The sequence below is a fragment of the Cynocephalus volans genome, chromosome 3, assembly GCF_027409185.1.
Source record: "Cynocephalus volans isolate mCynVol1 chromosome 3, mCynVol1.pri, whole genome shotgun sequence".
NCBI lineage: Eukaryota > Metazoa > Chordata > Mammalia > Dermoptera > Cynocephalidae > Cynocephalus > Cynocephalus volans.
This window is the reverse complement of record NC_084462.1, coordinates 11,262,534-11,406,712: the sequence shown is the minus strand read 5'-3', so window position 1 is coordinate 11,406,712 and position 144,179 is coordinate 11,262,534. Positions and strand designations below refer to the sequence as shown.

The 144,179-nt window shown below is 39.8% G+C and overlaps 2 protein-coding genes and 2 pseudogenes across 3 annotated transcripts; 1 reads left to right on the top strand and 3 right to left on the bottom strand.

The window, feature by feature from the left end:
• Nucleotides 1-6,501: 6,501 nt before the first annotated feature.
• Nucleotides 6,502-19,034, bottom strand: LOC134371788 (zinc finger protein 470-like). The gene is given in 7 exon segments (XM_063088614.1): nucleotides 6,502-8,548; nucleotides 10,368-10,463; nucleotides 10,630-10,756; nucleotides 16,477-16,568; nucleotides 17,579-17,711; nucleotides 18,447-18,510; nucleotides 18,989-19,034. Coding segments are annotated over 4 exon segments (2,241 nt in total). The 5' UTR covers nucleotides 16,537-16,568; nucleotides 17,579-17,711; nucleotides 18,447-18,510; nucleotides 18,989-19,034; the 3' UTR covers nucleotides 6,502-6,590.
• Nucleotides 19,035-31,584: 12,550 nt separating this feature from the next.
• Nucleotides 31,585-109,405, bottom strand: LOC134371787 (zinc finger protein 471-like). Of its 2 annotated transcripts, XM_063088611.1 has the most exons (6): nucleotides 109,118-109,171; nucleotides 106,739-106,830; nucleotides 97,715-97,841; nucleotides 96,104-96,199; nucleotides 91,360-92,980; nucleotides 31,585-32,932 (listed from the first exon to the last, which is right to left on the bottom strand). In XM_063088611.1, exons 2-6 carry the CDS (start codon nucleotides 106,769-106,771, stop codon nucleotides 31,585-31,587), a joined length of 3,225 nt encoding a protein of 1,074 aa, XP_062944681.1. In that variant the 5' UTR covers nucleotides 106,772-106,830; nucleotides 109,118-109,171. The 2 variants fall into 2 exon arrangements, with proteins under 2 accessions (XP_062944681.1, XP_062944683.1); XM_063088613.1 differs by lacking the exons at nucleotides 31,585-32,932; nucleotides 109,118-109,171 and adding an exon at nucleotides 109,369-109,405 and having other exon boundaries at nucleotides 90,786-92,980.
• LOC134371667 (large ribosomal subunit protein uL6-like) lies at nucleotides 98,910-102,907 on the bottom strand (annotated as a pseudogene).
• Nucleotides 108,794-114,530, top strand: LOC134372415 (putative protein FAM10A4; annotated as a pseudogene).
• Nucleotides 114,531-144,179: the final 29,649 nt, after the last annotated feature.

Here is a 144,179-nt window from a genome sequence, read left to right as displayed (position 1 = left end):
TTTAACCCATGAAAAAATGATCTAAAGAACTAGACCTTCCCTGATGTGTTAGCGTTGCTTGTAAGTCATAGTATCCACAGTTATTGGAGCCAATATTATCAGCAGAAGAAAAGGGTTCACACAACATCTTTCTGGGGACTACTCTTTTTGTCCCTTGTCTATGGCTGCTAATTCACTTTTTAAACTTCTAGATCTTTGAATTTTAGATATTAAAATAAACATGCCTTCCTGGAATAAATCTCACTGCTAATGGTGTATAAACACTTTTATGTGTTGTTGGACTTGGTTTGCTAATATTTTGTTGAGAATTTTTTGGTCTATAGTCACAAGATATACTGGTTTGAAGGTTTCTTGTGATGTCTGGCTGGTTTTGTCATCAGGGTGATATGTAGTCTTATGTCCAGTCTTCCTAGGGTTGACCTCCTTTGCTATAAAATACATCTGCTCTATCTTTCCAAGGAATCCAGGATGCCAACTCTCCTGATTTCCACTTCATATCAGCATAATGCCACTAATGTAGTAGTCTGGTGTAACATCCTACAGAGCAATTAGGTCTCGGTGCATTAGACTGGGGCGCGGGTCCTGAAAGGTGATTTATTACCAAGACAGAGCAGGATCTGGGGCAGGGAAAAGCAAAGTGCTTCTGGCATCTCGTGTATTAGAACTGAGAAAAATACATTTGCCACATCAAAAGTTGCATGCCAAGAATCCATACTGAATTCTTTAATAAGGAAGCCAGGTGGGTTAGAGTCAAACTGGATTAATCCCTTATTTAATTTCAAATCATTTACCCATATTCTGCAAAATCCAGGGGAAATAATCAGAGGATGATTCTCACTGGATTAGAACCCACTCATCACTCAGGTCCTATACATTTCCTCTTGGATACAGCAATGATATTCTGGGTCCCCAAGAATTGATGTAAAGTGTATTTATCTATAGAATTATAATCATCCTACAGTATAACAATCATTCAATAAATATTGCTAAATGAATAAAGGTTAACTAGCAGCACGTATACAGTAGACTTCAAATCAGTTGGTATTTCCCTTTATTTAGTAGAGTTACCTGTCCACAGATTCTTTGGGGATAGCCAGGAAAAATGTGCACAGTATGCCCCTGTCATGTTATATTCTCAAGGGAAACCAGTGGCCCATCATGCAAAAGTCTCAGGTCTGGCAATTAAGTTGAGAGTGTGTTACTCCATAATAGTGTTTCTCAATTTTGTTTTCATTACTCATACCCCAAAAAGAACCCAAAGAGAAAAATTAAATTTAAGTTTTATTTAAATTTAAGTTTAGTTAAAGTTCTCCCTAATAGCAGAAGTTAAATAATAAGGATTAAGGTTTCATCAGATAGGGTTATGCTTTGGAGGGCTATAAACCATTGTGATTTGTAAGGTATTTTTTTAAATTTATTTTTTTACTTCAAGAGTCAATCTTCACCCCTTGGGAGTGATATTATCCCTGTTGAGAATACAAGATCTATAATATGGTGACTTGATTGAAGTCTCCATTGGCCAGAAATCAAATCTTAGAAGTTATATGAATCAAGCAAGATCCTAGGTAGGCTGCTGGGTGAGTTCACACCTGACATTCCACGATGACTAAATTAGGCACAGGAAGTCATCTCGGCAGTCCAGACCAATCTGAGCTCTGATGCCTATTATGACCACTTCTACTTTGTCCTTGGTGATATAACTGCTGCCACTTGGGTTCAGCTAGTTTGGGTTCCACCATTCCCCTTTCAATTACAGTCTTTCAATCAGAGATGATACTTCAATTACAGTCTTTTGAGAGCATTCCCCACCTACCAGAGAGCCAGTATAATGGTTTTTTAAACTATGAGAGAAACGGGGAAGGATGAATGGACTCTGGACTTCTGCCAGGAGACCTAGTGTTGCAACACAAGAACCAATACAGCATTTCTCTTTTGAAGTCTTTGAACAACATATTCTACATTATTGGGGCCTTATAATGCAACTTATTATAGGCCAACATTTGGTACATCGGTTAGTTCAGCAAATTTTTAGAACCATGGCAGGCTACTCAAACCACTTTGCCAATATATTCAGCCTCCTCAAATTTCACTTCCGCAAATGTTCCAGATTTTAGTTAATAATCTAACTCCTATAAATTCTTCCAACATATAGTTATGCTTTGCCCTATTTTGATTTTGCATTTAGTTTTTTTGGTCATGTTAAATTCAGTCTGTTGTTTAGCACAAACAGCAATGGAGTGGCAGTATAAAATGAACTGTTAGCTTTCTTTACAGGGAAGGTATATGAATCTGAAGAAACGAATGTTAATGGGTGGTGTATCACAAGGACTTGCAAGTTTAGGATGTTCCAACCCTTTGGATCCTCTCAGATATCACCTTTCCAATAGTTAGAACCACATTTTTTCCTATCCAATCTCCTGGTACACATGAAGTATGACCATATACCCCACTCTGCCAAGGACAGTCCCTGAATACCTGTTGTCAAGAGCCTTGTGCAGTTAGGTACTACCCCTTTCATTCTCAAAAATGTCCCAGTTTGGACAATAAATTATATGGTAACTGTACTAGTCAGTTTGGGCTGCACTAATGAGATACCACAGACTAGGTAGCTTTAACAATGGAAATTTATTTTCTCACAGTTCTAGAAAGTAGGAGTCAAAGATCAAGGTGCTAGCAGGATTGGTTCCTGGTGAGGCCTCTCTTTCTGGCTTGCAGATGGCAGCCTTCTCATTGTGTCCTCACATGGCCTTTCCTCTGTACACATGTGGAGGGAGACAGAGCTCTGGTGTCTCTTCCTCTTATAAGGACAATAGTCTTATTAGATCAGGGCCCTGCCCTTTTGACTTCATTTAACCTTAATTGCCTCCTTAAAGGCCCAATATCCACACACAGTCACTTTGGGGTTTAGGGCTTCAACATATGAATTTTGGGAGAACACAATTCAGTCCTCAACAGTCACTCTAAAATAAAGTATGGAATTTAACTAGCATCCCACTTTAGCAATGCATAAAAGTAGTCTCTGAATTCGGTTTTGAGCAATCTTAACCCTATGACTTCAAGCAATATAAGACATCTTTCAGTGATATACAAAATTGCTTAATTGAATTGACTTGTTTGTGTGTGTGCTTTAAGGCTAGAAGTTCAAGAGCTGAGCTTTAAATTATCCAAAGCTGTTAGTTACCAGCATCATATTACACCCTTTGGACCTTCTTCCTCTTTAAATTGCCTTTATCCAGGACCCTAGACCTCAATTCATCCCAGGTGATTACAACTAATTCAATTGGGTATTTGCCTACAGGGCACCATGAGTTGTTACTTCCCTAGGCTACAAAATAAACAAGTTACTTGCCCCATATAACCCCAAAACCGAACCCAATACCTCAGATTTTCCGAAGATTCTACTGCCTATTACCTAATCTTCATACTAAACTCTACAGTGGTTAAGTTTTTCTCATTGCAAGCAACTGATCAATAGAAGCCAAAAATGAAGGATAACAGGCAGTTTGAGGAATTATATTCTGAGAAAGCACAAAAACCAGGATGGCTCCAAAGATCACAACCACAAGAACACTTGCATCATCTGTTAAGGAGCTGCCACTGGATGACACAGATCCAACTGCCTTTCAAACTCCAGAGATAATCTGATTGGCCAGGTCCATCAGAACCACATGATAGGGTGTGGCCAGTTACTCAAAAAAGAGGATGAGATAGTAAAGATTAAAAAAGGAGGCAAAACTGGGCAGAGAAAAACAGATGCCTACTATAATATATATTTTAATTTTCATTTTTGATATTACAGTTATGAGTTTACACTACAACACAGGTCTGCAGTTTCTTTTCACTTAGTATAACACAGCTGTCTTTCTATGGCTATATACATATTTATATTTATTTTTTCAATTGCTGCATAAATTCTATTAAATGAATACATAATTTATTCATTACACTAATTGATGGGCACTTAGGCTGTTTTTAATACTTTATTAAAAAAATTTTTCTTTTTGCCATTATATATTTACCTACGTTTGTACACTTTGGTTTCAAATAGTATATACATACAGCAATATATCAAACAATGCAACTGTCTTGTTTCCTACACATTCACTAATACTAGATATTATCACTCTTCTACAATTTAAAATCAATCTTTTGGGGAAAAGTATATGGTCACTTTAATCTGCATTTCCTTGATTACTAGCGATATTGGGTAACTTTCATTAACTGCTTTTATTTCATCTTCTGTGAACTGGCCATTAGCTTTGTCCAGTTTTCTCTGAATTGTAGATGTTACTATTTCTGACTTATAGCAGTACTTGAATGTCAGAGATTATGATCCTTTGCTATATTTGTTGCAAACGTTTTCTTTCAGTTTCCCATTTGTCTATTGACTATGATGTTTCCCACCACATACATTTTATATAGCCTATTATCAATTCCTGTGTTATACGTAATGCCTAAGGCCTGTCTTAAACCAAGGTATTGACATATAGACATATTATTCTGTTTTTCCTGTACTTTAATATTTTACCTTTAGATCTTTAATATTATAAGCCTTCAGTAGCGTGCAAGTTTCAGCTCTATGTTTTTCCAGTGACTAAGTATCCCAATGCCATTTGATCAATCCATCTTTTCCCTACTGCAACAAAAAATCCTTTTCATATATAAGGGGAGACTAAAAGTCCATATGCTCTGGATAAGACTGCCCATCCCCTAGCCTCTATGATTCAATCAGCAGAACTGAAGAGGGAGCCCAAAAGCTCCATTTTCTAGCAGTTATGTGCTCTGGATAAGAGCTCCCCTGACATGGCCCTCTACACTGCCATAGGAAGCCATCAAGATAGAATCCAAGAGCTCTGGGTGCCCCAATAAAAGTACCGCTCCAGGGGTGAGGGTAACTACTAAAGAACATGAGATTTCTTTTTAGGGTAATTAAAATGTTCTAAAATTGACTGTGGTGATGGTTGCACAACTCTGTGAATATACTGAAAGCCTGAATCATACCCTTTAAGTGGAACTTTGGGGCTCCCTCCTCACTTCTGCTGATGAAGGCACAGAGGCTAGGGGATAGATGGTCTTTTCCAGAATTGTATGATATGAGTTATATCTCAATTAAGCTATTACCAAAAAAGTACCCTTCCACCAACCTCTAAAATCACTATTTTTAAGAGTGAACCAAACTCTCATGATCCTTGTTAAACCCTCAATTTGCTCTTCAACACTCAAAACATCATAAATATCTGCCTTGAGACTACTGTGACAATTCTCATTATGCTCTGTGTCCGACAGGTACCTCCAGTTCTTCCCTCATCCTTTGCCTCTAATCCCCTCTGGGGATCATAAGGTAGCGCCACCTTACTATATTCATTTCTCTTTATGGTACATATCATATACTTATCACATCCAAGTAGTACATATTTAAGTTTTACTTTTTCTTCTCCCACTAGATCTATGAGGCAAAAATTTTTGTCCATTTTGTATACTGCTGAATTCTCAGCAACTAAAACAGGATCTGGCATATTAGTAAATGCTCAGATAATATTAATTAAATTAGTACTACATTCCCAATGTAAACTACATGCCTTGCTATAACCAGGAATTCTGACCATAAATGGTCAGAATCAGCTTGTCAACCTAAAAGTATATTGGGGTTTTTATAAGAAGATCAATAAACCACACATTTAACTTATGGAGAAATATCTTTACCAGACTGAGTCTTTTTATACAGAGAAATGTCTAGCCTTCCTTTAATATTTTAAAATTAAGTTTTAACATCTACATTTATAAGCTAATTGCAGTTAATGTTTTTCTGTTTTGGTATGTCTTATTAATCTCATGGAATAAGATGGGAAGTTTTATTGCATTTTTTTAAAAAGCTGTAGAATAATTTATAATACAACAGAAATTGTCTGTGTTGCTTTTTCAAAGGTCAATGTGTTGAACTACACTTTTCAGTTTATTTCATGTCTATTAATTTTTCTAGCTTATTAGTTAATTTTAATACTACCCCCTGGCTAGTCCTACATTCTGCCAAATGTTTTTGTTCTAATTTGTTTATTTTAAGTGTCAGGTGAGTTGAGAGTTCCTCATCAGTAATGCTGCATGTCCTTATACAGAAGGAGTAGTAAGCCACCATGTTACCTTGTGCATCATAAATCTTTCCATTCTGAGTGTGCATCTTGCCTACCCACTGGGAAAGTGAAGAGTCTTCTGTCTGTGGTAAAGTCTGTAGATTTCTTAGTCTTGACCTACTGGTTCATTTTACTTGTAGCTGAATGAGACTGTTCATGAAAACCTTTACCTTAATGACTAGCATTTATTTAGCACTAAGTATATGCCAAATTGTGTATTTTACCCTTGAAATGATTTATCTATTTTTCAATGCAAGTGTTTTAAATGGAAAAGTAACAAGATATATATTTTTATTTTTAAAAGATTATGCTGACTAAAGTGTTAAAATGCTCTTGAAAGGAGCAAGAAGCACAATAGGTACACTACTGCAGAAATCCAAATGAGATGGTTGCATCTCGGACTATGATGACAGGATATGGACTAGGAAAAAGTGGATGAATTCTACATTCAGAAGATTCAATCTACAGGATTTGGTGATATGGAAGTAAGGAGGAGGGAATAATTGAGAATGACTCTCCAGTATGAATTCACTGATGATGAGCAAGATGCACACTTTGCCTGAAGGCTTTTCCACAGTCTTTACATTCATAGGGACTTTCTCCAGTATGAATTCTCTTATGTAGTGTAAGATGGGCAATCTGGCTGAAGGCTTTGCTACATTCCTTACACTCATAAGGTTTCTCTCCTGTATGAACTCTCTGATGTAGAGTAAGGGATTTACGATGGCTAAAGGCTTTCCCACAAACATTACATTCATAAGGTTTCTCACCAGTATGACATCTTTGATGACAAATAAGGGATACCCTCTGCATGAACACCTTCCCACATTCAAGACATTCATAAGGCCTTTTGCCAGTGTGGAGTCTCTGATGTTGAACAAGGTAGGAGCCACCACTAAAGGCTTTCCCACACTCGGTACATTCATAAGGTTTCTCACCAGTATGAACTCTCTGGTGTTGCACAAGGTGTGCAATCTGACCAAAAGCCTTATCACATTCTTTACATTCATAAGGTTTCTCTCCAGTGTGCATTTTCTGATGCTGCACAAGATGTGCATTTTGGCTGAAGGTTTTGCTGCACTCCTTGCATTCATAAGGTTTCTCTCCAGTATGAATTCTCTGATGCTGTGCAAGGTGTGCATTTTGGCTGAAGGTTTTGCTGCACTCCTTGCATTCATAAGGTTTCTCTCCAGTATGAATTCTCTGATGATGAGCGAGGTGTGAGCTCTGTCGAAAAGCTTTCCCACACTCCTTACATGCATAGGGTTTCTCTCCAGTATGAACTCTTTGATGCAGAGTAAGTGAGCCACGATGGCTAAAGGCTTTCTCACAGATATTACATTCATAAGGTTTCTCTCCTGTGTGAATTCTCTGATGTACTGTTAGGGATGAGCCATGTCTAAAAGCCTTCCCACACATGTTACATTTGTAAGGTCTCTCTCCAGTATGAATTCTCTTATGCTGAATAAGTCCTACGTGATCAGTGAAAGCTTTCCCACAATCAATACAATCAAAAGGTTTCTCACCAGTATGGTAATATCGCCGATGACGTATGAGAGAAGCATTCTGCCTGAAAGCTTTCCCACAGTCAATACATTCATAGGGCCTTTTACCAGTGTGAATCCTTCGATGATGAGCTAGGGATGAACAAACACTAAAAGCCTTACTGCATTCAGTACATTCATAAGGTTTCTCTCCAGTATGAACCCTCTGATGTTGAGCAAGGTGTGCAAGCTGGCTGAAGGCTTTATTACACTGCTTACATTGATAAGGTTTTTCTCCAGTATGAACTCTCTGATGTTGAATAAGATGAGCATTCTGACTGAAGGCTTTCCCACATTCAGTACATTCAAAGGGTTTTTCACCTGTGTGTATTCTCTGATGTTGAGCAAGATGGGCACTCTGGCTAAAGGCCTTCCCACATTCAATACATTCATAGGGTTTCTCTCCGGTATGAATTCTTTGATGAAGAGTAAGGGTTGAGATTTTGCTGAACATTTTCTCACAGTCATTACATTTTAAAAGTTTCTTTTCTTCATAGACTTGCTTGTGTTTTTTAATAACTGAATGTGTTTGTAAACTTTCTGTATCTGTATCAAAATTATATATTCTCTTTTCAATGGGAAAAACCTGTTTTATATAAGATAATGTATTCAGTGGGAAAACTATCCCACATTTGTTAGAGTGGTCTCTTTTCTCAATAAGGGTATCTATATGAGTGATTGTGTCTTGCCTAAAATTTGTCTTCTGCCTTACCAGCTCCCTCTCAAACAGGCCTTCACATTTCCAGTTTTCCTCTAATGTGGAACATTCAAGGTCACAGCTTGTAAGTCTTTCCATTATTATTGCCTGGGATAATTTTTCTTCATAAACACCCTGGTTTGGAGATAATTCCTTGGTCACCCACATATACTCCAAGTCTGAAAGATATTAAGAAAGCAAATGTCTCCTTTATTAAATGCTAGAAGAACAGAAACTTCCAAAATGAAACCACGTGCATGAAATAATTATTGAAGTCCACAAAAGGTACATGTTTTTCACAGATTAGGTGATGCAACCATCCTTGCATTCCTGGAATAAACCTTCATTGGCCATGATATTATTTTAATATGATATTTTATTTAAGACTTTGCACCAATAGTCATAATTGAGATGTCTTAATTTCCTTTTTCTTTTTGCTATTTTGGTAGATACTAGTATCAAATGTTATTCTGTCATTGTAAACAAGTTTTTTTTAAGCTCTCCTTCTCATTCTCTATCTAGGAATATTTTAAACAATGTTGGTGATATTTTCCCTTAAAGGTTTTATAGAGTTGATTTATGAAACTATTTGGTTTTGTGGATTTGCGGGAGGCAGTTCATAGACAACTTTCTATATTTTTCAACAGTAACTGGTCTGTTTAAGTTTCTGCTGTCAGTTACAGTAATTTACATTTTTATATTCTCCTAGAGTATCATCCATTTCATACAGGGTTTCAAATTATTTAGAGAGAGTTGAGAGAAATAGATTCAAACCATTCTTCTAGGTTCTTACCCACCTGTGGTTACTTATCATTATCTCTTTTTTATGTTTTCTCTCATTTGCCCATAGTCTATATATTTTATTGGTTTTCTAACAAAAGCACATATTTATCTTCATTAGATTTGTTTTCTAATTCATTTATTCTTACATTTATCTCTAGAAGTATAATCACCATATATAATTTATTTTGGTTTTCCTTAGATTCATTTTATTCTTTTTCTCATATCTTGAATTGGGTGCTTATTTAATTATTTCTTATTTGTTAACGTACATAGGGCCGCAAGTGACCTACCAACAATCCTCTTCTTGAAACTATGAGAACTGAAAGCAGAAAATGGCCACACACAGGCCATGGAGTAAACTGTGACCACCTCGCTTGAGGCTTATTTTCTTGCAATATATATCCATAGTCGCATCTAGCTTTCTAAACTGGAAAAATACCTCTGAAGCAAGGTGAGGAACTAAGAAAAAATTTTTTTTGATGAAAATAAACTGGGCAAAAAAATCGCAGTGAGTACAATATAGGTAGGAAAATGATGGACAAATAGGAAGGAGGTAATATTCATGAGCTAATTTCTTCATTTTTCATATGGGTATCAAAAGACAATTTTATAAATTTCAAGATGATGAATTTTAAAGTACAGATTTTAAAATATATAAAGACATGAAGTTTAGTTCCACAATTTATAGAACTAAAAACCTTTCTCATTAAAGGGGTGAGGTGGGATGGCATAAAGGGGAAATAAAGAAAAAACAGACATAATAAACAACAAAGCAAGAATAAATAACAAAAGAAACACCAAAGAGAAAAATAATAACAGGTAGAGGGAAGAACATAGCTATCATGCATTTTAACACAATAAACTCGCCCTTTTAAAGAAAGGAAAATATTTAAATCATTTTTAAAAACTAAACACATTTGATTAAAGAATTCAAAAATGTTCAAAGTCTGGGATGATCATAACAATATGGTACTTGAGTAGAACTAGGTAAACATCAGTGGAACAAGAGTTCAGAAACAGACCTTGCTACATACAGGAAATCAGTAAAGTTAAAGGTGGTATGTCATTCCAGTGGAAAAGAGAAGGAACATTCATAAACTGGTGTTAGAACAAGTTTTAATTCAGAAGGAAGTTTGAGAGATGTTTTCCAACAAATATCAGAGAGAAGAAATATCTTGAGAATAGTTTCTTCATCTCTAGTTATCCTGCACTCACCTGGGCACAGGCCTCTTGTCATCTTTCCTTTCATCACCCAGGGCTCTTTCTCTTCCTCCAATAAGGAGATCACATCTGGTTTAGAAATGCAAAGACCTGCATTTATAAGAAAAGATAGAAAAATTGGCCATGCCATAGGTATTCAAGAGCTATAACTCAGTCCAAATGGTCTTGAAAGAAGAGAGACATTGTAAGAAAATGTTGATAAAGACACAAAAGACTACTGAGTCATGGGGAGGGAGAAGGAAGAAGATACTCTTACCCACTGAAACAAGGTTTCTGTAGTTCTCCAACATCACCTTCCTGTACAAACTCCTTTGAGCACAATTCAGCCATTCCCACTCATCTTGGGAAAAGTCTATGGCAACATCTGTGAATGTAACTGAACCCTAAAATGGCAAAAAATAATCTTGCTCAATCAGTTTTCATGCCCCTATGTGGCTCTAGGGTAAAGGGTTATTGCTGTTTTTACTTTGAGATACAAACTTTGTGCATAAGTAATTGCACTGAGAGTCTAAACGTTCCAGGTCAGGTAGTAACCGGACAACATTTCTGCCTAGCAATACTATACATATTGGGGAAAAGATTAAATGAGAGATACTCTCTGCTCTTTGAATATTTACAATTCCATGGTAGTGAGAATACATTCTCACATTAAAAAATGTTGACTACATTCAAACCAGGATATAATCAAGTGCTAAATTATATTATTTACATTAGGAGATGGATTGCTTCTCTACATGTCGAAATTAAAGAGCTCTGGGACTGTGAGGGAAAGTTTCAAGGAAGGATGCTGACCTGACGAACATGATTTCAGTCCTCACAATATGTTCTAAGAAATCTTGAGATGTTAAAAGTTGCCTAAAAAATGAAAGAAAGAAAAAAAAAAAGAACACCTAGCAATATTCTTTTCTTTTGAGATAAAAATATATTTGTATTATGACAGAAGAACACATTTGAAAAGTTGTTTTTTGATAATCTCCTGAGAAGTGTCAAGACAGATCATGTGATGTGATTATTGCATGATCTGTATTTCCTAACCAACCAGCAAGTGATGACAACCATCCACTCCACAATTGCTGGTGGGTTTTCAATTTATTTTGTGATTTCACTTATATCAACATTAAGAGTTTTCAATAAATACCTGTTGTAAATAAAACCAAAACAAAGGTCACATTACTCTAAGGCATTCAGACTCTGGTACTAACCAGGTGGGTGATCTTGGCCAAGTTACCTAACTCCCCTGTGCCTCAGTTTTCCGATCTGAAAATGGGAATAATTTTAATACCTCATAGTAGCACTGTGAGAATTAAATGAAGAAAAAGACATAAAGTGCCTGGCACTAGGTAATTACTCAATAATTGTTACCTATAATAATGATGAAGAAGGAGATAAGGGAAACAAGGGAGAGAAGAGGCCAGCCGAAATGAACGGATGAAACATTTGGTTTAATACTACAATAAAAGTTCTTATATTTTATTTTATCTAATTGCAGTACAGATGGTCTCTGACTTACAATTGTTTTACTTAGGATATTTCAACTTTACGATGGGTTTACTGGGACGTAAGGACTCCATCATAAGTCAAGAAACATCTGGAGGTAAGGATGGTTTGACTAGATGATTTTTCAACTTTACAATGGGTTTACCAGGGTATTTATTAAATATTTTTGACTTACAATGAGTTTACCGGGATGTAACCCCACTGTAAGTCAAGAAGCATGTGGACTTCACAATGGTTTGACTGACAACTTTTGAACTTAACAACGTTTATCAGAACATCATTGTAAGTTGAGGAGCATCTGTCTACCACAGTAGTTAAGACATGGCTCGGAATCCCCCACCTGTGTTCCAATACTGTTCTGTTCAGTAAGTCTAAGCTATTAGTTTTGTTTTCGACCATTGAAAATATTTTAAAGAACTCGAAGGAACAGTCTATTGTATTTACATACAATATTTACCATTTCTGTTGAACTTCCTTCATTCCGGATGTTCCAAGTTCCCTTATGGTATAACTGCTATCTGAAGAACTTCCTTTAGCAATTCTTTTAGAATTCTGGCAATAAGTTCCCTTAGTTTTCCTTAGTATGAAAAACTTTATCTTCACTCCTGAAGGCTATTTTCATTGGTCATGAATTATAGGTTGACAGTTCTTTTCTTTAAGCACTTGTAAAAATGTGTTATACCTCCTCTGGCTCCTGTGGTTTCTGATAAGAAATCTGATCATTGAAATCAATGTTGTCCTATATGTTACACATCATTTTTCTCTGGCTGCTTTTATAAATTTTTTTCTTTTTCTTTAGTTTTCAGCAGTTTGATTATGAAGTTTCCAGACAGGGATTTATTTGAGTTTATCATGTTGGGGTTTGCTTGAGCTTCATGGATCTACAGGTTTATACATTTCACTAAAGCTGAGAAATTTTCAGCCATTGTTTCTTCAAATTTTTTTTTACACTCTACTTTCTCTCTCCTTTTGCAACTCCAATGATTAAAATGTCAGCCATTTTTGTACTATCCCACAAGGCCTAGAGGCTCTGTTTAACAATTTTTTTGTCGTTCATATTAATTTCTACTTATCTTCAAGTTCACTAACTTGTTCCTCTATCATCTCCATTCTCCCATTAAGCCCATCTAGTGAGTTTATTGTGGTTATATTTTTCACATCTTGTTTATATTTTCTATTTCTTTGCTAAGAATTTCTGTCTCTCCTTTTGTTTCAAGAGTGTTTTATCTTACTTGTTGGAGCATTTTATAATAGCTGCTTTAAAATGTTTATCAGATAATTCCAATATTTGTGTAATAATGACGTTAGTATCTGTTGTCTTTTCCCCTGTGAACTGAGATTTTCTTGGTTTTTTGTAAGATGAGTAATTTTAGATTGTATTATGGACATTTTGAATATTATGTTATGAGACTCTGTCTCTCAGTTAAATCCTATAGAGAATGCAGTTATTTTGTTTTGGCTGCAAGTTCCAACCAGCCTTCTGTGGGTTGTTTCAACATCAGTTCCATTTTCAAAGCCTTTGCAGTGATATTTATCTCTGTCCTGCTTGTGCAGCACCCAACAGCCAACCTGAAACCTGAACAGTGGTCTATCCCTCAGGTCACTTCTCAAAGACTATGGTATGCTCTTTAGGGTTAGACAGATGCATGAGCAGCTCGGAGTAAGAGTTCATAACAATTTTACGTGGTTGATTTACAAAGCCTTTCCTTTTCTGTGATCTCTCCAGTACTTTCCATTTCCCTGGATCTCCCTTCTTCCAACCTCTGGCCAGATAACTGGGGCTTATTTATTCCAGTCCACTGTACATTTCCCATGACTTTATCCACCCCTTGGGCCAAGCAGAGAGAGGACAGAAACAGAAAAGAAGCAATAAGAGTTTACTCCACCCTCTTGAGAACATAGCTTCTCTGATCAGAGAATAAATTTCTCCTCCCTTAGACTGTTAGACCCCAGTAGAACCCTACTGCCATTGCTGTGGCATGAGAAAACAGAAAAATTTTTAAAAGAAGAATATCCCCTCTTCTCCTCTGAGCATTAGGAGACTCCTTTCTTACCCCTTGAGCCAGAACTAGAAGACTTCTCCTCCAGCTCTGTCCACCCAATACCCACTTCCAGGTTTTGGGTTTGTCGAACTCATACTAGGAGACACTGGGGAGACAACAGTAAACACATCACAGTTTGGGCTTCTTCCCCAATCTGCTTGCTACTATCTACTTTTTAGAGAACACAAATTGCTGCTCCAAGCATGCTGTCCCGGTTTTCAGCAGCTTTCAGTGGAAAAGCCAGGGTGGAGTAAGCTTAGTCCATCTTTCCCAGAACTAAGATCCTCTCAAAATCAGTGTACATTATTATTTTTAAAATTATTATTCCACTGTGTAGGGGACTGAATAACGTCCCTTCCAAAACTCTCTGAAGCTTGAATTATGTCCCCCAAGATTTATGTATTAGAAACTTAGCCCCCACTGTGACTGTTAAGAGGGTGGGGAATCCTATTATGGTAAATGAAAGGTGGGGCCTTGAAGAGGTGATTAGACTGTAGGATCATGCTGAAGTGAATGGATTAAAAATGTGGTCACAGGCGTCATTCTGATGGCTTTAAAAGGACAGTGCATGAGGAACTATCTCTGCTCTCTCTGCTCCAACAGTTTTGCAATGTGATACCCTGCTGTCAGTGAAGTCACTACCAAAAAAAGCCTTCACCAATTGTATTCCCTGGACTTTGGACTTCCCAGCCTCAGAAACCGTAAGCAATAAATTTCATTTTCTTATGAATTACCCAGCTCCAGGTATTGTGTTATAAGCAACAAAAATGGACTAACACACATTAGAAATAAAAAGCATCCTGATGTTCAGTCTTCTTGTGCATCATACATTACATACAATATATTGTAGTTCTTCAACTTATATATGTATGTATGTGTGTGTGTGTACATATGAAGAACTTAGTTCTTCAACAGTAAGTAAATAGTAGCTTACATAGCTAATGTTTACATAGTGCTTTCCATATGCCAGGTACTTTCTTAAATGCTTAAATTAACTCATTAATCCTCATGACAGTCCTATAAATTAGACCATCATTATCCCCATTTTACAACCACGGAAACTGAAATTAAGTATCTGAAATTCAGGCAATATACTTTCTATACTTGTGTAGTGAAGCTAGAATCTGTATTTAAGCAGTCTGGTTCCTGAGTCCATGTTACTAACCAGAGTATGGACTCTGTCAGTCTTAAAATATTTTCCTCTGACAAATGACAATATTGCTTTTGTCTTAAATGTTTAAATGCTCTAAGAGACAAGTTCCTTGGTAGTGCATGTTTTATGCACTAAGCAAAGGTGTCATAATGTTGCGATAAGTTATTTTTTGTATCTTTGACAGAAAGTAAAAACAATTTAACTACTCCAAGTTACTTTTTATTTGATTAATTTTCTAAGTTTATGAATCAAATCTGATAATTTCTTATAATAATCAATTTGCTGGTGAAACTAGTTTAATAGTTTATTTGAATCAGAACATGAATTATAGCTCTTAAAGCTTCTACTATTGGTCATAAAAATATTAAAATTTAAAATGTTCTAGAGTAGAGTAAGTTTGAGAAACTCTAAACCACAAGGAACAAAAAACTAGAAATTTATTCAAAGAAAATAATCAGAGATGAGGGCAGAAATTCAATTACTAGGATGATTACTGCAACACTCTATTAAATAGCAAAACATTGGCAACAATTCACCTATGGAACAAGGGACTGATTAAATAGATTATGGTACTCCTCCTAGAAAGAAAAAAGGATGTAGAACATTCCCTGGTATTTTAGGATGCCTATGACTCCACAGGCAAGTGGGGAGGGCAAACTTTTGCATACTCTGGCCAGAATACCACCCATCCCACTTGTGCCTACAGATTTCCTCCACTTTCTTTAAGATGCAACTCAGGAATCACTTTCTATGTGAAGTCTTCCCAACCCTTCCTCCCTTCAACAGTATGATTGTTATCCTGCATAAGAATCCCTCACTAAGGAGGCAAGAAGTAGCTAAAATAAAGTAGGCTTCCTCTTGCCAGATTGTGTGGCCTGTCACAAAGCTTCACCAGTCCAGAGAAGGGATACCTTTTTATCTAATTCACCCAAAAGTACCATATGTGCTATTAATGGCCCTTCCCCACTACTCCCCAGTAAGTCTACTCTCCACCTACAGCATTTATACTGTATAAGTGTTTAATGCCTTTTCATTTCTCTAACAGACGGTAAGCTCTCTGATAGCCAGGACTGGGACTAAGGGACCAGGCACATATGGCCCTCAAATTTTCTCCAAGTACTCTACTTCTGCTTTGTCAGATGTCTATGAAAAGACTGAGCACAAGGGAAGGGGTCAGATTGGGTCATTTCTTGAATGAAAAACACTGAGCAGGAAGAAGAGGAAACTCTGAGAGGGCACTGAGTTGCCTGAATCTGTCCCTTTGGCCCTATCACTCATCAGAAGGAAGGAAACGGAAAATAAGCCCCAAGATGGAACTCTTAGGCAGACAATTTTCAGAAAGAAACACACATTACCAAATTCTCAAAAGCGAAACTGTATTTTAATGGGGAGAGAAGGAATACTAACTTACCGGGGACATGGCTTTAAGAAGTTCAATTTCTGTCATTTCCACCTCTTCCTGGCTTTTCATTTGAAGAAGGACTTTATTCTGAGAGGGCAGAGCTGGGGGACAAGGGAGTAGTGAGAGACTGAGTAGCTCTAATAATCACAACCTAGAAATCCTCTCTTCCATTTAGCTCCCTCTGTTCTCACTCCTCACCTCCCACCCCAAGTCCAGGCACTGATTGGGAGACCTGCAATTTACAGCTGCGGTTTATCTCTGCCCTGGGTTTTCAGGCTGAGAATAATCTCTCTCACCACCCATTCATTAACAACTGAGATGTACTAGGTGTGCTGCTTATATTAATACTCTCTTTAAATCTCCATAATCTTTAAAGAAAGAGGGCATACTGTCACCGTGCTACACATACAAGCTGTGGGAAGTGAAGTCTTTTGCACAAGTCACACAGCTTGTAAATAAGGAAACCCAATCACCAACCTAAGTCTGCCTAACTCTACCTAGTTATTTGCTCACACAGACACCACAAAATAACAGAAAACATGCCTTCTGTGTCAATGGTCAGGATTTGTGAAGATTCTATGAGACAGATTCCTTGGAGAATGCCATCTTCCCCAGAGAGAGGCATTACCTTTGTTACAACAAAGAGTCCATGTGGTTTGCAGGTAACTGGATCAAAAAATTATCACAAGACCCTGGTTCTCCTTTTGCTTTGTAACAAATATAGTTTTGAAGAAGTTCCTTGAACTGCCTGAGCCCAGTTTCTTCAATCAGGAAGGGGATAAAGTATCAATTAATTCTGGCTTCTTTCCTATAAACTACACTGTATTCTCAAAGGATTATTATAATGATTACAACAAGAATGAACACTTATTGAGCACTTACTATGTGCTTTACATGTATGAGTTCATTTAATCCTTATGACAGTCATATGAAACATACAATATCAGCATTTCCACTTTATATAAGAACTGAGAGTCATAAAGTTTAAAAAACAAAAACAAAAACAAACTCAAACCTGTTCAGTAGAGGTTTTGGGATCTGAAATCTTGAAGTTGTTTAACCCTCCCAGAGTCAGTTTCTTCAACAGTCAAAAGTGGTTAAGAATACCTACCTCTGGCAGTTGTTGAGGGGATTACATGACAGCCAATATAGAGGGAGACTCTGGAGTCGGCCTGTCCTGGGTCTGAATCCTGGCTCTTCCACTTACTAGTGATTACTTATCCTCTCTACATTAGTGTCCTCACCTATAAAAAGGAGATAAGGTAGTTCTTCATAATATTGTAAGGTTTGGTGATAATACTCCCAAAAGGTCTTAAAACTCTATCTGTCACATAGTAAACACCCATTAACATTAACTATTATTATCGCACGCAGTAAAACAAGCAAAGAACCATTTGGCTATGAGCAGAAATTATTTTCCCTGTCTCTTCAAATACTGGGAGTACAGGAGCAGGAAAATAGGGAGGAGAGAGAAGTTCCAGGAATGGGAATATTTTCTTTCCCTGAGTAGAGGGTGACTAAGCCATAGAAAAGGCTGGAATCCCTCAGCATTTCCAGATGATGCTGTGAATCTTGCCTTCCTCCCAATTCCCATCCCAAGGGGATAGATGGGACAAGGCTCTGACAGGTAAAAAGCTAAATGCTGAAGTCCTACTTGACCAGCAGCAGAACACCCAAAGGTAATGTCATAATGGAGAATGTTCTCTCCTCTAGTTCCTTGGAACTACCCCAAGGTTCTGGAAGGGGGCATATGTCTGGTTAGGTAACTCTGGGCAAATCAAGGTCCCTCCCTGATTCCAGCTCCACACTGTGGCCTAAGGCGATCCTCCAAATCTTTGGACTAGCACGTCCACCAGCCTTGGAGGCCAGGGACATCCTCCTCCAAAGTGCTCCATTTCGGCACTTGGAGCCCGAAGGACAGAACCCCAAACCTCTATTTCCTCTCTTGCAGCTGCACGCAAGCCATCTGTCACTCTTACCTCTGTCCGGAGTCCCCATGGTCTCTGCTCTTCGCTGTCCTGTGGACATGTCCCGAGCTCTGCCCTGTCCAGATAGAGCGGGCAAGAAATGCTTTAGCTGCAGCCCCTGCCTGGGCACCTTCCCAGGACTCCAGGCCTTTGGCCCACACTAGCTACGCGGTTGATCTTGGGGGACAAGGGAAGGAGGGCGAAAGGGGTGCTTCCAGCTCTCAGCCGCTTAAAATCCTTCGCTCATTCCAACACACACCATCCTTCCCATGCTGCTGGGAAGTGCGCGCAAGCGCAGAGACGCGCACAGTCACACACAGCCCTCCCGGTCCGGCCCACCAGCCTCCTCTCATACACAGTCCCCCATTCACACACGGACCTGCGTCTTCCCAATCAGTCCACATCCCACACTCACACATACGACGCTCTAACAGTCACACAGTCTCCAGGCTACACGCGCACATTCTCGCCTGTCCCCTCCACCCCCCGGTCGGACGAGGACGCTGGCCCCTCGACGCCTCCCCGGGGCCCGGGTCCAGCCCGCCCAGCCTCACCTCAGCACCCTGCCAGACTCGCGCTCGCCCAGACTTCGAGTCCCCGCCGGAAGTGGAAGTCCTCCCGCCGCAACAGCCCCTGGGAAATGTAGTCCGCAACGGCAGCGGCGTCCGCCCGTCGCGCGACGAGACCGCCAGGATCGGCTCCTCTTGGCACCGGTGGAAACTGCCCTCTGCTCCCGTATGGCGTTTCCTGGTCCGGAACGTAGCCCTTTGGAAGCCTGTCAGCCCCGAATCTGGGTCCCAGAAATACACGTCATGCTCATGAAGCGAACAACGCCCTGGGGGGCTTTTGGGAGCCGAAGCCAGGTTCGCAGTGCGCAGTCGAAGCGCCCAGGCCCGTAGGCTGAGAACTTGGTCTATGCTCACAGGCGCGTCCGCCCTTGGGGAATGGGGCGGGGGGCGAGTTTCCGCAGGAGGCGTGGTGCGGCAGGCGCACTGAGTCCGCATATGAACGCTGTGGGAGGCGCGGTGGCTTTCTCAGGACTGAGGGTGGGCGTGGCTTAGTGAGGAGTAATTGGGGGCGGAGCCTACGGGATAGGAGAAAAATGAAGGAACTTGGATTTTCCTCGTGGTTTGTGTACTGGTGGTGATTTGTGACTTTGTGTGTGTCTGTAATCTGTTTTATTTCATGCCTACCACCTATAGTTCTCTGATACAATCTACTATGCTCACCCCCCATTTTGTCTGTCCCCACTAGAATGAGTGTTCTGTGAAGGCACACAGGTTCAGTCCTGTTTAAGGTTATATTTTAAGTGACTAAAAGACTTTGCACGTAGTAGGTGCTCAGTTAAAAAATAATAAACCTAGCATTAACAGTCTCAGCATGACACAGCATATTATGGACTGAATCTGCCCTTCCAAAATTCATATATTGAAGCCCTAACCCTCAATTAGGAGATGGAGCCTTTGGGAGGCAACTGAATTTAGATTAGGTCATGAGGGTGGGATCCACATGACAGGATTAGTGCGCTTATAAAAAAGGAAGAAGGAGAGGTCTCTGTGCTCAGGCATCCAGCAAGAAAAGGCCATGTGAGCACACAGCAGGATGAAAGCCATTCTATAAGAGGGCCTTCACCAAGAACCAAATCTGCCAATACCTTGATCTTAGACTTCCCAGCCTCTAGAACTGTGAGAAATAAATGTCGGTTGTTTAAGCCACTCATTCTGTGGTATTTTGTTACGGCAGCCCCAGAGAACAAAGACACAGCGTGACAAATACTGGTCCACCATACATCACTCTAAAAATCAAGTCCTCCTCCTGGACATACTCAATCACTCAAGGCCACACAGTCACATCTAGACTTTGGCTTTTCTGGATCCAATTTCCTTCAGACTTCATGGACTCCATAATGAAGCTAATTCTAGCTGTGAAGATGTCTTCTCTAGGGAATTTCAAAGGGCATCCTAGTGTTTCTAACATTTGTGGTTGATGATCTGAATTGTACACAAATGATATTGATACTTTCTATTTTAGGTCTGACATGTAAAGAGCTTGGGATCCTTCACTCCCATTCTCACAACAAGAAAAACATTTAACAAACTGAAAATCACCAACTTTGATTAGATTCATCAGAGAATTGAGGACACAGAAGAAACTGCCACCCTTATCTAGAGACAGGTGAATATAGAACATCATAGCCAAGATAAGCTTGCCTGAAGCGGAAACCATTGAAGCCACAAACTGGTAGGAACTTTTAATTGGTAATTTTGATGTATTGTTAGAGGCTTAGTGTGAACTAACTTGTGAGTTAAAAACTCCTGGGGCCCTAATCTTAAATGGGCCCCTACATTTTCATGTATTTTGCCTCCAAGAACCTCATCAGATTCTCACAGTGAAGACTGGGGGGAAATCTCCTAATGTTTTGGGCAGGGAGAGGGGAAAAGTAATAATTTTGAGGTTCACCCAAAGAATTCTCCATAACAAATGCTTGCACTCCAAGGAAGACTAATTCCTAGTAGTCTTATTGGATCTGGGGGAGAAACAATTGGCCAGCTCCAACCTCTCTAGCCTCCCTGCCTCAGTAAGGGCAGGATTTGGCGGGGGGGGGAGGGGAGTCTAAGACACACTTCTGAAGATCACAGCCCAAGGACCTAAGCCCATTTTTTAAAATGAGATTAGAAGATTATAGAATGCTTCCCCTTCCCACTACCTCAGTACCACACCAATGGAGCTCTGGTATTATAACAGTGGATTACAACTGAGAAAGTTGCAAGACACAGAGTCTATTTAGGAAGGAGTTCTTAAGGAAACCCAAAGACAACAGGGAAGAAAGAAAAAGCGAGAAAACTAAAGCCTCAGGCACCTACAGCTATAGCAAATATTAAATACAGCCCAGCTCCTAGCAAGAATAACATAAAACTTCACACTAAAAACCAATTTCCCTCAGTTTCTGTTACCTAGTACATCATGTCCAGATTTCAACAAAAATTACAAGGCATGCTAAAAGGCAAGAAAAAACAGTCTAAAGAAACAAAGCAAACATCAAAATGAGAGTCAGATAGGGCAGAGATTTTGGAATTATCGGACCAGGAATGTAGAGTAACTATGATTAATATGTTAAGGTCATTAATAGAAAAACAGACAACATGCAAGAACTGATGGGTAATATAAACAGAGAAATGAAAACTCTCTAAGATTCAAAAAGAAATGCTTGAAATTGGAAATACTGTAGCAGAAATGGAAATTGCCTTTGAAGGGCTCATCAATAGACTGGAGACAGATGAGAAAAGAATGAAACTGAAGATATGTCAGTAGAAATTTCCAAAACTGAACACAAAGAGAAAAAAATAAAAAGAGAAAAAAACAGAACAGAATACCCAAGAACTGTGAAACAATTATGAAAGATAAAATATATGCATAATTGGAATACCAGAAAGAGAAGTGAGAAGGGAGCAGAAGAAATATTTGAATTAATCATGATTGATAATTTTCTAAAGTTAATGACAGACAACAAACCACAGATCCAGGAAGCTAAGAAAATACCAAGTAGGGTAAATACCAAAACAAACAAACACACATTTAGTCATCTTATATTCAAGCTATAGAAGACCAAAGACAAAGAGAAAATCACAAAGAAAGCCAGAGGGGGAAACACCTTACCCTTACCTATAAAGAAACAATAATAATAATTACATCAGACCACTCATTAGAAATCATGCAAGCAAGAGTGAAGAGTACAGTGAAATATTGCAAGTGTTGATAGAAAAAAAAAAAACAACAACATAAAATTCTGTATCCAGCAAAATTATCTCTCAAAAATGTAGGAGAAACACTGCCTCAGTCAAACAAAAACTGAAAGATTTTACCACCAGTATACCTGTGTTGCAAGGAATGTAAAAAGAAATTCTTCATTTAAAAGAAAGAAAATGATATAGGTAAGAAACTCAGATCTACATAAAGAAAGGGTGTCAGAGAAAGAATAAATGAAAGTAAATGTAATCTTTTATTAGTCTTAATCTTAATTGATCTAATAAATAACTATTCAAAGTAATAATAGCAACAATGTATTGGTGAATATAGCCTATGGATAATTGAAATGAATACGGCAGTATTAGAAGGGCTGGGAGGAAGGAATTAGTAATATTCTGTTATAAGGTACCTGCATTACCCATGAAGCAGTACACTGTTATTAGAAAGTGAACTTAGATTAGTTATAAATATATATTGCAAACTTTAGAGAACTCAATAAAATTAAAGTAGTATAATTTATACACTAAAACAGAAGATAAAAATAGATTAATGTAAAATTCTCACTTAAAACCAGGGAAGGCAGAAGAAGAGTGGAAGACAAAACAATATTGATTATGGAAATTAATTTTCAATCTGGCAACAGTCCTCTCTTATAGATTATACTTTGTTTTCTGTTTTTGGTTTTGTTTTTTTTTTCCATTTTTTTCTCTATTTTTATAGGTTGATGTTCATATTATCTGCTAATAATGACGATTATATCTACTCCCTTCTTATCACTACATCTCTTAATTGCATTTCTTTCTGTAGAGGATGGGCAGGACTTCCAGTACTATGTTAAACAGAAGCAGCATTTAATGTAATTATTGATATAGTTGAATTTAGGTGTATCATTTTGCCATTTTATCTTTTTACTTTTTTACCACCTGTTGCTAGTTTCTTTATTCCTCTTTTCTTGGCTTCTTTTGAGTAACTGAATAACTTTTAGAACACCACTTTAATTAATTTACTGACCTTTTAGCTGTAACTCTTTGCATTTAGTATATTTTACATTTATGTTACTTTTATTATATTTTAGTGGTTGATCAAGAAATTATAATTTACATCCTTAACTTTTCAACACACTCCTTTCAGATGAAGTATAAGAATATTGCAAAAATATAGTTCTACTTATGCCCCATCACTTATGTGATGGTTGATAGATACTCATATATGTCAATGTAATTTATATACATTATAAACCAAACACTACCACAACACAATGTTACAATTTTGGCTATGAACAAGCATGTTTTAATCAAAGTTTGTAAAAATTGAAAGAATAAATGTTAACTTTTTGTATATATCCACATATTTACCATTTTTGGTGCTCTTCCTTCCTTCCTAAAGATCCAAGTTACCATCTAGTAGAGGAATTTCCTTTTAGCGGTTTTCATCATGCAGTTATGCTAGCAACAATTTATACCTTTTATCTGAAAATGTCTTTATATTACCTTCATTTTAGAAGGACATTTTCTCTGTATAAGAATTCTTGATTGAAAGGTTTTGTCTCCCCCCTAGCAATTTTAAAAAGTGTCATTCCACTGTCCTCTGTTTCTGATTATGAAAAGTCAGCCATGCATTCCTGTTTGTGATGCATCGATTTTCTTTGGCAACTTTCAAAAACTTCTTTCAATCTTTGGGTTTCAGCAGGTTAATAATGATGTGCCTGGGTAATTTTTGTTTTTGTTTTGTTTGTATTCATCCAGCTTGGGGGGTTATGACATTCTTAAATGTGAAAATAAGTATTTTTTGCCAAATCTGTGAAACTTCTGAACGTTATTCAAACAGGTTTTCTATGCTCTTTCCTCTCCTTTGTAACTCCAATTATATGGGTGTTAGACCTTTTGGCATGATCACAAGTCACTGAAGCACTTTTCATTTTCCTTCAACATGTTCTGTTTCAGATTAGATAATTTCTATTTATCTATACTCAGCTTCACAGAATTTTCTGCCACCTCCAACTTTCTGTTAAACCTATCCAGTGAACTTTTGTTTTCAAATATTGCATTTCTCAGTTTTAGAATTCCCATTTCCAAATTGCTTTTATTCATTTGCTGAAATTCCGATCTGTTCAATCATTAATAGTATATTTTTCTTTGTATCACTCAGAATAAATATAATAGTGGCTTTAACATTCTTGTTTGATAATCTCAGGATTGGTCTTGGTTGCTTTTTTTCTCAAATATGGCTTATGTTTCCTCTTTTTTACTTATCTAATACTTTTTGAACGAATACTACACTGTAGAGAGTCTATATGTTCCTATGAAGAGTACTGAGTTTTATTTTTGTTTTAATAGGCAGTTCATTTGGTTGAACTCAATCTCCAAACCATCTCCATAAGGTAGATAGTGTGGAAGCCTTTATTCAGTTTTTTGGGTCTTTGCTGGGATGCCTGGAGTCTCTTACACTCATATAAAGATGAGGATAGCCAGAAAGTGCTGGTGAGGGCTTAAAGAATAGTGAGAAAAACCTTATTAGAAACTGGAGGAATGGGGGCCCTTCTTATGTAGTGATAGAAAGTACAGCAATCCTATTATCTGCAGTTCATGTAGGAAAGAGAACTGGGTGATCTAGCTAAGGGGATTTTCAAACATGTTTAATGTGCTACTTTTTCTTCTTTTTCTTGATGCTATTAGAAACATGTAAGACAAAAGATAAATTGAAAGAAGGGCTGTTAATAAAGAGCCAGGACTTTACAGTTTTAAAAATTCTCAGCATTTGTAGATTGCAAACAATGCTATAATCATGAAATTGCTTCCAAGCAAAGATAAAATTATGGGTATTGCTAGGAAAGCTGGTCTAGAGAAAAAAAGTAAGGGTGATCAGAAAGATCAAAGCTGGTGTCTCAGAGTATTATTTAGCCACACAAAGGCTGCATAAAGAAATTAGAGGCACCCTCACAGATACTCTTATTCAAGCAATAAATCCTCTAAGATGCTCTCCTTACAGAGATTTGTGGCTATGACTTTTGTCCAATGAAGTGAACCTCAATGAGAATCACATGAAGCCCACAAAGTTTTCAAGAGAATCACTTCAGTAGAAACACTGCCAACTGGAATAAAAAGGGAAAAAGACAGTACAAAATGAAGAGAGATCAGTGGATTCCTAAAATTGTAATATAAGAAAGGTTCAAAACTATTGAGCTGCAAACGTACCTAATGTAAAAAGGATAACCCAGAGTCCAGAGGGTAGATAACTATTCCCACATTTTGAGACTTAATCAAGGAATTTCCAAACATTTTCCTGGCCAGATTTCAGAATTGCTATGGATCAGTGACCGCACTATGTTAACTGGGGGCAGATAACTTGTTCTTCATTTCCACAGGTCTGCAGATCAGGAAGATTCTACTTAAGAAACTGCATCTCATGAGACTCATAAGCACCTGGGCCTGTTTTCGATGACAAGATTCTTGACTTTGAGTTGATGATGCAATGAGAGAGATTCTGGGAGGGGATTTGGAAGGGGGTGAGAGTATTTTGCATGTGGAAGGGACATGAATCACTGGGCACCAGAGGCAAGACTGTGATAGGCAGCCATTAAGATGGCTCCCAGTGATCCTCACTTTCTGTTATTTATCCACTTTTTGTAATCCCCTCCCCATGAAAATGGGCTGGATGTAGTGACTCACTTCTAATTAACTGAATACAAAGATGAGGAAACATAACTTCTAATATTAGGATACAAAAAAGACATCAGCTCCTATCTTGGGCACCCTATCTTGTTTGCTTTCAAGGAAGCCACTTGCCATGTTGTGAGCTGCCCTATAGAGAGGCCCACATGGAAAGAAACTGATGTGTCCAGCCAAAAGCCAGTGAGGACCTGAGGCCTGCCAACAGTTACATTAGTGAGTTTGGAAGCTGATTGTCCTACAATAAAGCCTTCAAATAACTGCAGCACTGGCCAACAACTTGATTACAGCCTTGTGTGAGACCCTGAGCCACAGGCACCCAGCTGAGCCATGCCTGAATTCCTTACCCAAAGAAATTTTGAGATAATGTCTATCTGTTTTAAGCCATTAAGCTTCAGGGTTACAGAATAGATTTATTACACAATAGATAATACACTATCACAGCTCTTACTCTATGACTCAGTGAGTTAAAATAGGGGATCTATCCATAATCAAATATACCATATTGATTAGAATTACAGTAGCTACTATTACAATTAAAGCCCAAATATCATTACCTTATCACAATGTAAGTTTATTTCTCACTCACATAATAATCCATTTCTATTATTCCTGGGTGACTGGGGGCTTTTCTCCAAATACTGGTTTAGGAACACAAAGTCCATTTTTCATCTTTGCCATTTCATAAGATTAAAATTCTTCCAGCAGAAAAGCACATCCTGTTCTTAATAACCAAACCCCAAGTGATGTATCACTTCTATTCATACCATATTTGAAGAAAATTGATCTAATAGCCACAACTGGAAGCAAGGGTGGCTGGGCAATGTAGGCTGTGCTTGGCAGCCACATGCCATAATCCATTCCAGACAATAGAAAAGAAAGCACAAACTTTTGTTGGTTATTTCGTTACATCATACTTATAATTAATAAATACATATCCAGGACTTGGGAAAATAACCACAGTATGGGTTTATGGTCTTACTAGACATGCTATAAGCTACATTTAGATAAGAATTCCTCCATAAGCCCTCATTCTGCATAAATGCAAGTCTTTTAGGAATTCCAGTGGAAATATTCACAGTACTTTGAACTATAATGATTCAATAGCATGTACCCAGTCCCCTTTCCATTGATTCAAGTCAATATGAGAGCCGGATGGCATTCCATGAAGTGTTTTTAATTAAAACAAAAGCTTAGTGTACTTGCAACCCTGGGGATCAATTATTAAATATAGTGGAAATATATCAAAACATTATTGGAATTCTGAGGTTCATTACAGCCATTTCACATTCTTTTCATAGTTAACTGATGCCCTGTAATTTAGTCACCACACATACCATAGTTCACTATGGAAATCAGATACCTTTCCTGTTTTAGTCCGTTTTGTGTTGCTATAACAGAAATACCTGAGACTGGGTAATTTATAAAGAAGAGAGGTTTATTTGGCTTATAATTCTGGGGCAGGTGCATCTGGCACGGGCCTCAGGCTGCTTCTACTCATGGCAGAAAGTGGCAGGCAGCTGGTGGGTACAAGCAGATCATATGGTGAGTGGAAGCGAGAGAGCAGAAGCGAGAGAGCAAGAGGAAGTGCCAGGGTCCTTTAAACAATCAGATCTCATGGGAACTAATAGAGCTAGAACTCACTCACTACCGCTCCTCTCCCAGGGAGAACATTAATCCATTCATGAGGGATCTGCCCCCATGACTCAATCAGTTTCCAACACTGCCACATTGACATAGGGAAATTTTAGAAGATGTTCATGCTTCTTTCATGTTAAAGAAACATGGAAAGGCTACTGGGCCTTGACAGGGGATCTTGCAAAAGAGAGTGAGGAGCGTGTACATAAATAATCCAATCCTGCATTATAAACTCTTAAATTCTTTCAAGCCCTTGTATATCATGCAAAGCAATTTCTAACCCTCAAAATACATTTTCAAAAACATTCCCTAGATTTTTGATGGTATAACTAGTGAAGGATATTGAATCTTCTAGGTGAGACTAATCTCTTCCCTATCTTTCTGTATTTCAAATTACAGGTCATATTAAATTCAGATTTTGGTTACTAGCCAAGCAATAATGGTGGGGCTGGGAAAGAAAGGACAATTAAGTTTTCTATTACAAGGGAAGCATGGTAAGGAGAATTAGTAGGAAGGTTTCTGAAGGGTTGAGAGGGGGTGTAAGCTTTCTAAGATCTTTGAATCCTTCCAGATAGCCCCATTCCAATAAACTAGATTCACATCTTCCCCAAATTACCTAAGAGAAGTGGCAAGGTTGGGAATTCAGTAAGCATCACAGCTCAACAACTAACTGCATTTACTGTGGCATTCGGTTTTCAGCAATTGCAGGCCCATGGTTAGAAGCAGTGAGATTCTTCCCAACACAGTCATAAAGATGTCCTGATTTCAACTTCTTGCTTGAGGCCAGAAATTCAAATGGCCTTTAAATTATCTAATTTCATTGTAAACAAGTATCACATATAATTTTAGAACTAGTACTCATCACTGTTAGTTTTTGGCAAGAACTATCCAGCTCCTTAGTGCACAATGGGCATTAATGCTATAACATGAATATCATTTCCTAGTACAAAGTAGAATAAGGAGTTCTTCTCTTTTGATCTGTCTTACTCAATTATCAATCCTTCATACACTGCTTCTCTATAGTGTGGTAACCACTCTGTAGTATCAATTTCTGTATTAGCTAGCTTTCTATGGTTGAGAAAAAAAGAACCTGAATCTCACTTAAAATCTGAAATTAAATATGAGAAGAGTACACATTTAAAGAACTGAACAAAACCAAGATGGGAGAAAGCTGAAATCATATAAATGGATTCCTGGGACAAATGCAGAAATCCTTACGTTGATGCCAAAGGATGACTCAATTCGAACTACTTCCAGTCCAGGAGTGATATTCCATATACAGTACTTTACATCTGGTACAAAAGGGTTCCAACCAATCGACATGAATACTAACTAAAAGAAAACATCCATTAGGGCCTCTTGGTTCTTAAAGCTTAATATTGGCCCTGCTCCTATCTCTGTGTCTCCAATCAAAATTCAAAGAATGGAAAGTTGTTGGCTTACCTGGAGACATATGTGACTGGCAGTTCACCAGAACGTAGAATGAAGAAAGGGAAAGTGCCCACAAAAAGCAAGGAAAAGTCAAAAACAGATTTGAACATATATACTAAATGGACACACGCACATCAATATTAATTCAATATTAATTTTGACTCTATAACTACAAGATCATTTTACACATAAGGTTCTGCAAATCACATATTTCATTAAATATATTGTGGACAACTTGCTACAGAAGTATACACAGAGCTTAACCACTTTCTATGAACTGAACAATAGAGTAATGAATAACTACAATCTAATCAATCTTCTTGGCAGGACACTGAATTCCAATTTGTTATAATTAAAACAATTCTGCAATAAACATTATTTACATCTATCTATTTATTCCAATAGGATAAAATTCCTAGATCTGAAATTACTGTTTCAAAAGGAATAAACATTTATAATGCTGATAGGGCTTGCCATATTGCCATCCAAAAAGGCAGGAGACAAATTTACACCACTAATGATGAACAAGTATCTGTTTTCCCTCACTAATGCCAGTAATGGGTATTATCCAAATCTTAGATTTTAATCCACCTCAAAGACAAGAAAATTTGTTTTCATTCATATTCTTCTGATTAAAGAGGTTAAGAACTTCACAAATTTTTATTTATTTGAATTCTTCAGCTTTGACATGCCTACTGGTATGCACTGGCAATTTTCCCCACTGCTGTGTGTGTGCAACAGCACTCTGTTCCTAAATGACGTATTCTTTTATATAAATTGCACACATTTTCTGTCAATATTCTTTTATGTGTTTTTGGTATCTTTCACCATGTCAGTTTTAAATCTTCATAGAGGCCAACTTATTCTCTTTCTTTATGGCTTCTAGGATTCCATGTCCAGCTTGATAAAGGCTTCCTCTTTTCTATGTTTGCCTCTAACATATTATTTCATAATTAGAGATGTTAAATACAATTGTCTTATATTTCTATGTAAGGTATAAAGGTGCTTCTAGCTTTTTTTGTTGGAGAGGTGGATAATCAGCTGTCAAAACATCATTTTCCCAACATTGAAATACCAGTCTTATTATATGCCAAAATCTCATATGCAAAGAAATTCATTTCAAAAATTTCCTTGCTATTCTTGCCTAATTACATTCCTCATGTTGTTTCAAATAAAACTGTCAAAGTAAACATAGCTTACTGGATTGTTTGGAATTACAGTTTACAAACATTTTAATAGTACTGAATATTTCATCTAAAAAATATTCCTCCTTTTATTATACTTTCTATTTCTCAATATAGTTTAATAATTTCCTTTCACCTCTATTCATAAATATATTGCTTTATACTTTTCTTATTTTTGAGAGTTATATTACACTCATAAAATTTGAACCTCTTGTGTATTTTTCTCTAAAGCAGAGGTTGGCAAACTTTCTGTAAAGGGACAGTAAATGTTGAGTCTTTGAGAGCCATAAAGTCCCTGTTGCAACTACTCAACTCTGTAAACAAATGAGCATGGCCATGGTTCAGTTAAACCCCATTTAAAAAAACAGGTAGCAGACAAGATTTGGCCCATGAGCTGTAATCTGTTGACCTCTGATCTACAGCAAGAATCTACAAATGTTTTCTATAAAGGGTCAGACAGTAGGTATTTTTGACTTTGCAGGCCATGTGGTCTCTGTCACAACTACTTAGCTTTCCTGTTGTAGCCTGAAAGCAGCCATAGATAATACAAAAACAAATGAGTGTGGCTGGGTGCCAACAAAACTTTATTTACAGACACCAAAATTTAAATTTCATATAACTTTCATGTTGAAAATATTCTTTTCACTTTTCTCAACCATTTAAAAGTTTTTTAAAGGTTTTAGATCATGAGCTATACAAAAGATCAATGAGACTGTGGCCACGAATCAGTTTGCTGACGCCTATTCTAGATCACTTTAATTCAGAGTTTATGGTTCCTTGAAAGTCAAACAGAATTCATTCAAAACCAAGTCACTTTAAATAAATCAAATATTGCCAAATTTTCTAAATCTTGAGTAACATGTCAATAGTTTTAACTACATGAATACAATCTTGCATTTTTCTGACTGCTTTAATTCATTTGTTTCAGGTGGCCTACTCCTTCATGTTCTCTAAACTTTCTAAAACTTCTTTAAACTTTCTAAGACTATTGTCAAATGTACAATAAAGTTGAATTTTCTCACCAACAAGGACAAATCAAGGACATTCATGTTTACATAGATCAGATGGGACGCCATAATGCTAACTCAACATTATGGAATCAAGTTTTAAACCAACATAGGCAAAACCTCACCAACTACCAAGAGAAATCCTGTTCCTGATCTAAAATCTGGTTTCTACTCACCTCATCCTGCTCCATTTTTATCAGAGCTGATTATGACAAGTTTTCAATGTTCAACAATAATGTTTTTAAAAGAGCTAAGATTACTGAACACATAGTATGGATCAGTCACTGTGCTAAGCACATCTTATGCATTAACCAATTTAAGGGATCCACAAGCTTTACATGAGTGAATAAATTACATTTGCACTTAAAAATATCAATCTGACTGAAATATGAAGAACTAGCAAAGGACAAAAACAAAACAAAAGGGCAATAGTTTTTAACTACTGGAGCAGTCTAGCTGAAATGACGTCTTGAGACTATGGTGATGGGAGTGAGGATGGATTCCAGAGAAATTTGGGAAAGAGATCCACAGGATTTGATGTGGAAGGTAAAGAAGGCCGTGTTGATGACTCTCCAGTAGGAATTCGCTGATGATGAGCAAAGTGTGAAGTCTGCCTGAAGACTTTTCTGCTTCTCTTATAGTTGTAGGATCTCTCTCCAGTATGAACTCTCTTATGTTGATTAAGGTGTCCAATTTGGATGAAGGTTTTTCTACATTCTTTACATTCATAAGGTTTTTTCCCAGAATGAATTCTCTGATGTACACTAAGGGATTGACGATGACTAAAGGCTTTGCCACACGCATTACATTCATAAGGTTTCTCTCCAGTATGGCTTCTGCGATGACAGATGAGGGATGACTTTGTCTTGAATGCTTTTCCACATTCAATACATTCATAAGGTCTCTGGCCAGTGTGAAGTCTCTGATGTTGAGTACAAGATGAGTTATCTCCAAAGGCCTTCCCACATTCCATACATTTATAGGGTTTCTCTCCAGTATGAACTCTCTGATGTTGAATAAGGTGAGTGGTCTGGCTGAAGGCTTTACCACATTCCTTGCACTCATATGGTTTCTCTCCTGTGTGAGTTTTCTGATGCTGTGCAAGGTGAGCCTTCTGGGTGAATGCTTTACTACAAACCTTGCATTCATAGGGCTTCTCTCCAGTATGAATTCTCTGATGAGTGGCAAGCTGTGAACTGATGCTGAAAGATTTCCCACATTCCCCACATTCGAAGGGTTTCTCCCCAGTATGGATCCTCAAATGACTAGCAAGGTGTATATTCTGCCTAAAAGCTTTTCCACATTCCTTACATTTAAAAGGCTTTTCTCCAGAATGTACTCTTTGATGTTGAGTGAGTGATGCATGATGGCTGAAGGCTTTTCTGCAAATATCACATTCATATGGTTTTTCTCCAGTGTGAATCCTCTGGTGTACAGTAAGGGATGAGCCATACCTAAAGGATTTGTGACATACATCACATTTGTAAGGTTTCTCTCCAGTATGAATTCTCCTATGCTGATTAAGCCCTATGTGATCACTGAAGGCTTTCCCACAATCAATGCAATCAAATGGTTTTTCCCCAGTGTGATAATATCTCCAGTGACGAATGAGGGATGTGTTCTGTATGAAAGCTTTCCCACACTCAATGCACTCATATGGCTTCTTGCCAGTGTGACATCTCTGATGTCGTGCAAAGGATGAACCATCACTAAAGGCCTTTCCACATTCATTACATTTATAAGGTTTCTCTCCAGTATGAATTCTCTGATGAACAGTAAGGGATGAGCTCTGGGTAAAAGTTTTCTTACATTCACTACACTTGAAAAGTTTTTTTCCTGCATATATTCCTGTTTGTTTTATTCCAACTGATTTTTTTTGGAAACCTTTAACTGAATCATGATTATGAACCCCCTCTTCTGAATCGTCCAAGTAGAACCATCTTCCAGATTTGTTATGTACATGCTCTCTTGCCTTAGAGAAGGTTTTGTCAGGAGTTATTGCCTCTTGTTTGAACTGTGTCTCTTGACCTATCAGCTTCCTTTCAAATACACACTCAGAATCCCAATTTTCTCTGAAAGTGGAACACTCAAATTTAGTGTTTGAGGTTTTGTCTGTTCTCTCTTCAGCATATGAGTCCTGCTTTGGAAATAATTCCTGGGTCTCGTGTATAGATCGATGGCCTAAAAGACATCAAGAGAACAGATATTTCCTTTATCATGTGCTTAAGAAAAAAAGGAATCTTCTAAAATTGGTAAACTTGGTAAACAAAATAAATCTTGCAGCTCTAAAAGCTATTAGATCTAAAAAAGAAAAAGCAGTGTACAATGTATGTAAGAAAACCCCAGACTGAATCCATACAAGAACCTAAGAGAAGTAGAAAAAGAATTCAATATATGCAGAATTAGTTACATATCGGAAGACTAAGGAGTTGACAGGCTATGACCTTTATTGCCTTTTTCACACTGTCTATCCTGATTTGGATGGCAGAGTAGCCATCATTAAAAGCCATGTCTTCACATCCCAAAAGTTGTTCAAACCAGCATGCCAAAGCACAAAAAAGACACTCTATTCTAGGACATTCAATAGGGTTACCTGAAAGCCCAGTTATTCTTCTACAACCAGAAAATGGTGTTAATCTATTAACCACATTTTATATGATGCATCGGAACAAAAGTTACATTGCCAAGGGATTGCTGAAGCACAGTATTTACATAAAATCATTTTTGCATTTTCCTGCTTACTTCCAAAAGCCTGAAAAAAAAATCTGCAGTTTTCTGGGTATTTCTAAATAGGGCCTTGTGATTTATCTCCTTTTTTTGAAATAAATTTTTTTCCAGGTTTATTGAGGTCTAACTGAAAAGTAAAAATTGTATAAATTTTAGGTAAACAAAGTGCTATTTTAATATACATATACACCATGAAATGATTATCACAATTAAGCTAACTGACATACCCATCACCTCATATAGTTACCATTTTTTGTGTGTGTGGTGAAACTACTTAAGATCTACTCTCTTAGCAAATGTCAAGTATGCAATACATTATTATTAACTATAGTCACTGGGCTGTACATTAGGTCTCCAGACCTTATTCACCTTATAACTGAAAGTTTGTACCCTTTGACCAACATTTCCCTATTTCTCCCAGCCCTCAACCCATGGTAATCACTCTTCTACTCTGTTTCTGAGCTTGATTTTTTTTACAATTCCACATATAAGTGACATCATGCAGTATCTGTCATTCTGTGTCTGGCTTATTTCACTTAGCATAATGTCCTCCAGGTTCATCCATACTGTCACAAATGGCAGGATTTTCTTTTTAAAGGCTGAGTAATATTTCATTTTATACACACACACACACACACACACACACACACACACACACACACACACACTCCACATTATATATACACCAAATTTTCTTTCTGTGTTCATTAATCAGCAGACACTTAGGTTGTTTCCATATCTTGACTATTGTGAAAATGCTGCAATGTACTCAGGAGCACCAATATTTCCTCAATGTATTGATTTCATTTATTTTGTACATATATCCAGTAGTGGGGTTGCTAGATCATATGGTAGTTCTATTTTTAACTTTTTGAAGAGCCTCCATACTGTTTTCCATAATGGTTGCACAAAATTACATTCCCACTAACTACACATCCTCACCAACACTTATCTTTTGACTTTTTGATAACAGCCATCCCAACAGGTGTGATGTGATATCTCAGTGTGGTTTTGATTTGTATTTCCCTGATTATTAGTGATGTTGAGCACCTTTTCATATACCTGTTGGCCATCTGTATGTCTTCTTAGGAAAAATGTCTATTCAGGCCCTTTGCTATTTTCCTATTGGGTTATTTGCCTTTCACTATTGTTTTATGAGCTCATTATATATTTTGAATATTAACCTCTTATTGGCTATGTGGTTTACAAATATTTTTTCCAATTTGGTAGACTACCTTTCATTTTTGTGTTTTCTTTGCTGTGCAGAAATGTTCTGGTTTGATGGAATCCCACTTGTTTATTTTTGCTTTTGTTGCCTGTGCTTTTGGTGTCAAAGCCAAAAAATTACTGCCAAGACCAATATTATCATGAAGCTTTCTCCCTATGTTTTCATCCTTTTATGCTTTCAGGTCTTATGTTTAAGTCTTTAATCCGTTTTGAGTTGATTTTTGTGTATGGTTTAAGATAAGCATCCAATTTCATTTTTTTGCATGTGGATATCCAGTTTTCCCAACAACAAGAATTGAAGACACTATCCTTTCCTCATTGTGTATTCTTGGCATCTTTGTCAAAGATTGGTTGTCCTTATACATGTGGGTTTATTTGGGGGCTTTCTATTCTGTTCCACTGATATATGTGTCTGTTTTAATGTCAGTATCATGCTATTCTGTTTACTACAGCTTTGAAATAAAATTTGAAAACAGGAAGTGTGATGCCTCCAGCTTTGTTCATCTTGCTCAAGATTGCTTCAGCTATTTGGGGTCTTTTGTGGTTCCATACAAATTTTAGGATTGTTTTTTATATTTCTGTGAAAAATGACATTGGAATTTTGATAAAGATTACACTGAACCTGTAGATCACATTGGGTAGTGTAAACATTTTGATAATATTAGTTGCTCCAGTCCATGAACATGGGTCATCTTTCATTTGTGCCACCTTCTTCAATTTCTTTCATCAGTGTTTTATAATTTTCAATATATAGATCTTTCACCTCATTGGTTAAATTTGTTACTAAGTATTTTATATTTTGTAGCTATTATAAATGGAATTGTTTTGTTTCTTTTTCAGATTGTTCATTGTCAGCATATAAAAATGCAACTGATTTTTGTATGTTGATTTTGTACCTTGCAACTTTGCTGAATCTGTTTATTAATTCTAGCCATTTTTGTTGGAGTCCTTAGGGTTTTCTACATACAAGATCATGTCATCCACAGAGACAATTTTACTTCTTTTCTGTTTTGGATTCCTTACATTTCTTTTCTTGCCTAATTGCTCTGGCTAGGACTTCCAGTACTATGCTGAATCAAAGTGATGAGAGTGGGCATCCTTACTGTGTTCCTATCTTAAAAAAAAAGATTCCAGCTTCTCACTGTTGAGTATGATGTTAACTATGGCCTTGTCATCTATGGCCTTTATTTTGTTGAGGCACATCCTTCTATACCTAATTCGTTCAGAGAATTTATCATGAAAGGATGCTGAATTTTGTCAAATGCTTTTTCTGCATATACTGAGATGATCATATTAATTTCTCTTTTTGAAGAGACAGTTTTTATAATATTGAGTACTAATATTATATTTAATTACATTCATATACACTACTAAACAAGTATACGTCTAATCTCAGACTACAAGCTTATGGGGAGGAGTAAGCATGCTGCAAGTCCTTTCACTAAGTCACTTAGCATGTATCAGCATTTTGTTCACATATATTTCTATCTCAACATATGTAGGCTCATCAAAAAGTTCATGGGAAAATAGAACTAAAAGGCAATATTTATCTTTGCATGAACTTTTAGACATACCCTCATATATAGGTATAATTGATTTTAGGAAGGTAATGCAAAGAGCCAAATGTTCATAAAAAGATGATCTTAAAAAGGGAAATGGACACAGACTTTTTCTATGACATCCAAAGACTAAAAAGCTTTCCGCCTCAAATCAATAACAAGACAAGGATGCCTGCTCTCTCACAACTTCTATTCAACATTGTACCAGAAGTTCTAGCCTGAGCAATTAGAAACAGAAAGAGAGCACACCTAGGGATACAAAGTGGAGTGGGGGAAAAGGGGATGGGGAGGGAGGTCAGGGAAAATTGGGTGGGGCACACGATGTAACAGCAATTTGTTGTAATGGGCACGCTGCCAGTATGGGTCTGGCCAACACATCTTGGGCACGCGTGGTGACAGTCAACTTTGTACCCCATGAATATTCATAACCAATAAAATAAAATGATTAAAATGGTGAAAAAAAAGAATAGAAAAAAAGGCATCTAAATTAGAAAGGAAGAAGCAAACTGTCTCTACTTACAGATGACATGATCCTATATATAGAATATCCTAAAGAATTCACAAAAAAAGTATTAGAGCTAATTCATTAATGCATCAAAACTGCAGGATACATAATACACAAAAATCAGTTCTATTTCTATGCACTATGAATGAGAAACCCAAAAACAAAATTATAAAAAACAATTTCATGAAAAATAGCATTAAAAGAATAAAATACTTAGGAATATATTTAGCCAAGGAGGAACAAGATTGTCCAGAAATAAACCCATACATCTAGGTCAGTTGATTTATTTTTTAACAAATTGCTACTATTACTTTTATTGCTTTTATTTTTTTTACTTCATTTTATTTTATAATGATAAGAACACTTAAAATGAGGTTTACCCTCCTAACAAAATTTTAAGTGTACAATATGCTATTATTGTTGACTATAGATACAATGTTGTAGAGATCTTAGAATATTCATTTTGCTTAATGAAAATTTATGCCCACTGATTAGTAACTCCCCATTTCCTCCTTTCCCTAGCCTTTGGCAACCACCATTCCATTCTTTGATTCTATGAATGTGACTATTTTAGATATCATGTATAAGTAAAATCATGCAGTATTTGTCTTCCTATGACTGGTTTATTTCACTCAGCATAATGTCCTCAAGGTTCATCCATATTGACATACACTGCAGAATTTCCCTTTTATTTAAAGCTGAATAATATTGCATTGTATGTGTATGCCACATTTTCTTTATACATTCATCTGTCAATCAACATTTAGATTACTTCCACATCTTGGCTATTGCGAATAGCATTGCTGCTATGAACATAAAAGTGCTAATATTTCTTTGAGATCCTGATTAAAGTTATTTTGGACAAATATCCAGAAATGGGATTGCTGGATCATAGAGTAGTCCTATTTTCAATTTTTTGAGGAACCACCATACAGTTTCCCAGAGCAGCTGCACCATTTTGCCTGCCCATGAAGAGTTTAGAATACCTCCACATCCCAATCAACATCTGTTGTCTTTTTTTTTTTTTATAATAGCCATCCTAACAGGTATGAGGTGATATCTCATTGTGGTTTTGATTTGCATTTCCCTGATGATTAGTGATGTTGAGCATTTTTCACATACTTGTTGGCCATTTGTATGTGTTCTTTGGAGAATCAATTGGTTTTTGACAAGGGTTCCAAAACCATTCAATGGAGAAAGAATAGTTTCTTTAATAAATAGTGTTGGGACAACAGGATATCTATATTTTAAAAAATTAAGTTGAACCCTTATCTCACACTGTATACAAAAATTAATTGAAAATGAATCAAAGACCTAACTATAAGAGCTAAAACTATAGAAATCTTAAAAAAAAAATAGGGTAAATCTTAATGACCTTTGATGGGCAATGGATTCTATATCTGACTGAGCAACAGAAGTAAGAATAAATTGTACTTCATCAAAATTATAGACTTTTGTGCATCAAATAATACTATCATGAATAAAAGATAATCCACAGAATGGGAAAATATATTTGCAATACATATATATGATAAAGGTCTAATATCTAGAATATATAAAGAACTCTTACAACTTAACAAAAAGACAAAAAACTCAGCAAAAAAACAGGCAAAGGACTTGAATAGACATTTCTGCAAAAGAGATATATGATTGCCAACAAGCACACGAGAAGATTCTCAACATCAGTAGTCATTAGAGAAATGCAAGTCAAAACTACAACGAGATACTACTTCACACCTACTATGGCTACAATTAAAAAAGCAAACAAACATAAAACAAAAAATGTTGGTGAGGATGCAGAGAAATCAGAACCCTTGTACATTCTAGTGAAAATGTAAAATGGTGTAGCTGCTAAGGAAAACAGTTGGCAGTTCTTCAAAAAGATAAAAATAGGATTATCATGACTCAGCAATTCCACTCCTAGATATATACCTCAAAAAACTGAAAACTGGTATTGAAACAAAGACTTGTACTAGTGCTCAAAGCAGCACTAGTCACAGTAGCCAAAAGACGGGAACAGCCCAAATGTTCATCACAGATGAATGAATAAACAAAATGTGACACATCCATAAAATGGAATATTATTCAACCTTAAAAAGGAATGAAGTACTGATACATGTAACAACATGAATCGAATCTTGGAAACATGTTAAGTCAGACCAAATAGGCCACCATTGTATGATTTCATACATGAAATATCCAGAAAAGGCAAACCTATAGAGACAGAAGCTGATTAATGGTTGCCTGAGGCTAGGGAAAGGAGTAAGTGCTTAATGGATACAAGATTTCCCTTTGGGGTAAGAAAAATTTCTGGAACTAGATAATGGTGACAGTTGCATAACTTTGTAAATTAACGTCACCAAACTGTACACTTTAAAATGGTTAAATGTTATGTTACATGTACTCTTCCATAATAAAAATATATAAACAAAACAAAGAAAACCAAACCATCCAGGAAAAGACTGAAGATAAAGGGAAAGGTAAGGAAGGAAGGGAAAAATGAGAAGGAAGAAAAGGAAAGTAATGAGGGGGATAAAGGAGAAACAGAGAAAGAAATGAGACAGAAATGGGAACAATCCAATGTGTTACATGATTAAAATGGGAATGACACATCTACTAACAAAAAGAAAAAGAGTGAAACAAAAAAGCAACAAGTATATGCTTCTATAAATAAAGATAACACTCAATTTAAACTGCTATGTAGTGAGAGACACCACATGCAAATTTACAAAAAACTTGGAAAAAAAATTGATCAAATTTATATGAAAAAGACATATCCATACTATATAAAGACAGGGAAATATGACTCAATTGAAAGGTGGGTGATGGGTATAGACACACCATCAACAGAATATGAACTCTAAATGAATTTAAATACATATATTCTCAACATCACAAGTAGTCAAGAAAATGCAAATTTAATAAAATTTTATTTTTCACCTAACCAGCTTGGCCAAAAAAAAAAAAAAAAATATTTAATATCCATACTGGTGATAATGTCTGGAAACAGGTACTCTCATGCATTCTTCACCAATGATATAGCAAAATATCCGTGAAACTTAAAAAATATGTATTCTTGAACCATGAAAATTCATTTCTAGGCATATTAAAGAAATATTCTGGAGCTTCTGGGAGGTTGGTACTCCCAGAGAGGGCATGGAAGCTCCAAGCCCCCTCTTCCCCATACCCAGCCCTATGCATCTCTTCATCTGGCTGTTTCTCTGTATCTTTTGTAATATTTTTATAATAAACCAGAAAATGTAAAAAAAAATTTTAAAAGAAAGAAAGAAAGAAATATTATGACTTGTAAAAAAGGAAATATGAACAAACTAGACCATTGTTGATTATGGGTAAAAACTGAAAAAGACCTAAATGTTCAAATGTAATCAACAGTAAATTATTTAAATAAATTATGGTATATCTATCTATTGTGATACCAGACAGCCATTAAAAAAATTAAGTAGAACTATATGTATCAAGTTTCTAAGGACACAAATATTAGGATAAATTGTAATAGAAATAATACATAGACCACAGAAAAATTTTTTAAAATTTACATATCACAATTTTAAAAGACCTAATTAAAATAAAAACTCATTAATATGTAAAAAATAGTTTGAGACAATACATCAAAGAATTGGTATGTTTATACTGTATATAAAAATTGCTGGGACTGTTAAGAAAACATTTAAGACAGGAACAGTGAAATAGATACAAATGAGGAACATTTTACAAATAGGTAAAGAGAAAAACCAAATTTAGGGGAAAGTTCCCATCTTCCATAATAAGAAAATAATTTTAGCTATTATCTTTCACCAAATAATGAGCAAAAGTTTTCATGTAAATACCCAATGCTGAGAGGATGCAATTACATCCACACATCTAGTCATTGCTAGTCACTAAAAACAAAACTTTCAAAGCTTAGCAGATGCTTATATCCAGGGATACAGCAATCCCCAAAATGTAGTTTCCACCTACATAAAGAAACCTATTGTAAGTATATCTTTAATGCCAAAGCATGACTGAATGTAAACTATAATTTCTACTATGTGAAAAATACGTGTTTACCATGACTGGAAGGGGTCTAAAGCTGTCATGACATGTTAATGTGCTGTGATACTGGTCATGGTTTTCTATTCTTTTGCCAAACAGGAGGCAGAAATACATTATCTACAAATCATTATTTTCCAAGGAAATTTCTTTTCCTCTAATAGTGTATCAAGAGAAGAGACCTTCTACTTCCATCTTCTTGCAATACACTTTTGCCCACCCTGTTCTACTGAAACATAGGAGCAACTGGGAATAATATCTCCTTTGTATAATGCCCTATTCGGAATTTTGCAAGTTATCCATAAACGTGCCTTATCTTCATTAGAGTAATTCTTTGATGGTTTATATACATGTGTAAAGTCTCCCTTTCTCCAGTCACCTGCCAACACCAAGCAGAGTGGCTCACTCACATAACTTTCAATTCGTGGTTCTTACAGGAATGGATGCACAATGAAATGAATAGGCCATTTAATCACAGGAGAATAAACTTTTGGAAGACAACACAATAGTCCATCACAGGCAGGAAAATGTCACTTAAGGAACTGAGAGGCTGATACACATCCAAGTGGTCAAGAAAAGGAACACTACAGGGAAATTAGTTATTAGAAAGAAGGGAAAAAAGGAAGAGGAAAGAATAATTTGGAAATTCCAGGCTTCAATTTTCTTGCCAGATCTGGAGGACTTGGCAATTTTTCTACTGCATATTAGTGAGGATTTGGCTTCTTTGAGGAAAGCTGAGCTCTCACCTGCAGTGGCTTTTCTACACCAGACTCTCCCGCACTCACTTGAGAACAGGCCTCCTGTCAGCTCTCTTTTCACCATCCAGGACTCCTTCCCTTGCTCCAGGAAAGAGACTAAATCTGGCTTAGAAACACAATGTCCTGCACAAGCAAAAAGAGATGGAGTTCAGTCATACTCCTGCCATTCTAAAATTGAGAACTAGCTGCTTGGTTTTGTCAGAAAAGTGTTATTGCAGGAGGAAGCAGAAAGACACGTAAGGAGGATTTGACAGACGTCAAAGATGACACTTCATGCATAACAAAGATACCAACTTTCAATTCCACAAGTTTATCTTAGGAATTGGAAGCAAAAATTCAAGCCAACATTTCAGAAAACTCCCCTCCCTTCTCCATAATTCAAAACTGAGGTATGGAAATGGGGGCTCCTGAAGACAGATTCAGATTTGGCAAAAACATCCTTACCTACTGATGTCAGGTCACCATGGTTCTCCCATGTCACTTTCTTGCAGAAACTCTTCTGAGCTGGGTCTAGCTGCTGGGAGAGGTCTACAGCCATATTGGTGATGGTCACCAAGCCCTGAAATGGTATGAACATGTTCTTGATCAAACCATGCTTGTGAACTCGCATGGCCCTAGTGGGGTGGGCTGTGTCCACATATTGTAGAAGAGGTACTCTGTACCAAGAAGTGTGACTTAGGTTCTCAGTAAACCAGGTCACATAATTGCTACGTCTATTTATATTGTATATGTTTAGGGAAAAAATAGAAAAATAGGAGAAACTTTCTGCCATGGAGAATTTGTAATTTTGTAGACAAGAATTTTGTAGAGGACTTAGACACAGTATGAATTTTTTAATGCTGACTGGAGGCTTTCCCATATTTAATTCACACTGTTCAGTAAGTCCACAGGGTTTTTCTCTTGTATGAAATCTTTGATGAAAAGCAAGGGTTGAGATCCTCCTCAAAGTTTTCTCACATTTGTTAGAAGTCAAACATTTCTAACGTAAACATATTTGTTTGTAATTCGCTACAGCTCAATGCCTCCCACCACACACTTTTCTTATATGTATCAAGATTATGTACTGTTTCCTCTGGGGGGATAATCTGTCTATAAAGAGTATTGTATTCAAATGGAAACTTCTCCCATATTCATTGTAGTCACAGTCTCTTTCCTCAAAAAGGTTTCTTTATGAAGGATATTTTGTCTTGCCTGAAGTTTATCTCCTGACTTACCAACTGTGTCTCAAACAGAGCATCATAATCCCAGTTTTGCCCTAATATAGAGTACTCCAGACTATAGTTTGTGAGTTTCTCTGTTATCACTGTCTGGGATAACTTTTCTTCAAAGAAATCCTCCTTTGAAAGTAGCTCCTTGGTCTCCCGCACAGCCTTCAAGTCTAAAAGATATTAAGAAAGCAGTATCTCTTTTATTAGTGTTAGTATGAAGAAAAATTCCAAAATGTAACAGATAAATTAAACCCTCAGAAAAGCATATTATTCTGAGAGCTTTTTTTATGACCAGCAATATTCAACCAACCTTATATTCCTAAATTTGTATAGCTGCAGTCCTAAAGGATACAATATAAGCTTTCCCACCTAAATGTTGACCTAGTGCACATTATGTTTTTAGCAGAAGACTGGGAAAAGAAATTAAAAATCAAGAAATAACAGAGCTCACGACTTTAAGATAAAATATTGCTAATATAAACAAAGAGGAAGCAGAGGCTGTAGAAGAAATCTGCTATACCATCCCTATTTCAGCTTTACTAAAAGTAAAACTCCCTTTCACTCTTTCTCCATTATATCTAGCAATAATTTCATCTCTAGTTCTACATGCCTCCTTACAATGCTAACTATAAAAGCCCAGATTCTGGTCAATCACTAAAAAAAAAAAAAGCCAAATGTTCATAATCAACCAGAGTCTTAGCAAGAGATGAAGGACCTGCAGGAGGGAAAAAGTTGTCTCATAAAACTAGTTCAAAGAATGTGATTTCATATGATGAATTAAATTGAAAACTTTCACAAAAATATCATTCTTGTTCTCCTATCTGACATGATGACTTATGAGAATTCTGTTTTGTTTTTTTAATTTTTGGTGGCTGGCCAGTGCAGGGATCTGAACCTGTGACTTAGTGTTATAGGCTGCGCTCTAACCAACTGAGCTAACTAGCCAGCCCGGGAGTTATAATTTAAAACTCTGAGCAACCTGTCCTGTTCCGTCAATACAAACTTTACCTTTGATGTATGATTTAAACAAAGAAATCTTATAACATTCTCAATTCTTTAGAAATTACCATTTCCTATTATAATAAAATCTCTGAAAGAAATCTATAGTTCTGATTCCTTGTCTTACTTAATAATTTGCTGTTCCAGAAATAATGCTGTGGTTGAAATCTCTGTATTCCCCAACAGTATAAATACCACAATATCCATAAGAATATTCCATCAGATCAGAATCAGAGTTCTTTTCTTCTGAGTGTCAATAATCCAACTGCATGCTGTTTGCACTGAGAAGTCCACATGAACCCCAAATCTATTACATCCTAACCCCAACCCATCTCCTAACCTACCAATCTTTCTTCTAATTCTAATGTTTCTGTTCAAGGCTCTAGTCTCATTCCTTATCTCCTTGGATGAAAACTGTAATGATTTTTCTTCTTCCTCATATGCCTATCGACACTTCTCATACAGATGAACAGTCCCTACTTCAGTTAAGTTATGCATAGCTGTGTCTCATCTCTTCTATGAGATGGTTTATCCTTTTACAGCTAAGCTCATCTTACCAACCAGCAACTGACGGCCTTACTCAAAGCTGAAACTCTGTTAACATCAATTAAAAGAATAACTCCATAAATGAAATAGTCACTTAATTAAAGACAAATAAAACAGTAAAAACTACATCAAAACCAGCAAAAGATTTTTTTTTTAAAGAACAGAGATGATTTCCTAAGTCTGAAAGACAAAGGGGAAGAGGAGCTAGGAAGAAATGGGATCCAGAGTAGAGGAAAATACATTAAATTTAGGGGGAGGGGAACAAAGCTGAACAGAAGAGATGTGGGAGAATAAAAATTTGGGAAGCCCATTCTAAAGTGGCCTTGAGTTCCCCTCTGGGCCAGAAGCTTAGGAAGAGTCTACTGATGATACTACGTGTCTGAAGCAGCTGAGCTGTGACCAGCAGTGGCTTCACCCCACCTGTTTCTCACCTGAGCACCAACCTCTTGTCATCTTTCTCTTCACCATCCAGGGCTCTTTCCCTTGTTCCAATGAGGAGATCATATCAGGCTTAGAAACACAAAGTCCTAGACACATAAGAAATAGGATGTGGTCACACTGTGGGTCTGTCCAGACTTGAGATGCAGTCCCCTTGGCTTGATGGGAAAAGATAGTGCAGGGCTCACTAATGAAGGAGTGAAGGACTTCTCAGTCACAGCAGTGAGAAGGGGGAGAGATAGAAGAAGGAGCAGAGAACACCCTTACCCAGCGATGCCAGGTTCCTGTAGTTCTCCAACATCACCTTCCTGTACAGATTCCTCTGAATGGGGTTCAGCCATTCCCACTCCTCTTGGGAGAAATCTACAGCCACATCCCCAAATGTCACCAAGCCCTGAAATGACACAACCACGTTCTTGCTCAAGCAGTGTTCATGCCTCCACATGACTAGGGTATTTTTATAGAACGAACTGTGTCCCCCCCAAATTCCTATATTGAAGTCCTAACCCCCAGTACTTCAGAATATGACTGGAGATAGGGCCTTTAAAGAGGTAATTAAAGTTAACTAAGGACAAATGGTTGGGGCCTTAATCCAATCTGACTGGTGTCCTTTATAAGAAGAGGAAGAAATACCAAGGATGTGCATGCACAGTGAAAAGGCCACATGAGGACACCATGAGAAGGTGGCCATCGCAAGCCAAGGAGAGAGGCCTCAGGAGAAACCAAACCTGCAGATACCTTAATCTCTGACTTCCAGCCTCCAGAACTGTGAGAAATGAAATTTCTGTTGTTTAAGACACCCAGTCTGTGGTAGTTTGTTATGGCAGCCCTAGTGAAATAATACAGAGATCTAAGGATTACCTTGTCTTCATTTTGGGTAAGAGACTCTATACTTGGTGATTTGGAAATCTAGTTCATTACTGGACAGCTGGCTTCATTAAGTCATAAAATCCAGAAAAAAGAGAAAAATATGGAGACAGCCCCTGCCCTAAAAGAACATGTAGTTTTATGGAGGTGAAAGGAGGCACACACAAGGAAAATATTTGTCATCAATTCAAAACAATAAAAAATGAAGGCTAAGTTGTTCTATGCACAATGGGTATTACAGCACTGTTCAACACCAGGACATCTGAGTAGCCTGGAGCAGCACAAGAATGGTAAAATAAACCTAAAGATGAACCTCAAGAGATCAACACGACTTATCCCCAAACTAGGTTCTAAGAATTTCTATTTTTACTTTTAGTTTAATTTACTATTTTTACCAGCTATTCATTTTTAAAAAAACAAAAACAAAAAAACTATCAATACTCTTTTTTCTAAAATAAACATGAGTGTGTAACAAGAACAAAAAACACTATAACATTTCTAATTAATAAAATGCCTGTAACAACCAAGTTGCCGTCTTGGAAGCTGGGAAGTGTCAGGAGGTATCATGAACACATTTACGATGTGCTTGGGCACAAACAGCATTTTCCTGACCAACAGGCAAGGTGAGGCTGCTCCTCTACTGCTGGCAGATTTTATGCAGCATATTTTTATGATTTTAGCATCCAACTCTGATATATACCAACATATTTTAAACATTTATTCAATTCAAACTCTAATCCTGGGGATCTGTGGCTAATAGAAGGCAAATTTAACTGAGTAACGGTCATGGGATTTTCAAATCAATAAGCAAAAAAGGCAGACTACCCCAAAAGCTGAATTTGGACTCTGGCACCCACCAGCTCTGAAATTGCAATTAATTACTTTACCCCTCTGTACCTCAGTTTCCCAGTTGCAAAATGGAAAAATCAACAATACCAACCTCATAGATCCTTACTTGGATTAAACGAGATACTACATGCACAGCCCTTAAAACATGTAAGGCATGAGGTAAATGTTCTATGAATGTTAGCTATGATGATACTGACATCATAAGTCTCAGTCAGGGTAATGCTGCCTCAGCATCCATCCTGTTGTCTGTCCCTGGCTTCTCACCCTTGACGCATATATTTTGAGACAGTCTTTACCCAGTCCCCATTTTTATGTTCCAGACAGATAAGCCTCCATACTCTCAACCACTTGGCCACCTTACTCCTTCATTAAGCATAGTGAACCTAATAACGTCACCCCCAAGTTCCCTCACTTAACCTTGCACTCCATTAAATTAACCAATCCAACCCTGTCTCAGGAAACCCACCTAGGTAAACCCCTGGACCCTAACAAAGTCTCCGGCCCACAGGTCCCTCCCTCTCTCTTTCATTCCTAACCCACAAGTTGAGGGTGTGTGTCCTGGATGCCACCCACACCCCTTCCTGTTGGCCCCATGAGATGTGCTACCCTCTTCTCTCTGGCATCTGTGAGTAATAAACTTAATCTTTTTGCCATCCCAATCTGAGTGTCCCTCACTGTGCCAAACCTGACTCACCAAACCTAACTATCTCATTTAACAAATCACAACATTGACTAACAGCTGAACCTTTTAGTCTAAAACTTCATATTATTCTACAAGAAACAAAAGTCCCTTTGAGGTTTGTTATCTATTGAGTAATATACTATCACATATTCTTTAACCTGCTACCAAACTTTGAAGACATTTTTTAACTGACCTGTGTAAAGATAAGTCAAAAAGGTTTTCTAAGTGATATCCTAATTCGTGAGAAAATAGTAAACTCTTGATGGAGAAATCTCCTAAGCTGGAGACTGAAAGGCCCCATGCAGTGTAGACCACCTGTTAATATTTGCAGGAAAAAGCCAAGAACTGCTTAATGACCTTGAGCAAAAGACACACTAATATGCCTACCTGAGCGAGTCTAAAACAAATGCTGATCAGCTCTCAACAATAATTTCGAAAGTTGGAGAATCTTGGCATGAAAGCAAAGGAACCAATTTGCTTGCTGAATATTTGATAGGAGTGTTTAACTTGCCAGGAAGAATCAACTCTAGTTTTCTTAATTAATCATGTGTATCTATTAGCAATCTACATTTTGCACCATCAGTTTGTTAAATGCCTTTAATTCTGAAAACTGCACAAGATTCAGCAGTGGAAATCTGCAAGTATACTGGAGCTCAAACATTTCAAATACTTTAAATCATGTTCAAAGATATAGGTGCTCAGACACAATGCTGCTTCTATGCACACAGGAATGCCTCTATGCTTCTATTCTAACCCAATTATAAAACGGGTTTTAACAGATCCCAGTCTTATAATTCTAACTGCATGCTTCCTGGCTGATAAGTCTTGCACTTATTTTTTTCATATTTTTTTCAGATATTTAAATATTTCAAATATTTTTCAGATAGTCTTTTCTAAATGAAACAAGGTATCTTTAGAACATTGTTTAACAGTCTTTGTAATATCTTTATAAATCTTTGGTGCAAGAGAAAATGATGTCCATTTTTCTAGTGTTTGTTACTCCTTTGCCATTGTTGGGAAAACTAACATCCACAAGGAAAGAAAAACTTCTGGGAATGTATTAATATGAAATAAGCAAGAATGAAGCACATTTTCAGGTATTAAAAATGATTATTCTAACACTAATACTAAATAGCAAAACACTGGCTACAAGACAGCTATAAGACTATATTCAAACATTCATCCAACAAATATTTTCTGTATCAGGCACTGGGGCAAAACTGCCCAAAATCCCTGCCTATGAAGTAAGGGAATGAGACAAGAGGAAAAAAGATAAATTAAGTAAAATACACAGTATGTTGAAAAATGCTAAAAGAAAAAAGTAAAGCAGGGAAGAGTGATGTGAAGAATTGGCGGGCGGGAGCTTTGAGATTTTAGACAGGGTGATCAGGAAAACAAGGTGGCAATTTTTGAAAAAGAAAAGAAAGTGACAGTCAAGTATAGCAGTAGATGTCAGAGGTAACAAGGAGCCTGGACATGTAGGGCCTTATCGGTCACATTAAGGAGTTTTGCCTTTACTGAGGGAAGCCATGGGAGTGTTTTGAGCAGAGAGTGACAAGGGCTGATATGTTTGAACAGACCCCCTCTGTCTGCTGCATTGAAAAGGGATGGTGGGGAGCTGAGCACAACAGAAGGTCACCGAAGTGGAGTCGAGAGACCAATATTAAGAGATAATGAGGCTTGGATTGAGGCGATGGTGGATGTGGCAATAACCATTGGATTTTGGACACAATGTGGAAACAGAATTGACAGGATTTGCAAATGGAACAAATATGAGAAGTGAGGGAAAGAGAGGAGACAATAATGACAAGGTTTTTGTACTGAGTAACTGAGAGCATGAAACTGCCAGGAACTGAGATGGAGGACAACTGTGGGAGAATTGATTCATCGTGGAATTTCAGGAATTTGGGTCTGGACCCATAAGGTTTGAGTTACCTATTAGACATTCAAGTGGAGGAGTCAAGTTAGATACACAGGCCTGGAGCTCAGAGAGGTTTGGGTTGGCAATGTCAATTTGGAAGAAGCCAGCATGTGGCTGGGTTTTACAGACAAGGAACAGACTCATCTCCCCAGAGGAAGGCATGCAGACAAAAAAGAGCCAAGAACAGAGTACTGAGGCAGGCCCACAATTCAAGGTGAGGGAGATGAGGAAGAATGACAGCAAAACCTGAGAAGTCAGGAAGGTGGGAGGAGAGCCAGACAAGTGTGATGTCCTAAGCAAACAGAAAAACGGGGCCAACTGGAGTATGAGGAATGAGCTACTTCAGGAGTTTTTGTAAAGATTTATTGGACACAGCCCTGTCCACTCATTTACATATTGTCTATGGCTGCTTTAGCTCTATACGGGCAGAATAGGGTGGCTGCAGCAGAGACCTTAAAAGCCTAACATACTTAATACCTTGGCCTTTTACTGTGAAAGTTTGCCAACCCCTGAGCTAATTCAAATGCCAACAATAGTCAAAAAGACTGAGAATCGAGCACTACATTGGATAATGTGGAGATCACATTACCAAGTGGTAACCCTTGCTCAAGAGCAGTTTGAATGGGACAATTAGAAACTGGTTCATACGTTTGTCAGCTGGCTATAGTGTACTTATGAGACAGCTGACAAAAATAAAGTTATTTATTAGCATTTTAAAAAGCCACACAATCAAATGGGGAAAAGAAAGTCTTTCATGTTGCACTTCCTCTCCCCACCCTCTCCTACCTGCCAAACATCTCCTCTCCCTTCAAGGTGTGACTCAGCTCAAAAATCACCTGCTTGGTAAATCCACCTGACCTTCCTCCACAGGCACCTAGAAGCCAGAAGCTCCTTCCACTCTCATAGTACTTGGTTCAGGACCATCACATTCTAGGCCCTTGTTTGTTTCCTTGAATTTCTACTAAAAGGCTGTGAGCTCCCTGAGAGCAGGGACCAGAGTTCAGCCACCTGCTTTTTCAGGGGGTGGCAGAAAGTGGGCGCCAAACCATCCAGGTACAGCACAAGGGGCTGCCGCATTCTACCAAGAAGTACATTTCTATCCCATCAAAGTCCCTCTGAGAAAAGTGGCACAATAGAGGGGCTGAATCATTTCTTTAATCAAGAATGAATGCTGAGTGGGATGAAGAAGAAACAGAGAGGGAGGCCTTGGGCAGTTTAAGCCTATCCCCATAGCAATCACTCACCAGAATGGGAGGAAATAGGAACCAGCACCCAGAACAAGACTCTTAAACTGAAAACTTTTCAGAGAAGATAAATGCTACTAAGTACTGAAAAGTGAGACTGGATTTCAGAGGAGAGAAGGAATGCCAACTCACCTGGGACTTGGCTTTAAGATCAGTTCCCATCCCCATGGCCTCCTGCCTGTGGCTCCTCTCCTGCAGAAGTGCAGTGTCCCTGGAAGGCAGAACTGGGGGAGAAAAAAGGAGTTGCTAGTCACACTCCCAAATCACCAACCTAGAAACACCCCTCCCTGCTGAGTCTTAAGCAACAGCTATAAATTAGAAAGGACTTCAACAAGTGGAGAATCAAATGCTCAGGAAAGGACCATTTCTGAAGGGGCAGGTGGGATCTGGTCACTACTCTAGGGGCTGCCACGGGTGGCAAGGTAGGGGGGTGGGGGAGACGGGCGGAATTTTTTTCTCTGGAAGCATGAAAACAAGGAGGTATCTGGTTGGGGTGACCCTGGGCAAATCAAGGTCCCATCCTGCACCACCGCTTGATAATATGACTCAAGTTGAGCTTAAAAACCTTTGGATTCCCCACCACTACCGGCCTCAGAGAAAAAGGGACACCTTTCACCAGCACCTAGGCCCGAGAGAGCATCCCCTAACCCACCGCAAAGACCTTACTCAGAGAGGATGAATTCTTCACTGTCCGTCCGGCCCTGCCCGGACACCTGTCACCCTCACCTCTGTGCCCAGGCCCCGTGACCACCGCTGCTCGCTGGCCCTTGGAGGTGAGGCCATTCCTAGAGCGCGGCCTTCCACGGGCAGAGCTGACTGGAGTCCTCGCAGTCGGGCCTCGGCTCGCCCTGGGCTTTGTGCGGGGGACGCCTTGCCCCGGGAAAGGCCCCGGTTCGCGGGCACCCGCGCTTGCCGCTCGCCGCATGTCACTTGAGCTGAGCGCACACACGCCCCAAAGCCCCGCGGACACCCTCCGGGCCGGTCACTCAGACACACCCCCCAGCCCGGGACACACCCGCTGTACCCGCCCCGCGCCCCGGCCCCGCCCGGCAGCCGCGCCCGCAGCCCGGCCCGCTCGCACGCCGGAAGTGGGCGTGGCTCCCGCGCAGCGCCCGCTGGGAAACGTAGTGCAGACTAGGGATGGCGGCGTTGCCAAGCTGAGCTCCGGCGGCAGGGCGCGGGTCAGCCTCGCCCCTATGCACCGCCCGTCGGTCCGGCCCCAGGCCGGCAACTCCCGGACCCTTCGGGATCGCAGCGGCCGCCGGGCCTGGGTCTGGCCGGAAGCACAAGCCGCCCCGCCATACAGAACCGCGCCCCAAAGGCTTCTGGGAGTGAGCGCCCGGTTTAGAGCGCGCAAGAACAGTGGGTGGGAGGGAGAGAGGGGACGGAGCGGCAGGGCTGGAAGAAACCGACTTTTGATGGGGGCAGGCGCCTTGTTCCTGTGTGAAGGTTTCCTGTGGGGGTGTCACCGCCGACGGGGGGTGGGGGCGCCACCGCCGACGGGAAGGGCGACATTGGGGCCTTACCATGTCCACAGTGATTCTGATGGAGGATACATGTGGGGTGGGGGTAAAGGAGTGGATGTGAAATTGGTTTTTGGTGCTACCGCCACCTCCTGTTCTCCCCAGCTCCAGTGGCCTGCCCACCCTCCCACACCAACCCTCCAAAATGCCATTCCCCATCTTGTAACTTAGGCATTTGCAGGTCCTGTGTCTGAACAGTCTTCCCCAAAACTTTTTTCTGGGCTGGCTTCTTTATGTCATTCACTTGTCATCTCTCAGGGAGGACTGCCCAGGGTCCCAGTCAAAAATACCCCCTACCGTGACCTTTTAAAATGCCCTTGCTTAATATGTATCATGATGTGAAATTAGATGATGTTTTTATTCACGTATGAGGGTACTTCAAAAATTTCGTGGAAAAATAGAATTAAAAGATGATGAACTTTTTGAAGACTTCTCCTGCATGCTTAGGGCCAGTCTCTCCCAGCGGGCCTTATCAACCGTTGAGAACTTTATCCCTGGATCTGAGGACCTCGTTTGCCTGGCGAATGCCCTCACTAACAGCAGCACAGGGAGTACAGATGCACTGACCTCCGCACACCCAGTCACACCCGAATGCAGGTTTCCAGACCTGACTCCTGAATTGGTCTCGGGTCTCATGGCCTCAGTGGTAGAATGAGGATGATTTCTATCTCTGAATCCGACGGTCACTCAGCCACATGCTGCAGGAAAGAAAAGGTCAGCATTTCACCTCAAAGCACTACAGTCTCAGAAAAGACTCAGTTTCAGTCGGATTGACCCAGGGCCACTTAACAGCTGTGGCAGACACTGCTAGTTGCCTTCCGATATCTATTTTGCCCTACTTCCACGCTAGCAGAACACCGATGTTCTTCAGGGTGGCCATCTGCCAAGCTAAATATGCTCACCTCCCCAGACTCCCTGGCAAGGAACAGTAGACCTGCAACCTGGGTCTGATCAATTAAATATAAGCACAAATTCCTGGGACCTTGGTGGGGGAAGGTGGAAAGAGTCTCAGCTGGCCTGTAACTTTTGCCAGTGGCCCATCTCGCACAAAATCTTCTTCCTGCTTGGAGCGGACACAAGATGTTGCAAGTAGAGCAGCCATCTTGACAACATGAGGATGAAAGATATGCTAAAGGTGGCCCAGCAAATAAGAGAGAAAATAAATAAATAAATGGTATTAGGAATGAAAAAGCAGACATAGTCAAAGAAACAGTAGAGATTTTTAAAATCTTGCAAATACTGTGATCACCATTATGTGAACATATTTTAAAACATATGCAGTGGTTTACAGTAAAGAAAATTTCAAATACCAAAACTGACTCAAAAAGAAATAGAAAACCATTAAATAAGTTCGGGAGCTTTTTCACACATACTTCATCAAACATTCAAGCATTAGATAATTCTTATCCTATAAGACTATATAGAGTAAAAAAACTAGGTAACCTTGATAACAAAATTAGACAAAGACAGTAGGGAAAGAAAGAATTTAAGCCAATCTTCAGTGACAACATAGACATTAAAGCCCTACCTATCAGTTGGTTAGAACACAGTGTTATAACTCCAAGGTCAAGAGTTCAGATCCTCATACTGGCCAGCTATCAAAAAAGAAAAAAAAAGGTGAAAAAAATCCTACCTAAAGTGATAACAAACCAAATCCAGCAATACCTGAAAAATATGTCAACTCCGAGGAAGGTATGTCAGAATACTTTCATGTGCAAATAACAGAAATCAGTGATTCAAACTAGCCTAAATAATAAATGTATTATCTTCTTAACTGGAAGTTCAGAGGTAGGTGAGATACAGGCTTCTCAATGTTAATCAATGTCTGAAATTCTTTCCATCTCTGTACTCCATCATTCCCAGCAATGGACACATCCTTCCTGGTCACACAGTAGTGGACAGTGGCTAACTGGATATGGCAAGGCATTCAAACTGTCACTATCATCCATCCTCTTATCTCTTTTAATAGACTCCCCTACAAGTATGGAGAAGGGCACATAACTGCCAAGTTAGACTACATTTTCCAGGGTCCCTTGCAGCTAGATAGGTCATGTCACTAATTTCTTGCCAAAACATGGAATGTGATCAGAAGTGATGTTTGCAACTTTAATGTCACTTCTTTAAAAGCAAAAACATTTGACTGCCACTTCTGTAATGTAGAGGATATGGCAAGCTAACACGTGGATAAGGACAACATCCTAAGTTGGTGAAGAAATGAGATAGAGGGAACCTGGGTCCTTTGATGACATCATGGAACAGAGATGCATTCCTGTCTTGACCTGCCACCTACCTACCTCTGAGATGTTACCTGAGAAGGTAATGAAATTGTTTCAGTATGGACAGTGTTGACTTTTTTTTTTCTTTTTGGGGGTGTTTTTTATAGCAGCATAGCTTGTATCATATTGCATGGGGTTATATGCTTCCTTATTCATATCTGGAAACGAAGAGATGGAAGTGCACTAAAGAATTATGAAAAAGAAAGTTAATATATCCAAATTTTTAGAAAGCTACAAGAATCATTTTATTATTAAGTTCTGCTATAGCAGGAAGATGACTAATAAAATTTCTCACCTTAACAACCAGGAGTTACACTGTGCTTTTTCTAAAAACCCCAAACTGTAGTTCTTTAAAAAACAAAACAAACACCACCAATAAAAAAAGATGAATAATCTCCTTGTTGAATCATTTACATTAATCTGATACAATTTATGAACTACTATCTAAGACTTTAAAACAGATTTTAATGATTTTGAAGAAATCTACTATAAAGAATTACAATGTGTACTACACAATAGGCAAAAAGAAGATCTATAGCACCAAGAAAGGATATTCTTGGGTGTCAGATACTTAACAAACAGAATGTAGAACATGACATATTTGATTTGGTAAATAATTTTTAGTCCAATGAATTTACCTATGCAGGCAATCTACTGATTAAAATATAAATTTTATTTCTATAATCATACTTTCTGGTTCCAGTCAAGATGGCAAAATAGACGGTCCCCAGCATCACTCTCTCCCACAAATCAACCAATTTACAACTATAAAAATGTAATATCAGCCAAGTTGGGGCCACTGGAGCTCAGGTGAAGAGGAGGAGAGACCTATGAAACTCATGAAGACAGGAGAAACCACGATGAGAGAAAGAAAAAACTGCTCTCAGTGTTTCGGGCCACGGCCGCTTTAATGCTGGAGCACATGGAGCAGGAGCCAGCAGAAGCCACAACTGTGCCCTTTAGATGGAGTTACTTGGAGGCGGAAGGGGAGAAGAGGACTTTGGTGGACCCCAGGACAGCAAGACCACTAATAGGGTTCCCGTGGACCCACGCAGGAGCGAGGAGCCAGAACAACTGAAAAAAGGGAGCCATTCAGAGGCTAGTGAGTCACCACAAGGGACTGGGGCAGGGCCCGTCCCATGGGAAGTATTTGGAGCACAGGCAGCGGGGGAGATGGGGAGAACACTGGGACATAGCAAGGACAGCTGATCTGCCCCCCAATCAGCACAGGACCACTCAGAGGAGACTGGTCGGGAATGCAGAATTGCATGGGGTGCAGTTCAATGAAAAACTCAGGCCCAGATCAGAGTTTCTACACAACCCAGGTGCACCCAGTATCTGGAGAGCCTGAAGTACCTATAAGGTCAACCATTAAACCCTGAGCTGCACAAAAAGTCTTCCCTAGGGAAACAGCGGCAAAGCAGCAATTTAGCTCAACCACACAGCTCAAGTACTGGTTCCCACGAAGTTCCCCTGTGTTAGAAGCAAGCAAAGGACAAAAAATTAGTTCCGGCCCAGGCACACCATGGATACCTTAGGGACCATCAAGGGACATGAGGCATGGAGCCAGGGGCAGGACCCCCACCCACAACCACTCATACTGCCAGCACCTTGGGGCCCCACGCAGGAACCAGACAATTGGAGCCAGGGACTGGCCACCACTCCCACATACAGGCACACCCCCAATGCCAAGGGTCCCACCTGGGGACCCCCTTCCCACAAACAGGCATGTGGTGACAGTGCCTCTGGCCCTGCCTGGGGGTCCGAGGCATGGAAAAGGGGACAGGAACCCCCTCCCACAACCAGGCTCACCACACCAGTGCCTTGGGGCCCACCGAGGGACCCGGGGTAAGGAGCTAGGACCGGAGCCCCATCCCACAACAAGGCACACTGTACCAGTGCCTTGGTGCCCACCCTAGGACCCAGGGCATGGAGAAGGGGACCGGACCCCCCTCCCACAACCAGACACACTGTGCCAGTGCCTTGGGGCCCACCCAGGGACCCAGGGTAAGGAGCTGGGGACTGGATCCCCCCCTCCCACAAACAGGCATGCTTGGACAATGCATCAGGGCCTGCCCGGGGGCCTGAGGCATGGATAAGGGGACCAGACACCCCTCCCACAACCAGGCACACTGTGCCAGCACATCAGGGGCCTGAGGCATGGAGAAGGGGACCAGAACCCGCTCCCACAAGCAGGCAAACTGCACCAGTGCCTCAGGGCTCACCCAGGGACCCAGGGTAAGGAGGTGGGGATGGCCCCCCCCTCCCATAACCAGGAACCCTGTGCCAGCACCTCAGGGCCTGCCCGGTGACCTGGGGAATGGAGCAGGGGACTGGATGTCCCTCCTACCACCAGGCACACCACACCAGTGCCTTGGGGCCTGCCTGTGGACCTGACACATGGAGAAGGGGACTGGACCCCCCTCCCACAACCAGGCACACTGTGCCAGCACCTCTGGACCCACTCAGGGACTGGGGAATGGAACAGGGGATCAGACACTCACCACAACTAGGCACACTACCAGCACCACAGAGTAAGCCAAAAACATCTCTTCCATGTGGGTGGCCCACCTCAGCCACCATGATCACCATGGCTGCTGTGAAGGCGGTTAGATGCCACAACCACCAGGCAGATGGTCTGCCAGTCACTGGAGTTGACACAAGGAGAGTCACCAGCAGAGATAAAGAAAGGAGGAGGATGTCTGTCTCCACAGAGCCCATTTCATAGTGACAGAAGAGACATCTGCTCTATGATTGTATTGGGGAATCTGATCACACCTCTCAGCATTGGGCAGATCATTTGGGCAGCAAATCAACAGAGTAACCATGATTCTTTCAGAGGGAGAGAAGAAATCTATGGTAATTGGAGGGGGGGAGGGAAAGGAGGATGGGAAGGGATTAGTCAAGGGGCATAAAGAATAAGTATAATTTGTAACAATATATATGCTAGTAATATTTATTTGATCAACATATCTCAATGTTGAACCCCCAAAATATGTATAATCAATTTTGATTCAATAAAAATTTTTTAAAAAAAATCATAATTTCTAATTTTATATTTTCCTTCTGAGAGAGATTTAATATTATATGTCCATAGGGCTTTTAACCACATCATGGAATGTAAGTTCTTCCTTTGGCCTGATTGTGCCAACATGGGCACAATCCCACCCCTAGACCCATGATAGTCACTCAGGAAAACCTTGTTCTGATTGGCTTAGATCAAGTGGCAGTCTACTTCTGTCACTGGTAATTGGGTCAACTTCCCTTGAGTCATATGATGATGGAAGAGATGCCTGAAAACAAATTGAGTTTTTTGGAAGGACAAAGAGGAGACTGGATGCCAGGCAGGCAACCAATGGCATAGAATATATCATAGGAGTGCTAGGGTGGGAAGTCTGTTAATATACTTCACTGCCATTAATAAATAAAAGGTGAAAAAAATCCTCGAATCAGCTCAATAGATGAGGAAAAAGCATTTGATAAAATTGTGTTTTTTAATTAAAAGACAAAACAACGTAGCAAACTAAGATGATGAAGAACTTCCTTACCTAGATAAAAATTTGGAATCAATTATAAACCCCAAATACTTTAATTCAGCTTTGGTTAAAATGGTTTTTCAGGTTCGTGCTGTAAAGTAAAGGTTGCCATAGGTAGTTCTGCAAATGGAAAGCATCAGCACAGACTTCGTCTTTTATTATAAAGAATGTTTACTTATCATTTACTGTAAATGGAAAATAGGAAAACAGAGCCTCTCAGCCCCAAGAGATGATGTCTCACTTTGGTTAGATTTTTATGAATCTAATTGAAAGGCAATAAAATGATAACTTGGACTACGTCAAACTGAAATACACAGTATGTAAAATAAAATATTCGCTGGGCTTAAAAGATGAATGGAAATGAAAGAAGTAAGTCTCAGTGAACTTGAAGAGAGGTCACTCAAAAATTAACCAATCTGAAGCACAGAGGAAAAAAAAAAAAGATCGAAAAAAAGAGCAACCAAAACAAAACCAGTGCCTGAGGGAATGGATACTTAGGCACAAAAATTTTAAATATAATACCATTTTTGATTGCCAAAAAGAAAACCCCTAAAACATTTAGGTGTAAATCAAACAAAACACATACAAGACTTGTATGCTGAAAACTACAAAACGCTGATGAAAGAAATCAAAGATCTAAATAAACAGAGAGAAATACCATGGTCATGGATTGTCAGACTCAACATACTAACAAATATCAATTCTCCCCAAATCGATATCCAAGTTTAATGAAATTCCTTCCAGTAGGTAGGAAATAAGCAAGGATTTATAAGATTTGAACAGCTCTGCCAACCAACTTGTCTGACATTTACAATAGCAGCCTACACATTCTTGTCAAATACATGCATGGAACGTGCATTAAGATAGATCATATTCAGGGCTATTAAAACTGTTTATAAAGCCTTTGAAAATTCAAACTAATAGAAATAATTCAAGGTAAAACCTTGAACCATAATGGAATTAAACTAGATATCAGTAACATAAAGATATTTGGAAATGCCCAAAATATTTGCAAGCTAAACAACACACCTCTAAATAACCCTTGAGTCATACAGTAAAACTCAAGGAAAATATTAAAAATATTTTGAACTGAGTGAAAATGAAAGTGTTCCAAATTTGTGGGCCACAGCTAAAGCAATACTTGGGAAAATATTATAACATTAACTGTGTATATTAGAAAAGAAGAATGATCTCATATAAGCTTCTATCTTAAAAAACTAAAGAAGAACAAAGTAAGCCAAAAGCCAGCAAAAGGAAGAGAAACAAAGATTAGAGAGAAATCAATTACATTAAATAGGATGTCAAGAAAAAAATCAATGAAACCAAAAGTTAATTCTTTGAAAATATAATAAAACTGATATATCTGTAGCCAGACTGACCAAGAAAAAAAAAGACAAAGGACACGCTAAAAATATTAGTAATAAAATGCAGACGTCACTGCTGATCTCATAGACATTAAAAGGTTAGTAAGGAAATACTAATACTATGAATAACATTATTCCATTAATTTGATAACTTAGGTGAAATGAACCAATTCCTTCAAAGAACTCACAAATACCAAAAGTCACTCAAGAAGAAACAACTTGAATAGCCCTGTATCTATTGAATAAATTTAATTTGTACTTAAAATCCTTCCAAAATGTAAACTACAAGTCCAGATGGGGATTTTTTTGTTTGTTTTATTGCTTGTTTGTTTAATTTATATTGAATCATAATTGATTACACATATTTTGGGAGTTCAACATTGACATATGTTGATCAAATCAATATTACTAGCATATATAGTTACAAATCATACTTATTCATAATGCCCCTTGTTCAATCTCTCCCCATCCCCCTCTCCCTCCTCCTCCCACTTCTAATTACCCTAGTCTAATTACCCTATCTTTCTGAAAGAGTAATGGTTACTCTGTTGATTTGTTGCCTAGATGAACTGTCCAATGCTGAGAGGTGTGCTCAGGTCCCCTAATATTATCGTAGAGCAGAAGCTTCTTCTGTCACTCTGGAATGTGCTTTGTGAAAAGAGACATCCTCCTCTTTTCTTTGGTCTCTGCTGGTGACTCTCCTTGTGTCAATGCACTCTGGTGGCTGGCAGACCATTTGCACAGTGGTTGTGACGTCTAGCTGCTTTTGTGGCAGCCATGGTTATTGTGGTGGCTGTGGTGGGCCACCCACACGGAGGTGATATTTTTGGCGTGCTCCTTACTTAGTTGGTGGTGGCATTGGTAGTGTGCCTAGTTGTGGGAAGGGGCCTGATCCCCAGATCCATACCTCAGGAGTCCAGGCGGGCCCCATGGTGCTGGTGGTGTGCCTGGTTGTGGGAGGGTCCAGTCCTTGGCTCCATACTTCAGGACCCAAGGTGGGCCCCATGGCACTGGCACTGTGCTTGGTTGTCCCCCCTTTCTGGCTTGGTAGCCCAGGGAACTTCCAGTCCTTCTAGGTGTGATAGGTGTTCTTTGGTGAAATGAGACCTTTACTAGTTAATATCAAACTTTATCTCTGGTTGTGGGTACTTTGTTTTTTCTTTCACTTCTTTGTTCGGTTAGTTACTATTCCCACCACTTAAACTCTATTCTAGAACTATTTGTTGTCCTTTGCTTACTTCTAAAGTGAGGGAACTTCCTGTGGGAACCAGTACTTGAGCTCTGTGGTGGAGCAAAATTGCTGCTTTGCTGTTGATTCCCTAGGGAAGGCTTTTTGTGCAGCTCAGGTTTTAAGGGTTGACTTTATAGGATTTCCAGGTTTAGTGAAATCCAATGCACCTGAGTGTGTAGAAACACTGGTCTGGGCCAGAATCTTTTCATCAAACTTCACCCCATGCAATTCTATGTTCCTGACCAGTCTCCTCTGAGTAGTCCTATGCTGATTGGAAGGCAGATCAGCTGTTCATGCTGTGCCCCAGTGTTCCCACGATGGTTCCGTCTTCCCAAACACCCGTGCTCCAAACACTTCCCATGGGCTGAGCGGTGCTCTGGTCCTTTGCAATGACTCACCAGCCTCTGAGTGGCTCCTTTTTTTGAGTTTTTGTGGCTCCTTGGTCCTATGTGGGTCCACAGGAACCCTATTAGTGGTCTTGCTGGCCTTGGCACTACCAAGGCCCTCTTCTCCCCTGCCGCCTCCAAGCAACTTCATCCAAAGGGCACAGCTGCACCTTTTGCCAGCTCCTGCTCCATGCACTCAGCAGCTCCAGCCTGGAAGTGACCGGGGCTCAAAACAGTGGGAGAGGTTTCTTCTTTCTCTCATTGTGGCTTCTCTGGCCTTCATGCACTCTGTAGGTCTCTCCTCCTCTTCCCCTGAGCTCTAGTGGCCCTGGCTTGGCTGTCGTTGCTTTTTAATCATTGTAAATTAATTGATTTGTAGGAGAGAGTGACACTGGGGACTGTCTATTCCACCATCTTGACTGGAAGTCTCCCAGGTCCAAATGGTTTTACTAGTAAATTCTAATAAACATTTAAGGAAGAAATAATACCACCTGATTTTATGAGGTTAGTTATTTCCCTAATCACAAAACCAGACAAAGACATTTAAAGAAAGTTACAGTCCACTCTTTACAATAGCCAAGAGTTGGAACCAGCCCAAATGTCGATCATCAGATGAGTGGATATGGAAAATGTGGCACATCTACACAATGGAATACTACTCAGCTATAAAAACGAATGAAATACTGCCATTTGCAACAACATGGATGGACCTTGAGAGAATTATATTAAGTGAAACAAGTCAGGCACAGAAAGAGAAATACCACATGTTCTCACTTATTGGTGGGAGCTAAAAATTAATATATAAATTCACACACACACACACACACACACACACACACACAAAACCGGGGGGGGGAAGAAGATATAACAACCACAATTGAAGTTGATACGACAAGCAAACAGAAAGGACATTGTTGGGGGGGAGGGGGGGAGGGAGAAGGGAGGGAGGTTTTGGTGATGGGGAGCAATAATCAGCCACAATGTATATAGACAAAATAAAATTTAAAAAATAAAAATAAAAAAAGAAAGTTACAGTCCAATATCCCTCTTGAACACAGATGCAACAATTCTTAACTCTGTATTACCAAATAGAAACAAGCAACATATAGAAAAAGAATAATACTCCGTGATCAATTTGGATTCACCCCAGGAATGCAATACTAGTTCAAGATTCAAAAATCAGTCAATATAATTTACCATATTTAAAAAACTAAATGAAAAGCATATGATCTCTCAATAGATGTAAGAAAAGCATTGAACAAAATTCAAAACCACTCATAGGCCTGGCCAGTTAGCTTACTTGGTTAGAGCATCATGTTGGTAGCACCAAGGCCAAGGGTTCAGATTATTGTACTGGCCAGCTCCAAAAAAAAAAATTCAACATCACTCATGATAAAAATTCTCCACAAAATAGGGAATAGAACACAATTTCCTTAACCTGATAGTGGTTACTACAGAAAACCTAGAGCTAACAATCATAATTAATGATGACAGACTGAATGATTTTCTGCTAGGATTAGAATCAAGGCAAGGATGTCCTTTCTGATTTAGTCTGTTTTGTGTTGCTATGACAGAAATACCTGAGACTGGGTAATTTATAAAGAAGAGAGGTTTATTTGACTTACGATTCTGGGACAGCTGCATCTGGCACAGGCCTCAGGCTGCTTCTACTCATGGTGGAGAGTGGCAGGCAGGTCACATGGCAAGAGGAAGCAAGAGAGGAAATGAGAGAGAGAGGAGGTGCCAGGGTCTTTTTAAACAACCAGCTCTCTCAAGAACTAATAGAGCGAGAACTCACTCATTAATCCCCCCTCCCCCAGGGAGAGCATTAATCCATTCATGAGGGATCTGCCCCCATGACTGAATCAGTTTCCAACACTGCCACATTGGACATCAAACTTCCACATGAGTTTTGGAGGGGACAACAGAGCCAAACTCCGTCATCACTAGTCCTATGCAACATTGTACTGGACATCTTAGTCAGTGTATAAGGAAAGAAAAAAGAAATAAAAAGTACCCACATTGAAGAGGAATAAATAAAATTGTTTTTATTCACAGATGACATGATTATCTATGTTAAAAACTAAAGAATTATTAAAAAGTCTCGATCACACCCCCTACTTCCTCCTCTTCCCACCCTATTTCCCTCTCCCTCCCCTTCCCCTCCACCCCAACTTCTCTGCAACATTTTAGAATGAGGCCTGGAGCTGGAGGAAGCCAAACCTAGCCACAACTAGGCAAGCTGCCACTGCCCCGCACCAGGGCCCTGCTGAGGTCTGGGGGTATGGAGCCAGGGGGAGCCAAACCCAGCTGCAACCAGGGAAAGAGCACACCAAAATCACCATTTCCACAGGGGTAGCCCACCATAGCCACTGCAATTGCCATGGTTGCTGCAAAAGCAGCTAGTCCCTATAGCAGCAGTCAACAGCCACCATGCTGATTGTGTGCCAGACTCTCAACTGCATTGACAAAAGCGAAGACCCAAAAAAAAAAAAAAAAAAAAAAAAGAAGAGGTCCTCTCTCTCCACAAAGCACACTCCAGAGTAATAGAAGAAGCCTCTGATTTATGATAATAGGGGAGGACTTGATCACACCTGTCTCGGTACTGGACAGATCACCTAGGCAACAAACCAACAGAGGAACAGCTAATCTATCAGATAGAGAGAACAAATCTATCCTTATTAGAGGGGGGAGGGGGCAGGGGAAGGGAGAGTAGGAGGTGAGATTAGATAAAGGGCATAAAGAATGACTGTGATTTGTAATAATGTATATGCTAATAAAAATAATTTTAAAAAGAATTATTTTTTAAAAAGGGCTGGCTGGTTAGCTCACTTGGTTACAGTGTGGTGTAGATAACAACAAGGTCAAGAGTTCGGATCCCTGCCCTAGCCAGATGCAAAAAAAAAAAGATTATAAGAAAAATCTCCTAATGGGTTTAGCAAGGTCTCAAGACACAGGTCAATACACAAAAGTCAATCATATTCTTACATATCAGCAATGAAAAACTGGAATTTGAAATTTAAAAGAACAATATCATTTAAAATATTTCCTTAAGAAATGAAGTACTTAAGTATAAATCTAACAAAATATGTGCAGGATTTACATGCTGAAAACTATAAAAGAATCAAAGAAATCAAAGCATATCTAAATAAATAGAGGAATGTACTGTGTTCATGGATTGGAAGACTCAATATTGTTCCGATGATATTTCTCCCCAATCTGATCTACAGATTCAATACAATCCCCATTAAAATCTCAACAAGCTTTTTTGTAGATATTGATAAAATTATTCAAATATTTATAAGGAACTAGAATACTGAAACAATTCTGAAAAAGTACAAAGTTGGCAAACTTGCATTATCCAATTTCAAGACCTATACAACACCAAAAATACAATCCACAAAAGAAAAAAATGTAATACATTTGACTTTATAAAAGTTTAAACCTTCTGCTCTGCAAAAGATACTGTTAAGAGTATGAAAAGATAAGCCAAAGACTGAGGGCAAATATTTGCAAATCACATATCTGAAAAAGAAGTTGTATGCAGAATATATAAAGAACTCTTAAAACCCAACTGGAAGAACACAACCAAAAATGCATGGATGAAATTCTGGACCTTACCAAGAAAGATGTACATATGGCATATAAGTATATGTAAAGATGTTCATAATAATTTACCATTAGGGAAATGCAAATTAAAGCCACAAAGAAACACTACTACAACCTATGAGAATGGGGGAAAAAAACTAACAAACCTGCCAATAATTATTGCTAATGAGGTTGCCCAAGAGAACTCTCATACACTGTTGATAGGAATGAAAAATAGTACAGGCACTTAGCAAAATAGTTTTCCAGTTTCTTATAAAGTTAAATACAGACTTAACACATTACCCAGCAGTCCTGCTTTTATGTATTTACCCAAGACAAATGAAAAATGGACATCCACGTAAAAGCCTGTTCATGAATGTTTTTTATAATTTTATTCATCATCTCCCAAGCTTGGAAACAATCCAAATGTCTAGTATTTGGTAAATACATAAATGAGCTGTGGTTTATTCATATAATGAAATACAATTCAGCAATCAAATAGAACAACATACTGACAAATGCAACATGACTGCATCTCACGTGTGTTATGCTAAGTGAAAGAAGCTACACTCAAATGGCTACATAATATATGATTACATATACTCCTATATGACACTCTAATGTCATATAAGACAAAACAGACCAGTGGTAGCCAGGGGCTAGGGGCAAGAGGAAGAAACTGGCTACAAGGGGCATAAGGGTGCTTTTTGGTGTTGTATGTCTTGATTGTGCTGGTTACACAACTTTATGAGTTTTGTCAAAATGGGAATTATACAGCTAAAATAAGGATATTTTACTGGACAAATTTAAAAACTCATCAAATTTTACACATCACATCTGTACATAAATATTTCCTAATTAAAAATAAATTAGTAAAGCATACATTGAGATAATCAAATTACTCAAACATAAAATGACTTGAATTAAAAAGACTATCTCTGAATAAAATGGCAGGGGCCAGGAAGGGAGCTTAAGTATGAACCACTTAAAAAAAATTAAAAAAAAAAAAAAAAAAGAATATTCACACAGTACTAGAGAATATAGCCAGTCCTTTTTTACTGAAACTGGTCTCAAGGTTATACTTGGTACGTATGACTTCTCTTCTACTTGATAATCTACCTTTCTCCTAGGCTTTGCTAACATGTCAATTAGTCGGGGTCTTTTGCTTGGGCTGGGGACTAACCTGACCCAAACCTTCGGTGGCCTGTGTGTTATTACAGTTGTCTTCCACTACCATTTACCATTGGGCATGATATTTCAAGGAAGTGGCCCATCCGTATTCCTCCCAGACCCCATTATTCAGCATCAATGGTATTTATCCTTCACTGTCACATCAACCACTTTGGCTTTTTTATCCCTCCTACTCATTTAATGTCATGAGAGGAGTTAAATGGACAAGATGTTATTTGATCTACAATACAGGCCCAATTGTTATGTTCCTGATTGCAAGACTTCCTTCCCCTGGCTGTAAAACCTTTGGGCAAGCAGAACCTGTGGAAAGAGAAACCAAAAATTTTGAGTTTGGGAGATTATAACCAGACATGGCAATTAGTACAAGGAAGTGCCCCAACCATAGTCTTTCTTGCAACTATTATAGAACCACCTTCCTGCACTGCTCCCCTTTATAAGGCCAACCATTACAATGTTGAATTATTTTGTTTTGCTTTGTTAACATATTCTCCTAGTAGCAGAAGAAACTTAAGAGAACCAATTGGCATCCAGCTTCTGATTTACTGCTACCATTACTGTTTTCCCTAGTGAAAGCCTCCTCCACTGCATGCTAAAACATCCACACCACCACAGTGCAGAAGAGTAAGAAAAAGAATAAAAAAATTAGTGAGTCATTCAGTATACACCTACCCCTTCTTTAGGATTTTTAATCCTTTCTTAATAAATGTGTCACAAAACGAGAAGCTGCTTAAATGAAAAAAAGATTTCTACTAAACCTAATTTTTTAAAAATTGTGATGGTTTTCCACCAGAAGCCAAAATACTCAATTTTTACAGATAGAAAAATATATCAAGTTCATGATGAATGCAGGTTTACATAGGTAAAAACTAATGGAAGGCAAACAAAAAGTTTGTATATAAAATATAATGACGACTGAGTGTACTTTTAAAAATCTTTCATATGTCTTTAATTCACACCACATACTGAAATAAATTCTTCACAGGTTTTAAAATAAAAAGTAAAAAAAAACTTAAGGAGAAACAGAAGACCTTGATAGCGGATGGTAGTGTAAGGGAATCATTTTTTCAGAAAGGGTTTTCCTCTTTCTACCCCTCCTCCCCTCTGTTTTTGAGTCTTTTGGGGGGCTGGTTACCTTGCATTCAAGCTCTACTTAAGTAAAGCCATGACACACCTTAAGGCAAAATATAGGATAAACACAAAGTGACACAAAACATACTTATCGCTTATTGTGTGCATGTAAAGCAAAATATTTGGGTTCATCCACACCTAACATGGATCTACATTTGTTCCACCTGATAGCCTCTATCCAGAGACTATTATGAGTAAACAGGTAAGTGTGCTTTGTCTGAAACTCTAATGTTAAAATACCACTTTTTTTTTCAGGTGAGCACTGGAACTTTCATACACAGCATGACAGCAGCGACAATGGGAGGAGCAGGCAGAAATGCAGGCCAGAACATTCCACAGTCCAGAGTCCATCAGGTGTGCTTGTGTGCTTTCCAGGATACTCAGGAGTAAGGCCATCTGGAGTTGTTCAGGGGGCTGGGCCGGGAGCGGTAGGCCAGCATCATCCTCTTGCAGAAGGCCTCATACTCATCATCTTCCTTGGACAGCTCAGCTGGCCAGTCAATGCCGAAGCCAGCACCACCCACCGTGGTGGTGCCCTTGTTGATAGGGTTCTCGATGCCCTGACCCTCTGAGCCCAGCCCCTCACCCCGCTTCCAGCCCATCTTCATCAGCAGCTGGTAGCGTACTCGGGGTGTTTGGGGTACAAGTGTTGATGTACTTAAAAAGTAAGGAAGTGAGAAAGTGATGTAACTGCTCAAGAACTGTAATGACAAAAAGGCATTGAGAAGTTATGTAAGTTTGTAAATGGTTATCTCCATTGCTTAATTCCTTGAGCACAGACATTCTGGTGATTGGACAGAGCATTACATATTTACTGTTCATGTTCAGATCTATTTCAAATTAAAAAAAAATCCTGCCTGTATTCTTCTACTTCAGCACTGATTGTAAGATAATGGGACATATAAAATAAATGACTCTCCTAGGGATCATCTAATTGCCTCACTTTACTCACTGCAAAATGGTTCCTTTGATTTTGGGGATAATGTTTATGATAGTGTAAAAAACATTCATTCAATCTAGCCAGTTAGCTCAGTTGGTTAAAGCGTGGTGCTGATAACAGCAAGGTTCAGAGTTCGATCCCTGTACTGGCCAGCAGAAAAAAAAAAAAAAGCATTCATCCAGTCCATGAATGGAATAGACACAAGGACCATTAAAAGGAAATAATCCAGAATAAGTAGTATTATAAAAATCTAGAATAATAAGAAAAATCTGGAATGTCACATTGACTCCACTCATTTCCCTTTTCCCCTCTTTTCAACGGAAAAGGTCCAGTGTGTCCAGTTCAAATTGGTGGTGGTAAGTAACAAAAGGAGCCAGGCAGTGGGTTCGAGGCAAGCTTTAATGGAAGCGCTCTCGGGTGAGGTTCCAGGGCTAGCAAGGGAGTGAGGCTGGGGAAGTCGCACCCAGGGTGCATGCAAACAGGTATTTATAGGGGGAGGGCTGTTGGTGGTTTTTTGCCCATATATGGTATGGAATTGAGCAGGGTTCAGTTTCCGGTTCCCGCCTTCCAGGGAGGGTAAAGTGGGGGCGAGGGGGGAGTTAACAAGATGGAGGCTGTGAGGCTACTTTGTTGCTGCTTTCTGGTCCTCCCGATCCTGCCAGCCCAATATTCCCACATTTTTGTTGTTATAGGGCGATGACTCACATCTGGCTACTTCCTGCTGAGTAAGGGGCATCGTAGGGGTTGTCGGAAGTGGGCACACAGGAGTAGGAGTGGAGCAGAAGCTGGTTGTCGGATACCCGAGACACCTCACGGATTCATTCCTGAATGAAGCGAAAAATACAGGGGGCCATGGTTAACAATATCGGAAAATAAGAAGCAGGTTTAGTAGGGGGAGGAACCATGTGGTTAATGGATTTTGCCACCACTGATGTGAGGTAGGGTCTCCCGGGCGATACCGGGTTTGAAGAGACTCACAAACTTTGGTGAGAGTGTGGAGATTGGTTTCAACTGTGCCTGTTTCACTGATGTAGTAACAGCATGCTTCGTTGAGGAACATGCAGGGGCCGCCTCTATCTGCAGTGAGGAGGTCCAAGGCACATCGGTTCTGGAGGGCTATTCGAGCTACCGATGTGATCTGGCACTGCAGGGAGGCTAGAGACTCCGCTGAGGCCTCGATGGCCATCCAGAGCCTTTCGGAAAGGTCTCTGGTGGAGTCTACAGAGTGGATAAGTGCCCCTGTGCCCAGCCCCATGGCTACCAGGGAGGAGGCCAGGGAGACCCCCAGGACTAGGGGGAGAAAAACTGCATGTTTTTGTTTTTCTGGCAGATTAACTAGGGCAAGAATTTTGGCCTGGCTATAGATGGTGAGCTGGGGGACCAATGAGACAGGTAGGCAGAGGAGGGAGGCTGAGGCACTGAGAGACTTGGGGAGGGTGCCATTGCACCAAAAGAAACCTCCAATGGGGGTGTGTTGGCTGGGGGCATTTGGTTGGGTTATATTGCAAAGAGGAATTAGGGGAAGAGTAGCAGAAGGGCAATATTGGAGCTTGGGGGTTAGTAAACAAGGTAATGTTTTGGAGAAAGGGCGAAAACCCCTGAGGATTTGGAGTGGGGGTGGTGGATTGATTAAATGGGCCAGGAAGGGGGACAGCCACCAACAGGGATTTACCTAAGGCAGCACACAGAAAGCAGTGAGACAAGTTATCCATGCTGGAAAGGTTGGCGATGGTGGTGCCCTGCTGAATGAGCTTTACCCAGGAGGAGGCATCGTGACCTAGATGAGGGCCAATCTGCAGGTGTTCTTGGAGGAGCTGCTCCTGTGCCTGGATAATGCTAGTCTGGTTACTGAGAACAGAAAAGACCCGAGGGATGACCCTTGTGTAGGCCCCATAAATGTTAAGGGAAGCGGTGGGGTAAGACTGGAAGGGCCAGCAGCACAGTTTGGCATCAACTCCGGTGGCCCAGCGGTCGTCCCAGGGGTCTGGAATAGTTAAGTAATAAGCAGTTTTTTCCATTAGAGGTGAGGTGGTATTGGGCCCATTTGGTACCTGCACTATCCAGCTGGGTGGTGTGCATTGTGCAATAATGATAAGGGCAACCATTTGTTAGTTTGAGCCCAGTAAGTGCAGCAGTTGTAATGTGTTTGGTCATAAACAAAACATACAGCAGGGTTTGCACTTACTCACGGGGCAGAGTTAAAAGCAGGGATAGAGAAATTAACTGAGGCCTGGCATCCCTGTGGTTGGCAATCAGTGGTGGGAATAAGCCTGGCATGGGTTTGATGATTGGTTGTCCGGGTTTCTGTTAAATAAAATCTCCATCTCTATCCTCAATCAGTAGCAGTGGGACTAAGAGACAGAGTCAGGAGGAGAATGGCAATGTGATAGCTGAACCCGGGTAGGCCCCAAGGGCTGGGTTGTCCATATATCTTGGGAGGGGGCCTCAGAGGGGGCACACTTAAGTTTGGAAAGGTGTACCCAGGGATGGTGTCCCAGGAGTTTTGTGGCTGTGGGGGTTGTTAGAACCACCATGTAGGGACCAGTCCACCTGGGCTGTAGGGTTTTTGGATGTGGTTCTTTCAGGAAGACACTATCCCCTGGGGTTAAATCCTGGGGAGTATCATGGTGGAGTCAGTTAATGGTCCCTATGGGGTGTCCTTAGCTGCCTTGAATAAGAGTCGTGCTAGGAGGGTGAAGTTGGGGATCTACTGTCGGAAGAAACCCACAAGGCCCAGAAAGGAGAGGATGTCGTCAGCACTCTGGGGAGGCTGGAGATCCCAGAGAAGGTGGATATGGCCCCTGTAAGAGACTTGGAAGTGGGGGGTAGGGATATGCCTAGGTAAGTAACTGTGGGGTGCAAAATTGAGCCTTGGAAGGAGTGACCCGATAATCCCCAGACACAAGGAAATTGAGAAGGGTGGCAGTATCCTCTTGGGAAGAGGATAATGAGGGGCTGCAAAGAAGGTCATCCACATATTGGAGGAGGGTGCTGTACTTTAGAGTGCAAAGATTGAGATATTTAGCTAAAGCCTGGCCGAAAAGATGGGGCGTATCTCTAAAGCCTTGTGGCAAAATAGTCCAGGTAAGTTGTTGCAAAGTATGTGTGTCAGGGTCCTCCCAAGTGAAGGCAAAAAGGAAATAAGAGTCTGGATGAAGGGGGACCAGAGAAGAAAGCATCTTTGAGGTCTAAAATGGAAAAGTGGGAAGTGGTAGGGGGAATGTGGGAGAGCAGGTTATATGGATTGGAGATGACCGCATGGAGTGGGGCTACGGCATCATTAATAAGTCTTAAATCCGGCACTAAGCAGTAGGCTCTGGTGGGCTTTTCTATGGGGAGGATGGGGGTGTTGCGGGGGGAGCTAATGGGTATAAGGCGTCCCTGCTGGTGGAGCCAATCTATGAAGGGTTTGAGTCCTCGTCAGTGGGTTTCTGAAATGGGGTATTGAGGACGGGAAGGAAAGGTGGTCTGATCTTTTAATTGTATTTTTACTGGGGAACGGTGAGAAGCTACTATTGGCTTAGAAGTATCCCAAACCTGGGGGTCCACCAACAATGGGAAGTGGGGCAGTTGGGAAAGGTCAGGTGGAACTAGGACCAAAATAAGGTGGGTGGAAACAGTGGGTGAGGGGGAAAGATGAATGGTGGCCTGGAGCTTGTGAAGGATATCCCAGCAGAGGAGGGGGCGGGGCAGGAGGGAATTATTAGGAAAGAATGAGAAAAGGGAAACCCATCCAGGCAACAGGAAAGGGGTGGGGTGGTCCTTGGATTAGAAGAGGTGCCGTCAATTCCCATGACCACCACTGTGGAGGGGAAGCTGGTGCCCAAGTAGGAAGGCAGAATAGAGGAGGTAGCCCCCATGTCCAACAGGAAGGAAATGGACTTACCCGCTACCTGGAACATGACCCTGGGCTCGGTGTGGGTGAGAGGGTTTCTGAGTCTGGGCCCCATCAGTTGTCACCCAGGCCAAGGAGCTGGAAGGCAGGACTTACTGGCTCGGAGTTTCCCCTGCATGGAAGCGCCAGGGATCCTCCAGTGCTGGGGCAGTCAGATTGCCAGTGGCCCATCCTCCAGCATTGAGGGCATGGGTGCGTTGGTTCCTTTGGATTTGGACATTAACAGGCCCCGTGTCCGTCAGCGCCACATTTGAAGCAAGCCCTCGGGGGGGTGCCCTGGGTTACCCCTTTCCGTTGGTTCCCAGGGCCAGCCGGATGCAGGGCTGCTACCAAGGCTTGGGTTTGGAGTTGGACCTTCTGCTGGACCCAGGCCTGTCTTTTAAGTTTGGCTGTTTCCTCCCGGGCATTAAAAACTTTAAATGCCATTCTCACCAGGTCGGGAATGGGAGTTTGAGGGCCCTCCTCAGCCTTTTAAAATTTTTTACAAATATCAAGGGCTGACTGAGAGATAAAATGGGTGACTAGGACAGTAGCTCCTGCCAGGGTAGAGGGGTCTAGGCGGGTAAACTGAAGTAGGACCTCAGTGAGTCTATTAAGGAAAATAGTGGGATTTTCATCTGAACTTTGGGTGATTTCCCGCAGTTTGTCATAACTGACAGCCTTATCAGCAGCCACCCGCATTCCGGTGAACCATGCGGTTGCGACATCTGCAGCCATCCTGACCGTTCTGATAGTCCCACCCAGGGTCTGTGGTGGGAACTGCCCGAGCCCCTACGGCATAGTCAGATCAGTTAAATGGACCTACGGCATAGTCAGATCAGTTAAATGGACCTGATCTGCATGTTCTTGGGTGGCAGCCTGGATGCGGTACCTTTCCTTGGCTGTGAGGGTTGTAGTCTGGACAACATGTAAGTCGTGCCATGTTAGGTCATGTGCTTGGGCTAAATATTGGAAGTCTCTGGTATAGTTTCCCAGGTTAGCACAGTAGGAACCCAGCTGCTTTTTTATTTGGGAGAGGTCTTGGAGTGAGAAGGGGGTATGAATTCAAACTGCTCCTTCGGCACCAGCCACCTCCCTTAAGAGGCAGACCCGGTCGGGGGTAGGTGGGATTACTCGGGACCGTGTCTGGGCAGAAATGGGAGGCGAGTTGGGGGGTGAAGGTTTTGGGTCGGCCTGAGGCACCTGGGCAGGTGCTGAAGGAGCAGGGGAAGGAGAAGGAGGCTGTGATTAGCGAGGGGGAGGAAGAGTTGCTGGCCCCCAAGCCGGCAGACTGGCCAGGTTTTCAGGGGGGTTGGACAGAGGAGAAGGGGGGAAGGAGTCAGGGGGTTTCAGGGCAGACGGAGCCAGTGTGGTCCGAGTGAGGAGGACTTGGGAATGGGTGGGTAGGTAGGGGAAGGGATGTGAACACACTGGGGGCAAGGCTGCTGCGGGAGCCATATCAGAAACAAGTAGGAAGTCAGAGAAACAGGTAGAGGGTCGGGAGGAACAGGTCAAACAGATAGGAAGTCAGAGTTGGGCTCCAGGAGCTCAAAGGCAAACAGATAGGAAGTCAGAGTTGGGCTCCAGGAGCTCAAAGGCAAACAGATAGGAAGTCAGAGTTGGGCTCCAGGAGCTCAAAGGACAAGGAGGAAGTTAGAGTTGAATTCAGAAAGAAGCCAGTTAATTCAAAATGAAACCTGGTCTGGTTCCAAAGCAGAAGTAAAAAAGGGTCAGGAGCTTAACCATGGATGTAGAAGATGGAGAATCAGACAAGAAGTTAAGGTTGAGCTCCAGGAGCTCGGAAATGTGAGCAGAACTCCAGGAGATCAAGAAGGAGAGGCCGGTCCACTTAAAATGATTTTAGATTGGGCAATTCCCATAATTCCTGCCGTGCAGCCCCCGGAAAAAAGGCTGAAAACAGGTAAAGGTTAGGGAAATAACCGTGGGTCCTGGCTAAGACAAAGAAGAAGAGAGAAAGGGAAAAAGAAAGTAAAAAATTCGGTTCAATCCGGGCAGGGGAACTTAAAAGACAAGAGCGGGGGAGAAACCAGCGAGCACAAGTAAAATGGGTAAAGGGAGCTCCAGGAGCTCCTGAGACGGGGCCAAAATAGTTAAGAGTAAAATGAAAATAAAACCGGTGATGGATAAAGGGAGCTCCAGGAGCTACAGAAAAAAGAATGAAGCAGTTACAATTGACAAAATGCAAGACCAAAAAGGGGGAAGGGACCTCCAGGGCCAGGAGTGGAGCAGCCACAACTGAGCTAAGAACCTGGAATACAGAGGGCACAGGAAAAAGGGGCCCGAGCGTCGCCTCCCGAAGCCCCCTGTAAAAACTTTGGACCACTTGTCCTGGCGACCACAGAAATTACTTAGATTTGTGAAAACCTGATAGCAGGAAATGCCCCGAAGGAGTCGTTGAGACTGATTGTTTAATTGATGTCCTTGCCCCGACGGCAATGCCTGAGGTGGCCCTCGAATCCTGTGAGGGGCCGACCAGCGGTCATTCCAGAGGGGTGTTAGGGTTAGATTTTGGTCCGGGCAGTTTCCACGATTCCTTGTCGGGCAGGCCAGGGTTCAAATAGGCGTCCCCGTTTAGATTCCCGGGCTGCGGACGGATTAAAAGAGGCCCGTGAGGATGGGGACGTGTCACCACCTTCAGGCACCAGACAGGAGTCACCTGGTGACTTGGTGGAGTTGCCCTGACGTGGCCACGTTTTCGGGCAGGACCACCCGGATCAGGGCACGGAATTGGGGGAACTTACCCGGTGTCTCGGGGCTCAGATGAGGTCCTGGTAGGAGAGGAGGGAGGCTCCCAGCGGAGCGGCCTCAACCTCCTCCCGGGCTTCGGCACCAGATGTCCGGTTCAAGTCGGTGATGGTCAGTGACGAGAGGAGCCAGGCAGAGGGTTCGAGGCAAGCTTTAATGGAAGCGCTCTCGGTGAGGTTCCACTGCTCACAAGGGAGTGAGGCCGGGGAAGTCGCGCCCAGTGTGGACACAAACAGGCATTTATAGGGGAGGGCTGTTGGTGGTTTTCTGCCCGTATATGGTATGGAATTGAGCAGGGTTCAGTTTCCGGTTCCCGCCTTCCTGGAGAGGGGGAGAGGGAAGGGGGTGGAGTTCACAAGATGGGGGCTCCTTCCACACTTCGTTGCTGCTGTCCAGTCCTCTCGATCCCGCCGGCCCAACCCAGTGGTAAACATCTGCCTCGATATATGACACAGATGCTCCTTGGGTTACGTCCTGATAAACCCATTGTAAAGTTGAGAATTCTTAAGTTGAACCGTGTGTACTTTTGACTGAAAAAACTGAGGACTTAGAGGGATGGTAACTGTGATATTGTTTTCATCCACGGTTCCTGGCTCATATCACCCTCTGGCCTTCTCCTGTCCTTTCACCTGCTCCCTTTTCTCCCCGAGGAAGGAAATTCTCTAATCTGTCTTAAACACCCATTTCAAAAGGTGCCCTGCCCCGTGCCCAGGAGGAAGGAGAGAGGCCAAGAGAATCTGAACAGGCCTCACTCAGATTCCCCACCAAGTCTGTTAGTACTAGGTCAAACCCTTTTTGTCCAGTCACATTTCCACATGGTTGTCTATGTTTCAGTCATACCTACATAATGAAGTTTCCATAAAAACCCAAGAGCACAGGGTTTGGAGAGCTTCTGGAGAGCTGAACATGTGGAGGTTCCTGGAGGGTGGCACACCTGGGAAGGGCATGGAAGCTCCTTGTCCTTAGAGACTGAGCCCTCACCTTGCTAGAGAATTGCCTGTTTGCTGGTGGGGAGAGACACCCACATATTTGGTCATAGATTTATTTTCTGATTATGACTGTTATCAAATAAGAATGCAGAAGAAAAATAGTTCAGGGTGTGTGTGTGTGTGTGTGTGTGTGTGTGTGTGTTTTCCTAAACAGTAACCAAGTCAGCCTTGGTGAGTAATGTGTGTGTGTGTGTGTGTGTGTGTGTGTGTGTGTGTGTGTGTGTGTGTGTGTGTGTGTGTGTGTGTGTGTGTGTGTGTGTGTGTGTGTGTGTTTTCCTAAACAGTAACCAAGTCAGCCTTGGTGAGTAGTGTGTGTGTGTGTGTGTGTGTGTGTGTGTGTGTGTGTGTGTGTGTGTGTGTGTGTGTGTGTGTGTGTGTGTGTGTGTGTGTGTTTTCCTAAACAGTAACCAAGTCAGCCTTGGTGAGTAATAGCCCACCCTACTGAGTTTAATTGTTGCCTCCATCCTTAACACCACGGCTTCTATTTTCTTTGATGAGCCCTTTAATCCTTTAAGCAAGAACTGAACTAACCAAGGAAGGAGAGGAGCTACCATGTAAAGAGTGGGTCCCTCTCAGTGGGGCAATTATGCTCAGGAGTCCTATCCTGGATGGCATTGGCATACTACAGTATCTGTAAAAATAATGTCTTTCCCTCCAGATAAATTCCAGGTTTGAGTGGGTTGTAAATAGCTGGACTGTAGCATGAAGGGCTCTACCATTGTGACCTCATTACTGCAAAGATCCAGTTTAGTCTGAAAGACCTAGAGCAGATTGAAATGTTTTATGGAATCAGTGGAAAGCTCAACAGAGGAGTCTCACCTGGGGCTCATGTTGCTCCCTTCAAGATGTTGCAGCGTTTCAGCAAACTTTTACAGAGAGGTGGGACACTGAGACTTCTACAGGAAGCAGAGTTTATTGCTAGGCTGGCCTTGGCCCAGCAGATGAATGTCACAAAGGCTGAGTGCCCAAATGCAGCGGGGCTGTCTCTTATATTGTTACATTTCCAGGTTTTACAGCAGGGTTGAGGGTGCTTTATCTTAGGGTGGAAAATAACAGCAAGAAAAAAAGAAGAGAAATTTTGTTTCAATAGTGAGACAAGGGGGTTGGGTGGCTGCAGCTGCAGAGGGGTGGCAGCTGTAGCTGGTTCTGCAAGATACCTGGTTTGATATCTGCAAGATGGCTGGACAAGTGAGTACCTCAAAGAGACAGGTCTTGATTTGCTACTAGCCTAAGTTGGAGATTCGGTACCAGACCACAGAATCTGAACTAGCTGCTACATACAGTTCTACTTAATAGAAAGCTGTATGAACCCAGCAGTGTTCCATAATTAGGTGAAAGAAATTCATCTGGAACCAGGCAACCACAGGCTCTGAGGGTACAACTCATTCTGCAGTACCTACCACCAGACTGCTGTCCCTCCCTTAACCAACTACTAACTTCATAATGGTCCCCATGACCTGGAAGTTTTTCTGGTTCACTGATGTGTGCACTGTAACAAGACTATTTGGCTTATGTTGTACAGGCATACCTCAGAGATATTGCAGTTTGGTTCCAGACCACCGCAATAAAGTGAATATCGCAATAAAGCAAGTTGCATGAATTTTTTGGTTTCTCAGTGCATATAAAAGTTATGTTTACACTATATTGTACGCTATTAAGTGTACAATAAATAGCATTATGTCTAAAAATTTACATACCTTAATTAAAAAATACTTTATTGCTAAAAAGCGTTAGAAAAATGGTGCCAATAGACTTGCTCAATGCAGGGTTGCCACAAACCTTCAACTCATAAAAGACACAGTATCTGTTAAGCACAATAAAGCAAAGCATAATAAAAAGAGGTATGCCTATATTTAAGAAGGATTGTATCCACTTCTTAGTGTTAGAGAGTACAAGGAGTGACAACTTATTCTTCAATATGCCCCCTACCACTGAGCATACTGGAACTTCACTAGAATGGCAGTGCCCAGTGTTGTCTTTGGATTTGATTCAGCCTAGCACGTGTTAACAAGGCAAGTAGAAATAACTACAGATGATCCCTGACTTAAGATGCTTTGCCTTATTGTTTTTTGATTTTGCAATGGGTTTATTGGTGTATTAAATGCATTTTCAACTTACTATACGTTCAACTGACAGTGGGTTTATTGGGACATCACCCCAGAGTTAGTCAAGAAGCATCTCCAGTTTGGGTGTGTTGTCTGCCAGGCTTTAGTCAGGAAACACCCATGAGACATGGTTTAACAGAGGGAATTTAACATGGGATACTAGCAACAAAGGTATTGGAAAAGGTGAGAAGAACAGGGAGGCAACTCAGATTAGCAACTGAGAAAAGCAGCTACTAACCCTAGGGCCTGAGGACCAAAGGGAGGAGGTGATATATCACAGCCCAGGAGCCAGGGTCACCTTGAGAAGCTAGACTGATCCACGGGGACTTTTCTTGCAGAGCTGGGACAATAAGAAGGGGTGTGTGGAGGGAGGTGAGTGAGAGGAGATGTAGCCATTACCAGCATCACGACCCAGCAGTAAGAGTGGAAGGAAAATACTCTGGCTTATTCCCGACTCTCACCCTCAGTCTTCTGCTAGTGCCTCCCACTGAGTGATCCTAACAGGAAACCAGTAGGCAAAGAACTCTGGGAAATGGAATCTGCAGAGGTTAAATTCCTCAACATAGTTTTAGTGCACAGCGGGGGAAAAGGCAGAGAATGATTTTAGAGCAAACAGGCAAAGGACTGGCACGTGATCCTACAGAGCCTACTATGAGCTAGACTTGGGCAAGAATCGCTCCATAACCCTCTGAAATGACTGCAATAATTTATGTTCCCTAGAGTTATTCCAAAAATACTCTTTCCCTCTTTTTACTATACAGTTATCTTGGCTGCAACTTTTTTTTAATCATAGGAAGAAAGGTCACAGTAGGGTTATAAGGTTATTCCTTGGGGGTACCCAGATGCCTCCCATACACTCAGGTCTGGAAACTGGGTGAAAGGTAATTTCTATCTTGTGACAATTGGGCTGAAGCCTCTGTGACAAGACCTGAAGTGTTTTCGGATAAACAGCAACAAAGTAAAACCTCAATTGTTGACTACCGATTTCATTTCAGAGATTTACTAGCAATCACTGACTGACATCTCTTCCTGTCAAATGATCAGTGTTATGCTGGTAACGTTTTAACATCCAAAGGAAAGATACATGCATGTCTTTTAGGAGTTTAGTATAAATTTTACTGATAAGATGTATATAATTATACATATATTAAATACATATGTATATATTTATATACATACATCAGTTTAACAATCAGTTCACAAAATTCCTGAAAATATAACAATCACCTCTTGCAAGCCAACATTAGCCTGCCCAAGCATACCACTGGATGGATTACTTTGCTTTTGGTGAATTGCTTCTACCTGGGCTCAGCTTCCCTGGGATCCTCCATTTGCTACAGAGCTCAGGAATCCCTTTCCAAAAGCAGTCCTCCTCCCAGTATGCCCAGCATCCTGAGGATGATGAGTACCCTTTCTAGAGCTAATGATACTTTTCCCTCATGACACAAGTTTAAGGAAAGGCTTTTTGGCCCTGACTCAGAAAGCCTAATAATAGGATAAGTGAGATACTCAGATACAAGGGAGCAAATTTAGCATCCCAAATTCTTTCCAAGTCCTTCCTATATGCGAGGCAAGATAATTTCTGGGTTTTGAATGTCATTTTGTATGGGCTAGGACTTGCATTTACCTACCCAGAAAATTATGAGAAAAGCAATAAGCTTTATGAATTAGCACATCAAATACATAATTCCCGATGTGTACACTTGTAAATAAATTCAGCCCAATTCAAAATTTTGTTCCAACTTCTAAGGTCAAGCACTGTTAAAACCCACTCCTACAATCATGGTCTGAAGATGGCGGTGGCTGCGGTGGCTGGTGCGGAGTAGCTGAGGTGGAAAAGGCGGCCACTGGGCCTCAGGCAGCCGGGAAACTTGTGGACCTTCCTCTCGCCATTTCTTAAGGGAGGGCTGCTGCTGCTGGCCGGTCGTGGGGGGTGACCGCCACTTTGCCCCCGGCAGGAGAGGCTGCCTCACTTACAGGCAACAGCTTTGAAGTGTGGAGCAGGAAAAGAACTGTTTCTTAGCTGCAAAAGCGAGTCTCGAAACAGGGAACACGGCGCCAGGGCTGCTGTGGATACAGCCAGGATCCCAGAGGCCGGGGCCGCGCTGAAGGCGGCCAGCTGCCCTATTCAGGATTCGAGGTTTCAGGCTGGCATTAAAGAAGACTCCTGGGAGTGCCCGAGCCGCGCTGCGACTGAACAGCCCGAGGCGGCAGTGGCCGAGAACGGGGAAGGCAACAAACCAGAGACAGAGAGCGAGCACCCGACCTGGCACAACCCTGTGAGTGACCCCTGGCCCAGTTCTGTTCGGGGGTCGGATGCCCACCCGGCTCCCGCCTGCACCACCAGGCCACTCACCGCCCCGGGGCTGCCTCCATTTTCCCAGGTGCGAGCAGCTCCGCCCGGCTCGGCCATCACTGAGCCTTCTCCCTTGCTTGGCCCGGCGCGGGGCTTTCCAGAGCCTGCGGGCAGACCTCCCCTCCCACTCCCTCCGTGGTTCTCTGGCGGGGCTGGTGGCGTGGGGCGTCCCCGGCCAGGGTTGGGAGGGCAAGGAAGTACGGGCGGGCCGACTGTCACTCCACCACACCCTGGACTCCGGCCCCCGGTAAACTTCCTGTTAATGGGAGGCAGATACCATCTCTGCAGCCACCAGTTCGGAAAAAAGCCTAACCAATTTCTGGTTGGGAATAGTGTGGTAGGAGAGTTCCCAGGTCCGCTTGAACCTGCCGGAGAGCAGGCTGCAGGCGGGCGCTAGACTCGGTTTATACCAGGGGGATACAAAGGTGAACAAGACCCGAGAAACATCTACATAGTGCTACAAAGGCACCCAGAGAGACTGGTCGTCTGTGCCTAGCAGAAACCTGGTAGACTTCCTGGGCAAGGCGGTGCCGAGCAGGGTCTTGAAGGCCCAGCTGATACACGAGCGGTGCAGAAGACATGCCCCAGCCCAGCACAGTGTGCACAGAGTGGGGAGACGTGCGGCCAGAGAGGCGGAGACTCGACAGAAACCACATACCCGGTGGGGTCACCACTGCACGATCTAACAGCCTGGGCCAGAGCACATGGAACGGGGAGAAGTCCTGTACAGGAAGTGAAAGCTCAACAGAGATCACACACCCTGTGGTACGTGATCCACCAGCCCAGCAGAGTCCAAGCTGACCAGAAAGGTGGCTCCCCAGAGAAGCCCAAGACCCGAGGCAACCACACACACAAGGCACTAGAGGCTAAATGAGTAGTCGTGGAGGGAGCCATACGAAATTGGCAACCACAGCAACATCCTAGTTAGTCATTAGTCTCAAACCGGTGGACTGTGAAACCCCCTGCCACAATGAATAAACACCAAAAAAAAGATACCAGAAATACAAAAAATCAAGAAAGTACACCACCAAAAGTTAATAAATCTCAAACTCTAGATCCTATAGAACAAGAAGCCCTTGAAATAACTGACAAGGAATTTCGAGTGATAATTCTAAGGAAACTGAATGAGATACAAGAAAACTCAGCTAGACATCATGATGAAATGAGGAAAAGTATACAGGACCTGAAAGGAAATCAATGTCCTGAAAAAAAATGTAGCAGAACTCGCTGAACTGAAGAAGTTATTCAGCGAAATAAAAAACACAACGGAGAGTTTAACCAGCAGGCTTGTCGAAGTTGAAGAGAGAACCTCTGAACTTGAAGATGGGCTGTTTGAAATAACACAAGCAGACAAAAAGAAAGAAAAAAGAATCAAGGACATTGAAGAAAATCTGAGAGAGATATCAGACAACCTTAAGCGATCAAATATCCGAGTCATGGGTATTCCAGAAGGGGAGGAAAATGGAGATTCCATTGAAAACATATTCAACAAAATAGTGGCAGAAAACTTCCCAGGTATAGGAAAAATCACAGATCTTCACATCCAGGAAGCTCAACGATCTCCAAATGTATTCAACCCAAAAAGACCTTCTCCAAGACATGTCATAGTCAAATTGGCAAAACTCAGAGACAAAGAGAGAATCTTAAAAGCTGCAAGAGAGAAGCGTCAAATCACCTGTAAGGGAGCCCCAATCAGGTTAACATCAGACTTTTCATCACAAACCCTAAAAGCTAGAAAGGAATGGGATGATATTTTCAAAATACTAAAAGACAAATATTGCCAGCCAAGAATACTCTACCCTGCAAGGCTATCCTTCCGAAATGAGGGGCAAATAGTATATTTCTCAGACAAACAAAAACTGCGGGAGTTCACTACCACACGACCACCCTTACAAGAAATCCTCAAGGGAGTACTGGGTTTGGTTCCTGAAAAATAACTACCACTGCCATAAAAACCCAGGAAAAATCTAAACCCGCTAGTATAAGAAAAATGGCATTCATGAAGAGAAAACAAGCTAACAAAAACACTATCTACAACCTAAGGAACCAACAAACAAAGAAACCAAACAGTAAACCAGAAAGCAAGGAACAAAAGACACCTAAGACAACCAAACAAGCAATAAAATGCTAGGAATAAATCAACACCTTTCAATAACAACTCTTAATGTAAAAGGCTTAAATTCCCCAATTAAAAGACACAGACTGGCTGACTGGATCAAAAAGCAGGACCCAACTATATGCTGCCTACAAGAGACCCACCTCACCCATAAAGATTCACACAGACTAAGACTGAAAGGAAGGAAAAAGATTTACCATGCAAACGGAAAAGAAAAACGAGCTGGAGTAGCTATTCTTATATCTGACAAAATAGACTTTAAACTAAAAACCATAAAAAGAGACAATGAGGGACACTACTTAATGGTAAAAGGACTGATCCATCAAGAAGACATAACAATCATAAATATGTACGCACCCAATGTTGGAGCAGCCAGATTAATAAAACAAACTCTATTAGACCTAAAGACGGAAATAGACACTAATACCATAATAGCAGGGGACCTGAACACCCCACTGTCAATATTAGACAGATCATCTAGGCAAAGAATCAGTAGAGAAACACAAGATCTAAACAAGACTCTAGACCAATTGGAATTGGCAGATATCTACAGAACATTCCACCCAACAACCTCAGAATATTCATTCTTCTCATCAGCACATGGATCATTCTCCAGGATAGATCACATATTAGGTCACAAATCAAGTCTCAATAAATTCAAAAAAATTGGAATTATCCCATGTATCTTCTCAGACCACAATGGATTAAAACTAGAAATTAATAACAAACGAACCTCTGGAAACTATACAAACACATGGAAATTAAACAGCATTCTACTTAATGACATATGGGTCCAAGAAGAAATCAAGCAGGAAATCAAAAAATTTATTGAAACTAATGAAAACAATGATACATCATACCAAAACCTGTGGGATACTGCAAAAGCAGTATTGAGGGGAAAATTTATTGCATTAAACGCTCACTTCAGAAGAATAGAAAGATGGCAGGTGAACAACCTAACACTTCACCTTAAAGAACTAGAAAAACAAGAACAATCCAAACCTAAAGTTAGCAGACGGAAAGAAATCATTAAGATCAGAGCAGAACTGAATGAAATTGAAAACCAAAAAACAATTCAAAAGGTCAATGAATCACAAAGTTGGTTTTTTGAAAAGATAAATAAAATAGACAAACCATTAGCATGGCTAACAAAAAAAAGAAGAGAGAAGACTCAAATAACAAAAATTAGAAATGAAAAAGGCGATATTACAACTGATTCATCTGAAATACAAGGAATCATTCGAGACTACTATAAACAACTATACGCCAACAAATTTGAAAATCTGCAGGAAATGGATAAATTTCTGGACACACACAAGCTCCCAAAACTGAACCGTGAAGACGTAGAAAATTTGAACAGACCAATAACAATAAAGGAGATTGAAGCTGTTATCAGAAGGCTCCCAACAAAGAAAAGCCCAGGACCAGATGGATTCACAGCAGAATTTTACCAAACATTCAAAGAGGAATTGACACCGATTCTTTACAAACTATTCCAAAAGATTGAAACGGACGCAAATCTCCCAAACTCATTCTATAAAGCAAACATCATCCTGATACCAAAACCAGGTAAAGCTATAACCAAAAAAGAAAACTACAGGCCAATATCCTTGATGAATATAGATGCAAAAATCCTCACTAAAATACTAGCAAACAGAATACAGCAACACATACGTAAAATTATTCATCATGATCAAGTGGGATTCATCCCAGGGATGCAAGGTTGGTTCAACATACGCAAATCAATAAATGTGATACACCATATTAATAAACTCAAACACAAGGACCATATGATCATCTCTATAGATGCTGAAAAAGCATTTGATAAAGTTCAGCACTCATTCATAACAAAGTCCCTCTATAAGTTAGGTATAGAGGGAAAGTATCTCAACATAATTAAAGCCATATATGCCAAACCCACTGCCAATATCATCCTGAATGGGGAAAAGCTGAAAGCTTTTCCTTTAAGAACAGGAACTAGACAAGGATGCCCAGTCTCACCACTCCTATTCAACATAGTGTTGGAAGTACTACCCAGAGCAATCAGAGAAGAGAAGGAAAAAAAGGGCATCCAGATTGGAAAAGATGAAGTCAAACTGTCCCTGTTTGCAGATGACATGATCCTATATATCGAACAGCCTAAAACCTCTACAAAAAAACTGTTGGAATTGATAAATGATTTCAGCACAGTAGCAGGATACAAAATCAACACACAAAAATCAGTAGCATTTCTATTCTCCAATAGTGAACGTGCAGAAAGAGAAATCAAGAAAGCCTGCCCATTTACAATAGCCACCAAAAAAATAAAATACTTAGGAATTGAGTTAACCAAGGAGGTGAAAAATCTCTATAATGAGAACTACAAACCACTGCTGAGAGAAATTAGAGAGGATACAAGAAGATGGAAAGATATCCCATGCTCTTGGATTGGAAGAATCAACATAGTGAAAATGTCCATACTACCCAAAGTGATATACAAATTCAATGCAATCCCCATCAAAATTCCAAAGACATTTTTCTCAGAAATGGTAAAAACTATTCAGACATTTATATGGAACAATAAAAGACCACGCATAGCCAAAGCAATGCTGAGCAAAAAAAATAAAGCTGGAGGCATAACACTACCTGACTTTAAGCTATACTACAAAGCTATAATAACCAAAACAGTACAGTACTGGCATAAAAACAGACACACTGACCAATGGAATAGAATAGAGAATCCAGAAATCAACCCACACACTTACTGCCATCTGATCTTTGACAAAGGCACCAAGCCTATTCACTGTGGAAGGGACTGCCTCTTCAGCAAATGGTGCTGGGATAACTGGATATCCATATGCAGGAGAATGAAACTAGATCCATACCTCTCACCGTATACTAAAATCAACTCAAAATGGATTAAGGATTTAAATATACACCCTGAAACAATAAAAATTCTTAAAGAAAACATAGGAGAAACACTTCAGGAAATAGTACTGGGCACAGACTTCATGAATACGACCCCAAAAGCACGGGCAACCAAAGGAAAAATAAACAAATGGGATTATATCAAACTAAAAAGCTTCTGCACAGCAAAAGAAAGAATTAAAAGAGTTAAAAGACAACCAACAGAGTGGGAGAAAATGTTTGCAAAATATGCATCTGACAAAGGATTAATATCCAGAATATATAAGGAACTCAAACAACTTTACAAGAAGAAAACAAGCAACCCAATTAAAAAAATGGGCAAAAGAGCTAAGTAGGCATTTCTCTAAGGATGATATACAAATGGCCAACAGACATATGAGAAAATGCTCAACATCACTCAGCATCCGGGAAATGCAAATCAAAACCACATTGAGATACCATCTAACCCCAGTTAGGATGGCTAAAATCCAAAAGACTCTGAACGATAAATGCTGGCGAGGCTGCGGAGAAAAAGGAACTCTCATACATTGTTGGTGGGACTGCAAAATGGTGCAGCCTCTATGGAAAATGGTATGGAGGTTCCTCAAACAATTGCAGATAGATCTACCATACGACCCAGCTATCCCACTGTTGGGAATATACCCAGAGGAATGGAAATCATCAAGTCGAAGGTATACCTGTTCCCCAATGTTTATCGCAGCACTCTTTACAATAGCCAAGAGTTGGAACCAGCCCAAATGCCCATCATCAGATGAGTGGATACGGAAAATGTGGTACATCTACACAATGGAATACTACTCAGCTATAAAAATGAATGAAATTCTGCCATTTGCAACAACATGGATGGACCTTGAGAGAATTATATTAAGTGAAACAAGTCAGGCACAGAAAGAGAAATACCACATGTTCTCACTTATTGGAGGGAGCTAAAAATTAATATATAAATTCACACACACACACACACACACACACAAAAAAAAAAAAAAAAAAAAAAACTGGGGGGTGGGGAAGAAGATATAACAACCACAATTATTTGAAGTTGATATGACAAGCAAACAGAAAGGACATTGTTGGGGGGGAGGGGGGGAGGGAGAAGGGAGGGAGGTTTTGGTGATGGGGAGCAATAATCAGCCTCAATGTATATCGACAAAATAAAATTAAAAAAAATAAAAAACCCACTCCTACAACCATTTTCTAGATTCTGATATAAGTGTTGATATATACATTTAGGAGTCTTTCACCCTTCCCTAACGTCTTTTCTTATGCAAACCTCTAGATCACTTTAAAATCAGATTACTTTCTTTCTTTTTTTTTTTCGGTTTAACCAGTAAAACCATAATATGAAGGATCGTCAAAAAGTTCATGAAAAGATTGTATTATCTTTTAATTCCATTTTTCCATGAACTTTTTGAGCTACTCTTGTATTGGTGGGCTAAAGGGGAAATTGGTTAACTATTCCTGAATGTTTGAGACAAAGGCAAATTAGTTGGTATGATTTCTTAAGGTTTCTTAGGGCTTTAGAGTTTTAAAATTCCCAAAATTCGCCCACAGATTCTCATTTCAATAACCAGGATATAGACCATTCCTAATTAATGTGAAACATTTTACTTAAGAAACCTGCTGAAGTTGTGAATTCAATTAGCATTGTGGCTTAGCAATCCACAGGCCCATTCTTTGGTATTTAGCAATACAACCCTACAGTCACAAACAAGAAGAGATTCTTTCAATTATGTTACAAGAATAGCTTGTGTTCCATTCCAAACTTTAAAGCAAAAGTTCTTTCTCTTGCTTTACACTACCCAATTCTATTATGAACAGGCATCACATACTCCCCTTCAACTAGCATTTCTCATCCACTTTCAATTGGGCTAAGGCCACAACAATCTAGACCAGAGCTGATTTGCTGTTTTACTGTTGCTATCAAGGCATGATACTTTCACGGCACAAAGTATAATTAGGAGCCTTGCAATCTTTTGCTCCATCTCACCCAACAATCAAACTTTTAAAAAATCCACACTTCTTGATCACTTTCCTGAAAAACTCAATGTTGCCAATTTCTGTATTGATTATGTTTCTTGGTTGAGAACAAAAGAACCTAATCTAACTTTAAAATAAAATCAAAACACTGGTGGGATACATCCTGGTAGGAACATGAATCAGGTCAGCTCTGAGTAGCAAAGCAGCCGGAACTTACATACTATCATTAAACTGTGGCCAAACGATGACTCATATTCAACTCTATCCTGTGTCTCAAGAAGGATAGAATATCTAATTGGATTAAAATGAACCATGTATAACCAGCAACACAAAACCTTATGGAATCACATAAGAGCAGCTCACCCACAGAAGTCTAGGGAAGGAGTTTTGTGTGCCTATTTGTGTGTACATGGTTTCTATTTGTATTTTAAACAGAAACAACAAATAGCTGATACATTCATATGTGTTTATAATTTTAATTTTATAAAGTTTATGTAGTTATAACTATTTGAACATATTATATAGACATGAAAATAACATTTTCAATTCGTAATCTGCAAGACTTTTTTTGAGTATAGAGATCCACCTCATTCTTTTCAGACTGCATCGTAACCTACTGAACTGATTTCCTATAATTTAAGTAATCAATTTACTAGACAAACTGTTCCAAATTTTTCACAATTCTATAATAAATGTGTTTACGCATCCATACTTCTGCACTTGTGCTTTTCAAGAAGATAAATTGCTAGATGTAGAATTGTGGCAAAGGGTGATTACATTCAAAATGTTGACAGGTAATGTCATGTTGCCCCTAAAATGGTTTTCCTCTAATTTACCTTCCCAATATATGAAAATGTGGTTTCTCACATCTGCACAGTACTGGATATTATCCAACCTTTATGTTCTCATAAAATTTCTGTTGGTTTGTGTTGGTAATGGTGAGGACTTTTAAAATTTGCACTATCATTAGTGAGGCTGACATCTTCTTTTATTTCACCTGACTGTTTTAATTTCTTTATCCAAGAGCTGCTTGTTGATGTGCTTTGCCAGGCTGTATCTTTGCCTTTCTACAGACTTTGCCGCTTTCCACAGACTTTTTATAAGGGCTATATCCTTTGTAATGTGTGTTTAAAATATCTCAGCCTGTCATATGCAACTTAACTTTGCATAGAGTGTCCTATACCATGGAAAAGGTTTAAATCTTGTACATGGCCCTAAGTCATTTTCTCTTCATGGATTCTGTAATCCACATCCTGCTTTACTAAAGCCTTCCTGAACCTAAAGGCATAGACATATTCTAAATTCTCCTCTACAATCTTAATACTGTTTTCTATAACATCTTTAATCCAAATTAAATAAAATTCTCTGTAAGTGGTAAAATGTGGAGCTGACTTTATTTCCAGTTGGATAACTGTCAAAGGCTATTTAAATAATCCATCTCTCCCATCAAAACACCAAAAATACCACTTTTACAATATATGAAATTCACGGGTACATGACCTTTTAAAAAAATTTCCTTGAGATACTTGCCCAGTTACCACTCTACATGACTTTTAAAACAAAACTGTCAAACGTAAAAATATCCTACAGGGATTATGACTAGAATTTAGTAAACGTACGGACACCTTTACAGCACTGAAATGTCCATCTAGGAACATGTTATGGATCTCCACTTATTCAGAATCTCCATTCTCTGTCAACAGAGGTTAATACTTTCCTTTTATATATAACCATGAGTAAATTCAACTATAATTTCATTTCTTCCCTCAGTTCGATATCAGAGTTGACTTAGGCTTATGAAAGAAATGGAACATTTAAAACCTTTTTTTCTATTCTCTAGAACAGCTTAATTAGTAGATCCTTGGAAGTGCATAATTAATCTATAAACCCAGGTGTTATGGGTTGAATGTGTCCCCCAAAGGTTCATGTATTGGAAATTTAATCCCCACTGTGACAGTGTTAAGAGGGTGGGAAATCCTATTATGGTTATTGAAAGGTGAGGCCTTTAAGAGGTGATTAGATCACGAGGACTGTACCCTTGTGAACAGATCAGTCCATTCATGCGGTAAAGGGTGTGGTTCTGAAGGCTTTATAACAAGAGCTATTGAGCAGGTTAAGTCTCTCTGACTCAGCCATTCACTATGTGACACCCTGTACAGCTGCAGAGCCACCATCAAAAAGGTCCTCACCAGATGTGTTCCCTGGACCTTGGACTTCCCAGCCCCCAAATTGTAAGAAATAAATTTTGTTTTCTTACAAATTACCCAGTTTCAGGTATTCTGTTATAATCAACAGAAAATGAACTAATCCACCATGCTAGAATTAATCTGTGCAGGCTAGACTACGTATGTTCTCTATTTCTTCAGTTAAACACTAATAAATTTTTTGCCTTGACAAAATGGCTTGGCATATATTCTTCCCACCAAATTCTTTTGTTCCAGTCTTATCCAGCACTCTAGTCACTTCTTAAAGCATGTTCTTTGTCTCAGATTACATTTAATTTTCACACCAACAATGGAATACAGACTGAGTCACGAGAAAGCTACTGTATTATTGTCATAACATTAAACACATGCCAATCATTATCCACCTTAAGATAGTTTTGGTTCCAAAACTGTTATGATCACCTAATATGGAAAAACTCGGGCTGAGCCCGTGGCGCACTCGGGAAAGTGCGGCGCTGGGAGTGCGGCGACACTCCCGCCGTGGGTTCGGATCCTATATAGGAATGGCCGGTGCACTCACTGGCTGAGTGCCGGTCACGAAAAAGACAAAAAAAAAAAAAAGAAAGAAAGAAAAAGAAAAACTCATCCTCAGACTTCATTGTTTGAAAATAATTTATGTACTCTGAAGAATACTGATCTATCACTTACCAAGCACTCAGTATGGGGCAGTCATCAGACTAAGCACTTTACATCCATCAAGCAATTTAAAATTTCATAACAAACATTTTAAGAGGAGAGCAATATAATTATATTTAAATTTTAAAAATATCACTGTGGCTGTAATGTGAAGAATGAACTCAAAGGAGACAAAAGAGAATGCAAGAGACCAGTTTTGGGCAATTGTAACAGTCTAGGTGAAGCAATTGTGTTTTGGACTAGGGCAATAGGGACCAAAAGAAGTGGAAGAATTCCAAAAATATTTACCAGATGATGTCCACAGAACTCAGTAACATAGAGGGTGAGGAGGAGCTGGATGTCTGAGCTGATAAGCAAGGTAGGCACTTTGAAGACTTTTTCACATTCCTTACATTCATAAGATCTCTCCCCAGTATGAATTTGTATTAGTCCATTTCTGTTGCTTGTAACAGAATACCTGAGACTGGGTAATTTACAAAGAAACAATATTTATTGCTTAGAGTTGTGGAGGCTGGGAAGTCCACACTCCAGGGAACACATCAGGAGAGGGTCTTGTTCTTGGTGGTGGCTCTACAGAGACATAGGGTATCACATGGTATGAATAAGAACGCTAACCTGCTCCTCACTCTCCTTATAAAGCCATCAGAACCACATCCATTACCACCAATGAAATTATGTCTTATTCATGAATGGATCGATGATCCACTCACTAGGGCATGGTCCTCACAATCTAATCACCTCTTTAAAGACCCATCTTTCAATCACCATAATAGGATTTCCCACCCTTTTAACACTCTCACAAAGGGGATTAAGTTCCTAATACATAAAATTTGGGGGGACACAAGTCAATCCGTAGCAGAATTCTTCCATGTAGACTAAGGTGTCTGTTTTAATTTAGGATCTTTAAGATAGAAAGCACCCCTCCAATGATTAAAAGAGACACAAGATAGAAAGAAAAATTTTATTACTTACAGGTTCTGGGGTGTACACAGCACACCTGGAGGCCATACACAGAGATCAGGGAGTGGAGGCAGGGAGAGAAAGGCACACATGGGCTAACACTTGACCCTGGCTCTAGGGCATTATCCAAACAGGCTAACCAAAGGGAGTTTTAACTGGTTGGTTTAATGCAAACAGGCATGAGTTCCAGGAGGTGACGATGGCATATCTGCACAGTCCCTGTGGGGTGTGAGGGTCAGTGTGGCCAGTCAAGCAGGCTGCACCTAGCTGTCCCACAGGAAAGTGGTAACCAGGGAGCAGTTAGCGGTTGTATAAGGCAGATATCTGGACCAACCGCACTGAGGAGTGGGGGCAAAGGGAAGTAGACTAGCAACTGTGTCAAGGGGGACTGAACCCTGTTTCTGGTATGACAAAACCCAACTTATATTTAAAACAGATGCCAAGGCAACCTTAAATTATGAGAATTCACTACAGTGTTCAATCTGGCTGAAGACTTTCCTATAGTCCTTATATTCATATGATTTTTCTCCAGAGAAGTCTCTGATGAACAGTAAGGGACTGACAATAGCTAAAGGCTTTGCCATATACTACATTCTTAAGGTTTCACTCCAGTATGACATCTTTGATGATAAATAAAGGATGACTTTCTTGTGAATGCCTTCCCACATTCAAAGCATTCATAGGGCCTCTGGCCACTGTGAAGTCTCTGATGCTGAGCACAGGATGAGCTATCACTAAAAGCCTTTCCACATTCCATACATTTATAGGGTTTCTCTCCAGTATGAATTCTGTGATGTTGAATAAGATGGGAGGCCTGGCTGAAGGCTTTACCACAATCCTTGCACTCATAAGGTTTCTCTCCTGTATGAATTTTCTGATGTTGGGCAAGGTGTGCCCTCTGTTTGAAAGCTTTACCACATTCTTCACATTCATAAGGCTTTTCTCCAGTATGAATTCTCTGATGAGTAGCCAGCTGTGAACTGATGCTAAAAGCTTTTCCACATTCCTTACATTCATAGGGTTTTTCGCCAGTATGAATTCTCAAATGACTAGCAAGGTGTATACTCTGCCTAAAGGCTTTCCCACATTTCTTACATTTGTAAGGTTTCTCCCCAGAATGTACTCTTTGATGTTGAGTGAGTGACGCATGATGGCTAAATGCTTTCCCACAAACATCACATTCATAAGGTTTCTCGCCAGTGTGAATTCTCTGATGTACAGTCAGGGATGAGCCCTGGCTAAAAGCCTTCCCGCACACGTTACATTTGTAGGGTTTTTCTCCAGTATGAATTCTCCTATGCTGAATAAGCCCTATGTGATCAGTGAAGGCTTTTCCACAATCGATACAACCAAAAGGTTTCTCTCTGGTATGATAATACCTCCAGTGACGAATAAGGGATGGGTTATGCCTGAAGGTTTTTCCACACTCAATACATTCATAGGGTCTTTTGTCAGTGTGACATCTCTGATGTCGAGCACAGGATGAGCTATCACTGAAAGTTTTGCCACATTCCTTACATTCATAGGGTTTCTCTCCAGTATGAATTCTCTGATGCTGAGCAAGGTGTGCAGGCTGGCTGAAGGCTTTCCTACATTCCATACATTTATATGGTTTTTCTCCAGTATGAATTCTTTGATGTTGAATAAGGTGTACATTTTGCTTGAAGGATTTCTTACATTCTTTACATTCAAAGAGTTTCTCTCCGGTATGTATTTTGTGATGTTGAGCAAGGTGTTGCCTCTGCTTGAAGGCTTTTCCACATTCCTCACATTCATAAGGTTTCTCACCAGTATGAATTCTCTGATGAACAGTACGAGATGAGCTATGGGTGAAGGTTTTCTCACATTCATTACATTTAAAAAGTTTCTTTCCTACACATACTTTCTTGTGTTTTATTACCATGAAATTTCTGGAGTTTTCATTATCTGACTTGTGATTATAAACACTCTCTTCTACATTGTCCAAATGAACTAATTTCTCAGATTTAGTATATCTGTAGTCTATTTCCTTAGTGAGGGTTGCTTTATGAGTGATTGTTCCTTGCCTGCTAAATGTCTCTTGACTTACCATGTGCCTCTCATAAAATTCTTCATATTTCCAATTTTCTCTGAAAGTGGAACACTCAAGTCCATAGCATGTAATTCTCTCCATTAGTGCATCATCATACATGAACTGCTTCAGAAATAATTCTTGTGTCTCATATATAGATTCCCAATCTGAAAGATATCAAAAAAGCAAATGTTTCCTTTATCACAGGCTATAATTTAAAGTGAAAGAGGTGACTCAAAAGCATTTAATGAATCCCACAAAACCTATTATATACAGGCATGTCTAATGAAAAATATGCAATGAGACCCAGAGAACAAGAGCTCATACAGGATAATGGAAAATATGATTAAGAAAACTAAACATAAGATAATGAGGTCCTGGAGAAATCAAATTGCAATGGCAATAATATTTTATACCTCTATAAATTAAGCTCCTTTCCTCTGATCTCTCCCACTAATAACTGATTTTCATATACAGCTAGGTTAACTTTGTGAATACCAATGTCATTACTGCTCAAAAATTTGTAGAGATCCCCAATAACCACATATCTTATGCTTTGTGACTTCCCTTAAGATTTAGGTAAAATTCTAGGATTATCTTTTCATAATCAGAAAATAGTGTTCCCATGAACCATCCTCTGTATGTTTCAATACAGTGAACTCATCACTTCATGCAGTTCTTTGAACTTCAGGCTGCACATTACAGTATTTTTCTATCGGTCTTAATAAGTGCCACTTCTGTAAGTGCCACTTCTCAGGCTACTTCTCAATGGGATTTTGCTATTTCCTTTTTTGAAGATACTGGTTTTATAACAATACGAAGGTTGGTATCACTATTACTAATCACGTTCCTACATACTACCGGATGAGTTCTTTTCTTACCTCATGAGCTAGAGGTAAGCTTTGGAGAAGGAATGAATGTGATTTAAACATTGCTGCTTAAGTCACTTAACATATATAGGGAAACCTGGGCATATATAAGAAGTTGTCAATAAAATAATAAAGAAGAAATTTGTATGAAAAAGGTAATACTGAGAGAAAATCTTAGGGAAAAGGTGATATCAACAAAGAACAAAGAAGAAAGTGCTTTCCTTTCCTATCTTGTCCATAGCAAAGTATTGACTAATCTAATTTTTCCTAAGCAATTATCTAGTATGTGTCAAGCATTAGGGACAACAAAAGTTCTTGAGCAGTTTAGAAAGTCATAATGAAAACCACACCAATAAATAAAGTAATTTGAAAATATGAAACATAATCAAGTGTGAGCCCATGTGGTAAAAAGTAAAATTTCTACAGAAGTTCAGAAATGGGAAAGATGAAATCTACTAGAGCAGTTAAGAAAGGCTTTGACAGGTCCAATTTCTTCCACGATGTGCAATTTCTTTCACTCTGTACCTGAGGGTTATGCCTAACATATGGCAAAGGGGGAATAAAAAATCTTGAGTTAAAAAAAAAAAAAAGGCTTTGAGGCATTAACTAGTTTCATATTTCAGGTCATTCCTGATGTCAGGAATACCCAGTTTCTTGGTCACTTTGGGCTGCTATACCTAAATACCATAAACTGGGTAGCTTATAAACAACAGAAATTTATTTCTCACAGTCTGGAAGCTAAAAGTCCAAGATCAAGGCATTGGTAGGTTTGGTGTCTGGTGAGGGCCCACTTTCTCATAAACGGCAACTTCTTGCTATGTCTTCACATGGTGAAAGGGGCAAGGCAGCTCCTTCAGGCCTAATCCCATTCATGAGCCCACTTGACCTAATCACCTCCCAAAAGCCCCATCTATCAACAGCATCACCTGGGGGTGAGAATTTCAACACATGAATTTGGAAGGGACATAAACATTCAGACCATAGCACCCAGCTTTTGATAACTGTAGAACTGAAGCAACTGGAAGTCAATTAACTAATTGCCTATAGTTTTTCTTACATAGACAGACCAAAGGGAGCAATCTAGACAGAGAAGCAAAAAGCTGAATTCATGATCTACTCCTCTCTCAAATTTACCTTCTTGTCACATGAAAATAGTCTTCAACTCCAATCTCCTATGGAGAGCCATGGCTGTCTCTTATCTTTTGCTTTTCTTAACATAAACACTGAGATATCTTACTCACTCATTAACACTTAAATCTACACTCAACGTCCCATCAGGTTTACAGCTTCATCTCTTTTCCCGCCTCCATCTTTTCTTCACAGGGCCAATTATTACCTCTTATCAGGGAAGTTCTGCTTTCTGTTTCCCTATTTAAGGGAGACAGTAGCTTCCTACATAATCAAAGTATAATGTACATCATAGTAGGGTTTATTTCTCTTCTAATATTTGGGTATTTGGTGGGCCTTAGAAGTCTAGGGTCAAATTATCACAAAATGTAAAGATCAAATACTGTTATAGAAGTGAAAGAAGAATAAATAAGTTAACTATAGATTCTCCTTAGTGTTGCAAAGAAAATAAATGATGGCTTGGTAGACAGTACTCAGGTTGAGGTAAGGAAATGCTCATTATATTAAGGTGATTACAAAAGGCCTCTAATGAGATGACTTTTTAGGTCTGGCTTGATAGCCAAGTCTGATAGAGCCAAAAGGGGAGCATTCTGCATATTAAAATCAGGAAATGCAAAAGCCTGAGTCATTAAAAAGCTTGGTGAGTTCAGAAAAGGTGACCCACTGACTAAAGCAGTGCTTCTCAAGTGTATTATCAGGTACTCATTGAAACTGACATTTGTATGACATATGGGGGCAAAAGAATGATACTGCCTGTGACTGACAAGCAATCAGACTTAGAATTCAAACTGCCTCTGGCCTCATATGGTCTCCCAAGGCTGAAAGATTCTGTATCTTGGCATACTTGTAACTCACTTGAGGCATACTTGGGTACCCGACATAGTCTGAAACTCTGGATTAAAGTATAGTGAAAAAGCTAAAAAGAAAGAGAAGTAGGAAGGAGCTGATCATATAGGGGCTAGTAGGCTTTGCAGTTTTCCTATTTGTAACAGGAAAGCAAAGAAAGTTTTAAAGCAGCAGGGTACATTATGATTTGCAAGGGGCACCTAATTCGAGAGTTAAGAGAAGATATACAAGCTTCTCTGTTTTTTTAAAGTCTGTATGGCAAAAGGAAAGAGGTGACAGGAAGGAGTGGAATAAAGATTTTTGCAAAACAAGTTACTAGAGAGAAGAGAATTAAGCAGAAGATATTTGGAGAGCCCAAGCAAAGTAGTGAAGTTTCAGTTTTCTCCCCAGGCCTGTGAAGCTTAAGAAGAGTTTCTGAGAAGCCTAAGGAGGTTCTCCCACACTCACCTGGGAATGGGCCTCTCGTCATTTCATTCTTCATATCCCAAGGCTCTTTCCCTTGCTCCAATAAGGAGATCACATATGGCTTAGAAGCGCAAAGTCCTGCATATAAAAAAAAAAATATGAAAATTTGTCATGTTTCAGGTTATATTCAAACTACCAGCCAGTTCCTCAATTCTGATAGAATGATAGACAAACAGGTAAAGCACATTTGAAGAGCAGACTACATAAATGTCTGGAATAGTCTCATGGGACCGCAACCAGTCAACTCTATAAAAGTTAAACTACTTCCTAAGGAGCTAAAGGGCAGAAATTCAGCCCAGCATTTTTGGAGGATCATCAGATAGTGGTAAATGGAGTATTTTAAAGAGCCCCAGAGACAGAGTTTGGAGTTTGAACCAACTAAACTGCCTGCTTAAGAAAAAAAAACCAATACTCTTCAGAGGAATATGACAGAATCCAGACTCTTTACAATGTTTTATTTACAGTATCCATTATAAAATCCAAGATTATTGGACATAAAAGAGAAAAAAGTGAATCATACTCAGAAGAAAAGGCAATCAATGTAGACTCCCCCTGCAATAATAAAGATGTTAGAATTAGCAGACAAGGATTTTTAAATAGCTATTATATATATACCCAAGAATGTAAAGGAAAATATGCTTTTAATGAATGTTTAAATGGAAATCTCAGCTGAGAAACAGAAACTATAATAATTCTGGAAACTCTAGAATTGAAAAATACAATATCTGAAATTTAAAAATTCACTAGAATGGGCTTAACAAAACATTAAAAGAAGGACAGAGTCAGTGAACTTAAAGTTGAATCCACAGGAATTATCTGATCTGAAAAGCATAAGAAAAAAGATTTTAAAAAGTAAACAAATTATCTGATCTGAAAAGCATAAGAAAAATGATTTTAAAAAGTAAACAGATCCTCAGTTACCTATGGCACAATATCAAGAAATCTAATATTGTGTAACTGAAGTCCCAAAAGCAGAAGAGAGAGAGCATAAAAAAATACTTGAAGAAATAATGGCCAAAAATGTCTCAAACTTGGTGAAATGCATAAATTCACTTTCAAGATCAACAAACAACAAGCAGGATAAAATGGGCCTCTCAAGAACAGAAACCTAGTCTAGCCAATGAGGTGGTGCCAGGGCTTAGAAGAAGGGTCCGTGTTAGTTTCCCTAAAAGCGAGCATCTGAAGCCATTTTCATAGTTTGTGTTATACTGCTTCACTTATTGCAAGTTAATTAAAAGATATTGATTTTTAAAAGCAGTATTATGAATTTATAGTAATCTAGCTATATTCCTGGTGAACCTTGTTACTGCCTACCGGTGATAACAATACTGTAGGACAGAGAGAACAAGGATGCACAGGATAACTATGAATTTCAGATCATGTCCTTTACTCCAAATTGCCTAAAGAGCACAGCAATGGAATATTTGATAAATTCACTAACTATAAATATGAAATTTTCATCAGTCCCTGAATATCCTCATTTCCCAGATTCCACTCTGACCTACACACAATAAGAAGTTTTAATAATAAACTAAAATGTGAAGGGTCTTTAAGGATAGATTCTGAATTATGCAGGGAGAAAAAGATCCTCACCCAGTGATACCAGGCTCCGATAGTTCTCCAACATCATATTCCTGTATAAATGCCTCTGAGCAGGGTTCAGCCATTCCCATTCCTCCTGGGAAAAGTCTATTGCCACATCCTTGAATGTCACCAAATCCTGAAATGACACATATACACTCTTGACCAAACAATGCTCATGAACACACATGACTCCAAGCTGAAGTGCTAAGTTGTCTGTACTTTATGTGAGAAATAGCCCATCAGGGAGAAAAAACTTAAAAATATAATATTAAGTTCCAATCCAAAATAGTGCTTACTGAAGTGTTAAACTGTGTTGTATGCAATCACACTACTAACTCATTTCTCAGCATGGAGAAATATGGGTGGATGGCCACAAGGCAGTAAACAGGGCTTCAAAGAAGGACACACACCTGTGGTTGAATTGTCAAAAGCATAACAAAAAAAGAATATCTAAATTGATTTTTTCAAATAGTACTCTATGGGACCCTGGAGTTTTTTTTTTTTTTTGGCGGGGGGGTGCTGGCATTGAACTGATTTGGCTGATTGTTTTTTCTTAAATAAATGTGATAAATATATTTAGAATGCAATTTTCTTATACATGCCATTAAGAACTGATATGCCATACTCCAATGAGCTGTGAAGCAATATAAGATTACCCAGTATAAGAACGCAACACATCCAACTTGCATAATGCATTTGAGTATAACTCATTATATACTTGAGTATAAACAAAATAAAACTGAATAATTATAACTTTTAGTTTCCTAAAGATTTACGTATGCTGAGAAAAATCAATGTCTGGTTATAATCATCAACAGGTTGTAAGAAATTTTAAAAAGTATTCTGGGCACTTTTCATCTTCAGGTTTATTTGCTTTGAAAATAAAAATCTTAATGTTGGTGCCCGGTTTGTGAAGATACTGAAAATATTGATAACTAACTATACAAAGACAAAGCTATGTACACAACATCTTAATGTGCTTTTAAACAGTGATCTTTAGAACAAAGGCATAATACAAAGACATTCAATGTATGGGACCTTCAGAAGATGTATACACCTTTAGAAAAATGTTTATATGTATATGTATTTATACATGTATTTTTTCCCCAAAATCAATAGGTCTTTTATTCCATCATTAAAATTTACAAGCATGTCTTAGGGATTACCCTGTAGTTTGTTTCTGTAGCTGGTCAACTCTTAGATCTTATTCATCAGACTGCTAAACTGTTCCTTTTTCAGAGACATAGATACCATCCCCAAAGTTTCTCATATCCTTGTTTTTAACTGTTGTGGCTTGCTGGATCAAAAGCAGCTGAATTTGAAACAAGTTCAATGTCATTTCCTTCAAGGATTAACTCATCTTTCTGGGTTTGAGATAGTGAACAAGCAACACCTGGCCTCATTCAAACCCTGTGAATGTATTTTTCACCCAAGAAATTTCAGATTTCAACAAAAGACTCATTCTCCCGAATACTGACATTGATGGGGCAGTAAGCACAGAGACCTCATCTTTTAATGGAAGCCCAGTGTAACACCCTTGATCATGTTCTGTACATGACTACAGACAGTGTGAACAGCAGCCAGTGCCTTTCTATTTCCCCACCATTTGTCAACTAACTGGGAGCCTCTTCTCTTTTTCTTTCCAAGGAGACTGAGCTCTACATTGATGTGATTGAAGTCCTTCTGCAGGGTTCCTCTGGGGTCCTTCACTATAACTGTGTATCCCTTCAGAGTGATGTTCACATTTTCTGGAATGACAATAGTCTGATTGCTGAGAATGGTCTTCGTTCTTGCAGCAGGTGTGTCAAAGAGAGTTTTTTTTCTTTTCTTTTTTTTTGGTGGCTGGCTGGTATGGGGATCTGAACCCTTGACATTGGATTCAGTGCAATTAAAATCTGTGAAAAATTAATATAAAACCTTATCTACTTGAAAATAAAAAAATAACCAACAGACAATAACAAAACTAAATCAGTAAAACACATAACAAATGTCAGAAAAGATTTGGGAAAATGGGAATCCTGATACACTGCTGCTGAAAATGTAAAATGGTGCAGTCACTTTGGAAAGCCGTTCAGAAGTTTCTTAAAAAGTTAAATATAAATTTACCTTCTGACCCAGCAATTCCCCTCCTAGGTCAAGCTAGCCAAGAGCAATAAAAATGTATGACCAAATAAAGACTTGCATGTAAATGTTCATAGAAGCATTATTCATAATAGCCAAAAAATGGAAACAACCCAAAAGAATATCAACTGATGAATGGATAAAGACAATATGGTACATCTTTCAGTGGAATACTATTCACTAATAAAAAGGATTGAAATATTGAAACATGTTATAACATGGATAAACCTCATAAACTAAGGGAAAGAAGCCAAACACCAAGACCATATATTGCATCATTCCATTTATATGAAATGTCCAGAAAATTCAAATCTACAGACAGAAAGTAGATTAGTAGTTGCCTGGGGCTGGGGGTACAGAGATTAGCTGTAAATGGGCATGAGGGATCTTACTGAGGTGATGAAAAATGTTCTAAAACTGGGTATTAGTGATGGTTCACAACTCAGTAAATTTACTCAAAATCACGGAATTGTACACTTCAAATCACAGCTTTTATGGTAAATGATTCCTCGAGTTGTATAAAAAAAGAAAGCTCATACTATAAATTATCTAAAAAGTGATTAAAAGGAAGCAATACTGCCATAAGTATTCGATATTGTTTTAGAAGATCTATACTCTAGAGATAGCCACAAAATTATATTTAATCAATTAAATACTGGAAAAGATTGGTTAACTATCTCTTTTCTGTCATAATATGAAAATAGAGCTAAAATAGGGCTGTTGAGTAGCACAGTTCCAAAATGAACATTCACACTGTAGTCTATGTGAATGTTACAATCTCACGTTGTCCAACAAGTGTCCCTGCTCTAGAAAACTAATTAAACAACAAGACATAAACCAATCAATCAAAGTGAAAATGTTACGTTAAAAAAATTTTAAAGGTAACTACAAAAGCACCTAGATGTAAGATATATATTTTGTTTTAAAGAACTTTTTTCCCTTTTCTAGCAATATATGACTAGAGATGAAAATAAGGAAAAGTTCCATTCACAATAGTGATGTATCTCTTTAAAACGCTTAGGGATATATTTAACAGAAAAAATACCAAATATATGTTAAATAATATATGTTAAAATTTTAACTTAAATTAATTTAAAATGTTAAATGCTTATTTATTTCATATTTTTGGATAAAAAATTTCAAGCTTTGATTCTCCTTAATCTACAAGTTTAACAGGCTCTCCACCCTGGCCCATGCCATCATCATCTCGTCTCTTGATTGTTACAACAGGTATTCCTGCTTCTGTCCTTGATTCCCTAAGTCTAATTGCAACATAGCATCCAGGGGGATCCTCTTAAAAATTAAGTTAGATCATGTCTCATCTCTGCTTAATATCCACCTAAGTCTTCCCATCTCACGAAATCTTTATGATGGCTTTAAGACTCAAATGGTCTGGCCCTCGTGACCTCTAATGTCTGCTACTAGTCCCCTATCATTTTGTTCTATTCTTCTTGCTCTTCCTGAACAGTTAAGACTCACTGACTGCAACATGTTCCAAGTACTTGCTATCTTTTCTTTAGGTCTCTGCTAAAATGTCAGAGGCCTTCTACCAACAATGAAATCCAGATCTTCCTTTACGTAGCACCCTTTCTCCCACTTACTCCATCTCCCACTTAGCTTTATTTATCCATTGCATTTTTTCACTATATAATGTATACTAATCAATTTATTTACTTCTGTTTTCCCCCTGTAGCATTTAAGCTTCCACAAGGACAGGGCCTTTGTTTTGTTCAGTACAGAATCTAGAAGGACACCTGGCATGTATAAGGCCCTCAATAAGTATTTGCTGAAAAAATAAAACTCAGTTTAAAATCAGTGGAATTTAAAAAAACACTGCCCGATTCTAAAGTTTATGCAAAAGAGTAAAGTTACTTTACTTGTCAGAACAGTCAGTAAAAGAGCAGTAATGAGAGTATTAGGCATTAGTCCTTCCACACGATAAAATACAGTTAGTGCCCCTATACAAAGCAATGGTCTCACCAAATATGCTTTATACTGTTGATTATTTCCAAAGTCTCCCAAGTAAGGAGACTTACAGTGGAATTTTATTCAGAGTTCACAAGCAGAAACAGATTGATGAAACTCTCACAGCTCACTAGGACTTCTGAGTAAGAACATATCAGGAGAAACAACAGCAATAAATACAAATCCAGAGTGTTTATAAAAATCTGCCAAAGATAGTCCTGGTAAACACCCCGTGCTTTTAGTTGAGAACCCAAAGGCCTACACCCCAGGATTAACGATAAAGCAGAAAACATCCAGTCTTCAATGGGACTGAGGCCCAGCCTCTAATCATTTCAACTGTTGATTGCATTAAGATTAAAACTTGCTCCTAGTACAGCAGCCTGCCTGAAACAAAAGGAAACCCTCTCCACTTTGAAGAAATGGTTGATTCTAGAACTGTAGCATGAAATATACAGAAAGAGGCTGAATATGTAGTGTCAGAAAGTAAGGAAGTACTAAAAACAACAATAATAAACAAAGCACACAATGCTGGGGTTATGTCAACAGGACACAGGAGCCACTGAAAGAGCTCCCAATGGCCAAAGCTGGAATGATGTGAGCAACAAAATAAAGTAGCACTGGATTATAACCCACAGTTTAAAATATTCATAAGTCCATAGTGATACAAATAAATGACCAACTAAATAAATGAAAACAGACAAATCTCTTATACAGAATTCCAAATGATTCATGTAGACATTTTGCACTTAAGGAGACAGAACATAACTTCCCACTCCTTAGGTGTGGGTTCTGCATAGTGATTTCCTCCCAAAGGGGACAGTATGGAAAAATGAGGAAAAAACGAGTAATATTACAGTGTAGAACCTGACAAACACCACTTCAAGGTTAATCAAGTTAACCTCAGTTAATACCAACAGTAATAAGTTATGTGGACAGTATGTACCCTTAATCTTACGTGATGAAAAAGAAACTTTACCTCTGTGATCTTCCTCCCCAAAACATATTACCCCAGTGTAATCACAAGAAAACATCATATTTGAGAGAAGTACTACAAAATACCTGAGATTTCTCAAAACTGACAAGATCATCAAAAAGCAAAGTATGAGAAACTGCCATAGTTAAGAGGAGTCTTAGGAAATATGACTACTAAATGTAATGTAGTATCCTCGATAGGTTCCTAGAACATGAGAAGGACATTAGATAAAACCTAAGAAAATCCAAATAAACATGACCTTTAATTGATAATGTTATCAATATTGGCTCATTCATTTTAACAAATGTACCATACTTACGTAAGATGTTAATAACAGGGGTCTGTAATTATCTTTAAAAATGTATTTTAAAAAAGTAAACCCTCTCATGGGGAAGATATCAAAGCTTCAAATTATCTCTAAGATTTTTTAATGTACAAAGTCTAGCACGCAACCCAAAATAATGAGGCATATAACACAAAATCAAGAGGAAAAAAAACCAGAAAAAAGTAACATACAGGAGATCCACAGATGATAGCATTATCCAACAAGCACATCAAAATAATCACAATTAATATTTTTTCAGTTTTTTAAATGTGTTTCTTCTTTTGTGATTAATATTTTTAAGGAACTAAAAGGAAAGATTGTGAATTCAGGCAGAAAATGGGAAATTATATAAAACAATTAAATAGAAATTCTAGAACTAATTATGCAATAATCAAAGTTAAGAATTCAATGATGGGCTTAACAGCAGATTAGAGAATTAAAGCTTAAGTGACATATAAAACAGAGAGAAAAAGATCCAGCATTTATATAATTGTATTCTTAGGAGAAAAAAGTTTCCAAGCTAATATTTGAAGACAGTGGTTGAAAATTTTCCAGAATTGATGAAAGACACCAAGCTGCCATGAACACTGACTTAAAACAAAAACATTAATAAAATGTTTGAAGGCTGGCAAAAAAGACTGTGTGAGTGTGCATGTGTATGCATTTGGGGTGGGAGAACTACACTTTTATCATCCACAGTGGTAGGTTACTAGACAATACCTAAAACTAAAATAATAAAGAAATAGTGTTCCAAACACAGTATTCAGGGGTATGAAGTTAAATATCAGAACTAAATACAGTAAGTGGTAACACTGTGGAGATCTCCAGCTTATTCCTATCGGATGAATGAGGAGAAAAGACCAATCTATGGTTATGCTAGTTGGTGCTCATAACTTCAGATACAATTTCAATGACACTATATACACACACAAAAAGTTCTGTATCTTTGGAAAATTACTTTTGGTGCTTCATAAAATGGTTCTAATGTTGAAGAAGACACAGATGACCAAAATCCATGTAAATATTTTTGAATAGTTTCATGTACTCTGACAGTGGGGCAAAAAAGCATTGTTTTAAAATTTAATGTGATTTCCAATATAAAATATGTAATAAAATTAACTAAATATCAATAAGTGGATATTTGACTCATCTATGTCATGAAAGCATGTTATCCACTTGAAAAAAAGTCTGAAGCAGGGGGAAATGTCACACTGGGAAAATTAAGGGCTCCCTTTGTATTCAGTGTTCCTTATACTCATGCAAATATAACACAGCTGACCTTTGAAAAATGCAGGAGTTGGGGGTACCAACTCCCAACCCCCATTCCCACCCTCCACAGTCAAAAATCCAAGTATAACTTTTTTTCAAGTATAACTTTTGACTCCCCCAAAACTTAGTAATAGCCAACTATTGACTAGAGGTCTTACCAATAACATAAACAGTCAATTAACACAATTTTGTATGTTATATGTATTATATACTGTATTCACACAATAAAGTAAGCTAGAGAAAAGAAAATGTTATCAGAGAAATCTTAAAGAAGAGAAAATACATTTACAATACTGTACTGTATTTATTGATATCATCATCTGTTTAGAAGATGAAATCTCTGTCAGTATCTACATCAATATTGTCTTATAGAATACAAAACACTAAAGATGTTATATGTTTTACTAACACTACACGTCAAAAATTAAGATAACGTAAAAAAGAAGTTCATGAGGTCTACAGCTGGTGTAGCGGCAGGAATGTCTTCACAAATTTCTTTTTCTTGTTTTACAATGGTCCTTACACTGGATTTATTTATCCTGAAATGGCGGGCAACCACAGCTGCAGACCTCTATCTAAGGTACATATCAAGCAATTCAACTTTTTCTGTAATGCCATGATTTTTTCTGCTTCTTGGGAGCACTTCCAGCATCACTAGCGGCACTTTGTATGAGTCCCATAGTGTCATCCAAGGTTTATGTACTGCACTAAACACAGTGAAAAATACACAAGAACCACAAGAGATCATTTTTTACTGCAGCATGCAACTTACTGAAGAGAACTGTTCAAGCAGAAATCATTAGCATCACACAGCATTTTAAGTGTATATTTGCAATACTTGTGCTCGCCCCAATAGCAACAAAAGGTGGACATGAAATTGTACTACAGTTAATTTTATGCAGTTATAATACTGCATCTTTACATTTGTTTACATTTCTCTCAACTGCAAATGGTACCAAACATGGTCTAAGTGTTGCCTCCACAAAATTTGATAAAGTTTAACTTTTTAAAATAGATTTGTAAATATTTTATGGTAGTAAATAATAAAATAAATTAGTATCTACATATATTTTATGCATTCATGACATGCCTAACTTTTTCTTAATTTTTTTGATATTTCTAGGTTACACAGTTCATCTGCAGGTTTTTTCAAATTGTTGCAAATCTCCAAAAAAATTTCCAATATATTTATTGAAGAAAATCTGTACAGAAGTGGACGCATCCAGTTCAAACCCATGTTCAAGGGTCAACCTTATATTTTTAAATTACAAGATTAAAAACAGAAATTCAAGTAAAACTGAATGTAGTCCAGCAACAGACCAAATACATGCAAGCTTTTAGTGCATAATATAGTTGTCATTCCGAATCAATGAGAATGAGATGAATTATTCAGTAATTGTCATTGGGTCAACTGGACAGGGTCAACCCCTGCCTCACTTATCATGATACGTTATCCATTTAATGTAACAATTGAAAGTAAATTAAACCACAAAAATCAAGTCTAAAATTACCTGAAACTTAATTGTGAAGGGTAAAACAAATCTTTAAGAAGAAAAATACGACCAAGGGGTAGATAAAAATTTCTTAAACAGGACACAAATAACACTAACTTTGAAGGAAAAAGAAGTATTCATGTGTACACACAAAGGCCCATTATGTCCCTGAAGGAGATATAAGCCAAGAAGTCATTGTGTCTTTAAGAATAGAGTTGGGAGGCAAGAGTAAAATTTTATCTTTTGAATTTTGTACCATGTGCATACATCACCTACTTAAATTTATAAAATTTGCAAAAATTAGGTAAAATAAGATTTTTCGGGTGAACAAATAAAGTTGGCAATACATACTTAAAATGTACAGAAAAACTTTTAAAATTTTATTTTAAGGATATAATTAGAGATTTGGACAAAAATTCAGCTAGAAGAATAATTCTTGGTGCATTTTTTTAAAATTATTTTTTATGGGAACATAGTTAATAGTCCATATCTGTGGGGTACAGCATCGAATATCAATACCTGTGTGCAATATGAGCTGACACATTCTATGTACAGAAGAAAGGCAATGAATGTGCATTTAACTTGGAACCCAAATCACTGGTACTGAGATATCTCTATTCCGTATAACATAAACCAAATATTTTCACAACACTGAATTTAAAATGTACACAGGGTGGGAAGAAGAGGAGGCTCTATGCCTCATCAAACTCAGCTATTATTCATCCATCAGGTAGTAAGAGTTAAGGACAGTGTCTTCTGGGAGAAATGGAAACCAATACCCTGACCAAGACTGTTAATCAGAAGATTTGCAAAAGAAAAGAACTTATTACTAAGTCCCTAAACAGCAAGATGGCCTTTCATGGAGAAAAAAGGAAATACCAACTAACCTGGAACATGGCTTTCGCTAGTTCAACAGTCATTTTTTACTTCTCTTCCTGGTCTGTCTCTTCGAGAACAGCAGTGTCCTGGAAGGGCAAGGCTGGAGGAAGAGAAAGTATAGTTGAGAGATGAGGCCTTTCCTGAACTTCCAGAATTACCAGACTAAAAACCCTGTATTCCCTTTCTTCCTCCCAGCCTTCTTTGTTTACGCATCGACATAACTGGGTGATTATGGGCAATCTATGGCCACTGAGGTGGTGTAACTTTAACTGCCTCTCTTATACTTGGTGTACTAAATTTAGTCTTTTTTCCTAAAGCTGCCTTCCTATTCTTTGGTCTTATTATGAATAAAAATAATAAGATTTGTATCGGGTATTCTAAATAGATTATATTTTCACTTTATTTTTGAAATAACTCTGGAAAATAGTTATTTCTTCTGTTTCATAGGTAAAGATGAATTCGTTCCCTTCCTGGGCCTCTGCTTCATGTTTTGACACAAGTCTACATTTTTGAAAAACTGACTCGTAAACGCCACCAGAGGCCAGAGTTATCCTCCTCTTCCACCCAAACCCAGGGTCTTTACTCTCACCCTGGAACAACGGAACCTTTAGCACTCAATTCCGCCACCTTCATTCTCACTTCTGTCCTCAATCTCTTGGTGTCCCCCCTTCTGTCACCCAGAATTGAGGGCATTTCCTGCTCCAGTCAGGAGCTACATTCACCCCCGCTCTTGCTTCTCAGTGAAATATTTGGACTCGAGGTAGGGAATTCTATTCCAGGATTCTTATCCCAGCAACACACAATTCAAAACAGACACATACATAAAGAATCCAGTGCTACAGATCTTCCAAGTAGTCTCCACATACACACCACAGTCACGCAGGGTCACAATTATAAGCATACAGGGTGACACAGAAACACTAACACAAGATCTCACTCATTAATTGATCACACGGAGGACATAATCACGAGCACCCTAAGGAAGGCACATCACATACAGTCCTATATACCATGATCTCAGTGAGGCCATCTGTATAAGCACACACGGTGATTCACAAACATCTTCACACATACCCCCAATCTTATTCTCTCACACACGCCCATTGCTCACCGCCCCTCACCTCACATGCACATGCTCCAGAACCTCAGAGGCTATAATTGCAAAGCTTTCCTGGTGACACGCCATGGTTTACATAGTTAATCTCTTTCTCACCCACTTTGGTCTCATATACAACCACATCACTAGTCTTCTTCACTCTCTCTCACATATACACACACACTCAATGATCTCTCTCAGAGATACACTGATTTCTCAAACGCTTTAGTCTCTCTCACACACAGAGACACAAAAACACACCCTGGCCTCTCACATTCCAATTACTTTCTCTCCCATACACAGGTCTCTCACACAGAATACATACTGTTCTCTCACTCCAGTGTCTCTCTCGCTCAAACTCCAATACACACACCCTCACACAATTTCACAGGCCAGGTACACCTACTCCAGTCTCACATGCCCTCTGGTCTCTCTCACACTCACTGAACTCTCACAGCCCAGTCTCATGCTGTCACTCTCTCACACGCACACGCCACCATCATCTCTCCCAGTCAGTGGTCTCTGGGGAGCCTCACAGACTTGCTGATCTTTCACACAGGTGCATCCATTTCGCTCACACAGACTGACATGGTCTCATACTCTGGATTCTCACAGTCCAGTCTCTGACAAATACACACTAACGATATAGAGGAAAAACACAGTTCCTCCTACTCTCACAACACCGAACACTTCTGACCCTAGCAACAATCAGTTATGCAGCGGACACCTATGTGTTCACTAACTCAACTCAATTCTGACACTATCTACCTGGATAGAATCAGATCCCACAGGATGAGGGCTCTGTCCCACAAGGCTGCCCCCCACTTCCTATAACCCAGGTTGTTTTACCTGTGCTTTTCACCACGACCCCCTGCTTGGATTCAATTTGCTAGCGCGGCTCACAGAACTCATGAAAACCTTTACCACCTTTTTTTAAAAGGATGTCACAAAGGATACGGATGAATAGATGTACAGGGTGAGGTTATGTGGGCAGCGGCAAGGGTGTGCCATCCTCCAGGAGCCTCTACCTATTCAGCTTTCCTGAAGCTCCCCGAACCCAACCCTTTTGGGTTTTTGTGGAAAATTCCTTACACAGGCAGGATCAATTAAATCTTTGGCCACTGGGGATCAATTTAACCTTCAGCCCCTCTCCTCTCCCTGGAGGTTGAGGGGGTGCGCTAAAAGTCCCAATCCTATAATCTCGCCTACGTCTTTCAACTGACAGCCCCCATTCTGAAGATACCTAGGGGTGCCGGCCAAGATCACTTATTAGCATACAAAAGACACCTACTTGGAGAGTGCAAGGATTTTAGAAGTTGTATGCCAGGAAACGAAGACGAAGACCCAATACGTATTTCACAATATCACACACAAATTTCTTTCATATACTCTGGCTGTCTCCCTCTCTCACACACTCACACCCACACACCCTGGTCTCACTCTCTGGACTGTCGCAATCCAGTTTCTGTCTATCTCTCACACACACCCCGGCATCTCACGCAGCCTCACATACTCACTGGTCTTTCACACACAGGTACACACCCGTCTCTCAGACACAACCCGCTCCAGCCGTGCCACACTCCGGAACCTTCGTAGCCACAGCCTCCGCACGCCCACCGCGCGGACCGAAAGACACGCGCCGCACGGACCTCTGGGAAATGTAGTCGGACCGGGGATGGCGGTTGCGGCTGGGACTCCCAGGCCGGGTCAGAGCGACCTGCCTCGCCTGCCAGCCGGCCCTCGGAATCCGACTCCCGGAACACCCAGAGCAACCCACCGACCTCGTCCGGAAGCGTGATGCTCTCACCCGAACGACTTTGGGAGTTAACGGCGGATCTCCCCGTGCGCAGGCGCGGGACTTGACCAAAGGGGCGAGGAAGGGGAGGAGTCGAACGCGAGGGGCGGGAAAGAGGCGTGGCTTAGCTGAGAGAAGATCGTTCTTAGGCTGCTCTGTTGAGTGGAAGCAGTCCCTAACGTCAGAGCGGGCGCGCCTGCGCGCGTACGAGATTATGCAAAAAGGGCGTGGCCTACCGGATAAGGGCGGGAGTGTGCCCAGGTGCGCAAATTGTGCTGTCCCGAAGCCCCTTGCCTGGAGACCAGGAGCGTCTCTAGTTACGGTCGTAGTGTCCCAGGGAGGAGAACTCTGCGGCTGAGCACTCGATGGGCTCACGTGTATGACTTTTGTGATGCTGTCTGTGTCCTTGTGACCGCGATGTCATTCGGAGCGCGACTCTCTGTGCCTGTACGTAAAGTGTGATTTTCCTTCTGTGCTATGCTTTTTGGCCGTAAGAACAGCGACTCGAAACCCCGACTGTGTTGTGACTCCAGAAAATCAGTACATTTGTCACCTGCAAGATGGGAATGTTACTATTAGCGTTAAGAGGCAGCGAATAAGACAACGTCTTTGGAACCAGACTGCTAGGTAGTATTGAACCCCGTTCTGTCCCTTACTAGAGTGGAAATGGTCCCTGTGGAGGGACTAAGGATACTGTAGAATTAGTACCTGTATTGGAAGTTGAAGCAAATAAGGAAAAGCCATTCAGGGGGATACAGCACAGAACAAAACAAAATTCTCTGCCATCTTAGAAAGAAGCGGCTGGAGACCACGAATGAATGAGTAAAATAAATAGTATAACGAATGGTGAAAACAGCTATGGAGAAATATAAAGCAGCTGTGTTGTATATTTTTCTATATTATGTGTATTCTGATGTTTTAAGGTCCTAAAAAATCTTTTTGCAACAGACACCAGCTGGGTGTCCTCTAATTAAATTCTGATACTATCTACCTGGACATAGTATCCACATGTGGAGGGACCAGTCTCACAAGACTTTTCCCGACTTCCAGTGCTAATCAAAAGCCCCAGGTTGTTTTATCTGTGCTTCTGACAGGCTATAAATGAGGGTTCCCACAACCCCCTCCTTGGGTTCAATTTGATCAACTCAACCTTTAGCCTCTCTCCCCACCCCAGAGGGTGGGGTTGGGGCTGTAAATTCGAACCCTTTGAGCATAATGTTGGTTCCCCTGGCAACCAGCTCCCCAACCGGTGGTTATCTAGGGACTTTCCAAAAATCATCTCATTAACATAAACTCAGGTGTGGTTGAAAAGGGCTTGTTATAAATAACAAAAGACTCACCTTTATCTCTCTGGAGCTATTCTTGAGCTATTTCAGAAACCAAGGACAAAAGGCCAAATATTTTAAGAAAAGGTACTCTTATTGTTCTAGTCACTTAGGAAATTACAAGGGTTATTGAAGCTGTGAGGAACAAAACCAAAAAATATGCTTATTTAGTCTGGTTTTTGTTGCTGTAACAGAATACTGAGACTGGGTAATTTATAGAGAACAGAGGTTTATTTGGCTTATGATTCTGGGACAGCTGCATCTGGCGCGCGCTTCAGGCTGCCTCGACTCATGTCTGAGAAGGGTAGACAGCCAGCAGGTACAAGCTCACGTGGCCAGAGGAAGGAAGGGGGTGGGGAGGTGCCAGGATATTTTAAGCAACCAGCTCTGGCAGGAACAAATAGAGCAAGAACTCACTTACTACCCACACCCCTAGGGAGAGTATTAATCCGTTCATGAGGGATCCGCCCCCAAGACTCAAACAGCTTCCAACACTGCCACATTGCGGATCAGATTTCTACATGAGTTCTGGGAGGACAGTACATCCAAACTCCATCATATACGTTATAATATCGTGTGGGTTTTAAAACGTATGTAGCCCCTTCTGCGCTGAGCCAGCTCCTGGGCCTGGAATTGGCCATGCCCTCATCAGACACCTCACCACCATGGACACCCCCTCAAAGTCAGCAAGATTTGGGTCTTCGTGAAAATATGTAAGCAGGATCCAAGCATTCTGCACACCAAGGAAATATGCTTCCTGAGAGAGATGTTGGAGAGTATGGGGGGTAAAATACCACCTGCTACTCATAAAGCCAAATAAGATACCAAAGAAAATACCAAAAAACCAAAAGACGTAGTAAAAATGTTGAGGGAAACAAAGACAGATGAACCATCAAGGGCAGAAAGTGACCTAGAAATTAATAATGAATGTGTGATTGAACCACACTCTTACGCCCCCCCAAAAAATGGGAGATGAAAATGTACCAGCCAGCCACCAAAAAAGAAAGAAAGAAACCAGGAGATGATGGATCAGACAAATGATATGACAAAGAAAATAGCACTGGTCTGGTTATGGCACCTAAAATGAAGCCAAGAAGCCGCTTCAGCGTGAGCTTTAGGCACATCTTAGTTAGGAACACTGAACTTTTGCACTCAGCCTCATTGTTTTTGCACTTAGCCATATTACTTGCATACAGCCAAGCTTTGGACAGTCACAGGCTGCCAACCAATCACACCATGCCCAAATAAGGCAAATGCTGAGTCTGTGGCCAAACAGGTTACTTCTGTATGTCACTTCTTTTTCTATGCCTGTAAATATGACTTGCACATTTCATATTTATATGTGGTGGGGTGGAAGACTCTGAATCATACTGCTGCTCGATTCTAGAATTGTTTATCAAATTTTCAAACAAAGTTTCATTGTTTATCCTCAACCAGGTGGTTATTTTACTTTGGTTGACAATAAAGGGACTGCTGTCGAAGTCCTAAATGGTGGTAAACTCCAGAAAGCCATTGATTGTTTACAGATGCCATCGCACTGAATCCTCACTTTGCCATTGTGTATGCCAAGAGAGCTAATGTCTTCATCAAATTACAGAAGCCAAATGCTGCCCTCCAAGACTGTGATAGAGCAATTGAAATAAATCCTAATTTAGCTCAGCATTAGAAGTTGTGAGGGAAAGCTCACAGACTTCAGGACCATTGGGAAGAAGCAGCCCATGATCTTGCCCTTGCCTGTAAACTGGATTATGATGAAGATGCTAGTGTAAGTCTGAATGAAGTTCAGTCAAGGGTCCAGAAAATTGCAGAACATTGGAGAATGTATTAACGAAAATGTGTATAGCAAGAAATTAAACAAAGAATAGAAAGGGTTAAGAAGGCTGGAGAAGAGAAGGAAGAAGCTAGAGAACAATCAGAAGAAAGGAAGAAGAGAAGGAAGAAGCCAGAGAACAATCAGAAACTCAGTGGCTCTTTTCAGGTGACTTGCCTGGAGGAATGCTTGGAATGGGAGGGGGCATGCCTGTACTCAATGAAATTCCTAGTGATCAAGATATTCTTGCAGTCATGCAGGATCCAGAAGTGGGCTTTGTGGACCTGAAAAGAAACTGAGGCATGGCTTGAACAACAAAGTTTACTTAAGCCAAATTTGGGTGATTGCAGCCCAGGAAACACCTCCAAGTTACCTAGGGAAGTCCTATGAGTTACAAACAGAGCTCCAGCATTTCACAAAAAGGGAAGGCAAAAGGAGAGGAGGGACAACCCCCCTAATCAGGCTTTACATTGGTTGTCTAGCATGACATGAGTTAGTGATTGGTTAATGGTTACATCTTGCTCTTTAAAAAATTGCTCTGTCCATAAGTAAGGGTCACATTGAGATAGAATAAGGAGGGGACTCAGCCCCTGAACTCAGCCATTTACCCCTGTTTTCAAATAATCCAGTACACCCAGCTAAGTAAGCTATATTCGTAAACTACAATAAGCAATTTTTTAACCACAAATTTCCTCCAGGTTGTTAGCTGTTTTAGTCTGTTTTATGATGTTATAACAGAATACCTGAGACTGGGTAATTTATAAAGAACAGAGGTTTATTTGACTTATGATTCCAGGACAGCTGCATTCTGGTGAGGGCCTCAGGCTGCTTCTGTTCATGGTGGAAAGTGGCAGGCAGCCAGCAGGTACAAGCAGATCACATGGTGAGAGGAAGCAAGAGAGAGGAAGAGGAGGTGCCAGGGTCTTTTAAAACAACTGATTCTTGCGAGAACTAATAGAGTGAGAACTCACTCATTAGTCCCCCCACCCACAGAGAGAGCATTTAATCCATTCATGAGGGATATGCCCCTAAGAGTCAATCAGTTTCCAACACTGCCACATTGGGAATCAAATTTCCACATGAATTTTGGGGGGACAACACATCCAAACTCCATCATTAGCCCAACTCCTGCGTGTGCACAAAGCTTCCAACAGGCCATTACAATGGCCCTCTTGGGGTGGTAGTAAAGAGCAACACCACCATCTTGGACCAAAGCCCTAACTGAGCATGTGCCCATGCCACAACCAGGAAGAACAGAGTCACCACCTCCATAGGTGCAGAATGATGATGCTGGCCTGCACCCTTTGCCCTATAAAGAACCCTGAAAATCTCCTCTTGGGGAACTAGCTATCTTCCCTATAGCTATCTCCCTTACACATAAGCTTTCTTCTCTTTAAATGTTATTTGCTTTGCAGCTGGGTACATTGTTTATTTCTATGACTTTGAGACATAAGAACCTGGTATGGTAACAACATCATACATTTCAACATTCTTTACGTTAATTAATAGCTCTATGAGGTAACACCATGTTTGGACTCTAGGTCCAAAGTAATTTATTTAGCAGGCTGTGGGGGACATGACTAGTGCCACATACCTAACCTCCTAGGGGCTTGGGAATTTAGCTGACCTCTATTATTGATGTCACGGAAATTTTCAATTTATTAGCTTCCAGGATGTGGCCCAGAACCTGGAAAATATGTCTAAATATCAGGATAACCAAAGGGTTATAAATCTTATCAATAAATTGTCAGCCAAATTTGGAAGTCAAGTGTAATGCTTTTCCAACAGATCCCCTGCTGATGGAAAAGTAACCTAGATCACTTAATGGATGTTACAATAATACAAACCAGTGTACCTCTGACCTCATCAAGACAGTTGGGGTACTTTGAAGAGAATTTCTATGCTTCTGTCTCAAGTGCACCTGAAGCATTTTATAGTGGTTTGCCATTAGGGTATTCATTCAGATAATGATTTTGTACTAGGAGTTACAAACTTTTTTTTTTTTTTTTTTTTTTTTTTAAAGATGACCGGTAAGGGGATCTTAACCCTTGACTTGGTGTTGGCAGCACCACGCTCAGCCAGTGAGCGAACCGGCCATCCGTATATGGGATCCGAACCCGGGGCCTTGGTGTTCTCAGCACCGCACTCTCCCGAGTGAGCCACGGGCCGGCCCCGGAGTTACAAACTTTAAACACATTTTAAACCTTAAAAATATTTAAATGATAAAATATATTCCCAGATTTTTCTTTTCTTTTTTTTTTTTTGTCTTTTTCGTGACCGGCACTCAGCCAGTGAGTGCACCGGCAACATAAATATGGAAGATTAATTGCTCTAACTTGAATAAAATAAAGGTTTACTAGTGGGGAAATAAATAAATAAATAAACAAAATGTATGTATATGTAATGCATATAAAATCTTTACCATAAAGAAGTGGGGGAGGGGAGATAAAAGACCCACATGGTTACAAAATTTTTACACTTAATGTGAAGTGGGTACAATACAACTAGTATCAATAATAACTCACTAATACTAATATAAAGAGGTATAGCTAAAGTGAAAATAAATTAAAATGGAATTCTAAAATTTATTCAGTTAACTAAAAGAGGCAGGAAATGTTTATTGTGTAGGGGAGGGATTGGTTTCCCTCAACCCTTTTAGATTCTTTAGCTAGTCAGATGATTGAAGCTTACAGAAAGGAACAGGAATTTGGGGCTTCCTGGTAGTGGTGGAGACAAACTATGGGAGGGTGAAAGGAGAAAATGTATGATGGTGAATGAATGTTTCTTTGTTATGCAGGTCAAGGTCTCTCAGGAGAAAAAATACTCTCTTCCTTGTATGGACACTTTTACTAATGAAAATTTTCTTTATAGATGTAAATTTCTCTTTACAAAAGGGGAGTTATATACAATCAGCCCTCCATATCCACAGGTTTCTCATCTGCTGATTTCACATCCACAGATTCAATAAACTGCGGATTGAAAATATTAGGGGGAAAATGCAACAAAAAAATACAAAGTTTAAAAAATACAGTATAACAACTATTTATTCACCATTTATACTATATTAGGTATTATAAGTAATCTAGAAATGATATAAAGTATATGGGAGGATGTGTGTAAGTTGCATGCAAATGCTATGCTATTTTATATAACAGACTTGAACATGCATAAATTTTGATAACCATGGGAGTCCTGGAATAAATCCCCCACAGATACTGAGGGATGACTGTAATTTAGGCAGTTGAGGGGGAGGTAAGGAGATTTTCTTATGTTGGCTAGTCCTCAATTTCTTTTAGCTCAAAGAAATAGGCCAGGGTGCCTATTTTGATTTTGTGTGGTCATATTATTAGATAGTGTGTCCAAAGCTCCAAGAGTTAAAAATACACATTTTTGTAACAGAGGAACAAAAGCAAATGAAAAACACACAAAAAAGTAGCATATATGTTAGAGATAATTCCAAATGTATCAATTATTACATTAAATATAAATGAATAAAACCTTTCACTAAATCACCTGGATTTATAGACCACTACACACATCAACTGCAAAATAATATACCTTTTTAAAGTGCATATGGTTTGTTCACCAAGACAGACCACATAATAGCCAAAAAAAAAGTTTCAGGGCCGACCCCGTGGCACACTCGGGAGAGTGTGGTGCTGGGAGCGCAGCGACGCTCCCGCCGCAGGTTTGGATCCTATATAGGAATGGCCAGTGTGCTCACTGGCTGAGCGCAGTGCAGGCAACACCAAGTGAAGGGTTGCGATCCCCTTACCGGTCACGAAAAAGACAAAAAAAAAAAAAAAGTTTCAATACATTTAAAAGCAGTAAAATAAGAGTTCTGGTCAAGATGGTGGAATAGACGGTCCCCAGCATCACTCTCTCCCATGAATCAACCAATTTACAACTGTAAAAATGTAGCAACAGCCATACTGGGGCTGCTGGAGCTCAGGGGAAGAGGAGGAGAGACCTGCAGAGTTCAGGAAGGGGTAGAAGCCATGATGAGAGAAAGAAAAAACTGCTCAGAGCATTTCAGGCTTTGGCCGCTTTAAGGCTGGAACTGCTGAGCACATGGAGCAGGAGCCAGCAGAAGCTGCAGCTGTGCCCTTTGGATGGAATTGCTTGGAGGCAGCAGGGGAGAAGAAGGCCTTGGTGGCTCCCAGGACAGCAAGACAACTAATAGTGTTCTCATGGACCCACGCAGGAGTGAGGGGCCAGAACAGCTGAAAATGGGGAGCCATTCAGAGGCTGGTGAGTCATTGCAAGGGACCAGCACAGGGCCCGTCTCATGGGAAGTGTTTGGAGCATGGGTTGTGGGGGAGATGGGCTCACCAAGAGAACACTGGGACACAGCAAGGACAGCTGATCTGCCCCCCAATCAGCACAGGACCACTCAGAGGAGACTGGTCAGGAATGCAGAATTGCATGGGGTTCAGTTTGATGAAAAGATTCAGGCCCAGATCAGAGTTTCTACACAACCCAGGTCCATTGGGTCTCTGGAGAGCCAGAAGTACCTATAAGGCCAACCATTAAACCCTGAGCTGCCCAAAAAGTCTTCCCTAGGGAAACAGCAGCAAAGCAGCAATTTAGCTCAACCACACAGCTCAAGTACTGGTTCCCACAGGCAGTTCCACCGTTTTAGAAGTAAGCAAAGGACAAGAAATTAGTTCCAGCCCAGGCACACCACCAGCACCTCTGGATCCAGCAGGGGACCTGAGATATGGAGCCAGGGACTGGACCCAACTCCCACATCCAGGCACACTACCAGCACTTTGGGATCTGCCCAGGGGTGTGGGGCTTGGAGCCAGGGACCAGAACCCCTGCCCACATCAAGGCATACTGCCAGCACCTTGGGGCACCACCCAGGAGCCCAAAGCTTGGAGTTGGGGATTGGACCCCACAACCACAACCAGGCACACCAACAGTGCCAGAGAGAATGCCAAAAACATCACCTCCATGTGGGTGGCCCACCACAGCCACCACAGTAACCTCAGCTGCTATGAAAGTGGCTAGATGTCACAACCACCATGCAGATGGTCCGCCAGCCACTGCAGTGCATTGACGCAGGGAGAGTCACCAGCAGAGACCAAAGAAAAAAATAGGATGTCTATCTCCACAAACCCATTCCAGAGTGATAGAAGAAGCATCTGCTCTATGATAATTTGGGGGGACATGAACACACCTTTCAGCATTGGCGAGATCATCTAGGCAACAAATCAACAGAGTAACCATTACTCTCTCAGAGGGAGAGAAGAAATCTAGATTTACCTGTGGTGGGAGGGAGGAGGGAGAAGGGGATAGGGAGAGATTGGACAAGGGGCACAAAGAATAAGTACAATTTTTAACAATGTGCATGCTAGTATAATAGTGATTTGATCAACATATGGCAACTTTGAATCCCCAAAATACATATAATCAATTATGATTCAATTTTTAAAAATAAATAATAAATAAAATAAAAGGAATGAAATAATACAGAGAATAATATCTGACTAAAAATTGCTTGTTATTCATTCAGAACTTTAAGATATTCTGAAAAAATATTTGGAAATAATGAACTTCTAAATAAGCCACAGGTCAAGAGATCCAATCAAGGTGGCCAAATAGATAGTCCGCAGCATCACTCTCTCCCACAAATCAACCAAATTTACAACTATAAAAATGTAACATCAGCCAAACTGGAGCCACTGGAGCTCAGGGGAAGAGGAGTTCATGAAGGCGGGAGAAACCACGATGAGAGAAAGAAAAAACTGCTCTGAGCATTTCAGGCCACAGCTGCTTTAAGGCTTGAGCTGATGAGCGCATGGAGCAGGAGCCAGCAGAAGCTGTAGCTGTGCCCTCCAGATGGAGTTACTTGGAGGTGGCAGGGGAGAAGAAGGCCTTGGCGGCCCCCAAGGTAGCAAGACCACTAACAGGGTTCCCGTGGACCCATGCAGGAGTGAGGAGCCAGAACAACAGAAAAAAGGGAGCCATTCAGAGGCTGGTGAATCATCGCAAGGGACCGGCACAGGGCCCATCCCCTGAGAAGTGTTTGGAGCATGGGCGGTGGGAGAGACGTGCCCACCAGGGGAATACTGGGACACATCAAGGACAGCTGATCTGCCCCCTAGTCAGCACAGGACCATTCAGAGGGGACTGGTCAGGAATGCAGAAGTACATGGCATTCAGTTCGATGAAAAAACTCAGGCCCAGATCATTGATTCTACAGAACACTGATCCACTGGGTCTCTGGAGAGCCGGAAGTACCTATAAGGTCAACCATTATAGGAGCTGCACAAAAAGCCTTCCCTAGGGAAACAGCAGCAAAGTAGCAATTTAAACAACCACACAGCCTAAGTACTGGTTCTCACAGGAAGTTCCCATATGTTAGAAGCAAAGGACAAAAAATTAGTTCCAGCCCAGGCACACCACCAGCACCTTGGGGCCTGCCTGGGAACTGGAGGTTTGGAGCCAGGGACCAGACCCCCCTCCCACTTCCAGGCAAACTGCACCAGTACCTTGGGGCCAGCCTGGACACCTGAAGCATGGAAAAGGGGACTGGACCCCACTCCCACAACCAGGCAAACCATGCCAGCACATTGGGGCCTGCCCAGAGACCCGAGGCAAGGAGAAGGGGACCAGACCTCTCTCCCACAACCAGACACACCATGCCAGCACCTTGGGGTCTGCCCAGGGACCCAGGGTCTGGAGTCAGGGACTAGGCCTCTCTCCCACAACCAGGCACAACATGTCAGCAACTCAGAGCCCACCCAGGGACCCAGGGCAAGGAGCAGGGGAATGGTCCTCTCTCCCACAACCAGGCACACAAAGCCAGCACCTCAGGGCCCACTCATGGTCCTAGGGCATGGAGAAGGGGACTGGACCACCCTCCCACAACCAGACACACCATGCCAGCACCTTGGGGCCTGCCCGGGACCCGAGGCAAGGAGAAGGGGAATGGACCTCTCTCCCACAACCAGGCACACCATGCCAGCACCTTGGGGCCTGCCCAGGGACCCAAGGCAATGAGAAGGGGAACAGACCTCTCTCTCACAAGTAGGCACACTGAGCCAGCACTTCAGGGCCCACCTGGGGACCTGGGGTATGGAGTCAGGTACCGGACCACCCTCCCACAACCAGGCACAACATGCCAGTACCTCGGAGTGCACCAGGGACCCAGGGCATGGAGAAGGGGACTGGATCTCTCTCCCACAACCAGGCACACCATGCCAGCACCTTGAGGCCTGCCCAGGGACCCAAGGCAATGAGAAGGGGAACAGACCTCTCTCTCACAAGCAGGCACACTGAGCCAGCACTTCAGGGCCCACCTGGGGAACCAAGTCCTGGAGAAGGGGACCGGGACCTCTCTCCCACAACCAGGCACACCATGCCAGCACCTTGGGGCCCGCCCAGGGATCCAGGGCATGAAGAAGGGGACCAGACCTTTCTCCCACAACCAGGCACAACCTGCCAGCAACTCAGAGCCCACCCACGGACCTGGGGCAAGGAGAAGGGGAATGGACCTCTCTCCCACAACCAGGCACACCACGCCAGTGCTTCAGGGCCCGCCCAGGGACCCAAGGCAAGAAGGGAAAGGAATCTCTCTCCCACAACCAGGCACACCACATCAGCAACATGGGGCCTGCCTGTGGACCTGAGGCAAGGAGAAGAGGAATGGACCTCTCTCTCACAACCAGGCACACTGAGCCAGTGCTTCAGGGCCCACCGAGTGACCTGAGGCATGGATAAGGGGACTGGACCACTCTCCCTAACTAGGCACACTGCATCAGCACCTTGGGCCCTGTCCAGACTGGACCACCCTCCCACAACCAGGCACAACATGCCAGCACCTTGGAGCCCACCTGGGAATCTGGGGCATGGAGAAGGGGACTGGACCTCTTTCCCACAACCAGGCACACTGTGCCAGTACCTCAGGGCCTGCCCACGAACCCAGGACATGGATAAGGGGACTGGACCCCTCTCCCAAAAGCAGGCACATGGTGCCAGCGCCTTGGGGCCTGACCAGGGACCAGAGGCATGGAGAAGGGGACCAAACACACCCCACAACCAGGCATACCACCAGTGCCAAGGAGCATGCCAAAATCAGCACCTCCATGTGGGTGGCCCACGATAGCCACCACACTAACCATGGCTGCTGCAAAAGTGGCTAGATGCCACAGCCACCATGCAGATGGTCTGCTAACCACTGGAGTGCATTCACACAAGAAGAGTCACCAGCACAGACAAAGAAAAGAAGAGGATGTCTCTTTCCACAAAACCCATTTCAGAGTGACAGAAGAAGCATCCGCTGTATGATAATATTGGGGGATCTGATCACATCTCTCAGCATTGGACAGATCATCTAGGAAACAAGTTAACAGAGTAACCATTATTCTTTCAGAAGGAGAGAAGAAATCTAAGGCAATTGGGGGGAGGGGGAGGGAATGGGGAAGGGGTGAGGTTGGATAAGGGGCATAAAGAATAATTACGATTTGTAACAATATATATTCTAGTAATATTGATTTAATCAACATATCTCAATGTTCAACCCAAAAAATATGTATAATCGATTTTGATTCAATAAATAAAATTAATTTTTTTTAAAAAAGAAAAATAAATAAATAAATAAATAATCCACAGGTCAAAGAAGAAAACACAGAGGAAATTAGAAAATGTTTTGATTTAAATAATGATACAAATGCAATATGACAAATTTGTGGGAAGCAGCTAAAGCAGGACTTAGATGGAAAAGAATAGATTTAAATGTTTTTATAAGAAGAGAAAGGGTCTAAAAATTAATAATAAGATTCCCCTTTAAGAAATTAGAAAAATAAAAGCAAAGTAAAAATAAAATTAGGAGTGAAGGAAATAATTTAAGAGCAGAAATAAAATAGAAAACAAACCACAGAGAAAATTACCAAGGTCAGAAAAATTGTTTTTTGAAAAGATCAATAAAAGTAATAAATCCCTGGGTAGCTAATCAAGCTAAAAGAGAGAGAACACAGGTTACCAATATCAGGAATAAAAGAGGAGATATTAATACATATCCTACAGGCATTAAAAGGATAATAAGGAAATATAAATGCAAATAACTTCAACAACTTAGTTGAAATGGACAAATTCTTTGAAAAACACAATTTACCAAAATTGACATATGATGAAATAGAAAACTAGAAAGGCCCAATATCTTTCTGAAAATCAAATAATCTTTTCACAAACATGACTTCACTTGTAAATTGTTTAAATTTTAAGAAATAAATAACAAAACTTACACAGACTCTTTCAAAAAACAAAGAACATTTGCCAACTCATTTTACAAGGCCAGCATAACCTTGATACTCAAGTCTCTGACAAAGACCTTACATAAAACTACAGATGAATTTATAAACATAGAGTCAAAAGCCCTTAACAAAATATTAGCAGAAAAACTTCAGCAATATTTATATATAAAGTTTATACAACATGACCAATAATGATTTATCCCAGTGAAAAAAGGTTAATTTGGCATTCAAATATCAGTGTAATTTACCATATTAATAGAATAAAGGGGAAACATCAAATAACCATGTTAATGCTGAAAAACCATTTGACAAAATGAAACACCCATTTATAACAAAAATCCTCAACAAGTTAAAAATAGAAGGGAACTTCTTCAATCTCTTAAAGAGCATCTGTGAAATATCTTCAGCTAACATCTTAATGTTGAAAGATTTAACACTTTTCCCCTATGATCAAAACCAATGCAAAGACCTTACAACTGTAGGTAGTACTTTCCAGGGGTCCTAGCCAGTGCCATAAGGCAATAACAAAAAGCATACAAGTTCAAAAGGAAAAAGTAAAACTATCTCTCTTCACAGGTGAAATGATTATTTATGTAAGAAATTCTAAGGAACCTAGCAAACAGTAGAGTTAATGAGTATAATTAACATTGTATCAGGGTACAAGATCAATAAACCATAATAAAATTCTATCTTTTTGTATACTACTAGCAAAGCATTGAGAAAATTTTTTTAAATTTCAATTTATGATGAAAGAAACAAAAGATGTGCAGGTCATCTATGCTAAAAACTACAAAAATAAACTATACAATACATGGAGATACATATACCAATATACCACATTCATGGATTGAAAAACTCGGTGTTATTAAGATGGCGATCTCCTTAAATTAATTTATACATTCAATGTAATTCCTACCATAATTCTACCAAGGTTTTTGGTAGAAATTCACAAGCTAGTTTTAAAATTTACTTGGAAATGTAAAAGACTGAGCATATCCAAAACAACCTTGAAAAAAAACAGAGTTGGAGAACCTATACTACCTGACTTCAAGATTTATTATAGCTACAGTAATAAAATAATGTGGTATTAGCATAAGAATTAAAAAATAGATCAATGGAACAGAATAGATTGCACAGGAATAGGTGAGCATGTATATAGGCATATTATTTTTTAAAAAGATGTCAAACAGGGCTGGCCAATTAGCTCAGTTGGTTAAAGTGTGGTGTTATAACACCAAGGTCAAAGGTTAGGATCCTCATACCAGCCAGACATGCCCCCCTCCAAAAATAGATGCCAAAATAATTCAATAGGAAATGGAAAGTTTTTCAACAAATTGAGATTAAACAATTGGATATTCATATAGCAAAAAATAGAAAAATAAAAATTGACCTCAAATCCTACCTTACACCTTAAATGGAAGTTGATTTGAGATAGATGAGAAAGAAACACCTAAAAGTTCCAAGTACAAAGCTTCTAGAAGAAACATAAAAGAATATATTTATCACGTGGGTAATGGTAGTGAATGACTTCTTGTACAGGTCATGAAAGGAACAACACTGGTAATTTAGGTCTTCAAAATACACCATTTAAAATTTTATAGGAACGCCAAAATTGGGAGAAAATATTCATATAATATATATCTGACAAGGAACTAGTATCCAGGATATCTGAAGCACTCCTACAACTCAAAAGTAAAAACACAACCCAAGACTAGTGATCTCATGGACAGTAAAAGGATAATAAAGGAAAATCATGAACAACATTGTGGCCACAAACAATAAAATTTGATAAAATGAACCAATTCTTTTTTCGGTTTTTGGTGGCTGACCAGTGCAACAATTGAAGGTTAAACCTTGGTGTTATCAGCATCACACTCTGGACCAATTCCTTGAAAGATAAAAATCTACCAAGACTCACACAAGGAGAAATAGATAATATGAATAGACTTATATCTGTTGAATAAATTTAACCTTTCCAAAAGAAAACATAGGCACAGATGGCTTCACTGGTAAATTCTATAAAATATTTAAGGAAAAAAGATACCAATTCTCTACATTCTCTTCCAGAAAATATATGCAGAAAGAGCACTTCCTAACTCATATTGTGAAGGCCAGCATTACCCTAATACAAAAACCAGATAAAGACATTACAAAAAAAGGAAAACTACAGACCAATATCTCTCATGAACATGGATGCAAAAATCCTCAACAAGATTAGCAAATCATATCCAACAATACATAAAAATAATTATACAGTTATGCCTCACATAACAATGGGAATACATTATGAGAAATGCATCATTAGGTGATTTTGTCATTGCACAAACATCACAGAATGTACCTATACCAACCCAGGTGGCAAAGCCTACTACACACTTAGGCTATGTGGTATAGGCATTATAATCTTATGGGACCACTTTTGTATATGGTGGCCCTTTGTTGACCAAAACGTCATTATGCAGTACATGACTGTTCACCATGACCAAGTGGGATTTATTCCAGTTATGCTGGAATAATAAACAAATAAGTAAATGGAAAAATAAATGCTGGCTCAGCATTTGAAAATCAAATAATGTAGTTCATTACATAAACAATTTAAAAAAGAAAAATCATGATTATATTAATAGATGAAGAAAATGCATTTGACAAAAATACAGTACCATTCATGATAAAAAAAAAAAAAAAAACTCTCAGCAAGCTAGAAATAGAGGGGAATTTCCTCAACTTGACAAAGAATATGTATAAAAATCCTACAGTAAACATCATACATAATGGTAGGAATCTGGATGTTTTCCCCCAAGATCGGGAACAATGCAAGGATATCCTCTCCCACTACTCCTACCAAACATTATGCTGAAAGTTCTCGATAATGCAATAAGACAAGAAAAGGAAATAAAAAGAAAGATAGAAAACTATCTTTGTTTACAGAACACATGATTATCTATGGAGAAAATCCCAGATGATGACAAAAAAAACCTTCTGAAACCAATAAGTAATTATAGCAAGGTTTCAGGGTACAAGGTTAACATACAAAAGCCATTTTTCCACTGTATCTGAACAAAGAACAATTAAAACTTGAAACTAAAAACACAATATTTACATTAACACCAAAAAACTCCTTAAATAATTAGGTATAAATCTAACAAATTATTTATGAGATTTATAGGAAAAACACTATAAAACTCAAATTAAAGTAATAAAAGAAAATCTAAATAAACAAATAAATACTTATGTTCATGAGTAGGAAGACTCAATACTGTTCAGATGTCAGTTTTTCCCAGCTTGATTTGTAGATTTATGGGGTTTGTTTTGTTTTATTTTGTTTGGCAGCTGGCTGGTACAGGTTCAGATCTGAACCCTTGATCTTGGTGTTATCAACACTGCACTCTAACCCACTGATCTATAGATTTAATGCAATCTCAGTCAAAATTTCTGCAAGTTCAGATCCCCATACTGACCAGGCCACCCCCCTGCCCCACCCTCAAAATCCCTGCAGGTTATTTTGTAGATGTTGGCAAACTGATTCAAAAGTTTTTATGGAAGGTAATAGAGATGCAAAAATCCTCAACATAGTACTAGCAAAAAAATCCAGCAACATATTAAAAGTATTGTACACCATGACCAAATGGGATTTATCCCAGGAATGCAAGGGAGATTCAATATATAAAAATAAATCAATGTAATACGCCACTTTGACAGATTGAAGGAACAAACATGATTGTCTCAGTTGACACAGAAAAAGCAATTGACAAAATTCAATCACCATTCCTAACAAAAATGTTTAACAAACTAGAGATAGACGGGAAATTTCTCAACATAATAAAGGGCATGCTTGTATGTAAAAAACCCACAGTTACTCAATGTTGAAAGAGTGAAAGCTTTTCCCCTAAGGTCAGAAAGATGACAACAATGCTCACTTTCAATTCTTGTACTTAACATTGCATTGGAAGTTCTAGCCAGAACATTCAGACAAGAAAAGGAAAAGAAAGAAAAAGAAGTAAAGTTATTGGTATTTCCATGTAGTAAAGTCCTAGATGTAGAATATCTTAAGGATTCCACCCAGAAACTATTAGAGCTAATAAACATATTTATCAAAGTTACAGAATACAAGATCAACACATAAAATTCAGTTGTATTTCTACACTAGCAACGAACAATCAACAAATTACGGGGGGGAAGTTCATTTACAATAGCATTAGAAATAAATAATGAAATACTTGGGAATTAATCTAACTAAGGAGGTTCAAGACTTAAACACTGAAAACTAGTAAAATTGCTGAAGTGGAAAGACATCCCAAGTTCATCGATTGGAAGACCTAATATTGTTAAGATGGCAATTATCTCCAAAGTGATCTACCGATTCAATGAAATCACTATAAAAAATACAAATGGCCCTTTTTGCAGAAATGAAAACACTGTTCTAAAATTAATATGCAAGTGCAAAGAACCCCAACTAGCCGAAATGATCTTGAAAAAGAAAAAGTTGAAGAATCCAGATTTCTATATTTCAAAACTGACTACAAATCTACAGTAATCAAAACAGTGACATAAGTATAGACATATAACTGTTGACCAAAAAGAAACTGAAGCCAATTACGTATAGCAAGGATTTATTGAGCCAATATGATGATTGAAACTGGGGAGATGCATAGGTCAGGTCACCCTGAGAAATGCGTTCTGAAGAAGGCCAGCAGAGCTTAGCATTTTATAATTACAAGAAGGGGGATAAATCAAAGGAGATAGAAAGCCCTCCTAATCACTTCATCAGTTTTTCTGTTAGTTATACATGACACACAGCTTTGGGATTGCTACCAGTTTACATCCTATGTGCAAGAATCTGGAGTAATGTTTACAGGAAGCCTTATATGTTATTTTGTTTTTCCGGTGCCATTATTATTGCTTCTAAGTAAAATGATCTTATGATAACCTTTCGCTGGACAAGTGGATAAGACTGCCGGCTTATCCAAAATCTCCCGAAGCATGACAATTTAGCTGGCCTGGTCAGAGCAGACTTTTTTGATATCATAGCTTAGTGGAATACAATTGAGAGTCCAGAAGTAAATTCATATATCTATGTTCAATTGATTTCCAACAAAGGGGCCAAGACCATTTAATGTCTCCTCAATAAATAATTTTAGGACAACTGAATATTCACATACATAAGAATAAAATTGTAGCCTTACCTCATACCATATATAAAAATTAACTCACAATTGATCAAAGACCTACATATAAAAACTACAACTATTAAACTCTAAGAAGGAAACATAGGGGTAAATCTTCACATGAATATTGCAATGGTTTCTTAAATATTACATCAAAAGGACTTAGTAACAAAAGAAAAAAATATATTGGACTTCCTCAAAATTAACAATTTTTTTTTTTGCATCAAAGGGCAATATCAAGAAAGTAAAAAAGAAAACCCACAGAATGGGAGAAAATATTTGCAAATCACATATCTGCTAAAGAACTCCTAACTGAACAACAGAAGACAAATCAAATTAAAAATAGACAAAGGACTTAAGATACTATTCTCCAATAAAGATAAACAAATGGCCAACAAGCACATGAAAATATGCTCAACTTCATTAGTCTTTAGGGAAATGCAAATCAAAAAGACAATGAGATACCACTTTATACCCACTAGGATGACCATAAAAAAATTTTATGAACTAAAAGGCCAAAAATGTTTTGGTGAGTATGTGGAATAACTGGAATCTTCAATTCTGGAAATGGAAAATTGTGCAGCCACAATGGAAAACAGTTTGGCAGTTTCTCAGCATGTTCAACATACAGCTACCAATTGATTCAGAAATTCCACTCCTCCATATCTACCCAAAAGAACTGAAAACCAGTGTTCACACAAAAACTTGTATTCAAATGTTTATAGCAACAGTTTCACAATGCCAAAAAATGGAAACAATCCAAATGTCCATCAACTGATGGATAAACAAAATATGGGATATACGTAAAATAAAATATTATACAGCCATAAAAAGGAATGAAATATTCATACATGCTACAGCACGATGAACCTTGAAAGCATTATGCTAAATGCAGAAAGTCATACACAAAAGGCCATATACTGTATGACTCCATTTATATAAAAAACTCAGAATAGGCAAATCTTATAGAAACAGAAAGCAGATTTGTGGTTGCCCAGGGGCTATGGGGAGGGGAGAATAGGAAGTGACTGTTTAAGGATTTTGGGAGTGATGAATAGTTCTGAAGCTAAACAGTAGTGATGGTTACACAACATTGTGAAGGAACTTAATGTCACTAAATTGTACACATTAAAATAGTGTATTTTATGTTATGTATATTTTACCACAATAAAAACAAGACAATACAATATAAAATGTGCAAACTATTTGGATAGACCATTTATAAATGGAGATATATGAATTCCAATAAAGACATTGATATGGATTGAATATTCTTCTCCAAAGGCCCATGCACTGGGAATTTAATCACTACTGTGACAGTATTAAGAGAGTGGGAAATCCTATTGTGGAATTGAAAGATGGGGCCTTGAGGAGGTGATTAGATTGTGAGGACTACACCCTTGCGAAAGGATTGATCCATTTTATAGAGTAATAGGCATGGTTCTGATGGTTTTAATGCAGAGCAATTGAGAAGCTTTGACTCTTTCTTACTCAAGCGATCTGCCATGTGACACCTTACATTGCTGTGATGAGTCACCACCTACCAACAAAGCTCTCACCAGATGTGTTCCCTGGACATTGGACTTCCCAGACTCTGAAACTGTAAGCAGTAAATTTCATTTTCTTATAAATTACTCAGTTTCAGATATTTTGTTATAAACAACAGAAACGGACTAATACAGACATGAAATAGAACTCAGCATCATTAAACAATAAGGAAATGCAAATTAAAATTACAATAAGATTCTAAGACATCCAGTAGAATGGGCTAAAATTAAAAATTAAAATATCAAAATTTTGCATTGTAGAATTCAGTTCAAAAAGCGTTAAGTGAAGCAAAGACAGAACCATTATAATACTAAAGTTATTATTAAAATCAAACAATTACTAATATCTGTATAACAGCAACAACTTTCATAAAGCAGATAATCAAGATGCATGGAATATCTACAGAAGCAGATTTAAAAACATTTCTCAGCCCAAGACAGGTCAAGTGGACAAAAATTGGTGAAAATATAGAAGACTCATATGGTCAATAACATAAATCTAACAAATGTAATTTAATTTCAAACCTTGATTTTAGTCAATATAATTTCCTTTCAAAATCAGATAGAACATTTATGATTGCTGACTACATATTAGGCTACAATGAAAATCATGCAGAATTCTAACCATATTTAGAACTGATATAAACCTTTTTGTGTTTGCATAATGCAATGTCCAGCAAAATTAAAGTGTGCATGCACACACACACACACACACACACACACACACACACACACACACACAAGATCTTCCATTTCTAAACAAGAAAAAAATTTAAAACTCTATTTCTATATGGGTGTATGTCTATACACATATGTGTGTATGATTGTTTGCACATACATAGATATATTATCTAGCAACTGTCTGCTACAATCACTGAGAAGCAAAGATACCCCAGGAGTATGGAGCTGTCAACCTAAATAACAGAGAGAGGCTCTCTAAAACAAAATTATGTATGTTCAGGAAAAGGCACTGCAATGGGAATATGCATGCAATAGTAAAATATGTGTGTATTCAGGGATGTAAAGAAAGACAAAGGATTTTAAAGGAAAAATGATGGAGGATTACATAACTGTTTGGGGGTGATTATTCTTGGCTCCAAGGATCAGTAACAAGGGTGGTGCTAGTACAAGGTTGGACAGGCAGTTGCTGGGCAGATGTTTTCACAGAAGTATTTTTTAAAATTAAGGCTGTGATGGCCTCTGCACGGTTGTAGCATTGCAGGGTTCTTTGCATGAGAACTTCCCCCTTCATGACCTTTCTCTGGCTCTATTTGTCAGAGGTTTTTTTGTTTGTTTTTTGGTTTTTAACAAAAATGACTCCATTTAGATTCTGAAAACTTTCACAAGGAAAACCCAATGTCCAGTTCGTGGTGGCTCATTTCATTCCCCACTAAAAGGAACTGGGGTCCTCAGAGCAATGGCTGATTCTAGGACTTGGTCAGAACATGCATAAAATGAGACCAGAACATCTTGTTATCCCATAGAGTAAAAAGTGTTCAAAAAAGAGATAGTGTTTTACCAGCTGTCTGGGCATCCCTTAGTCCAGTCAAGTTGACACACAAAATTAACCATAACAAGTATCTCATCTATTTCAGTCTTGTTGGAAACACAGATACCAGGCAATAGGGAGGTAAGGAATTTGCTTTCTGAATAAATAATTTGAGATTGTGCAATGGCATGCAAGAAGAAGGAAATACAACTTGATTCATTTTTAGGAAATTCCTTGGGAAAAGGTTGGTTTTTAAAAGTTATTAATAGTATTATTTAGCATTAAATTGAGTAACAGAAAAAAACTTTCATTTTATTATTTATTTATTTATTTTATTGGTTATGAATATTCGTGAGATACAAAGGTGATTGTCACCCCTCATGTCCATGATGTAAGGACCAGATTCATACTGGCAGCATACCCATTACCACAAATTGCATTTGTACCTTGTGTCCCCCACCCAATTATCCCCAACCTCCCTCTCCGTCCTCCTTTCCCCCCCACTCCACTTTGTAGCCCAAGGAATGTGCTCTCCCTCTGTAAGTCCGATACACTACTATGGTCTTTGTTTCCTTCCTTCTTTCTCTCTTAGCTTCCACATACGAGTGAGTACATGTGGTATTTATCCCCCTGTGCTTTGCTTATTTCACTCAACTTAATTTTCTCCAGGCTCACCCATGTTGTTGCAAATGGGAGTATTTCATTCTTTTTTATGGCAGAGTAGAATTCCATGGTATACATATACCACAGTTTCCTTATCCAATCATCCATTGATGGACATTTAGGTTGTTTCCATGTCTTGGCTATTGTAAACAGGGCTGTGATGAACATGGCAGTGCAGGTATCCCTTCGACACGATGATTTCCATTCCTCTGGGTATATAGACAGAAGTGGGATTGTGGGATCATATGGAAGATCTATCTGTAGTTGAAAAACCTCAATACTGTTTTCCATGGTGGTTGTACTAATTTACAGTCCCACCAACAGTGTAGGAATGTTCCCTTCTCTCCACACCCTTGCCAGCATTTTTTATTCACCATCTTTTTGATTATAGCCAGTCTAACTGGGGTGAGGTGGTATCTCAATGTAGTTTGAATTTGCATTTTCCTGATGACAAGTGATGTTGAGCATTTTTTCATGTACGTATTGGCCATTTGTATATCTTCCTTTGAAAAATGTCTATTCAGCTCCTTTGTTCATTTTTAAACTGGGTTATTTGTTTTTTTACTGTATAATTGCTTGAGTTCCTTGTATATTAAGTATATTAAGCCCTTGTCTGATCCATAGTTAGCAAAAATTTTCTCCCATTCTGTAGGTTGCCATTTCACTCTAAAAAACAAACTTTTATTTTTATTTTATTTTATTTTTTTTTTTTGTCGTTTTTTCGTGACCGGCACTCAGCCAGTGAGTGCACCGGTCAGTCCTATATAGGATCCGAACCCGCGGCGGGAGCGTCGCCGCACTCCCAGTGCAGCACTCTACCGAGTGCGCCACGGGCTCGGCCCTAAAAAACAAACTTTTAAATTTCACATTAATTCTGTGAGCACAATGTGATATCCAACCTATACCATCTGCTGTTATTGGTCCTAACATTCTTCCTAGTTAGTGGCACTAACTGTATGTGGCTCTACATACTTCAGCTAGAGAAAGCTCTCCCTCCTCAAGAGCAATCTGCTTCTATTATCTCACCATCCTCTGGATACTGACTTCTCTCTATCAGAGCAACTAGTTTATGTGAAAGCCTTCTGGAAACCAGTAACATTAGGACATTTCTTTCCAAATTCTAAGGTCTGATGAAAGCCAGCAGTTTCTTCACACTGAATGAGTTGACTGGGCTTTCACTTCCCAACATGAATTGTGGATTAGGAGATAATCCCAAGGTACAAAGTGTGAGCTTGTTTCTGAGGACGGGCTATACCCTCCTTGCAGGTTTCAATCCAAGCACTACCAGTATCTTCTGGCCTTTATATTTGTCATTGGGGAGATCAACAGGAACCTGTGCCTGTTACCTAATATGTCCCTGGAATTTGATCTCTACAATGAAATGCATAGTATGTGGAAGATCATGAAGAGTAGCCAGATGTAGCTGTCTGGACTTTGTAAGACCATCTGTAAGACTGGCCCGAAAGTGCAAATCTTACTTGTTGGGAAGGCTCATCTTGCAAAGACCAGGAGACAGAGATCATTGCAATCAAGCAAGAGGTTTTTTTATTCCAGCATGCTGGGGTCGCTCTGTCTTCAGGACAGAAGTGGCCCCGAGCCCTTAACACAGGCGTTTTTTATACAGTTTTTAGACAGACTTTGGCAACAGGATAAGTTGTACATAGCTTATTGGTCATCTGAGGCTACCTTTAAATTCATTGGTAGCTTTTTGGCAGATTGACATGCTAACAAGGAACAGTGTATTGCTTAATCGTCTTCCCCTCTGGATCAGACCCGGTGGCCCTTAGATAAGGAACTGGTCAGTCCTTCCTGGAACTGGGTGTACTTTCGGTGGTTACTCCCTTCCTGGAATCTACCGTGCCTGTGCCTGCCTTGACTATGTTTATCCTCTACATGACCCCTTAGAAGCTGCCTTACTTAAAATGGCTGATGTACTTAAAATGGTGCTAATTATGTTCCCCGTCACAAGCAAGCAGTAGTACAGAAGCAAATCGCGTATGTTAGAGTAATAAAATTTCCTTTACATATCTCTAATTATACGGTTTCAAGAAAGAGCAAGTCTTCAGTAGTCCTTGCAGGAACCACACGTGCAATTCCTGCACAGAAAGGGATGCTGCTGGGACTGTACAAATTCCCAAAGGTGAGGTGACATAAATCTTTTCTAGTGCCATCCTTAGGTGGCTTCAGCAGTGCAAGGAGGTGACTCAGTTTATTTATCTCCCATACAACCAGAACAGAGACACTTGTGTGTTTGTGTGTGTGTGTGTGTGTGTTCTTTTATTTGTGGAGGAGAGGAGGTGAGGGGGAAGGAGCAGTGGCAGGGAGTGTTAACTCGCTAAAAACTTGCACTGTTATATTTTCAACTGCTAAATCTGAACGGTTGGTTTCCAGAGAATTCTCTCAGGGACGGTGATGCACAGAAAGTTGATTGTCAGCATTTCCTCAGACCAATGTTCAGCAATAACTGCATAAAACTGTCTGAGGTTAAGGGTGTAGATTGGGTGTGGTGCTTCAATGCAATCTACTTCCTTTTGCTTACACAGAACTCAATTAGAAATGTATTTTCTTTTTCTGATTTAGCTCACCTGCGGCACTTTTGATCCTATTCTGGGAAACAATAGTCAATTTATCTCTCTATCAGATGGCCTAGGCATGGTCTCCTTGAAACTTCATTTTAGTCGAATCTAGGTGGGGCTGGTCGCCTCCAAAGACACCAAGGACATTTGATTTTTCTGGGATCTGAGAGGAGAAATGAACAAGAATGGGGTCTGTGTGGCATTTATAGAAATGATCTCTCACAAAGAGAATGTATGGATCATTTGATTGTTAATAACACTTAAGGATCAGAGACTTGCCTGCAAATGTGGTGGTCATTTATGGTGACAATCATTAATGAGCCTGAGCTTTACTAGAGTCGATCTCCTCATGATTTAGAAAGTGTAGATCACTACATTACAATGGAATTTTACCACCATTGAGAATGATGTCATCATGCTGGACTCATTCCATGGGACTCTGACTTTTTCATATCCCCATGATGAAATTCTTGGTTTCAAATGTTTTCTCCAGACAGTAAAACCTTCTAAATGTCTAGAAGACTCTTACTTCACTAAATTTTGGTTCACACAGTGCCATTGCTTCTTTTCTAAGTGACTGTGAGGCATTGAAGATCTGTCCCCCAAATGTCTCTTTGGAAGATCTTCCAGAGCATGAGTCTGATATGAACGTGTATGAGGGCTTTACCACATCTGCAGTGCGATGCATAGCATGGCCCATACCCTTTATGAAAGGCTTCTTCCATGAGCAGAGCTGTGCTCAATGGGAAGTGTAGGCTGGTCATTTGTTCCTGCCAGGTAACATTTATTCCATAACCATCTGGCTTTCCTTGGTGACATGTATCAATTAAGAGCCTCTCAGATACAAAGTCATATGGGTGACTTTCCTAGAAGTTCTGTAGGAACCAAGGTGGGCTTGGTGTGTCACAAAGTGATCCAATTTCCCCTGACATTTTCAGTATGATACACCTGTGCCTTTTCCATGAAGACTTTGCATGGCAGTAGGGAAGGCAAATTGGCTAGTTCTCTAAACGCCAATATCGTGCCAGGTACCAATGAGGCTAATATACATAACTGATCTTAAGGAATTCTGCAACTATTTTAATCAGTGTGTTATCTTCCTTTTGCAGAAAAGGAAATTGATGCTCTCAGAAAATAGGTGAGGCAGAACTTAACTTTACAGTAAAGATTTTTGTAAATTCTATGTATAGAGATGTAGTAATGTGCTAGTGCTGCCATAACCAAGCACCAGAGACTGGCTGGCTTACACAACAGAAATTTATTGTCTCACAGTTCTAGGGGTTGGAAGTTAAAGATAAAGGTGCTGGTAGGATTAATTTCTTCTGAGGCCTCTCTCCTTGGCTTGCATATGGCCATCTTCCTCCTGAATTTTCACATTGTTTTCCCTCTATGTATGTCTGTGTCCTAATCTTATAAGGATGCTAGTCAGATTGGATTAAAAACTATCCAAATGACCTTATTTTAACTTAATTTCCTTTGTAAAGATCCTGTCTCCAAATACAGTCACATTCTGAGGTAACTGGGGTTAGGAATTCAACATACAAAATTTGGGGGAGGCACAATTCAATCCATAACAAGAGATTATTTTCATTCTTCTGTCCTCATTCATCCCACAAAGAAATGAGGGACATTTCCACTATCATACTATATATTACAATATTATTATATATAAAATATTTATATATATGTTTTCATTCATCATATGCGATCAAATGTATTATCTCACTTGATTATTGTAACAATAAATTTAAATAATTTGTAGAGGAGAAATTTACTTTAACATATGCCATCTGCTTCTGTACCTGAGCTTGTTAAAATAAATAAATAAATAAATGAACAAGGTAGCATAACTAACGCCATTTTGAACTACTCCGCCACTTCAGGCCAAGGCTAGAAAATCCCTACAAGGGACAGCCCAGCTACACCAGGAAGGGCATGCCCGCCCAAAGTACACCCAGTTCCAGGAACTGTCTAACCAGTTTCTTATCTATGGGCCACCTGGCCTAATCATAAAAGGGGTGGGTTATTGGTCAATTCCCCAGTTCCTCGTCTGTGTACCACGCCACTGAAAGCCACCAATAGAATTAAAAGTCACCTCAGGTGACCAATAAGCTGTGTACAACTCATCCTGTTGCCAAAGTCTGCCTACCAAACTGTATAAAAAGTGCTTGTGTTAAGAGCTCGGGGCCGCTTCTGTCCTGAAGACAGAGGGACCCCAGCATGCTGGAATAAAAACTTCTTGCTCGATTGCAACGATCTCTATCTCCTGGTCTTTGCCAGATGAGTCTCCCAACAAGTAAAATTCGTGCTTTCAGGCCAGTCTTACAAATTAATCTACAGTTGAGGTCTTAAAAAATAAGGGCATTTTTCTGCAGTCATACATCTGGTAAGCTTCAAAGGTATGACTCTACTATAAGATTCCCCTATCAAATTCAGAGCTCTTTCCTTCATGTAACAGTGCTTTTTCAAAAGCTTGATTCTCTCCTGAGGAAAAAAATTTAACAGCATTGTTGGTGACCAGGTGAATTTGGACCAGAAAAGTATTTCCAGGACAGAGTATGATGTTTTCAACTTTTGGAATTTCCCTGCTTTCCTTGAACTTCAGGTAAAATTGGACAGTTTTCTCCACAGCCTCCATAAGGTCAACTTATTTCCATTCCTGAGGAGATGACAGAGTGGAATGTGAAGGTTAAAGAGGTTGGGTGGGCCAAGGGAAGACCATACCACCCAGACGCAGGCAAGAGCATGCCAAAACCACCACTTCCACATGGGTAGCCTACCACAGCCACTGCCACAACAACAGCTGCTGCAAAAATGGCTCACCACCTCAGTTGTAGCCACAGCCACTGTGCAGGTAGCCCACCAGCCACTCATCTGCATTGACACAAGGAGTCACCAGCAGAGACCACAAAAAGAAGAGGAAGTCTCTCTCTTCAAAGCCCACTCTGGAGTAACAGAAGAAGCAACTGCGCTACTAGATGACCAGACATCAATGTAGAGATACTAGAAATATGAAAATGCAAGAAAATATGACACCACCAAAAGAATAAAGTAATTCTCAAATTCCAGACCGTATAAAACAGGAAACACTTAAAATCACTGAAAGGGAATTCCAAGCAACAATCCTAAGGAAACTCAATAAGATATGAGAAGACTCACTTAGACAACATAATGAAATGGGAAAAAATTAGCATATGAAGGCAGAAAGAAATAAATACCTTAAAAAGGAATGTGGCAGAACTTCTGGAACTGAAAGATTCACTCAACAATAATAGCAACAGAAAAGAGAGAGCATAAGCAGAAGACCAGAACATGCAGAAGAAAGAATTTCTGATCTTAAAGATAATCTTTCCAAAATGGTCCCAGGCAGACAAAAGAGAAAAAGAAAAAAGAATTTTTAAAAATGAAGACAATCTAAGAGAGCTAGCAGACAACTTTAAGTGTGCAATCATTTGAATTATGGGTGTTCCAGAAGGGCAGGAGAAAGGAAAATGAATGGAAAACCTATTCAACAAAATAGTAATGGAAAACTTCCCAGATATATAGACACAGACCTTCATATCAAGGTGGCTCAAAGATGCCCAAACAGATTCAACCCAAAAAGATCCTCTCCAAGACACATCATAGTTAAACTGGCAAAGCTCAGCAATGAAGAAAGAATCTTGAGAAGCTAGAGAAAAGTGTCAAGTCATCTATAAGGGAGCCCCTATCAGACTAACAGCAGACTTCTCAACAGAAAGTCTACAGAGCAGAAGAAAATGTAGTAATATATTCAAAATACTAAAAGAAAAAAACTGCCATCCAAGAATACTATATCCAGCAAGGCTATCCTTCTGAAATGAGAAAAAGTAGTGTATTTTCCAGACAAATAAAAGCTGTGGGAGTTCATGATCACACAACCAGCTCTATAGGAAATCCTCAAGAGAGTCCTGCATCTGGAATTCAAAAAATGATAATCACTACCACAAATACACAAGAAAGAAGAAAACCCACGGGTAAAACAAAAATGCAAATGAGAAAGAAAGAAACTAAATCTTACCTCCACAAAAAAAGCCATAGTGACGATGTAATAATGTCCCTACTTTATTTCTGGTCTTACTAATTTTGGCCTTCTCTCTTTTTACTTGGTCAATCTAGATAAAGGTTTGCAAATTTTGTTGACTTTTTTAAAGAATCAACTTTTAGTTTTGTTGATTTTCTCTATTGTTCTTTCTGTTTCTGTGAAGAATGTCATTGGTATTTTGATGGGGATTGCATTGAACCTGTAGATTGCTTTGAGTAATATGGGCATTTCACAATGTTGATTCTTCCAATCTAAAAGCATGGAATGTCTTTCCATCTTTTTGTATCGTCTTTACTTTCTTTCAGCAGTGATTTCTACTTCTTATCGTAGCGATCTTTTATACCCTTGGTTAAATTTATTCCTAAGTGTTTTATTATTTTTTTAATAGATTTTTGTAAATGGGCTTGCTTTCTTGATTTCTTCTAGTTCATTGTGAGAGTATAAAAATGCTACTGATTTTTGTGTGTTGCTTTTGTATCCTGAGACTTTAGTGAACCCATTTATCAGCTTTAAGAGTCTTTTGGTAAGAGTCTTTAGATTTTCTTTATATAGGATCATGTTATCTGCAAAAAGGGACAGTTTGACTTTCCAATCTGGATGCTCTTTATTTCTTTCTCTTGCCTTATTGTACTGACTAGTAATTCCAGTACTACATTAAACAGGAATGGTAACAGTGAGCATCCTTGTCTTGTTCCCATTCTTGAGAAAAAGATTTCAGCTTTTCCCCACTCAGGATATTAGTGATGGCTTGTCATATATGGCTTTTGTTGTGTTTAGATACTTTCCTTCTATACCTTGTTTTATGAGAATCTTTATCATGAAGCAATGTTGAATTTTGTCAAATGCTTTTTCTGCATCTATAGAGATAATAATATAGTTTTTGTCCTTGATTTTGTTGATGTAGTGTACATGTAGCTCAAACACTGTAAAACCTAATTCTTTGCCCTTTGAACAAAGTTTGAATTAGATAGCCACTTGATATTTGGATGAGCCCTGCCATTATGAAAAAGTAGGGCAGTATCACAATACTAAAATCATGAGGCTAGGGTGTATGTGGTAACTTCATCTATCATAATGACACCTAAGAAATGCCTGAGAAAGATCTGAGGAAGAGAAAAGTTAGGACCAGAACACTAAATGTGAGTGTTGGGCCTGGCATCTACTGTCATTTGAGGCAACATGGATTTATTACAATGCACCCATCACTGGGAACTGTTCTGGTTGTGGAAATCTTGCAGTGGATCGTATAGCACAAAGGCATGGAAAGATTATTAGTGAATGTGTGCACAATTCAGAAGTCCACTGCTAGAGTTCTACTATGGAGATATTCTTGCAGATTTGCCCCAGAAAATATGGAGAAGCTGCTCAGCAGATTTTTTGAAATAGCAAAAACTTAGAACCAATCAACCTGAATGTTCCTCGACAAATGTATGGAGAGACAACTGTTAGTAGGTTTGCACAAGATGGATTTGCTGAGGTAAAGGCAGACCTCGTACACACAAATCTCAGTCAATGAAGATACAAGTCACAGAAGATTGCAGCGTCTGATTCCCTTCATTTAAAGTTTAAAACTAGGACAAAGTAGACATTTCATTTAGGATTACATAGGTGGTCAATGTGTAACCAAAGAATTGTAACATAACTTCTGATTACCGGAGATACTAAGGGTAAAAGTGATTACCTGATTTACTAAGGTTAAAAATGGAATGGCATTTCAAAGACACTGGGGATTTTCAAGTACTGCTAATATTCTCCATCTTAGCTTGGTTGGTAAGTTAATGAGCATTTATTATTCTGTAAACAGGCACATGTAAGTTTTGGAAAGGCTTTCATCTGTGCATTTAACAATTTTTTGTTTTTTGTTTTTAAATCCCATGTGCTCAGTTTAGGAATATCACTCTCTTGCCCTGGTGACGTTCCCTTGCCTATGATACATTTTTCAGAATGTATCCCCATTGTTAAATGATGCATGACTGTCCTGTTTTTTCCTATACATACAAACCTATGATAAAGTTTAACTTACACATTAGGCATAGTAAGAGACTAAAAACAACAATAATAAAATAGAACAATTATAACAATGTACTGTATTAAAAGTTATGTGAACATGGTCTCTCTCCCAAAATATCTTATTGTACTGTACTCATCCTTCTCGTCATGATGTGAAATGACACAATGCCTATGTGATGAGATGAACTGAGGTGAAGGACATAGCCATTGTGACATAGCATTAGGCCACTATTGACCTATGTTCCTGAATCTATGTAACTATCCCCTAATTACAATAAATGACATGGTGTTATTCATTTCAGGAGATCCTTTGCTGAAGTCTTCCTACAGGATCAATGCTTTCTGGTGCAAAATGTTGACATCAATCAGAACACATTTCTGTTCATGTCTTCCACCTACAAACTGAATGTCTTTTCCATCTTGACTAAGCACTTTCATGCACTATGGCCATAACTTTTGCAGTTTGAGGTGTGACAGCACAACCGGCACCAATTCTTTCTCCTTCACAATTTCAAGGATTTGTGCCTATTGTAGATCTTAGTAATTTAAGCATGTGATTTCTTTTCTTTCCTTAAGTTGAGAACTTACACCTTTTCACTTAAAGAAAGCACTTTACAGTTTCTCTTTGGAATATCTGAATTGCCAGTATCACTACTCTCATGCTTTGGGACCATTATTAAGTAAAATAAGTGTTTCTTGAACACAAGCACTGTGATACCTTGACACTTGATCTGATAATGGAGATGGCTTCTAAGGACTAATTGGTGGGTATCAAAGACAGCTTGGATGAAGGGATGATTCACACCCAGAGTAGGACTGCGTAAGATTTCATCATGCTACCCAGAATAGTAAGCAATCTAAAACTTCTGAATTATAAGGGTACATTAAAAAGTGTGGAAATAGGATTAAAAGATAATACGAATCTTTCCATGAACTTTTCAAAGTACTCTCAAATTTCTGGAATTTTCGACAATATTTTTGGACTGCAGTTGACTGTGAGTAACCGAAACTGTAGAAAGTGAAACCACAAATAAGAAGTGAATACTGTACTTGTTCTTTCATGTCGTGTAACAGATCTAATGCGGGGGCGCGCCTGGGGTCCTCCCGCAGACCTATAAGGAGAAGGAGCCCACAGGATGACCCCCGGTGTTGGGACTGAGGGATCTCAAGGAAAAGTGAGCCTGCTGCCCGCCAACCCAGCCCCGTGAAAGAGACACTCAGACGCAGCAGGGGTTCTGTCAGGGCAGTTCCACTTTATTGCCGTTACACTGCAACTTATATAAGCAAGCAGGTAGGGGCTTTCCATGAACTAACCAATCAGTTAAAGGATCACGCGGGCATGCATTTTGTACTAACATGTTGAGCATAGCAATCACGCAGCGTTCACGAGTGCGGGAATACTGGAGGACCAATAATAACCTTTTGGAGCTATCTTGGGTTACGCCTCCCCTACTTCCCGTGGGCGCCATCTTCATCCTCCACCCATAGGCACCATGTGGCTCACAGATAATGTTTGCTCCTAAAAATGGGCCCAACATCTCCCCTTATTTTCTTTATAAAAAGAAGAACAACACTGTAATGGGCAGTTGAAGGCGGCTAACCTCTCAACCTTGTTGGCTTTTTTGTGACTGTGCCTGTCTTAGGTTGTCCTCCTCTGGGGATATTACCCATCATTGGCAAGCCAGCCACTTGTGGAGAGCCAGCGGAGCCCCTTAAAGATTACTGTGGATTTTTTTGAAGGGCCATATTGACCCAAGGGTTTTGAGGGTTTTTTCTTTGGCCACATTTTCTACCACTTGGGTGAGCATAGTTATGGATCCTAGATTTCGTTGAATGAGAGCCATGATTTTAGTAAAAACTAAAGGACCAAACATTAGCACTAAGAGGAGGATTAAGACGGGGCCTGCTATGGCAGATATTAAGGTGGTAAGCCAGGGAGAACTGTTAAACCAAGATTAAAACCAACCCTCATTGGCCTCTCTACGTCTTTCCAAGCCCTCTGTAACCTTTGTCATAGATTCTTTTACTATTCCAGAATGATCGGTATAAAGGCAACATTCTTCCCTGAGAGCTGCACATAAGCCTCCCTGTTGTAAAAATAGGAGGTCTAATCCCCTTCTATTTTGTAATACAACTTCAGAAAGAGAAGTTAATGATTTTTGCAAATGGGTAATTGATGTTTCAAGCCTATCTAGATCTATGTCTATAGCCTCCCTTAAAACTTGTGTATGGGTGTAAGTATATCCTATTCCAGCAGCCCCCGCCCCAGTGCCTACAATCCCCAATAAAGTACTAATGGTAACAGTGGCCCCAAGTGCCCTTTTACTGCAGTGAGGAAAGTTACTTGTCCAATACTGAAACACTTCTTCCCCTTTATGCCATAATATTCAGGGAACAATATCTACTGATAACACAAGTTTCATGAGATAAGAATTGATTAAACACACAAGCAGTAAGCCTTGATTTGGTGCATAACCAGTGCCCAAGGCTGGGTTTAGCCCAGGTGCTGTTGCGGATAATGGTATTGGAACAAAGGGAGGGGTTGTTTACACCAACAAATAATCCTTTTCCCAATGGTTAAACCAGGATGAGTTTTGTTGTAATTAATGGCGCACTGGGTGCTGTTAGTGGAGGATGGTTACATTACTTAATGCCACAGCCTCAAAATACGGGGGATGAACATCATAACATAACCAACAATCTTTTGTCCAGGTTTGTTTCACTGGTAGGTGATTGGTTCCCCATGTGCTGGAGAGCCAGATGGTCCATAGGATGACCAGGTGACGCACCATGCTGCTGTTGACGGTGTTAAGGACAAAGGCAATCAAGATTGGAGCGACACTCTCCCATGAGGATTAAGAGGCAGGTTCACCTGGGTTGTCACATAAGTCCCCTGAAAGAGAAGAATTTGCCTCAGGGTTGTTGTTGTCCCTGGGCTGGGATATTCGTTCAAGATTTTGAGGTACAAATTTAAGGTTTTTGGCTGGTATCCATATGGGGCAGGGTTTGTCAAAGGGGAATACACACCCAAATCCCCTTCCCATAGTTAGGAGTGGGTCAGGTCCTCTCCAGTGTCCGGAAATGGGGTCTTTCCATCTAACTTGTACCTCGGGCTTTATGTCTTGATTAGACCAGTGCTTTTGAAAAGGTGTCATTAACTCATTTTTGGAAAATTTTAGAATGTTTAATGTAAATAGTGCTAATCCTAATTGTTGGTGGGGGCTGATGGTACCCCCTTTTTGTTTTTGTAATTGAGTTTTTAAAGTTTGGTGATAACGCTCTATTATAGCTTGTCCCTGTGGATTGTATGGAATACCTGTGGTGTGGCGAATGCGTCAGCTTGAAAGGAAATCCTGAAATGCACAGCTAACAAAACAGGTGCCATTATCAATTTTAATTTGATTGGGGAGCACAAGTGTTGCAAAACATTGTAAAAGGTGACTTTGGGCATGTCGAGCCTTTTCCCCTGAATGAGCGGTAGCCCAGCAGGCATGAGGATAGGTATCAACAGTAACAAAAACATACTTGAGCTTTCTAAAAGGAGGAAAATGAGTAACATCAATTTGCCATAATACGTTGGGTTTTAATCCCCTAGGGTTAACTCCTGGGGATTGGAAAGGGGGCACCTGTAAGTAAGGAAGGCAAAACTTACAAGTATGAACAATCTTTTTAAAATCTTTAATAGGGATTTGTGGGAACCATTTATGTAGGCCCCTCCAATTTATATGAGTTAGGGCATGGAGATTAGATGCATCTTGTAAAGTTAAAACATGGGGGTTAGAAGAGGCTGTTTTGTCTGCTAAAAGGTTTCCTAGTGAAAGTAGACCTGGCAATTTTTGATGGCTTCTAAGATGTTGTATATAGATGGGTTGGGCCTGTTCGAATAACAATGATCGGGCCTGTATCATAAGAGGCGTAATTGGGTTGTTATCTAAACGAATATGAGAATTAAGCAACCCCAGCAGCAAATTAGTGGCATACAAACTGTCAGAAAATAAATTTATGGGTTCTGAGGGCTTATTAAGTGCTAAAACTATACCTAAGAGTTCCTTAAACTGTGCAGATCCTTCACAGGGCTCATAGTACTTTTGAGGGACAATGTTAGATGACGGTTGTTTTCCATGTGGCAAAAAGACAATAACAGCAGCCCCATGTTTATCCCCATCAGTGAACACATTATAGGCATCAGGCATGGGTTTGTGTAGAAACAATTTAGGTGCTCTCCAGTTTAAATGGCCAAAAGAAGTGACCCATTTATAAGGCCCGTAGTGACAATCAAGGATGCCGGGGAAACCCTCTAGTGCCAAGGCCATTCTAGGATTGTTTCTGTAGATCCATTCTAGGTCACTCAGTCAGTTTGGAACAATTATTTTGTTAGGTTCCCATGCATAGCATTAGAATGCTATGTCCCTTCCCTTTTGCGTTAAGTTGGCCATTTGGTCTATATAGGTATAGACTCGAGGGGATCCCCCCAGAGATATATGAATCCATTGTAAGGGGTTTCCCTCTTGAACTAGGACCACCATGAGGATTGCGGGATTAGGCAGAATCCATAATTGCAAGTCTTTTGAGGGAGAGTATCTAGCAAGCTGAGCCTGGTTGAGAGAATTTTGAACCTCTTGTAAGAGCTGTTTATGTGCAACTGAAAGC

Coding starts and splice junctions, on each gene's coding strand:
- LOC134371787 (XM_063088611.1), bottom strand. CDS start 106,771: ATGACTGTTGAACTAGCGAAAGCCATGTTCCAG. Junction 97,842..106,738: donor TAGCGAAAGCCATGTTCCAG/GTTAGTTGGTAT, acceptor GTGTCATTTCAG/GATTTGGTGACATTCAAGGA. Junction 96,200..97,714: donor TCGGAGCCTGGTATCACTGG/GTGAGGATCTTT, acceptor TTTTATATGCAG/GACTTTGCGCTTCTAAGCCA.